This window comes from Diceros bicornis, chromosome 40 (genome assembly GCF_020826845.1).
Source record: "Diceros bicornis minor isolate mBicDic1 chromosome 40, mDicBic1.mat.cur, whole genome shotgun sequence".
Taxonomy (NCBI): Eukaryota; Metazoa; Chordata; class Mammalia; order Perissodactyla; family Rhinocerotidae; genus Diceros; species Diceros bicornis.
This window is the reverse complement of record NC_080779.1, coordinates 18,352,212-18,496,390: the sequence shown is the minus strand read 5'-3', so window position 1 is coordinate 18,496,390 and position 144,179 is coordinate 18,352,212.

Below are 144,179 nucleotides of genomic sequence, written 5' to 3'. Positions count from 1 at the left end.
GACATTTTGAACTTTATGTGAAGGACTGACAAGGTGACAGTAACCAGGTCGTGGCTCTTGGAGAGGAGCTAATTTACAGCTGTTGGTTTCTTGGCATAATATACATGTATTTTGGGAGTAATATTTTAAAACCACGTACACGTGGTTTCTGATAAGATGCATAAGTCAGGTACTCAGAGTTGTTTTATAGGAAAAAGATGAGCACACATCGTGCAGTCAGATCCGGGCACGTGGCTCTTCCCTCGGGCGCTGCAGGGATGGAAACCTGGCTCCCGACGGGGAGTGATAAAGTGTGCCTGTGAAAAATGAGTCCCGGACCTGAGCTCGGTGCCAGAGCACTCCAAAAGTCAGGGCTCTCCTGGGACTCACTCTGCACGGTTTCTGTCTCGGCTGTGACCAGTGGAAGCTGCCAGGGCAGACGGGGCGGGGAGGGGAGGAGGCCCCTTCTCTGTTGGGAGGGAGGATACCCTGCCTGAAAGGAGGGTGCTGGGCAGGTGCTATCACCACGCCAGTGGGCGCACTCTGCCCCCCACCTCTACCCAGGCCGGAAGCCTTGCTCTCTTGACGCTTGGTTTGAGAAGACCAAGGAGAGCGATGGAGATTAGCCATCAGAACAAAATTCTGCTTGGTGTGGAGCGCTGGGTGTCCTGTTTGTGCAGGAGAGTCGCTGTTCTGTTGAACAGGAGGGAGGGGCAGCGATCAGACCCAAGCACTCTGGGATGGCTGCCCTCCTGGTTCTCAGGAGCAGCACCCGTGAGGGGTGTACGCTCTGCCCTTGCCCATGCCGTCAGCAGGCTTTCTGGCGGGGGTGTGTGTGTATGTGTGGGGGGGCTAATGTGCTCTCATGCTGGTGGCCATGGCACCCTGCCCCTCCTTGGAACAACCTCTTCCCGGGTGCAGGGGCTGGGCAAGCCTGGGAGCTACCATATGAGGGCGCACGACAGGGGAGAAGGGCCTGGAGACTTCGGCAGACTTCACTCACCACTCCCCCAGCACCTTTTGTACGCGAGGCTGGGGCCCAGCCTTGTTTTCCTGCAGAGAACAAGCCTGCCCTCTTGGGGAGCTCATCTCCTGGAGGAGGAGCAAGCTATCCAATGATCTATTTAATTTTCACCGGTATTTATTTACAACAATGAAGGTGGATCTTGGGAGATTTGAGAGTTGACGACAAAGAGATGGACCTAGTTCGATGGGGGTGGGGGTGACAGTCAGGGAGGGCCCTTTAGAGGGAATGGCTTTTGATACCTGAAGGATGCTGTGGGAGATAGAGGGAGGAGAAGGAGTTTCAGGCACAGCAAACAGTGGCTGTGATGTCCCTGAGGAAGGAAAGGATTTGGCATGTTAGAGAAACCAAGGCTGTTGCGGACGGGCAGGCACAGTATGGGAGGGTAGAGGGGGTGAGGGATGAGTCTGCTGAGGAAGGCAGGGGCCTGGTCCAAGAACACTGGGCACCCAGCAAAGGATTTCAGTAGGGGAGTGATGTGAGCAGACTTGTGTTTTAATAAGGTTGCTCTGGGGCCAGTCCTGTGGCCTCGTGGTTAAGTTTGGTGTGCTCTGCTTTGGTGGCCTGGGTTCAGTTCCTGGGTGCAGACCTACACCACTCATCAGTGGTCATGCTGTGGTGGCTCACATACAAAATAGAGGAAGATTGGCACAGATGTTAGCTTAGGGTAAATCTTCCTCAGGAAAAAAAAAAAAGATTGCTCTAGCTCCTGGATGGAAGAGACTGGGGAGTGAGGGGTGGGAGGAGGTAGAAATAGTGAGTCCAGTTGGGCTATTGCAGTAGACCAGACAGGAGACCAGGGGGCTTGGACTCAGAAGGTGGCCTTGGAGACGGAGAGGAGTGGACAAATTCAAGGTGTCTTTTGGTGATAGAATTGACAGACATGGCCAGTTCTTGATTGGGCCGCGTCTCTGTTCATTTCGTCCTTAGATCTCCTTGCCCACTGACCCCCGATTCGCTCAGCTTCTGCTTCTGACAAAGCAAGTGGTCACACATCCCAAAAGGTGTGTGCCCTTTCGCTTTCTCAACATATCTGCACGGCCTCCACAGCATACACTCGTGAGACCCGAGGCTGCCACGAAGGTTTATTCCCCCCTGGGCTCCGGTATGAGTCGGGATAGAATAAGTTTTGTCGCAGTAATAAATTTTCCCATAATCTCAATAGATCAACAGAACAAAGGTTGGCTGATGTGAATGTTGTCTGTCCAACGAGGAGGGTGCCTGTCTCCACACAGTCACTCAGGGACCAGGCTGATAAGACGGCCTCCTTCTCTGGGCTGCACAATCTGGAACATGCAGCCTCCTTAGTCTCTGCAGCAAGGAGAGACCAGAGACTCACTGATGAGCTTCTCCTCCTCATGTCACTGCCACTCATATTCCATTGGCCGGAACCAACTGCCATGGTCCTGTCTTACGGCAAGGAAGCTGGGAAATGCAGGGGAGCCGACTGAAGTGTCTGATGATCAAATGAAATATTCGGTGAGTGTTTCTATTTCTGCCACAAGCCCAGACTCAAGGCAGAGGAGACCGACCAGTGGGAACCCAGATTGCTGGTGGAAGGAATTGCAGCTCCGCACATTGCCAGGAAGTTTGTTCTTTCACAGCGGGGCTGGTTTCCCACAGCCTGGAGAAAAACACCCAGAACTCAAGTCAACACTCCAAAGCCATTTCTCCTTTCCTACTTCTTATTTTGTCAGCTTGCAATATTTAGTATTTGTTTAATCTGCTTAAGACAGTGTGTAATTTTCCCCCATGCCAAAGCCATGTCTGATGGGGCCACTGCAGTCTCCCCTGGACCCCCATCTCCCCTTTCCCAAGCATAGCACAGCCTGGCATGGCCCTGTGCTTTGCTCTTCACCATGGTAATAGCCTCCAGGGGCCCCGGTGATTCTTGACTCTGTTTTAGTCCCTCCACAGGCTGACCTGTGTAACTAATATCATGGAAAAGACGGAAAGTGACTCCCGAGGCTAAATCATATAAGGCACTTCCCCTTCCGCTGTGCTCTCTCTGGGATAATCTGCTCGGAGGGAAGCCAGCTGCAGTCTTCTGAGGACACCCCAACAGCATCCCATGGAGAGGTCCACAGGTGGAGAACTGAGGCCTCCTGCCAACAGCCAGCATTAACTCACCAGTCATGTGCATGACCTGTGTTGGAAGCAGATCCTCCTGCCCCAGTCAAGCCTTCAGATGACCGCGGCCCATGCCGACGTCTGCCTGCAACCTCAAGAGAGACTCTGAGGCAGAAACATCCAGCCAAACCGCTCCTGAATTCCGACCAAAACTGTGTAAGGTGATAAATCTTTATTGTTGAGGCTTCTAAGTTCTATAGTAAGTTATTATGCAGCAATGGGTACCTAATACCCCCAGAATTGATCAGATGTCTCTTTATCCCCTTGTGCTATTCCCCCACGGAGCATTCCCAGATTCTCCAGCAGAGTGAACTGCTCCTGCCGTTGTGTTCGCAGTGTGTGGCTTTTACCTTTAATTCACCTTTATTTCTAAATTCTATTAAAATTGTTTCTTTCCTTGTCAGCCTCTTTCACTTGAGGATGAACTCTTCGAGGCCAATGGTTTGGTCTGGCTTACCCTTGTAACCCTCATACTCTGTGGCATAGTTTGACAGTAATAGCAAACAGTTACATAGCTATTACCTCATCCTGCACAGCTCTAAGAGCTTTGTATCTGTTAACACATTTAATCCTCACATAACCTCTGATAGCAGTACTGTTATTAGCCTCAGTTTTATATCTGAGGGAACTGAGGCGCAGAGAGGTTAAGTAACATGCCCAAGGTTGCACAGCAGGTAAGTAGCAGAATCAGGATTGTGAACCCCAGCAGTCAGGCTCCAGAATCCCTGCTTTTGTCTTGCTCTGCCATCCAACTTGGACAGTGTTTCTTGGGAAGGAAATGAAAAAATGTCAGGCAGGCCAAGGGCTCAAGGGACTAGAGGAAAAAGATTTGTTAGAAGAAGGAGAGTAGTGAGAACGGTAAGTCAGGGATGACAGGAAAGGACACATGGGCAAGGTTAGAGTCTCAGAGAAATAAGGCGACTTCTCTCGCCTGGCTGAAGAGTTTTTCCAACTTCTAGGTCAGAAGCTTGATTGCAGCTTGGGACTAAATCTACAGGGAATGCGGACAAGGGGCGGATCTGTGGACTGTGTAGTCAGCGAGGTCTGAAATAACGTGGGAATAGCGCAAAGGACACCTTTAGTGTTTCTGCTTGTCGCCGCATCCAGCTGGCCTTGGAAGCCGAGGTCATCCTAGCTCAGGGCTTCCTTAGGGCCCTTTCAAACTCCTCGTGTCTGTGCAAGTGTGGAGAACAGACACAGAGGACACGAGACGTCTCTGTGGTGCTTGCTAAGCATTGCCGCAGGCCACTGCCTTCCGGTGTGTGCCAGCACCAGGCACCCAGCGGGTGGAGGTTAGGACTGCAGTCAGCAGAGGAATTCCCAATGAGGATGGAAAAGACCCATGAGAAAAGCAGCCAAGGACAAAATAGGGTCCGAGACGGCCCACTGTTTGCAGAGCCTAAGTTCTCCCTGGGTTTGGTGCAGGCTATTCAGGCAGAGGATGTGTTTGCAATGTTTGGGAGGAAATCTACTGTCACCACAGCCTATTAAGCAGCCTCTTGGGTAGGATACCATCCTCAGGGCAGGACAGGCCGTGGGCACGATTGTGCATGGAGAGGAGTTTGTCTGACGGTCTGCACACTTCACCAGCTCCGGTGATGCTGATCCACGGCACCCACAGACGCCATATCTGCTGTGTATCTGTCGCCTATGCTTTGAGCCACTCATGCTAGGGTCTCACTTTCTAGGCCATTAATAGCAACAAGGGTTGGCCTTGTAAAGACCTGGACCACCTTGATAGTGGAGGGCGACCATTCGTCTTACTGGCAACAGTGGGGGGAGGGAAGAAGTGGGTGTATTTCGGGGCCGAGAGGTGAGAAGCATGTCAAAAGGATGCACTGAATGGGGCTGCTTGCCTCTGCAGTGGGTTAGGCAGCCAACCCAAACTTTGAATGGCCTCCCAGGGGCCATGCCCTCATCTTTCACGTCATGACACTCTTCAGCAGCGTGTCATTAACAGCATCATGCTCAGATCACTTTGACTTTAACAGACGGTAGTTTACTTTATGAGGGTACAAGATACATAGAGATAGGAAATTATAGGTGCACAGAGCACAATGATCAACCTCACTGTTTTGCTGCCCTTAGAACAGCTGGTCCTGTGCTGGGACAATGCGTGCCGGCCTTGAGGCATCTTGGAAGGAAGAGCTGCCCAAAGGCCTTTTAGTGCCTTCCTTGAGGATGCCATTCATGACTCATCCACTGTGGGAGGACTGGGTGGGGATTCAGCCATGGCTCAGCGCTAGTAAGAGCTGCTTTGTCCAAACAACACTTTCTTTGTGTCCAATGGACAGTCTGAATTGTAAAGCTGCCCAGGTTGCCTTCTTCACAATGGCTGCTGGGGCACCCAGAGCCTGAGTGTGGGCTGGGCTTCAAGTGTCCAGTGTACACAGTGTCACCTAAGTGGCTTCATCTTATTTTTCTTATGATTTCCTCCTTTATTGTTTATCCTATTGTATTGTCTATATTTTGATAGCTGACTTACATTCATTTTGGGACAAAGTAGGGTATAAACCAAGAGGTAGATAAATATTGGGCCGGCCCCATGGCTTAGCAATTAAGTGCACGCGCTCCACTACTGGCGGCCCTGGTTTGGATCCCGGGCGCGCACTGACGCACTGCTTGTCCGGCCATGCTGAGGCCGTGTCCCACATATAGCAGCTAGAAGGACGTGCAACTATGATGTACAACTATCTACTGGGACTTTGTGGGGGGGGGAAAGAGGAGGATTGGCAATAGATGTTAGCTCAGAGCCGGTCTTCCTCAGCAAAAAGAGGAGGATTAGCATGGATGTTAGCTCAGGGCTGATCTTCCTCAAAAAAAAAAAAAAAGATAAATATTGGTGATTTAGACAGTGGTGATTGTAGAGTCCAACCTGGGGATAGTGGCCCATTGTTATGGATGCTTGTCTGGTTATGAGGACATGATTCAACTCCTCTCCCTGGCTAGGAGTATTTGACTGATGGATTCACTGATTCGTTCCATGGATACTTATTATGGGCCAGGCCCAGTGCTACGTCTGGGGAAGGTGATGGTGACCACAGATCTACATTCCAGGGGCAGGACATAGGCCGGGACTATGTAACTGGGCGATGATGCTAATTACAAATGGAGACTACTGCCTTGAAGGAAGTAATCGGCAGAGACCGAGGATAAGTGAGTACTAGTCTGCTTGAGCTGCTAAGACAAAATACCACAGGCTGGGTGGCTTAAACAACAGACATTTATTTCTCACAGTTCTGGAGGCTGGCAAGTTTAAGATCAAGGTGCAGGCAAGGTCCGTTTCATTCTGAAGCATCTTCTCTTGGCTCGTGGAAGACTACCATCTCATTGCGTGCCAAGATGACCTCTTCTTTTGGAGAGAAAGAGAGCATGAGCAAGCTCTCATGTCTCTTCTTATAAGGACATTAATCCTATCAGAACAAGACTCCACCCTTATGACCTTATTTAACTTTAATTCCCTCCATAAAGGCCCTATCTCCAAATACAGTCACTTTGTGGTTGGGGCTGCAACATATGGATTTTGGAGGGACATGACTATTCAGGACATAACAGGGAAGGCGTGGATCTACTTTCTGTAGAGTGATGAAGGAAGCCCGCTCTGAAGAGGGCAAAATGTAAGCTGAAATCTAAAGGATGAGAATGAGCTGGCTGCGGGAGATGTGGGTGGGGAAGCATGTGAGGGCACCAGGCAGAGAGAACAGCCAGAGCAAAGGCCCTAAAACACCACTGAAAGCCTAGTGTGGCTGGAGCTTGCTCAGCGGCAGAGAGTAACATAGGTTGGGTGGAGAGGTGGGTGGGGCGAGGTTGTGCAGGGCCTTGTAAACCAGTTCAGGTAAGGAGTTCAGGTCTTACGCCACGTCAAATGGGGAGTCATGAAAGGATTTTAGGCAGAGGAACGTCATGATCTGAGTTAGATTTAAGAAGCTGTGTGAGGGATGGATTGGAGGGATTCGGAATGGAGTTTGGGAGCTGAGTTAGGAGACTGTTCCATCAGTTTTGATAAGAGGTGGTGGCTATGGTCTAGAAAAGTGAGTGGCATCTGTTGATGGAGAAAACGTGGGAGGTGAGGGAGAGGGAGCACTCAGGGACAGCTCCTAGGTTGTAGCCAGAGCAGTCAGGTGCATGGTGATGCTACTGCCTGAGATGGGGGAGCATCAAAGGGAATAGAGACAACATGTCATAAGGCACAGTCATAAGGGTTGACTACCCTTCTATTAATGCCTTCGTTCCAGATTTTTCTATAGCCTATATCCCTCTTCTAGAAAAATCCTCTACTTGTCCCTCCAAATGAAAGTCTCTTAGACATCTCAGACCTAGCCCACTCAAACCAAAACTTTCCAGCTGGGAACCAGCCACTACTGCAGGCCTGCCGTTATCCTAAACTGTTAAACATATTATCTCATCTTAGAAATGACCCTGGGAGATAGGTGTGCATCTGAAGAAATGGAGGCATAGAGGGCTCAAGGAACCTGGATTCACCTAGAAAGCGCATATGGGATGGGAAGTTTGGAGGGCTTGGTCCGAGCCAACACTGAGAGGCTCCCGGGCAAGAGGCAACTGAGGAGAAAGAGGAGGCGAGGAAGGAGGGACAGTGGGAGAAAGGAGGTGCATGTACAAGGAAGGAGAGGGAGAGTGTGTTGAAAGCCCTAGCACTCCAGGAAGGTGAGGGGAGAGGGCCCTGCATTGGACTTTGTGACCTTGGGAAGGGCAAGTTCTCTTGTCCCTGATACACACTGTCTGAGTCCCTAGGACGCGTATACATGAAGGGTTTCAGGATGCAGAGTTTGTAGGTGTGGACCACAATTGCACTGTGGGTGGATGAGGCTCATAGCTAGATGTGCTGCTGTCCCCCAGCTGCTGAATGCTTCAGCTGTTGGTGCCCCTTTAGGTTTTTTTTGGCGAGGAACGGTTGCTCTGGGCTAACATCTGTTGCCAATCTTCCTTTTTTTTTGTTTTTGAGGAAGATTAGCACTGAGCTAACACCTGTGCCAATCTTCCTCTATTTTGTATGTGGGTCCCTACCACAGCATGGCTTGACGAGTGGGGTATGTCTGTGACTGGGATCCAAATCCACAAACCTGGGATGCCGAAGCAGAGCGAGCCGAACCCAACCACTGCACCATGCGGCCGGCCCCTAGAACCCCTTTAGTTTCATAGGATGGGAAGGATGTGGACCTAGAGCCCAGAGGACGGGGCTGAGCTGCTGTGGAACCTGGCGAAGAGCATGCGGCCTCTCAAAGTCCTTATTCCTTTTCCATGACTTCTTATTAAACAGGCCTAATACCACCAGGCTAAAGAGGTGAGGGGGTGGCTGTAGGAATGTAAGGAACCAGTCTGAAAGTTTAAACATGGGTCAGTGCTACAAAATGGAAATTCTTGTGAGTGATGATATTTTTTTGAACCAGCCCTTGAGGGACCTGATTTCCTTAACACAGTTATAAGAAACATTTCCTTCATGTTAATGACTCAATGTAAATATTTCCTTCATGTTTAAGCCACAGAATTTACAGTAAAAAAAAAAAAGATATTTAGATACCAACTTTAATTTTAATAACTGACTTCAGAAGGAAAAGGATAAAATGTCATTGTGGGGCCCCCGTGTTTGGTATACACCAGCTAAATCACCTCCTGGGTGTTTCTGTTGTTGCTAGCAAACTGCTCCACATACTAGGACACTATTTAAAATTCTTGCCATGGGTTTAAAATTCATAGTTTAATCAATTTAAGTGAAATAATAAATTCTTATTAGTTACTGTAATAGGATTTTTGTTTTTTAATCTCTACTTGTAGCATAGGTTTTGGAGTCAAGATTGCCCTTAAATTTTACTCCCAATCCTGCTAGCATGACCCTGGGCAGGCTTACTTCCTTCTCCAAGCTTCCGATGTCCTGTATGTAAAATAGCTACAATTGCTTCTTTCTCAGATCTATCATGAGGAATTAAAGAAATATCACATGTAGAAGGACTCGGGTCAATAACTGTCTCTTCTTACTTTTTTTGTTTGTTTCCACCATATCTGATTACCTAGGTCAAAAGTTTGCCTGGCTCATGGAAAAAGGATACCCAACTTTTCCAACTGGGCTAGATTCCCTAGCAGTGTTTTGTCTCTCGGATCTGCTCCTCACCATTTCGTTGTGGTCTGTTTGGGCATTGAAAAGGGGAGATAAATAACGTATGAGGGTAACGGAAAAAGACTTCTGCTTGGCAGGCACCAGGGCAGTGAGAGAATCTTGTGATTCCCGCCATGCACTAGCTTAAAGACTACATTTCCCAGCTGCCTTTGCAGCTGGATGTGACCAATGAGATGTAAGAGGAAGTGTTGTGTGGGAATTCTGGGAAGATCCCTTAAGGCAGGCTAATTTAGCTGGGTGGTGCAATTTCCCTTTTGCTTTTCCTCTTTCCCCCTTTCTGAAATGTGTATAGGATGGCTGGAACCACAGGTGCCTGAATAAGGAGGTCGTGTGCTGAGGATGGCAGATCAGAAAGAAAGACGAAAGGAGCTCATAAGCACTCTCTGAGTGGGAAGTTTGGTTTGAGCTGATTAGATTTGGGTGGGTTAGTCCCTGATGACCTTGTGGAGCTACCGTATTAGCCCTGGACTGCCCACTTTCTGTCTTTGATGTGAGAGAATAAACCCTCCTCTCTTTAAGTTGCTATTATTTTGTGATCCCTCTTAACTTAGCCTGAATTTAATTCCTGATGAATATATCTGCCAAACTATTATATCAGAGATGACAAAAGGAGCAAAGCAGATCAGTTTACATTTCCCTTCCTCTCGAAGTCCTGCTTTGTCCCAGAAGGTGGTGTGTTTCTTCGCCGCCGTTACAGGCAGAAGCTACCTGATGGTTAGTGGCCAAAGTCGGAACTGCCGCTAGCCCATAAGGGGTCTTCATGCAAATTAGAAAAAGGCTCTTTTCTAAGACATTTCCCTGTTATCTGCTGGAAAAATGTCTTCATGCAAATTGACAATGCCTGTGATGGGAATGGAATGTGCCCTTTAGAAGTGGCCCTGCACACGGTGCTGTCTGTACCACCATTTGTGGCCCCCTGAGCCAGCGGTTGCTGCCCACCTTGGGCTCAATGCTCAGGCCAGTTTCTGACCTGGAACTTCTTTTCTAGGCTTTCCACCTGTACCTAGCACAGGCCTCAGAATAGCCAGCCACGGGGCTGGAAGCAGAAAGTGGCTGAGACTGTGTGAGACGGGGCAGAGGACAGGTTACAGCAAATTCCTGGCGATTAATGACTTTTTACATGAGCAGCTCATTTCTGTCCCCATCGTTTGGATTAGTACATTGGCAAAAGCCCTTCTGTTACTCATATCCTGGCCTATATTTCGAGTGGCCTGGCAGGTGCAGGCTGTATGTGCATGGCTGTTTCCCCCCTCTCTCCCCAGAGATCTCGGGGTCCTGAGCTCCCCACGTTCCCCACGTTGCTTTTGTTGTGAACAAGACGGACGGGGTCACAGGCAGCTCTGCGAGATCTTGCTTACATAAGATATAATCTCTGCAGCGGAAAGAGAAAACCCAGGCCTTGATTGTGTGCTTTTCAAACGATCTTCAGTCCATGTTTCCAGCGCTGGCTTTAGGATAATTCCTCTTTCTCTCTTTAGGAATTCCCACACGCCCCTGCCTGCCCACCCACAGTGGATGAAAAGGATGCAGGAAAATGTCCTAAACCCCAGATGGAAAGGTGCCAGAACTGTGAGATGGCCACTCTTGACTTTATAAGATGGTCAACACTGGTCTGAAGAAATATAACGTGACGTAGAAAGAGCTCATGTGACTGCAGAAATTACCAAATTTGTTGTGAGAAAGTCATTTGCCCTAAAAAAAAATGGACTCCTAGTCTGTCATAGTATAAGTTTTTTGCTTTGTTTTCTGTGTTATTTTAAAAAAAATTTTGGGTGGGCAGCCGGCCTGGTGGTGTAGTGGTTAAGTTCAGCATACTCCGCTTTGGTGGCCCAGGTTCACCGGTTTGTATCCTGGGCGCGGACCTACACCATTCATCAAGCCATGCTGTGGCAGCATCCCACGTATAAAATAGAGGAAGATGGGCACAGATGTTAGCTCAGGGCCAATCTTCCTCACCAAAAATAAAATAAAATAAAATAAAATAAAATTTTAAAGAAGCTTTAATTTGTTCTGCAAACACAGAATATGACAGAACAATGTAGGTTCTCTTGAAATTGCACTATTAATCTTGGTAGCAAGTCGCTCATTCTGAAGGATATATATCCTTGTCTGCTATGTGGAACTGTCTCCTGGTGACTTTATTCAGTTCCTTTTTTCTGCTTTCCCAGTCCCATCTTATTTGAAACCTGTGGTTTCTCAATGTTATGTTTTTAAAAAGGCAACAGCCAGCAGGCCAAGGCTAAATCTTCTTTACAACTTGGTGCATATGAAATAGTATTATAAAGTAAGGGAATTAGAACATTATTTACAAACATCCCCACATGTATATAATAAAATAAATACTGCCTTCTTCAAAGCAGCTGCCTGGGGGATGTAGACTTATTCTAAGCAAGACCTGATGAGGCCTGGCCCAGAACTGGTCTGGAACTCTCCTCCCTAAATTCCCCCAGAACCCCAGGATGGCCTCCAGGAACACCAGCTGGCTCAGGGCAGAGATGCAGCTTACCCCTGGTCCCTCTTCGGTTCCCCACTTGACTTCAAATGATTTCAGACTGTTTCCAGAAAGCTATTCTACCTTCAGAGCACAATTTGCCACCATTTACGACACTCACGAGAGAGGCCACGGTTTTGAGGCCCTTTCCAAAGTGCACTTCAGAAAGTGTTCTGAGCAACGGAAGCCTCACATGAGTGAGCACGTCGTGTCCAACAGGAAGGACACTCATGGGGGCACTCACTGAAAATCTAATTCAGATGTGTTTTCAAAAAGCAACTTTGAAGAGTGGATCTGACCTGACTCTAATTGTGGTCTGTACTCCCACGCCGACTGGAAGAACAGAACTGACCCTCCCTGGCCCTTGGAATTACATCGCAAAAGAGGGAACTCTCATCCCCATACGTTCATCCTAAATGGAACTTGAGTCATAGCCGGGAAAGGAATTTCAAACTTTTGTCAACACTAAAAGGCTTCTTAGGAATCAAGTGCTTTTAAATATTTTGATTAATAGAGGGAAAACGAATCACATATTGAAAGGATTGAATTTTCATTAAAATACACACACGTGAAAAATAAAAGTGGCGAGGGAAACATTTAGCCCAAGGCTTTCTGAGTTTGATTCAGTCAAAATGCTGCAGTAGTTTGGGGCACTTCCGGCAATCAGTTTGTGCTGTGGTGTCTCAGCCTGTACCAGGTCCACGGACTTAGGGTTCTGTGTTTGTAAGAACAAGCAAAGACAAAAGATTGAGAATCAGGCAAACGTGTGGGTCTCGCGGAGACCCGGAGCAGGAGGGATGGGGGCCTTAGCTGTGCACATCTGTCTGCCAGTACGCCCACTTAGCTCCATGGGCAGGACTTAGAGAATGCCTCCTGCAGGAATGAGTTCAAGTGATGGAAGCATTTTAAGAAAGGCAAAAACCCTTTCCGAGCCTTTGCAACAGGCTAGAGTCATGGGGTGAAGCCTGTGCAATTGCACAGCTCTCGTACTCAGAAGGGCCCACGCTTGGTTCAGTGCTCTGCTCTTGCCATCTTGCAATTCTGAATGCTTTTTGCATAAGGGGCCCCAAGTTTCATTTGCATTGTGTCCTGCGAATGATGTAACCGATCCTGACTGTCACCCCAAAAATAACAACTTGGGTGTCTTAGGTGGTCCTGCTTGGACTTCAGAAAATACTTAATTAGTTATGAGAAAGTCATTTGCCCTCAAAAAAAAAAGGGGGTTCCTAGTCTGTCACAGTTAAAAATTAAAGCCCTTTTTTTTTTTGCAGGGAAGGATTCACCCTGAGCTAACATCTGTTGCCAATCTTCCTCTTTTTTTTCTCCCTCCCCAAAGCCCCAGTACACGGTCGTGTGTCCTAGTTGTAAGTCCTTCTAGTTCTTCTATGTGAGCCGCTGCCTCAGCATGGCAACTGACAGATGGGTGGTGTGGTTCTGTGACCCGGAAATAAACCTAGACTGTCAAAGTGGTGAGCACCAAACTTTAACCACTAGGCCATCAGGGCTGGTCCTAAAGCCTTATCTCCAGTGTGTTTCGTCCACTATGGGGACGGTCAGTATATCCTGAACTTTAGGAGACGTATGCTACAGGTATTAGTGAGTATGCTGACACCGGTGGGAGTCACCCTTGAACCAGGGACATGTTAACGGTCATCAGGTGATCCTGAGCTGATTTCCGAGTCCAGAGCAGCCAGTCGTCTCTCTGACCACTGAACAGGACTGCTTTGCAGGGTCAGTGCTCTGCTGTAGATTCGTATTCCCCCTTTTGCTACAATTAGAATTTGCCACCACCCCGTGACAGAGTTGCCTCACTCAGGTGGTCTGTTTTCCGCAGCTGAAGGCCAGTCCTTTTCCTCCACCCATTGAGACTGCATCCAGAAGGTGTGACCTGGAAGACCTGTGTTCCCCCGAAGCTGCCCCTGGAGCTCCTCCTCTCTGTTCCTCAGCATCTCATGGGTCACCAGGCAACCCAGGCCCGGGCTGCACCAGGACAGTGACCAGCAATACAGTCCCAGGCTTTCGTGGATGTCTTTTTTACTAACTCTCATCATCAGGCTCCCCAGTTCCACCTCTCTTTCTGTCTCTGTGGTGATTCCAAATGGGAATCCCCTGGTTCCTGTGGTCAGTGTGGGGCAGAGATTTGGAGCTAGAGACTCTAGACCAGTTCGAGTCCAACCTCCACCATTCAAAAGCTGTGTGATGTTGGGCAAGTTACTTAACTTCTCTGTGCTTCTGTTTCTACATTGATAAATGGGAAAGATAATAGTGCCCACCTCACTGAACTGGTTAACCCATGCAAAGTGCGTTAGGGCAGTGCCTGGCCCACGGCAGGTTCCAACGTTGGCCATTGTCTCTGGTTTTCCCATGCAGAATCTGCAGCACCAGCAGCTGGTGTCCAGCCGAGCCCAGCTGTGGGCAGCCCACATTTCAATGGAAGGTGTCCTGAGACTGCCTGGGGTGGACTTGAACGCCTGGGGTATTCCAGCCACGCTCCTGCTGTGTCCCTCGGCTTGTCTGTGGACACCTGTGGTGTGTAGGTGGAGGTGAGGAAGTGAAGCCTGGTCCTTATCAGCAGCTTGAGATGGGCAGAGGTGTGACTAGAGGGGGCTCTGTGCCTGCCCTGAGTTTATAGAATACACAAGTCGAGAGAGAGCATCTAGGGTGCGTGAGGGAAGGGCTGATTGGATTGTAGGAACAAGTGTCTGAAACTTAGAATATTTTTAAAGAAATCGAATTTTAATGCTTTCTAAATTTATATGCCAACTCATCACAGAAATAATTATTAAATTATAATAACAATAATAATAATCCAACTACTACTACTGATAACAAATAGCATTTACTAGGTGTTGGCAAAGTGCCAGGCACTGGTCATGAAGTCCTGGACTATATTTTCTCACTTGAGCCTCCAAAATCCTTTGTGGTCAGTAGATTAATACGTTATATAGTTAAAGTGCTAAAATAATGATAAATTTTGTGTAATAGTAGCAACAATATTGTTAGTGTAAACACTTCTCTGAATAATGAAATATACAATTATATATCATGCACAAACATAACTATGTTAAGGAAACCCGTCAGAGCTGGTTGAGATCCGCGAGACGGTGTGTCTTACAGTATGCTATACTGATATCCCTATTGGACACAGGAGGATAGGTGCTCTCGGGAGCTGTGTGTCATTTCCCAGGTCACAGCCTCTTGGAGGCGGCCGTAGTCCGGGCCCCCAGCCCTTCCGAGACCTGAATATCCTGCCTCCCACTCTGCTCCCTGCTTTCATGAGCAGATAAAGGAGTTTAATTAAGAGCAACTGTTTACAGCATCGCCTCTCAAGTATTTGAATATAGTTCTCCTAAGTAGGGAATACTTTTTCCCACAACTATTTATTGTTAAAAAAAAAATTCCCCTAATTTAAGGGAATCCGAGTCCAGAGTTTGCAGTTGCTATATAAAACCTCTGCACACTCTCCCTGCACCATGGGGGCCTCAGAGCGCAGTGCAGGAGGATGCCAGGCGGTGGCGGGGGGACCACACCCCACTCAGGGCGCCCTCTGCTCCCCTCAGCGAGCACCCATCTCCCTGAAGCGCCCATCCTGGCGTCCCTGGCAGCATTGTTCATTTTAAAGGCTACATAAGCAGTCAGCACCAGGCTGGAGAAAATGGGGTGGCCCACGAGCCCAGCCACGTCTTCAGGTGGGGTCCGTTGTCAGTGTACAAAGCTTCATTTCACGCACGTTGAAAGGAAAAGCTGTTGTCAGTGCCAGTTGTTCACGGAGATGAAAATCATAGCAAAAGAGGACTTTGCATTTGGGCAGTGAGCACTGGAATTTAAGAAGGAGCTCCAGGAAGTATTCAGCATGTGTCACGCTCAAAGGCCTTACAGACGGTGACCTGTTCCCCAGGCAGTAGGTGTGTCTCCGCCGTCATACAGCCACCTCCGGACCAGGCACTGCCCGCTCTGCCCGGGTCCTCCCGGCCAATGAACCCCTGCTGTGCTCTTATAAACACTGGGTCTGGCTGGTGCCAGGCCGGGAAGAGGACGTAGGAGGTCTGCAGCTGGGTGGAACCCCACCCTCCCGGCCCTCTCTCAGGCTCGCCCTACGTGATTCAGTCAAACCTGCCTGGACCTTCTGCATCACCTGGAACAGTGCTGTCCAGGCCCCCGATAGCTCACTTCTCACCCGGCAAACGGGAGGAAACTGGAGGAGAGCTGCCTCCTCTGAGGCTCCTGTCCTCCAGCCACACTCTTGTTTACTACGTCCCTGGGGGGATCCAATGCCACTTCCTCCAGGGAGCCTCTCCTGACTACCCACCCCCACAGGGCTCGGTACGTCCCTGTGCTCCTGTGGTTCCACGCACAACTGACCCCAATTCTCACCGTATCGTACCGAAATTCCTGGTCCTGTCCTGCCCACCTCAGTCCCCCTGGGCGGGGGCTGTGTCTCAGCTGCCGTTGCATTGCTGACTTAGAGGAGGGGGCGGTTATTCATCCCGGCTTTCTTAGCCTGACCTAGTCTTCCTCAGTAGACGGAATCCTTTGTCGTGCTAGTTCCCTAGTCCAGAAATCATGGGCAATGGAGTCAGCCTGTGGCATTTTGGTGAGAGACGGCCTTCGTGACTTCACGCCTCGGCCATGTTCTCATCTTCTGGACCTTTCCCAGTGGGCGTCACGACACCGTGCGTGTTGTCCCTGCACACAGTCCTTGAACGCTTATGGCAGTCTGTAACCAACATATTTCAATATCTACCCCTTCCTCTCCTGCCCTTCTTCCTACTCCTTTTCCTTTTTTCGTACTATAAACTTCTTTAAAAACCTCCTCGTTATTTGCACGTATATATTACCTACTGGTATCAATCTAAAAACAGTGCTCAACAGTCATGTCCCTGCAAGTAAATAATGGGGCGCTGACCTCACAGGGCTGCCAGGAGCTCTGAAGATCTCCTCGTCATTTATCTATCTTCTCAGTTCTAGTGTTTAAAAAAAAAATTCCACTCACTTATTCAGAAGGAAAATGGAATCATTCTCCCTCCAAACGCCCCAGGGGAAGTTCACCTGCCATGCTTGATGACCGGCGCCCCCCCAGGTTCACGCAACCTGCTAGGACTCGAGGTGCCATGTAAGCCAGCTCCCCCAGATACACAGATAAATTACTCATCCAGCTGCAGCCAGTATGATGTCCTGCTGGCTAACAAGCCCATGCTGTTTTGCAGAATTGGGGACAGTTGACTCTGAGCCTTCGCTTCTGTCCCTGGAAGGGAAGCTGGCAATCCCTGAGTGCCTTTCCCCAAGATTCTCCCTGTTCCTCTCAGTCTGGGATTTTGCAGGGCAGAAGCGAGGTCTCTGAGGAGAGACCAACCTTTAACTAATTAGGGGCAGAGAACATAAAGCTCATGTTTCTAAGGAAGTGAGAGAATACTTATACGTGGGCAAAAAGAGGCTGAAATGATGCTTACTAAGGCAAAGAAAAAAAAAATCAGAAAGACATGAAAGTGTGCCCTTCTCCCTCCCACTTTGTAGGTCCATTGAGGAGGACATGCTGAGCCTGTCGATCCTTGTTTGGGACGGGAGTCCACTGCTCCTCCGGGAACGCCCAGGTCCTGGGAGCATGTCCAAGCCTACGGTTTTGTTAGGTACAGAAATAAGCATTTATAGTTTTCTGACCAAGCTTTGAGTAAGACACACAAAGAAACTTGTCTCTCTTTTGCTCTTTAGCTGTATTATGGTGTCTGAACGCCGTGCCACGTTGACAGCTGTGATGACGGAAGAACAAGTGAAATAACTTCAGCTCTTTACCGAGCATGGACTTCCCGTGTCAGGCCCTGTCTGAGGGGAACCGTCATTCAACACGTTGCTTAGGAAGTGGGTTTGGAGTTTTCTGTGGGGAATTCACTGAAACCGTGAGTCCTGAGTTTCTATGCAGTGAAAAATGTGAGCTGGAACCAGGTGTTGTCAGCAGTGGATGAGCCCATATCCATGCTCTGCAGCAAGTGGTGGGTCTGCATGGCCTGGGCTGTGAGCAAAGCCAGGTTTCCTTTCTTGGGGACCAACACGGGCTGACTGATGACATAGTCATCAGTCTTTAGGTAACCAAGAAATTAAGTTTTGAGAATGTCAATACTTCAAAATGGTTGATCTCAATAATATGTAATAAACTCATATTGTTTTGATAAAGAATTGTTGAGATGACCAGTAGAAGACTTTCATGCTAGTCCCCAGTAGGTAGGTCACTCAAGAATTCCAACCTTGGGCACACTGCATTGACAACCCAAATCCCAGACACTATAAGCTCAGTGGCCACTCTGTAGCATCCTCTGAGGGTATCTGTGGGTTCAGGAGCCCCGTGCTGGGTAGGATATTGGGCAAAAATGCTGTATGTGGGCATTAGTAACATTTGGCCTGTGTTATCAGGAAGAACAACACTGCAAGCCAGAGAAATTTAGAAGTTTTCATATGGAAGGTGATGATGGAGACAAATAACGAGAAATCTGGCAGGCAAGATTAAGATCAATCTAAAGAGGGTACCTGGTCACAATGAGACATCATTTCACCCCTATGAGGATAGTTAAAAAAAAAAGATAATAACGTTTTGATGAGGATGAGGAGAAATTGCTGGTGGGATGTTAAAATAGTGCCGCTACTTTGGAAAACAATCTGGCAGTTTCTCAAAAAGCTAAACAGAGAGTTACCATGTGACCCAGCAATTCCACTCCTAGGTGTATACCCAAGAGAAACAAAAACATATGTCCGCGCACACGAAAAAACTGTACGCAAATGTTCACAGCGGCATTATTCACGGCAGCCAAACAGTGGAAACACCCAAATGTCTATCAACTGATGAATGGACAAATAAAAAATGCGACATATCCACACAATGAAATATTTTTCAGCCATCCAAGGGTATGAAATACTGATAAATGCAACAACAGGGACGAATCTTGGAAAGATGATGCTAAGTGAAAGAAGCCAGACACAAATGGCCACACAGTATATGATTCCATTTATATGAAACATCTAGAACAGGCCAATCCGTAGAGACAAAAAGCAGAGTCGTGGGTGTCAGCGGGTAGGAGGGGAGAGGAATGGGAAGCGACTGCTAATGGGTACGGGGTTTCTTTTTGGGGTGATGAAAATGTTCTGAAATTAGATAGTAGTGATGGTCGCACAACTCTGTGAATATGCTAAAACCTACTGAATTGTGCACTTCAAAAGGGTGAATTTCATCGTATGCGTATTATATCCCAAAAAGGCTATACTTAAAAAACTAAAAGAGGGCACCCGTATGCCCTGAACTGTTGCTTATTTGTCACCTATGTGTTTCCTCAGCCCCTTTGACACGGTTCCCATCGCCCTGCGCCCGGGGCGCGTCTACGGTGGTTCTGACCACTCCTGAGCGCTGCCTTCAGTCTTGGGCTCACTCAGCGCGGCAGAGCCTGACCGCCTCCCCGGGCAGATGCAGACCTCCAGGCTGTCTCTGCTTCTGTGCTTTGGCCTCCTTCCCAAGTACAACCTCAGAGCCTGCCAGTGCGGTCTCCTCAGCCACACAGCGATTTCTCTTTCTTTCCTCTAACCCTCCCGAGCCCTCCCTCCTCCTTGTTACTCCCCTTAGCTCCCTCTTCCTTTGGCTTTCCCCTGTTGTGTGAATTTAAAGAGAAATATTATTCGAAGAGGCCAAAAATCCGCGCTGATTTTGCTCTCCTCGTTGACCCTTGGGAAACGTTTGCTTCTGTGTTCTTGGTGAAAGACAGCTCATTTTGGTCTGCTTTTATGCTATTGGTCTTTTCAGATTAAACATTCCCAGTCTGATTACCTGCCCTTTGAGGTGCTTGGGGACAGGGGCACTCTGAGGCAACTACTGTTACTGTTCTAATTTTACAAGTGGGGAAATTAAGGCACAGAGAGGTTAAGTAACTTATAGAGGGCCACACTGTTAGTTAGGGTTCTGGACTTAAACCTAGATAGTCTGACTCTAGAGCCCAAAATCTTAACTCCTGAGTCATGAGAAGGATTTGGAGAAGAGGGAAGAACAAGTACAAAGGCCGTGAGGCAGGAAGAACCATGATGTGTTCAAGGCACAGAAATAGCTAAAGCAGTGATGGGGAAGGAGGGAGGTTATGGAGTTGGGGAGGTGGACTTGACCATAGCAGACGAAGGAAGGAGGTGAATCCCATAGTAGGCACTGGGGGCCACTGGAGAGGTACACAGTTCTCTCTTCATGGCCGGGTAAGTCACACTGCTGTCCATTTTCCATGGGGCCCTCATCATTGACTGATGTTTCCAGTCGTGGTGGCAGATTTGCAGCGATCCACCCTCTCCCTCCGGGCCTGGCCTGCGAGCAGTGTGGGGCATGGGCAGGAGGCGTGGCCCGGAGTGGGGAGCGGCCTGTGGCTCTGGGACATAGCAGTGCCAAGTGGCCCACGGGATGCTGAAGACGGCAGCCAAATCTGCTCCAGGCACGACCTGTAAAGCGGCCTGCCTGTACTTCCACAGCTCCTTAACCTTACCTGTTGCCTCTCTGCCTCCCCAGAAAGCTGCACTGGTGCTTCTCAGCTTCTAGGGCAGGAAAATATCATAATTCATCTGGGTGCAGGCCTGGATGAGCCTTTCAGGCCCTGTCAAGAAATAAATCCTGCGGATTGCAGAACATCACAGCGATAACATCTTACACACGGGCCTTAACCATTTTACCACTTATGATGCTTGCTTTCATCTAACTTTCTAGTAAAAAACCTCTGTACCAAGGGCCACAGCATCAAAACATAATTTTCTCTGTTTCTTTATTGATAAGGAAAGTATTTCAAATTTTATATACTGTGGACACAGCTGCGGTTATATGTCAGATCCTATCATGCTAAATCACATCATGAAAAGATTGCTTCCTAATTTAAACATTTTTAAAGAGGTGATAGATTCATATAGTTTAAAAATCAAAACTGTATAAAAATGTATACAGAAGCAAGCTTCTCCCATCCATCCTGTCTGCTCCATAACCACCTCTTGGCTTGGGTAGTTAGTTTTCATTAGCACCAGTCTATCCTTCAGAGATCCTTTATGCAAATGCACACAAGCAAAAATACATTTGTGTTTTCCCTCTTTTGCACAAAAAGAAGCATCCTCTTGTGTGCCTTGCTTTTTTTAACTTACCCTGTCTTGGAGATCTTTTCATATCATTATACTGAGAGTTTCCCCCTCCTTTGTCACGGCTGTGCAGCAGTCCGATGTCGAGATGGACTGTGTCTGGTTTTATCTGCCCCCTGGAAGGATCCTGGCTGACTTGTGTCTTTTGCTGCCATGAGCCCTGCTGCGTGACCCCACAATCGCTTCATTTCACACACGCAGGCGGAGCTGTAGGATAGATTCAAAGAAGGGAAGTTGCTGGGCAAAGGGTAAATCTCTTTCTGATTTTGGTCCATGCTGCCAACTTGCCCTCCACAGGGTTCTGTCCATGGCTGGGCGCTGCCATCAGCAGTGAAGGAGAGCGCTTGTTCCCCCGGGGCCTTTCCAGTAGAGTATGTTGTTAACATTCAGGATTTTGGCAGTGGTGTGCTGCTAAATGATTAACAACCACTTCTTCAAAACCCCCCCCAGACACAAAGAGCCAAAACATCCCTGATTTGTAGTGTCTGCTGATTTCCGTGGTGTAAATACTTCCACTCAGGCTGATTTCCAGCTGCCAACATGGCCCTGAACATGGAGTTGGGAAGAGATGAGCAAGAGGACGCCATTGTGTGGCATTTCCACCACACAGACACAAGAGATGTAAGCAGCACCCGTTAACAGTGAAATGTAGTAACATAATTAGGAAGTTCTGGGTTTTATTTTTAATATAATGTATTAAGTATAAATTTATATAATTAAAATTTTAGTAATGGTTGCATTTAACAACTGGCTTGATAGATTCCTGGAAATTTAATAATTGATTCTTGTGAGCTGGTAAGAACCAACTCTGCTGTGTTACTGGAGTTTTGTCAAACCGAAAGGTAGAAAATGCTATCTTTGTAGTTTTAATTTTTATTATGGTGTTTTTTGATGTTTAAGGACCATTTGCATTTCCTTTTCTGCGAAATGTCTGTTCATGTTCCTTGCACATTTGTCTGTTGGGTTTTGTTCTTTCTCTTACTGATTTCTAGGAGATCTTTATACATTAAGGGGACTGTCTCTTGTCTGTGTTAAAAATTGCAGTGTTTTATTCTATCTTGCTGTTCATCTTTTGTGTTTGCCTATGCTATTTTTTTTCACCATAAAAAGTCGTTTTTTCAGTTTTTAAACGTAGTGGAATTTTTTCATCTTTTACAGTTTTTGAATTTTGATTAATAATTAGAAGCAACAGGATTATATGATTGATTTTTTCCTAATCCTAATCAAGTCCCACGTATGTAAATCAGTTTCTTATCCTCTGAGCAATTTGTACAATTCCTGTGTCCTCTTGGAATTCATTACACTGGATTTTGCCCTTTTCTTTTGAGTCAGGTCATTATTTTACAACTCTTTTCACTCAGTGGCGTCAGGAAGATGCATGGTAGGTTAAAGATGGGCCTGGCACACTTCAGCTCAAAGGAAGTGCACGCAGAGATCATAAAATGTTGACCAAGTGTTACATCACTTGTTCAGTGGTGGTTAACCCCGCCCCTTTTCTCTGACTAGTATTATTTCCTACACGAGAAGTTTCTTCACTTATATTTGACCTCGCATGTGGGCATGTACGGGCTTAGTCCTGCTCTCTCCATCGGACCCCGAGGGCCCAGAGCTCCAAGTAGGATGCTGGTGCATGGTTTGTGTTCAAGAAATATTAATTGGATCACCAACTGCAAAGGTGTGGACCTCACAGGTGGATTTTCATCTGCATCCCCACTATCCTTGATAATACCTTTAACGTTTAGTCAGCATCCACACATCTCCGGGGTCACTTGAGAAGCCGCACGTGTGGTTTATATGGTGTGATCTTAGAAGGTAGTGGTGTGGAAAGTTCTACCACAGGGTATCTGAGAGCCACTCGACTGTTTACAGTGAACTCTTATTTTACAATGAACATCTCATTTTTGGTTCTGACTTTAGAAATGAGGAAACTGAACCTCAGATATGATATGATTTGTCCAAAATTACAGTAGCACATCTGGCACATGCTCTGTCCCCAATGAAATGAAGAGCGTTTGAGATGATGTGCTTTTCCTAGCTCACGTTCCAGTGCCCATGTCACTATCCCATGACGGGCTTGACCCAAGATGGAGACTGATTGTCCTCCCAAGGCACTCTACATAGGGTGGTCATGAAGGGCAGTGATCATTCGTGCCAGCGCCCTGCCCTTGTATCCCGTGTCCCCTAGCAAGTAAGCCTCATTCTCCCAATATTTGCTATTAGAAAAGCATATGATAATAATAATGACCACCAAATATCGAGGGCATGCTAGATACCAGTCAATGTGCTACGCGTGTAATCCTCACCCAACCCCATCTGGTGTCAGTATTACTAATGCCTTTTTATAGAGATGGAAATTGAGGCTCAGAGATGTTACAGAACTAGTCTAAGGCCAGACAAAGGAAGTGCTTGAGCCAGCTGGAGATACAGGTCTGTAACGACCCCAACACTTTACCCACCAGCCTTGGAATTTCCAAACCCATTTTCGTTTCACAGTCTTCAGCCACTGAAGCCCTCACTTGACAGGAGGCCCTGTCTCTTTCCATCATAGAAAATGCACTGAAAACGAATCACCGTCGGAGGAGAGCCCTGATCCTTCCTTCCCAGCCGTCCCTGCTCTCAGGCTGTGCTGCCCCGTTTTGATGGAGACAGGCTTGAGTTCTCCGTGACTGCAGGAAGGAAGGAGAGGGAGTTTGTTTTTTCACTTTTGCAGCCATAGTTAATTTTATTTAGGAAAGCACTGTGTCTTTGAGAGAGAATGGTAAACAGCGGGTGAACAAGAGGACCTCGCAGGGAGCGTGTGTGTGCTCCAGACTTCCACCAGCTGACCGCCAACTTCCTGACCCCAGCAGACTGGCAGCCCCTGGGCTCACGGGACCGGCATTGGCTGGGGGCCAGCGTCTGAGCTGAATGGCTCCGGCGGACAGTGCTTCTCTCCAGCCAGCGGGCAACGAGCCCACTCTTGAGAAGGCGCCTCGGCGTGGACAAACACTGTGTGTTAGACGCTGGCATCCACGGCAGGGATCGAGGCCAGAGACATGGCCAGGCATTTTCTGGGAGGCCTGGCTTTGCTGCTGGGCTGCTGCACACTCTCAGGGGAACTGGGCCCAGCTTAGGGAACGTCCTATCGCCCAGACGGAAACCCGCCGTCCAAGAACTGATATGATCGGGAGACCGATAAAAATTAGAATGAGAAGTAGAGGGCCTAAACAAGGAGCCATGATGTTTACTTTTCTCTTAAAATACCTACTTCCTGTCCCTCTCTCTGATTATGAATCTATTACATGCTCATCCAAGAAAACTTTGAAAAGTCAACAAAAATCTCTCGTAATCATTCCACCCAGAGACTTAACTTCTACTTTTTCAGAATATATCCTACCAATCATTTTATTTTGCAAATCGGACCTCAGGTGCACAAGATCGGATTAATTGTGACCCTGATTCATGATACTACTCTCATCACAAAATGCTTTCTTTTGTTTTATTATTATTATTATTATTTTTTTGTGAGGAGATCAGCCCTGTGCTAACATCCGCCAATCCTCCTCTTTTTTTTTTTTTTTTTTTTTGCTGAGGAAGACGGCCCTGGGCTAACATCTGTGCCCATCTTCCTCCACCTTATATGGGACGCCGCCACAGCATGGCTTGCCAAGCAGTGCGTCAGTGCGCGCCCGGGATCCGAACCAGCGAACCCCGGGCCGCCGCAGCGGAGCGCGCACACTTAACCGCTTGCGCCACCAGGCCGGCCCCTGTTTTATTATTTTTAATAATGAGCATTTCCACCTGGTATGAAAACTAGGTCCTTGACAATGACCTACAAAACTTTTAGGTCAGTCTTTTTCCTACATATACGCATCTCTTTACCTACGTGATATTTTTGCTTTCTCGGGCGCGTGCCACTCACACTCCTCGGTGTGCCTCTCAGGGTTTTCGGTGGTGGAATTTCATCACTCAGGTTGTTTGCCCCTCACTGCCCTTCGGATCTCAAAACGGGCTGTCCATTCATCTCTTTCTGTGCAAGGGCAGTCAGGGTTAGGAGAGTCACCTGTGTATGTCCCCTCATTTATCTCTGGGGCCTCAGCAAAACCGCCCCCAAACCCAGGCAGGCGTCGGATCTGCTCATCCTTGAGGATCTTCCAGACAGATCCAGAGAGGCTCCAGCGTCCACCGTGGCCTCCATGCCTCGCTGTGGTCCAGCGTGCCTCTTTCCATCTGAACCACCACCACCTGATTTACGGAATTCACATGTTTTTTAAAGTATTTGGTAGAAATTGAAAAAGCTGTCACTCACCATCATGTGTTTGAAAACCTTTCTCCACTTTCTCCAGAATTCGCTTTTCTTTCGGTCTGGCCCCTTGTCATTGGTTTCATCCTCTGGCTGTTCTTTTATGGCCTTTCTCTATATTCTTGAATTTCTCTAAAGTTTCAGACCAGGACTTTGGCTGTGTTCACACCCTGGACTTCACCAGGGAGACAGCTCAGGATCTCCCAAGAACCAACAGAGCTGGTGCACAGATGTGGGAGGAGCACTTTCCCTTCTTCCTCCCTCCCCACTCTCTTGTTTCCTCTGTTACAGATTTTCCCAGCTCTTCTCTGTCCCATGTCCCTTTGCCTCTCCTTCCATCCAGAGTTTCTGGTAGAGAAGTCTCCATTCTTGGGTGTGTCACATGCCTTATCTGGTGAAAGTCTTGTCTTCTGGATGCCGGAAGCTACTCATGAGTGTACAAACTATTTTTGATGCTTCTTTGAGATTGATAGATATCAAGCAAATAGTAAAAGTTTCACAGGATTGCTACAAATAAATGATTTAAAAAACGAAATGAAGTTAACAAAAGCAAAAAGAAAACAAAACCCCAAACCAACCCTTTTTCTACCGTGATTAGCATTTGTGATTAGCATTCACCTTGGGCTTTTGACTTCCCAGACCCCCTATTATAGGTGTACAGAGCTCTGTTTAGTTTCTCTTTATGTGCTTTCCTTATCCCCATCTTTTGCATGTGTGCTGTCCTCATCTGACACCAATCCAGAGCTCCCTATGCAGATATGTCAAGGTCAGGCCGGGCCAAGCCTGGGCACAGAGAAAGGAGCTGACATGCGACACCCCGCATCTGTGAACTTGCTGCACGGTCCGGGCCCTGTGACATATCTAGAGGAGACAGACCTGAGGACCTGAGTTCTGGCCCAGCCCTGCCACTTACTAGCTGGGTAACCTTGGGAAAGTCAACCAACCTGTCAAAGCTCCATTTCACGTGGGTCAAGTGGAGGGAATAATAGTTCCCACATTGTCACATTGTTGCGATGGATTAAATGAAATCAGGTATGTAATGTGTCACCACTACTGACAAGAATAAGTGTTCCCTAAGTGTTGGCCATGCTTCTTCTTATTATTAGCAATGACAACAACACGGTGGAAGGGGCTGGCCCCAGCCTGCGGTCAACAGGCACTGTGGAGGATGCACAGGCTGCCCACCCCATCTGGATGCTGGTCTCCCGGTGTCCTGCTCTCATGTCTGTTCCTGGCCTGTTTTCTCCTCGCCTGCGCCTTTGCACAGAAACTCTGCCGCTGTTTGTGCCTTCCCCTCAAAGTTGGCCTGTAGATGCCTTACCTGTAGCTGGTACCTTCCAGGCACCTCCTGACACCTCTGCAGCTTGATCTCTGGTGACCCGTTCCGCTCTGTGCTCCCAGGGCCCCCGAGTGTGTGTTCTTGTCTTTGTACTTACCACGGGTTCAGACAGCGAGTGCCGTGAAGGCAGGAACAAGGTGTCCTCATCTCATTCCCCTGGTCCCCGGCAGGAAACTGGTCTCGGGACACCCTCTGAGACTTGTTAGCAGAAGGCGTGAAGCAGTGAATGAAGGCAAGGGGACGAGGCAGACGGGTGACTCTTCTTCCTTTGTTGAGTTCAGCTTGACACTTGATCTTGGCCAAAAGGCTGAGAAGTGATTGAATCCAGCTTTAATAAAATGTTCCTTTCAAGTTGCAAGTCCAGAGCAATTCATGTCAAACACTTAATTTTAACACCTTTGTTTCTCTTGAATGATCCCTCAGGTCAAGCCAAAAATATATCCACCTTTTAACAGTTTCATTAATTTCCTTTCAAGTCATTTTAATTGGATTCAGCACAATTCATTTGAGCAAATATTTACACAGTGCTCATTATACACTGGGCATTGTTCTGTGCACACGGCTGAGAAGGGGTGGCCAAGGTTCCTGCCTACACGGAATTCACATTCTACAAGGGAGCGAGATGCTGATGACCTCACCAATAAACACACAGGGTAATTTAATTTTTTTTGTGTGAGGAAGATCAGCCCTGAGCTAACATCCAACGCCAATTCTCCTCTTTTTTTTGCTGAGGAAGATTGGCCCTGAGCTAACATCCGTGCCCATCTTCCTCTACTTTATATGGGACCCCGCCACATCACGGCTTGACAAGTGGTGCATTGGTGCGTGCCCGGGATCTGAACCTGCGAACCCTGGGCCACCAAAAGTGGAGTGCGCGCACTTAACAACTTGCACCACCAGGCTGGTCCCAGGGTAATTTAATTTTGAAAAGAGCTACCAAAACCATCACCACCACCACAAAAGAATCAGAGCAGAATAGTCGGCTGTGACTGGTCGTGATGGGTGTGTGGAGCATTAAGGCCTGAATGGTGATGGGCAGCTGCCTTGTGGAGATCCAGGGAAGAGCATTCTAGCAGAGCAATGGCAAGTGCAAAGCCCCTGGGGTAGCAGAGTCAGTGTGTTTCAGGGAGAGAAGAAGGCCAGAGTGCCAGAGCACTGAGGGAAGGAGGGTGAAGAGGTAGACAGGCATCTCGATTGCGTGGAGTGCCATATTTTCTCAGTTGCCCAGTACAGGGTACCCTCTTTGGACTCAGTATGTGGATGCTGATGGCTACCATGAATCCCAAAGCCATGAGCATCCATAGCAAGGGGCATTTCAAGGGTGGAATCTAAGTAAACAACCCTAAAACAGAAAAGATGCCATCTTCAAAATCTGTGAAAATGGATGACAAGTTGAAAAAATCTAAGAACGAGCACTTGGGGGAAAGCATGTTTCCTTCATTTGCCTTCTGTCATGATAGCTGAAAAGCCACAAAAGACCATGAGAGCCCTGGGAGAGTTAAGAGTTGAGAACTTCTCAGATAAGATATTGGTTATCTTATTTCAAATAAAAAGGATGCAAAATTGGCACAAACCCTGGGACAAATTTCTCCTGTACCAAGTCTAGAATTGGTATGTTCTGCTGAAGCCGCTGTCCCACATCCAGACGTGCCGGACCTTCATTTCAGGCTCCAGACTCGGTGTGTGTAAACAGGGGAAAATTTTTAGTTGAGAAAGCTCTCAGGGACCATGGGTTAGACACCACCTTGAACAGCAGCAGCCACAACAACAAAGAGTTGTATTTACTCAAGAAGTCAGACACTTCTGGAAGAGCTGTGGGGAACAGAGTTGATGCACGGAAGACAAGTCATGAACTCAAAAGTCCTTTGTGCAAGGAGAAGGCATGGGCAGACTTTGGAGGCCCGGCAGCATCAGCGGAGCAAGCGCTTTTTATCAATTACCCTCTTGTGGAGTTCCGCACGTCTTCTGATGTGGATAAGCCATGTAGCATCCAAAGAAAACTCAGCCGAAGCCCAGAGTCCAAACAAACGATGATAAAGATGGTACCTAGGTTCAACTCCATTTGAAAGAGAAGAACAAAAGGCAATGGTAGATGTCGATTGCATAAAAACACGATGATTTCAAGCTCATCTTCTAATTGGCCACACTGACACTTTGAGAGCAGTGGCCTACGTAATCAAGGTATTCCACTTTGTGGAATAAGAAAGAAACGCACCTAAAAAATGAATCAAATGCAGCATTGGATATTTTCCACCCATTATTGGAAATTTTTTAAAAAAAGTCAAACCAAAGAGCAGCTACAGTCATGGCATACTTCTCAGGAGGGATTCTGGGAAAATAATGTGGTGTGGGACCCTGGAGTTGAGCCAAAACATGTATTTATTTCAGAATCACCCATACCCTCCAAGTAATAAGTGTTGCAGGTTGAATCCAGCTGAAAAAAACGGCATAAAGCAAAATGGCACACAGCTATCTCCATGTACTGATAAACAAGGCACATTCTTCACGTTTTTGAATATGAAGTAGTTATAAACAAAAATGGTGGAAGAACTACAGGCATCGATGCAAGTTCCTAATTTCAGTCAGGATAACAGTGCATCTCACCTCAAACAAAAGGCGGATACTGTGCTTTCTCGAGAAAAGGAACTGGAGAGAAATGACCTTTATTCCATGCCTCTAGTAACAAAAACAGGTCACAGAAGACCACCTAAAAATCCAAGCAAAGACCTCGCCCCATACTCCTCTTGAGGAGCCCAGTGAATGTGCGCTAAGAGTTTGGAGGGGTTACTCTCCATGAGATTGCATTGAGAGAGGAAAATATTAGGAAAAAACTTCAAAAAATGTGAAACCAAATGTGAAGTTAGACACAAGCAAGAGAACTTCTTATCACAGAGAAGAAAAGAGGTTAGTAATTCACCGATGCACTCCTTGGTGGAATTATTTCAAACTAGTTATGAGAAATCAGAATTTCGGGATTTCACAAGCTATGCTGGAAATAACTCTACACACGATGTTTTAGATATAAGAAAATTAGGATGGTCTGTTGGCAATATTCTTTCCTCTTCAACTTCAACATTTGCTGGCTTTTAGTTTTTTTAAAAATGTATATTTGGCTTTGTAGTTCCAGTCAAAATGGAGTAGCTCCATTCCTCCCAGGTCCTTCACCTTAGAGCAAAAAGACCCCGGACGTAACTCAGCAAACATAGGAAGGCTCTAAAAGGGGTGAAGATGAAGATGGACCGCCTGGGGACATCGAGGCTTGAGGAATGACATGCTGGGGAGCTCCCTGTGTTTATTTTCATTTTTTGCCTCCTAAATGGGACAAAGCGCTGGAGAAGTTTGTAACTCAGAACCATCAACAGATACAAACAAAAAAGCTCCGAGAAAACCCTGCTTCCTCTGGCCAAAAGACTGGGAAGGGGGCAGCCTAGCAGAACAGAAAACTTTTTCACAGTACCCGCCCTATGCCAGTCAAACACCGACAGAAAAACTGTCCCCCACTCCAGGATGAGAGGAGTACGATTCTTCTATACATTCCCATGTCCTGTGGGTGGAAGCAAGTGACGACACTCTGATTTCCCTGCTGGGAGGTTGGTCTTCCTCCCTATCCCCCACCTGGTAGAGGCAGGCAACACACTGATTCCCCCACTAGGAAACCAAGTGGGGAGCAGATCTTCCACACTCCCACCCAACAGAAGCAGGTGGCACTCTGATTTCCCCATGAGGTGGGGTCAGTGGAGTCCAGGGGGACCTGAGCCTCCACCCCCACCTGGCAGCAATGAGACTGAGTGAGGCTGTGTGAGCAGGGCTGGTCAGGCCTCTGCTCCCCACTGCCTGGTGTCAGTGACGAGCATCAAGGAGGAAGAACAAGGCTGTGCAAAATGGTACAATTCGGTGGTTCATTCCCATCCCCTCCCCATGACAGTGGGGCCCAGCAGGTGCTGAGCTCACAGCCGACTCAGTGAGTCAGTGCTCCAGTTTTGCCAGGAAGTGTCAGTGGGGTTGAGAGGGGAGTTGAACTTCTACCCCACCTGTCTACACGAGGTGGTATGACTCAGTGCTCCCTTGTTACCAGGGTGCTGTCAGCAGGGCCCAGCATAAAGCTGGATATCCACTCCTATCCAGACCTGTGTGCTATACCTAAACAGAATGCCTACTTAAAAAAAAAGATTAAAACTATCCGGAGTCTCAAAACATAATTCCCAAAAGTCCAGGATGCCAACAAACAGCACTTCTCATACCAAGAGTTAGAACAATAGCAACGTGACCAAGAAAAGACAATTAACAAATGCCAACACTCAGATGATTTAGATGTTGGATTTATCTGATAAGACGTTGAAGCAACCATCATAAAAATGCTTCAACAAGCAATTATAAATACTCTTTAAAGAAATAAAAAAATAGAAAATCTTTGCAATGAAAGAGAAGATATAAAAGAACCAAAGAAAAATTATAGAATGGAAAAATACAATAACCAAAATAAAACATTTGCTGGACAGACTCAATAGTAAATTAGATAAAACAGAGGGAAAAAAATCAGTGAACATGAAGACAGATCAATAAAAATTACTCAAACTGAACAACAGTAGGAAAATAGACTGAAAAAAAGTGAACAGAGCAAAAGGTACCTGTATGCCAACAACAAAAGATCTAACGATCATATCATCGGAGTCTCAGAAGCAGAGAAAAAGAATGTGGGGCAAAAAAAAAAAAAAAAAGAAAAAAGGAAAATTCAAAGAAATTTCCCAAATTTTGCAAAAGGCACAAACCATGAGAATCAGGAAAGTGAGCAAACCCCAAATGGGATAATCCCAGAGAAATCCATGCCAAGATGTATCATAACCAAACTTCAGAAAACTAAAGACAAATAGACAATCTTGAAAGAGACAATCTAGAAAGAAATGATGCATTACCTACAGGGGAACAACCATTTGAATGATAGTGATTTCTCCTCTAAAATCATAGAAGCCAGAAAGAAGTGGCACAACTTTATTCCAGTGTTAAAAACAAAAACAAAAACAAAACCCCAAACTGTCAATCCCAAATTCTATATTCAGCAAAAATATCTTTCAGGAATGAAGGGGAAATCAAGACGTTCTTAGATGAAAGAAAACTAAGAAAATTTGTCACCAGTGGGCCTACCCCTAAAGAATGACTAAAGGAATTTCTCTAAAGAGGAAGAAAATGATAACAGAAGGAGGCTGGGACTTCGGGAAGAAAGAAAAACATTGCAATGGGTAAAAATTCTCAGGAGTTTTAAAAATTACATTGAAGCAAAAAATATACCATCATCTGATGTGCTGCTCAATGTGTACAGTGGAAATGTTTAACACATTTCTATTTTAAATGGAAGGAGAGTAAAGGGAGATAAAAGACAGTTTCTATACTTTACTCAAAGGGATATATGTAGACACAGTTGACTGTGATATATTATACATATATATGTTGTAATACCTATAGCAACAAATAAAAACTATACAAAGAAATATATTCAAAATGTATTTTAGATATGTATATAAACATTGGTATATATACTAAAGTTAGTATACACGCATATATTTTCTTGATTTGTCAGCTGACAGGGCCTAGAAACAATGACATCCCAGTAGCAACGAGCACACCTTGCACCCAGATTTTAGTTTCTAAAACCATTATCCAATAAAACACACCAGGGCTCCTTGGACAATGGCGGATTCTAGGACTGGGGAAGGAAATATACAAGACAAGCCTGGAGTATCTTGCAGTGCCAGAATTTAAGGAAATGCTTAAAAAATAAAAAGATGAGTGTACGTTAAGGAACACAGAGGTCAGCGAAAGAACTCCTAATGGCCAAAGCTGGAATGACTTGAGCAAGAAAATAAATAAAGCAGTATTGAATTATAGATAGATTGAATTATCATTAAAGTAGTATTTAAAGTATGAAATGAATATCTGTGAGCCCATACTGATATAAATAAATGATGCACTAAATAAATAAATGGAGGAGAGAAGACAAGTCTCCCTTAATGAAGAATTCCAAACAGTTTATATAGGAACTATTATACCCTGAGTGGTGGGGAGAAGAAATTCCTGCTCCTTAAGTACAGGCTGTACAGAGTGATTTTCTTTCAAAGAGTACAGAATGGGAAGAAAGAAACAGAGTAAGTTTACAGTGAAGAAACCTGACAAACACTACCTCAGCCAGGTGACGAAGGTCACTATCAACAACGATAAATAATGTCGATAGTGTCTACCCTTGATATGATGTGATGAAAATGACAGTTTACTTCTGTAGTCTTCTTTCCAAAATCCCATAACCCCAGTCTAATCATGAGAAAAGCCTGAGACAAAGTTCAAGAAAGGAGCATCTTGCAATATACCTGACCAGGACTCCTCAAAACTGTCATGGTCAGACAAATCAAGGAAAGTCTGAGAAACTGTCACAACCCAGAGGAGCCTAAGGAGATATGATGACTAAATGTGATGTGATGTCCTGGATGGAATCCTGGGACAGAAAAAGCCATGAGGTAAAACTAAGGAAATCTGAATAAAGTATGGACTTCTGTTAATAATAATGTATTAATATTGGTTCATTAGTTGTGATAGACGTACCATATTAATATAAGATGTTAATAATGGAGAAAACTGAGTGAGGGGGTGTATGGGAATTCTCTGTATTATCTTGTCAGTTTTTTTTTTTTTGTAAATTTAAAACTATTCTAAAAATAGTCTATTAAAAAACATTATAGATAAGTCAAAATAGAATTCTAAAAAATGTTCAAGAATGCAAGAAAAGGGAAACATAGGAATGAGAAACAGAGTGAATAAGCAGAAAACAAATAATAAATTTGCAGACTTGAACTCTAACGTATTAGTAATTGCTTTAAATATTGTGGTATAAGGTCTGATATTATGTGAGCTTTGATATCTGGGGAAAACTGAGAAGGGTTCAAATGGTCTAACTGCAAGTTTCCTTTCACTTGTGCTCCTGTGGAGAAAGTCCTCTAGCCAAACAATCCTCCTAACCATGAGGACCAGGCACAGTCCTGCTTATCTCTGAATAGCAGGCTTCAGATCTTTGCCCACCAGTGGGATTATTCAAACAAGCCAATCACATCCTCTCACAGGAACCGGGGGCTACCCCATGCTCTTGTTACTACAAAGTCTGCCTCCCACAGCCCTTACTTGCTCTATTCCTGAGTGCAGCACCTGTGTGGCCTGGCATGGCACACCGTCCTCCTTCCCCAGGCTGTGAGTGTATGTGATTAATAAACTGCAGCTGATCTCATCTGTCCAGTGTTGGGTGTTTTGTGCATGGTCATCCCTATAACCCTAGGATGGGATTCCCTCACCAATGTGGTGAAGAAGAGGTGTTCAGAGCAAATATAAATGGTCTAAATTCAACAATTAAAAGACAGAAATTGGCAGGATAAAGAACAAAAAACATGAAACAACTGTATGCTTTTTTATAAGATAATCACATTAAATTTAACCATATAGGTAGAGTGAAAGTAAAAGAATGTGGGGGAAAAAACCCCATGGAAACATTAAATAAAAAAAAAGAAGAAGAGTGGATATGTTAATATCAGATAAAGTAGACTTCAGAACAGAGAAGATTACTGGGGACAAAGAGGGATATCACATGATGAGAACAGAGTCAATACACTAAGAACACAGCAATTCTAACTGTAAATGCACCAAACAACTGAGCTTCAAAATAAATAAAGCAAAATTGGTAAAGCTGGAAGAATAAATAAACAAATTCACAGTTGCATTTGGCGACTTTAACATGCCTCTCTCAGCACTTTATAGAACTGTACAGACATTTAGCAAGAATGTAGAAGAAATTGAACAACACCATCAATTAACAGGATCTAATTGACATTATGGAACATCCCATTCAATGACAGTAGAATACACATTCTTTTTCAAGTTTCCATGGAACATTCACCAAGACAGACCATATTCTGGGTCATAAAACAAACTTCAACAAATTTAAAGCAATTAAAATCATACAGAGTGTGTTCTCTGACCACGATGGAATCAAACTAGAAATCAACAACAAAATTAATAGTGAAATCTCAAAACCCTGATAAATTCATAAGTCAAAGAGGTAGTCTCAAAGGAAATTCTTTTAAAACTACCTCTGAAAGAAAATAAAAACACAAAATATCAAAATTGGTGGGATGCAACTAAAGCAGTGCCGAGAGGGAAATTTATAGCACTAAATCTTTACATTAGAAAGGAGGAAAGATTTCAAACCAGTAATAAGTTGCTATCCTCTATAGAAAAAGAAAAGCAAAATAAACCCAAAGCAAGCAGAAGAAAGGAAATAATAAAAGCAGAAATCAACAAAATTGAAAACAGAGAAACAATAGAGAAAAATCAACGAAACGGAAAGCTGGTTCTTTGAAACGAACAATAAAATTGATAAACTTCTGGCAAGATTGACAAAGATAAAAATAGAGAAGACACCTATTACCAATATCAGAAATAAGATACTGGATTTAACTAAAGATCTTGTAGTCATTAAAGGACAATAAAGGGGCACTAACAACAACGTTACACAATCAGTTCAACGACTTAGATGAAATGGACCAATTCCTCAAAAACAGGAAATACCACAACTCAGTATGAAATAGATACTCTGAATATTTTTATAACTATTAAATGAATTGAATCTATAATTAAAAACCTTCCAAAAAAGAAATTTTCAGGCCTAGATTGTTTACTTGAGAATTCTACTAAGCATTTAAAAAGTGTATCAAGGATTTAAATGTAAAATGTACAAAGATAGAATGTTTAGAAGGAAACATAGGACAAAATCTGTGGGACCTAAGGCTAGGCGGAGTCTTAGATGTAATACCAAAAGCACCATCTATAAAGAAAAAGACTCCAACACATTGGAGTTCATCAAAATTAAAAACTTTTGTGCTGTGAAAGACCTTGTTCAGAGGAAGAAAAGACAAGCTGTCAAATGGGAGAAAATATTTTCAAACCCATATCTGACAAAGGCCTTATATCAAGAATATGTAAAGATCTCTCAAACTGAGCAGTAAAAAACAAACAAACAAAGAATCCAATTAGAAATGGGGAAAAAGTCTGCACTTAAATTTCAGCAAACAGGATATACAGATGGCAAATAAGCACAAGGAAAGTTTTTATCATTAGCCTTTAACGAAATACACATTAAAATCACAATGAGATGTCACTATACACGTATCAGAATTACTAAAACAGAAAATAGTGATATCTCCAAATGCTAGCAAAGAGGTGGAGACACTGGGTCACTCTTATAGTGCTAGTGGGAATGGAAAATATTATAGCCACTCTGGAAACAATACAGCAGTTTTTTAAAAGAAACTAAACATAGTTTAGCACCTATGCAGCACCTACCATATGTCCTAGCAATTGAACTCCTGGTCTTTTACTGCAGAGAAAAGAAAATGTCTGTTCACTCCCATGCAATAATGTTTATAGCAGCTTTATTCATAATAGCCAATAACTGGAAACAAGCTATCCACCAGTGGGTGACTGGTTAAACAAACTGTGGTACATCCATACCATGGAATACTACTCAGCTATGAAAAGGAAAAAAAACTATTGATATACACAAAACCTGGATGAATTTTCAGAGGATTATGCTAAGTGAAAAAAGCAAACCTCCAAAGGTTACATACTGAATTTTTCCACTTACATAATATTCTTGAAATGACAAAATTGTAGAAATGGAAAACAGATTAGTCGTTGCCAGGGGTTAAGGAGTGGGCTGGGCGGGAGGGACGTGGGTGTAGATATAAAATGGCAACATGAGGGATCCTTGCGATGATGGAAATATTCTGTATCTTGACTGTATCAGTGTCAAAATGCTGGTAGTAATATTGTACTACAGTTTTGTAAGATGTTACCATTGGGGGAAACTTAGTAAAGAGTACATGGTATCTCTGTATTATTTCTTAGAATCAACAACTTCCTCAAATTAAAAAGTTTAATGAAAAAAATACCCAAAAACAGCAGGCCCTTGCCACAGCCTTCCTCACACTATACATTTTCATCTATTTTGGTGGTATTTCTTTAGTATTGACTTCCATATTTTTATATAATATGATTTGACTGCTAATCTTTGATTTATTAATTGAAGATAATTTTAGATAGATCTATATCTATTGATACTCAGTGGTAGTTAAAAATTCTATTGGAGCCAGCCCCTTGGTGCAGTGGTTGAGTTTGGGGTGCTCTGCGTCAGCCGTCTGGGTTCACAGGTTCGGATCCCAGGCACAGACATATACCACTCACCAGCCATGCTGAGGTGGTGACACACATACAAAATAGAGGAAGATTGGCACAGGTGTTAGCTCAGGGCTAATCTTCCTCAGCAAAAAAAAAAATAAAAAAATAAAAAAATAAATAAAATAAAAATAAAAAAATTAATTATTGTGGCAGAATTTTAATCTAAAATTGAATTACTGCTGTGTTGGATGTTTCCTTTTTCAGATATTTCTGTGTTGTCTGTTTTCCCTGCATCTCTTTGGTTCTTTTTGTTTGTTTTAAGATTTTCTCAATGTTTCTCATATTGAGAGATTTTCTTAATGCTGGGTGATCCCTACTCTATCTTCTTATTTGTGAATTAGGGACTCCAATTTTGATCGGAAGCCCTGTGTGTTTGTGGGGTGGGGAGAGGACAGGCTTGTTGACAGGTAAGCTTCACTGTAAGGTAAATAGGCAAAAAGTTGGCCTTTCATTAGTGGCCCCCAAGTGTCAGTATTGGACATTTTCCAGCCTGGCCAGGGGTGGGGTTGGGGAGAATGGGACAGCACACTCTGGTTGCTCAGTGCTGGGTCAAGGTCAGGGGAAGGTTGCACGTTTTCATCCATGTGTACCACATCGGAGCACGACTGAACACGGTGGGCCATTTTCCATCTCCTGGGGGGTGCCTGGCCCTGTGGGTGAAGAAGGACGTCTGGAGGACCTGCAACTCTATACACAGACTATCTTCCAGCCCCTCTTTCTATCAGCACCCGCTCTTCCTTGGGGACCTGGAGCCCCTGCCATTGAGCCCCTACAAGAGACAGCAAGAGATCTGCACCCTTCCTGTTGGAGCCGTCTCTCTGCAGGCACATAGATGACAACTTCCTCACTCCCCTTCCAAAAACCTCCCTCCTGTTCCCTTTGCCATTGAATGTGTGGCACTTTTTTTGTGTGCTTTTCATCATTTTAGTAGGGTTTGGGGAAGGAGAAGAGATAAATGTGTGAGCCTATGATTTTTGCCTGTAGTAAGTTGAATAACTGTCACCTTTCCTGCATTGCAAGATGCCATTATTCATTTAATGGCAGCATTTGCAGGGTAAAAGGAACCATTCCCACATCAAATGTTCACATACAGTATAAGACGCATTCTGATTTTGAAACAACAAAATGTTTCTCTTGAACTGGGGAGAACGTGTTAACCTGAACTTTCCTCTGAGTCTGAATTTCCCATCTATTTTGTCTTCCTGGGAGACTGGAAACGGTGCTTCTCTGAAAGGGAGGGAGGATGAACAGAAGAGAGAATTTGAAGAAATGAAGAAGGTGGTGAGCTCTGCGCACATCACCATTTTCCTCCACCTTTATTGTGAAGTTCATTATTCCTTCCCTTTTCCCAGAAACAGCAATCAACCAAACTTTTAGGAATCGATTTCAAATACAAAGAATCGGGAGTCTGAGTCAGGCCAAAGCCAGGTCGGCGACATCTGACAGCACAGGGAGATGTAGCAGGAGGATGGCTCTGTGCAGGGCCCATCCGGGGCTTAGCTGCCTTCAATCCCCGGAGACCCGACAGAGTGACCCCCACACGTGGGAGCTTGGGCAGGGTTGTCTTTGGGTGGATCCCAGCCCGATCCTCCTTGGGTGTCACAAGTGGAATGTCTAACTTGTGGAGTGAATCTTCATACTGAAGCAGCACAAAGGGCTAGTGCCAGGTGAGTGTGTGAGTGAGTGTGTGAGTGAATGTGTGTGTGAGTGTTTGAGTGAATGTGTGTGTGATGTGACTCCACTAGACCAGCATCACTCAGTGTCTTTTTACAGCCATGAGAGAGAGGCCAAGTCCTGGGTCTGAACAGAGACAGAAAACACGTCTCAACTGGGTGGGACTCTCAGGTCAGCTTTTAAAGGACGAGGTGGAGGCGAGGCTGTGATGGCCCGTAGACAACTTCTGGGGAAGGAGTGATGTTCCGTCCTGCAAGAGGGGCGTGGCTTTGTCCGCCTCATGGTGCTGTAGAAAGTATCTCCAAAGAAGAGAAACAGCGCATCTTCCTTTTCAAACTAGAATCACTGGGAATATTGATTTCATCGTATTCATAGCAGTAATTTCCTGTGAGAGTGGGACCATGGATGCCATTTTTTTGGCTTCTTTTTTACGTATTTGTACTTTCCATGTGTTATATCATGAACATGGGATTCTTTGATCACAAAAGAGTAAAGCAATGCAAAAAGGAATTTCGAATCTTGGATATCTTGCTTTGGTTTGGCCCTTGGAGCTCAAGTTTCTTGTCTGTAAAATGGGGATGATGACAATGATACCAAACTCAGGCCAAGTGACAGTTGGACATAGGTACCTGGCACAGCACCTGCCCAGGGCAGAAACTTGTGTTACAGTTTCACGTTGGCGTTGGTTGTCCTGGTGATGTGTCCTGAGCTGTGAAATGAACTGTGTGCCCAGTGACGTGTGGGATGGCACGAAGTCCCTGAAGCCAACTGCGTGTAACAGCTTTGTCCTGACTTTGAGGGAAGAGTGTTGGCTAAGTGTCAGACAGGCACGGTAAGGGGATAAAATAGACCTACTTCTAGGGTTGCCAGATTTAGCAAAAAACAAAAACAAACAGGACACCCAGTTAAAGGTGAATATCACATAAACAATGAATAATTTTTGGGTATAAATATGTCCTATGCAATATTTGGGACATGCTTATACTAAGAATCATTTGTTGTTGATCTGGAATTCAAATTTAACTGGGCATCCTGTGTTTTATCTGGCAGCCCTCTCGTTTCTCAGTGCCGTGCATTTGCTTGTCTCAGCCACTGCTGTCACCTTTGCTGCTTCCAGCTGTGTGAAGATTTGAGACTTGGTGACTCTCTGAGATAAGCTAGCCAGGGCCCCTCTTTTATCCGTGAGTCTCATGGTGGACCAAGGGCAAGGCCAGGCTAGAGTCAGCCCCGCCCCTCTCAGGCCCTCTTTCCCAGACCTGATGCCTCTGTCAGCCTAGTTGTGGGTCCTCTTTTGATTGTTGTTGGCTTGAGACCTGGGGAACTTAACAGCAGGGCTTGCCAGTACGCGAGGGAGAAACGGTCTGCTAGACAGTTCAGGAGCTTGGGGTCTTCTGGGGGGCCAGCTCCGTGTTCCTGCTTCACAAAGGTGGGGAGGCCCACTAGGCAAAGTTCATATCCACAAGACTGGGGAGTCAGGGCCCAAGGCTGGCCACTTTTCTTCCTCATCTCCCCCTTCCCATGCCTCCCTGCTCACGACCCAACATTTTCAGCCTTCAGAAATTCCTAGTGAGCCCTTTGCTCAGGGCTAGGACTCCAGTGGCTCTGAGAGGTGATGGGACCAGAGTTGCTGCCTGTTCCTAGGCCTTTCCAGTAGGTTCTGCTGTCCCCCAGCCCCCATGCTCCTGTGTTCCAGCTGCTGCCCCTTTAGCGCATTCCCACAGTCAGACGCTGTCATGGCCTGTTGCAGCAACATCCTGAAATTCCCGAGGGGCCGCCTGGCCAGTGTGTTTCCTTTTCTCAAGTGTACGTGGGAACAGGAGCCGTCTGCCGGGATTAACAGTGCACATGATTTCCTAGACTCTCTCAGCGCCTGCTTCCTGTTGGGAGCCCCAGAGCTCTGAGCCTTGTGGTTCCCACGTGCCTGAGGCGTGGGTGTGGCAGAGCCCTGGGTGGTCTCTCCTGGGCCCACTCTCCCAGCCTGTGGGCTGGATCTCCTCCTCCCACCTCAGCAGACAGCCAGGTGCAGAGGGGTGCGGAGCCGCCGGTATTGGCTCACCAGAGCCAACTATAAGATCTGTAGGAATTTTGTGAGCTGGTTATTAACCATAGCCATTATTAAAAATTATATAAACTTTCAATTAAATCAATTATATCAAAAGTAACGGTAATGAACTCAAAACTTATCACTTCCCAATTATTCTACTGCAGTTTACTATTATCTAGGCACTTGACGTTATGCGCATCTATTGTATCCATACAGTGGGAATACTGTGCTGTATGGTGGTCTGCGGCTGCCCATCGCTTCCCAATTCTGAGTTCAGTGACATCGTTATCCTGGGAGCTTGACGTGGGCCGTGGAGGCAGTATTTACACCATGGAAATCAGCAAATGTTATAAAGCAATACCTTGTCATTTGGAGAGCTGGTCATTAAACATTTATTAGCACACCACTGCCTGTGTGCCATCAGTTTATTTCTTGAATTGAAAATAAACGAAATCCTTTAATCACATTTTTCACGCACTGTGCAAACAGATGCCAGCCTAGCCCACAACGTCACTGGTTTAAATCGGAGACTCTCCCCTCGACTCCTGTGGTGTCTCTGGAGCTTGGTTCTCCTCTGCCCATCCCCCTCGCCCACTCCCTTCCACTCAGCTACCTGCCGTCTCCCAACCTGGGCAGGCTGTCTGTCCCTCTCCCTATCACTTCTCTCAAGTGTTTATTATGTAGCTTCCCTTAGCCTTTTAGCTAAGTCCTTCTTTTCTTGCCATCACTGTAGTCCCAACTGTCTCTCTCCCCATTCTCCTGATTTTGTTATCACAAGATTCCCGGGGCACAATTTAACTGTGCTCACCTGACCCTCCCAGGCTGGCTAGCAGCACCACTACCGCTTCTGAAAACAGCGGTGGCTTTCTATGCCTGTTCGTTCTACCCGCACACGGCCCTGGAGTCCCCGAAGCGCCCCCACCTGCACTCCCATTTCATCCTGACACCTCCGTGAGAGGTTAGCAATCAGGGATGTGGTTGAAGTTTAGAGCTGGAAGGGAGCTTTTCTGACTGCCCCGAGCAGTGTGTGAAACCTAAGGGTTTCCTCTGAATAGGGAAGGGGAAGAGAGAAAACCCTAGGAGATGGGACTTCCCCTACAGCCCTTCAAACTCCAGACCAAGCAGAGCATTTCTCTGTTGAGAAACAGCAGTTGAGACAGTGGGCCCTGGGAGCAACGTTTTAATTTGGCTTCATGACTTTTACTAGCTGAGTGACCTAGGGTACTCTGTGCCTCAATTTCCTCCTCTGAAAAATGGGGATAATATTAGTTCTTACCACATAGGGCTTTTGTGAGGTTTAAATGAGTTAATACACATAAAGCTCTTATAACAGTGCCCAGCTAATCAATGTTACTCAGTATCAATACTTAGCCCCAGTACTGGGGCTAAGAGCAAAATTGTATTTAAGAACATAATTCTACTGGTAAGATGCTGAAAACCACTGATCTCCTAAAGGCTTTTATTTTATGTATGAGGAAAGTGAGGCTTGGAGCAAAGAACTAGACTCAGGCAGTCAGCAGCAGGAGTCAGGACCAAGTCCCTCTCTGTTCTGAATTTTTCAACAAACGGTGTTAACTTTCTTCTTTGACCTGGGAGAGCTGCTGAGGACATGACATCCACCACACTCCAAACCCCTGGGCCTTTGTGTTGATTCAAATTGTGTCTCTAAAGGGTTGAGAATGGTCTCCAAATAAACATGACAGAACCCATCTATCCATTTCCTACTGGAAGAAATGGAAGTTACCAGACCTTTAAGCCCCGTTGGAGACCTCATGGCTAGTAACGGGCATGAATGCATTTTTTTGTCAAGCTGCATGTGTGGCCACAGCTGGCTGCCCCTGTTGGCAGCTCCCTGGGCTGTGCAAATTTGAGGTTAAGCTATGGCCGTGCCAGGCCCATGAGAAGCTTCTATCAAACACAGGCCGGGCAGCCTCCCCCATCTTCCCTTTCTAGCCTGATCTCCCAGCACAAATGCCACATTACTCAGGCACAAGCTTAACTGTCACATTTTTGGTTCCGGGAATCCCTAAGTTCACTACTCAGGCTCAGCATCAGAAGTCACTCCAGGGGCCGGTCGTTCCTACTCGTTCCTCACGTATCCCATTCTCCTTCATCCTCCTCTCTAACCACTGCCCCACACTGCCTCCTCCACTGGTCCTGGGTCGAGCGGCACTCAGGCGCATACTGCTGGCTGGACCTCTGTCGTTCTGCCTGACCATGAGCTCTGTCGCTAAAATCCTGTGGCTTTCGAGGTGAGGGGAACTGCAGCCACAAGGTGCCAGTGTGCAAGGCTATGAGGCAGCCACCTGCACTGCCCCATCTCTGTGGATGCTAATCAGCCCAGAGAAAAGCTGGTGATCGGTGTCTCCCTAAACCTCGAGATATCCTAAACCAAACCCGCTGCCCTGAGCCCCAACCCTCGCTTCCCTTGGGTCCTTGGTCTCTGCTGTTGACATCACATCCGTCCATCCTCCAGGGATAAACCTGGGGCGCCCTGGACTCCTCTGCAGATTCTGGGTGGTTCCAGAGCCAGTCACTCCACACGGGGTGTTCTCCAGGTGCTGCCTCCCCAGCTCAGGCCTCACTCCCTCTGGGCTACGGCTAACAGTCTCCTCCCAGGAGAAGGAGCCGGGCTCTGAAACCACACGGCGCTGGATGCGGCTCCCTGCTCTGCCCTTTCCTTTTTTGTGTATGTCTCAGGTCAGAACGATCATAAATCCAAAGGTTTACCATGAGGATTAAATGAGGCGACAGACAAAAAAATCGCCAGGGCAGCGACTGACACATGGCAGGTACAGGATTAATGTCAGCTCCCTGCCCCTCTTTCATTTCTAGAGCATCCTTACAGATGCAACAGGGTGGAAATCCATGAAGGTGAAAGAGAAAAAACATTTGTCACCTCTCCCCATCCTCTTTGAGATTTGTTTGCTCTGCAGGGTGAGAGGGGCGCGGGTGAGTGGGGGAGATGGATGTGATGGTGACACAGAGGCCAGAGTGGTCAGGGGGGCTTTAGGGGAGATCTTTATGCAGCTTTGGGGGAGCCGCGCCCACCCTCCCGTACCTCGTAAAACCCTCGATATTACCAACGTTACTCAGTGAGAGCTGGGCTAGAATCCAGCAGTGGGACCTCCGGGCTGCGCCTGGGAGGCTCCGTCTGTAACTTGGGGTGACGGTCACTTGCAGCACGGGGCTGTGGGGACTAGGTGTGCACACCCGTGTCCATGGTGATGGTGATGGTGATGGTGATGAATAATGCTGCGTGGGGTGTTCATCTGTGTGAGTGTGTGACACTCCGTCACCACTGAACTTAGATTCTAGGAGAAAGAGACAATAAATGAACAAGCATGATAAAATATAATATCAGATGCAATAAGGGATATACAGAAGAATTACACCCATGCAAGGGGCTAGACAGAGGTGGGGTGGTCAGACCAGGCATCTCTGAGGACAGTGTCTTACCCAGTGAGTCTCCCCACTCTGTCCAGGGCCCCGAGAGGGCACCTTGTAACCTGGTCCCGTGATGCCTGCTGTGCTGTCGTCTGAGCTCCTCCTCTTTCCCACAGCCCTTCCTCTCTGGCTGGTCCCAGTCTCCCCCAGCACTGGAGTGTCTCATTCAGCACTGCTCATGACGCTTTCCTGGGCGGGAAGTTAAATGGCCCTGCAAGGTGGCAGGTCCCGGGTCCTGGAGCTCCCGGAGAGACAGTTCTCTTGTGTGCCAGCCCCTCCGGCCATGTACGTGGGAGCTAGTGAGCACTTCCCAGGGGGCTCCTCCCTGGGATGCAGGACATTCCCCGGTCCCTCTGAGAGACACCATAATTTGCAATGAAGTCTTTAAAGTTCAATAACAGGGGCCGGCCCCGCGGCTTAGCGGTTAAGTGCGCGTGCTCTGCTGCTGGCGGCCCGGGTTCGGATCCCGGGCGCGCACCGACACACTGCTTCTCTGGCCCTGCTGAGGCCGCGTCCCACATACAGCAACTAGAAGGATGTGCAGCTGTGACATACAACTGTCTACTGGGGCTTTGGGGGGAAAATAAATAAATAAATAAAATCTTTAAAGTTCAATAACAAAACTTTTAAAGGAAGCACCAATATATAACATTTCTTTCATTCATTCATTGGTGCCGAGATCTTCACGATGTTATAAAAATATGTGATAATATGGGGCTGACAGATAAAAAAATATGTTTTGTAACTTTAGCGGGGAGGATTGCAGTGTGTTTTCACTTACCATAGGAGCCATTTTCCCCCTCAAATGCCTCTGATGCTATGGTTGGGAGAGGTCATCAGAATGATTCTAAAACATGCTTATGCTCTTAAGGGCTTAAGTTGCAGTTGCCGTGAGGAAAGGGGACACTTGCCCTCGTTTTCTGCGTGGGGACGGATCCCCACGCTGGATGGCTGTGATGGATGGTCCATTGCCCAAACTTAGACCCTGCCAGGGACCTCCTCAGGATGGTATAAATCACCTTAACTGTGGAGTGACCCTCGGCTGCCCAGGTCTCCCCCTCGGCAGCTGTTTCCTGGACACCCTGCCAGCTCTAGTTCTCAAGTGTTTTCTTCAGAGACCCGTGACCCCCACCTTCTCCTCTCTCATCTGCCCTCTCCTCCTCTCCTCCCCCCGCGCCCCTCCCCCAACATCCCCACCTCCACCCCACTCCGGGCTCCTGCATCCTCAACTACACTGCCAACTCCTCCAATTCCATCAGGTCTCTGTAATGCAGAGGCTCCCCTGGCCTCAGCTTGAGGCGATGGAAGTTTCCGGTGGCTCCTGGGACTTGATTTGCACATGTCGCACGTCGTGAGAATCTCAGAGCTGCTGCCAGGCACTTGATGGCAACCAGCCTGGTTTGGTGGAGCGTGGAGAGCTGCCTCCTGACGTGGTGCCGTCCCGAAGAGTTTCTCCTAGTGGACAGTCGTTGCAGAAAGTTTTCGTGCAAAGATGCAAATGAAAATGAGAACATTAAACGAAGGGAAAGAATTAAACCCTCAGTGGTCTGTAGCACGTCCCACAGGAACCAAGAGAGGGTCAAAACTGGAGTGTGCTTGTGGAGTGTGATGGGGAAGGTGCAGGGTGACGGTGACCCCGGCAGGCGCCATCCCGAAGCTTTTGCCAGCCGGTATCAGGGTAGGCCTGGGAGGCAATTAGGACAACTTTGGGCACTGTTTTACTGCCCAGGGCGCTGGAGAATCTATAAACCAACCACCTGGCATATCCACAGCTAAACCTGGTTGGCAGGTGCCGGATCAGCAGCCAGTGACGCACCGGGTGTGCTCGCCCTCCAGAGTGCTGGGGGCAGGCAGTGGGGTCTGGCCCGGTAGTGATGGTCAGGTTCGCTGGGGCTACCTGACCCTAGACAGGAAGATTGCACGGCTGAGAGCACTCGGGCGCAGAGCTCTCTGCTATGGCACATTCCGAACAGGCTGGATCCGAGGAAGCATCATGCTTGGGATACTCTGCCACTCCTGGGGGCGCAGCTCTCTCTAACACCCTGGCCTGTTCCGAGAATCTCCATCACACTGGCTTGAGAGGGCTGGGCGTCCTGGTTTGCCCAGACATGCCGCCGAAGCCTGGCACCCCAGGGAGCTTCTTGGGGCGAGACTGGGGGACCACAGTAGGGACCCCTTACTTGCTGGCCTTCTGGTTGGTGAGGGGCCACACAGCTTGCTGATGGAGATCTCGGCAACAAAAGAGAATGGAGTGCAGCTCCTACCTAACCGTGTGGTCAATTTTACATGAATTGGAATCACGGGGATGTGAAATTTTTGAAATAATATAAAATTTCTCAAGTTGAAAAACAAATATTACATAATTTCCAAGTGGCAAGGGTGGGGGTGGGGAGCGGAGGGGACTGGTTTCTGTTTCAGCCGCTGGGTGGGCAGACGGAGATTCCGCCATCCTCGGCTTTCTCGTGTCAACCGCGCTGTTCGTGGGCTCCGTGACTCTTGAGTTTTGCTGATTGTTGTGTGGTTATTTTAACTTTTGCTGTGTTACAATCTTTAAAACAAATGGTAATTCTGAAGCAAGATCATCTAATTATTCAAGGGATGATTCTGATGCTAGTTTAAAAAAATATACCTATAATCAATAACTGAGATGAAAGTTAGATGAGATAAAATGTCATGAGGAAGACCCCCAAACACCAGGAAATACCAGTCTGCTACTTTTAGGACAACCATCCTAAGAAATTTTGCTGAAAATAAAAATAGCATTAAAGAGCCACAGATAGCCCCTGCCCCCTTACCTTGCAGTCAATACAAGGGAAAATCACTTAGTGTGACATGAGGGCCTCTGCAGCCCATTCCTCATCTGGAATGTCCCACCCTGCATCCTGAGACTCAAATCTCCTGGGGCAGATCACTTCCTGACAGCTGCAGCTGGATTAACACCACATGGGGCAGTGGCCTCAGAGAAGCGAGCTCACGTTGTCAGCTCCCTCAAGAGAGGGGTGGATGGATCCGTTCCCAGACCCCATTGCCATGTCTCTGGCCATAGCTGCACCCACTACATGTGCATAGAAAGAGACTGAGAGGTGGCACCCCTAACCTGGTGACTGTGGACTCACGTGGGGCAAGGGATTTGGAGAGGGTGAAGGGAGTCTGACTTTTTACCTATACACCTCTGTCACTTTTGAATATCTATAAGGATTATACACTTGCAATTTTAAAAACAGCTAATTATAAAAAATAAAAGAAGAGGGACTGAGTTCTGCTGTGGAAATTGGGCCCACTGAGAAAGCAAGAAGGAGGTCGGTGGAAAATCCCACACGAGGTAGTGCTGCTCTGCAGTGCAGCCACGGGGTCAAAGGGCAGCCCGTGCCCCCTCATCTGCTCTGAATGCCTGAGCACACGGCAGTCCTCCAGGAGCCGTGCAGCTCTCTCCAGGAGAGGCGGGGGGCGTTGGGTGTCTTAGTCTGCTCAGCTGCTCTAACCAAAGCCATTGACTGGGTGGCTTAAACAATGGAGGACGTTTATTTCTCACGGTTCTGGAGTCTGAGAAGTCTAAGACCAAGGTGGCGGGCAGGTTCGGGGTGTGGTGAGAGCTCTCTTCCTGTATCCTCACATGGCAGAGAGAGGGCATCCTGTGGTCTCTGCCTCTTCTTCCAAGGGCACTAATCCCATCGTGGGGGCTCCACACTCACGACCTCATCTAAACCTGATTTCTCCCAAAAGTTCCATCTCCAAACACCACGTTGGGGGGTTAGGGAGTTTGCGGGGGGACACAAACTTTTAGTCCATAACACAGAGAAGGGCTCAGGATTTTCAAATGGGGTAAATGTTCCTTAGGAAAATCCCCCCACAAGAGGCTGCTCTGGGCTGGGGGGCCCACCCTCCCCTTGTTCCCCCACAAGACTGTGGGACCGGGCAGCAGAGCCTCCTCCCCACCCCCAGCATGGCCCTCACCTGTGCCGTCCCTGGCCTGGCCACCTGCAGAAGCTCAGGGAAAACGGGCAGCGAGGGTCTGCAGGAGAAAGGAAGAGAGAAGGGTGGGGATGAGACCTCACCTTCGTTCCAAGCAGAGGCCCCTGGGAGAAGCCTAGGCAGACCCCTTGGCACCGGAATTGCCTGGAAGGCTCAGGATGGCCCTGGCCATTGGACCACTGCCAGGGAAATGACCGTTAGCTGGGAATGCGGGACCTTTGTGTCCCTGTGGTCAGGGAAGTCTGAGAGAGAGGTGGACATTGAGGCTACTGCGAAGTGCTGAGTCAGTCCTCTACCAGGAGAGACTGAGGCACCTGCCGGCACAACCCAGGGAGGGACCAGTGGACTCCTGCCCCTGCCCCATCCCTGTGAGAGGCTCAGGGAGCCGTCTCATGAAAAAGGGAGTGAGGCGATATGTCCTGAGCCTACAACAAATGCTCACTTAGATGGGGAAGGGCGCAGGGAGGTACCCCAACTCCAGGACAACAACCGCCAGCCTCTCCTTGGAGGCTCCACTGTGTCCTACAGCTCTGCTGGGTGCTGCCCTCTAGAGACGGTGCCGCTTCAGTGACAGGGAAGGACTCAGCGTGCAACCTGGGGGACAGAGAGCCGTTAACAGCACTTCCTGACTCTGACCAGTCATTCCCCGGACGATGCCGTGCACGGCCCGTCATAAATCCTGTCACAGCCCAATCTCTTTGAAAGTGATTTTGCGGATGGAATTTAGCAGCTCAGGGCAATGCAAAGTAATGGTGCTTAAACACAGACCAGCCAGCCCTCCTCGATTCCGAGGCGAGCATTTCTGTTGCACGAGCATTTCGGACCAGAATGGGATCCTGGTGAATTTGCTGTCTGTGCATGTGGCCCACAAATTTCCACTCACTGGGACAGCAGAAATTAAGAGCTGCAATGTAAAAAGATTATTCATTGTCTTTTTATTTTTTTGCAAAAGATATTACAAAACAGAGCTTACCCTGAAACTGAAAAGAGTAAGTCTGTGTTAGCATGCTTTTACAGGTTTTAGCTCCTGTCTGTGGACAGTTTGCAAGCTTTCCCCCTTCTCTCCCCATTCATTTATAAAGAAACCTCCTACATGGTACTATTAAAATAAAAACTTACTCATATGCTTAGTCATTGCTGAGCAACATTTCTTTCATATGTACCCTGTGAATGAGTTCTGAAGTAACAGGCCTAGAAAATGAAACTGCTCAAAAAGAATATGAAAATGATTTGAAGAGGTGCCAGATAACAGTCTGAGTGTGTGTGTGTGGGTGGGATATCAGCTCGTGGGAGTGTTCCAAGACCTCCAGGTTATGATGGCAAATGAGCAACCTCAAGAGTTGATGTGGGAATCAATGATCCCAGTTTAAATTGGGAGACCCACCCACTACGGACACCACTGGGGCTTCTCCTTCTAGGCAACAGGCCACATCTAAACGCATGGACACATGGCTGCCTGTTGATTACGTGGGGGTAATCAATGCCCTGGCTTTGGGTCCCTGCTGTGCTATTTATTGGCTGTGTGGCCTGGGGCAAGTTGCTTAACCAACCTGAGCCTCAATTTCCTTGCCTGTAACATGCAGATAATAACAGCATTTACTCCCCTCCCCATCCCTCAGAGCTCAAGAATTAGATTCATCAGGATCCTGGGTTATAACAGTCTCACCTCTGATCTGTGTCTGGCTGTCTTTATCAATTATTTAGCTGTGTCGTTAGTTATTTCCAATAGTGTAAAGAGCACCCACGAATCCACCACCCAGATTGAAAACTCTGACTAGGACAGTAACTTACATCTCACTGTGTGGTCCCCAATATCTTGGGAACCCCTTCTCTCCACTCCTGAGGTCACTATCATCTTGAGTCCTGTGTTCCTAATACCCCTGCTTTCCTTTACTTGGTTTTATGCTTCTGTAGTATTTCTAGAAAGTATGTATATTTTTATCTTAATTATTTTTAACTTTGTAAATCGATATGCTATATGTAACTTTTGGGGACTTACTTTTTTCATGTGATGTTATACTGCTAAGATCCATCCGTCTTATTGTGTGTCACTGTAATTCTTTTGTTCTGACTGCTGCACCCTAGGGAGTGAATACACCAGAGTGTAGCCATCCACTCTCCCACTGAGGGGCACTTGGGAAGGAGGGGGTCCAGACCTGTGCTAGTTAGAACAGAGCTGTTATAATGATACTTGTGCACACCTGCTGTTAAACAGTGTAAGAGTTTCTCTTGACTATGACCTTGAAAGGGAGTCATGACAGAGAGCGAATGTGAGTCCAACTTTAGGAGATAATCCCAAACCGCTTTCTAAAGAGTTTGCATCAATTTACAATGCCACAAGATTAATCCTCTCCAACACTGAATAGTGTTAGACTTTTTACTTTTTGCTAATTGAATGGGTATGAAATGTTATCTCATTGTGATCTTGATTTGCATTTTTCTTCATGAATTTCTTCATAAATTTATTGGGCGTGTAAGTTTTCTCTTCTGTGAAATACCTCATGGTGTCTTTTCCCCATTACTATCCTGAGTTTTCTGAAAAAAATTGATTTGTAGCAGTTCTCTCTATATATATTATTGATACTAAATCTTTGTGGTTGATATTATGAATAGCCTGTTACAGTTTCTATCCTGTCTTTTCGCGTTTTAAAGGTATCTCTTGGTGAACAAAAGTTCTTGATTTTGACATAGTTAAATTGACCATTTTATAGTCAATTTTATACGCTTGTCTAAGAAAAGCTTTGGCTACTGGAAGGTAGAAAAGACAGCCACCTGTATCATCTACTATGAATTTTAAAGTTTGTTTTTGACATTTAATTCCTTAACCTATCTGGGGTTATTCTCCAGATGTGATTTGAAGGAGATAGCCAAGTTCTTTTTTTCTCACATGGATAACTATTTTTTCCAGCTCCATTTAGTGATCAGTCTCTCCTCTTCTCATTGGCCACCTTTATCCTCTGTGATAAAAAAAATTCTTTATACGCATGAATCTTTTTCTGGGATCTCATTTCTATTCCGTGGTCAATTTTAGTCCGTGAACCAATACTGCAGTGTTTTAATTACTTCAGCTTCGTAAAAGTCCAGATATCTGTAAGGGAAGTTCCCTTCACTTCTTTTACAGAAACATCCTGGCTATTTTTGGTCCTTTACTCATTCAAATAAGTTTAGAATCATCTTTTCGGGTTCTATTAAAAAAGCATACTGGGAATTTGATGGCAATTACATTGAATGTATAGATCACATTACCGTACTAAATCGTATTATCCACGACCGTGATATCTCTCTCCATTTCTTTAGGTTTATTCTTTACTATGTCTTAATAAAGTTTGATACTTTTCCTTTCAGAAGTCTTGCACATCTATTGCTAGATTTATTCTCAGAGTATTGATATTCTTTGAGACTATTATAAATGGTGTCTCTTTAATTATACTTTCTAGTTCTTTGCTGTATATACATCTTCACTAAGTTTTATTATTTTTAATGACTTGTTTATAGATTTTTGGAATTTTCTATGTAAACAATCATATCTTATGCAGATGATACCACTTTTATTTCCTTCATAAGACTATTCTAAAGGCAAATTGTGGTTATGAAGCAAAGCAGATAGTACGGTGGCTGGCAGCTAGCAGGCACTCAGTAAATGCTTGTGTATGGACATTATCATCATTACTAATTAATGATTAAGGAAGAATTTTAGAAACTGTCTTAATCAATTCTCTCATATTAAAGAAAGAAACAGAATCCCAGAACAGTTTAACCATTCAACACGATCCCACAGCTGGTCAGTGCCAGGACTGGGCCTGGAAAACCGGAGTCTCTGGGCTACAGAGTCAGGTGTCTTTCCTCTTAATCCCCAATCACGTATCAATGTGTGCTTCTGTCTGGCACTAATTCCAGCCAATGGCAGTGTTTCCATGAGTGGAGCTTCCCAGCACATCTCTGACGAGTATTTATTAAATCAGCAGCATGAATTAAGCTGGGTTTCCCACGGCATGCACACTCTTAGCAGAGGAAAAATTTAACACTGCCACTCAGAGTGAAGAAAATGGTAATTTATTTTATTTTATTTTTATTTTTTAAGTTCTCTACAGTCATCTCCTTATTTACTGCTGATGGCGGTTGGGGTGGAGGTGAACCTTAAACTTGCCAGCTGAAAGCAACTTGGACTCTTTTGGTTTAACTCACTTTCTTTTGGGTAAATACATGGTTAAATCAAACTCAGATTTCCTTCTTAAAGGGTGTCTCTTCCCCTCCTCTGTCCCAGGTTGGCGGCTGGAAGAGGGAGAAGCTTGTGGATTCTCGTGGCGTGTGGTGTGGTCTCTGAACTCATCCAGCCTTTGAGACACAGTGGGTGTTGGTTGGCTTGGGGCTGGCCTCGGCCGGGCTTTAAACATCCAGCACTGGGCACCACTGGGTCTGGCTGGCCCTCCTGTCCTGTAGGACTTCCTCAGCTCAGATCCCTGGCCTTGCAGATCCTCTCAATCTCAGCCTTGTTTGTCACCTGTCCCCAGGCTCTGACACCTTCCGTCACAGCTACACCTGTTTTCCCTCTGGGGGCACATAGGAGCATTGGGTCTTTGCAGGCCACATGGAGACAGAGGGAGAGGCAGGCTAGTTTACCTAGATAGCCTCCCACCGCCCGTGCCTCCCTGGCGAGGAGGCGGCAGCACGTGGTATCGTCTCAGACACTAGCTCAGCCCCTCCCCCTTTCAGAGCCTCTCTCATCTCGCCCTCTGGTTGCTCACCAGGCTGGGTCTTTCTGCAACCCACCTCTGCGAGGAGGGATCAAGCTGCGTCCCCCTTCTCCCTGCAACTCTCTCTCAGCAGCTGTCCTCTCAGCCAGAAGGGCATCTACCTCCCCTTCCTGCTGGGCGAGGCTTCTATGATGAGGTCCTCCATCCTCCCTTCATTCAGGCCTACAGCAAACTCCATGGTCAAGGTGGCCAGGTCTGGCTCTTCATAGGCTAAGAGAACTTTCAGAATCTAGAATAATGTGTGTCCTCTCTCAACGAAGCCTGACTTTGAAGACCTGTTTCCCCATGACCTCTGAAAATGTCAATTTCGACATGCAAATATCTTCCAAGGGGTCTCCAGATTACCCGTGGGCATGGATGGTCTTGGGTTATGACTAAGACTACAGTTGTATAGAACAAGTCAGGCTCCGACTCTCCTCTTGGTGGATGGAGGTGGCTGTCTTGGGGAGAGGGCATCCTGCCTGCCTTCCTTAGCTCCTCTCTGGAATAACGAAAGACAGATCTGCCTGTCCTCAGCGGTCTTCCCCTGCTTAGTCACTGCCTGGGACACTGTAATTAAACATGCTCTCAAAGAACGGCCTCTGACTTCCATCCTGCAGATCCCTGCTCATGCATCCACTTGGTCTCCACGCAGCCTTTATTGAGGACTTACTGTGGGTACGGCTCTGGGAGAACCCGGGGAGAGTAGACAGAAGAGCTGCCTTCCGGACGTCTGAAGGGGTACAACAAGTCCATAAAGGGCCAGTAGCATCTATGGTTACGTGGCAAAATCCAGTGTAACCTGGAAGAACAGGTCCAGAGGGTAAAGGAAAAGCAAGACTGTTGGGTCTAGTTTTCACGGCTCCTAAATATAAGACGCCTGAGCAATATTTACCCTTGATAAAGGCCATTGTGCTTTGGGCAACGTAGAAATCTGGGATCTTGCCTCTGTAGACCACTGTTCCACCAGGGCTGGGTGCCAGCGTGTATTTTACAGCCCTGCTGCGCGGCTGCGGTCCAGAACAGCAGGTTGATGGTCCCATTCCACCCTCTAGTGTGTGTTAGGGAAGGCAGGTGACTCGGACGAAGCTGCTCCATCAGATGCTGCCGGCCTGCTTTCCACTGCCAACAAAAGTTAAGTAAATTAAGGAGGGCCCCATAGGAGCTCTCTGAGAGTTGGTTTATTATGAAATGTGAAGTGGGGCTGCCTCCGGGCGAATGCTAAAAGAAACGCAATTCAATTTTCTTTGGCCTTTGGGAGCATCTGCTCAGGCACCGTTCTCTGCTGCCAAGATGAGATCTCAGTTGAGAACAGGGCTTCCCAAATCATGGTGAATGGTGACATTGTTTTCCTCAGACCTGCGAGGCTTAGCCTGACACTGGGAATGTGCGTGTGTGTGTGCGCGCGCACGTGCGAGTGCGAATGCGCATGGACTCTTTTTGTTCATCTCTTACACATGCTCCCGAATACAATGTTTCTTGCTACTATTACTGCTGCTGCTTTTAGCCTAATTTCTCCATGGTTTTTAAATGTGTGTTAGAGATTTCTTAAAACCCTTTTCTCCAAATTCTGAGATGTTCATCAGCGGGCAAAAACGGGTAGCGTGAGGGGCCAGCCTGGTGGCATAGTGGTTAAGCTTGGCATCTCTGCTTCGGTGGCCTGGGTTCGGATCCCAGGAGTGGACCTACACCACTCGTCAGCCATGCTGTGGCAGTGACCCACATACAAAATAGAGGAAGACTGGCCACAGGTGTTAGCTCAGGGCCAATCTTCCTCAGCAAATAAAAGAAAAAGGGGGTGGGGTAGCATGGATGTGGGCAATGGTGAAGCAAAGAAGTGTTTACCGAGGAAGTTAATTCTGAATATGTAAAGACTGCACATTCTGAAATACATCTTACCATTTCTATGTCCACACACGTGTATTGTGTTTTAAAATTTTATGTTTTAAAAACATAATTAAATCTTAAATTAATATTTAATATTATTATTAAAAATATTTGCTGGATTGTGTCAACAGAATTGACAACATCCTCCTACCTTACCTTCACTATTAATGCTTTTTTACTAAAACTTAGGGTCTTATGGCCAAAGGCAAGAACATCCTAATGAGATGTTACCTTTTTCTGACGTTCCTGCTCTGTAAAACGTGACCCCTTTTCCTGGAGTTTGCTGAGGATAAGGGAGCTTGTGTCTGTCCGGTAACTGGGGAGGATGTTTGGCAGCCACAGGAAACAAGAGCAGGAATGGTGTCAATCAGAAAGTGAGATACGTGAATTTATTATACAAACCCCAAGAAGCCAGGTGGCTTTTGTCACCGAGTATGAATCAGAGAGAGAAGATCTATCTCATCTTCTGACAAAAATAAATAAAAGAGTGCCTTCAAGTCCTTTATAGTGTTTTAGATCGCTTGTTGCGTGCCTGTCGCTGTGCTAAGGGCTATGCACATAGTCATTCATTTCTTCTTACAACACCCCTCTGTGGTCCATGGTTGTGTTATTTTCACCCTCGCTTTACAGATAAAGCCACGAGCGGGAGACTAGCCTGCTTGGAGTTGCACAGCCAATAAGCAGCTAAGCTGGGACTCCCACCCAGCGGCTCTGGGCCTGGCTCCTAACCCTCCCTTCTTGGCAGCCACCTTCACAGAGGAATGCAAGAGGTGGGTGGATTTGATGTCATATTTTGTGTTGGGCCTCTTTCCATCCATTTTCCCTGGAGTCTGCCGAGACTAGAGCTGGAGAAAAATTCTCCAGCCCTCTCTTTAGAGTTCTAAGAGGGGGGGTGGGGGGTGTTTCTGGGGCTTCCCTCCGGCCAGCTCAGGATTCAGAGTGGGCGTTCACCCACGGCTCCCCGTGTCCACTCAGCCCTGGTGACTGTGTGGGGCTGCCGTACTAGGAGGACTTGGGCAGGCCACACGTGGGTCAGAGGAGCTGGGGTGCTCCTCTTTTATGCTCCTGGACTTGATACGGCTGTTTTCACTGCTTCTCAAATCCTTTTAGTTAGGTTGGTAGGACGAAGCTTGTGTTTCTAACCTACCTCCTTTGGAGCCTGGCTTGGGTCTGTGATCTGGAGAGGTGTAGACAGACCTGCGGAGTGTGTAGGGCCCCCAGGAGCTGGAAACCAGACAGATCTCTTTGTTGCGGGGGCAGCGTTCACCCCACTTCCAGAAGAGGCTGGCTGTAGCCTGGGGACATGATGTTCCGAGGAGAGGGGAAAGCCAGTGCTGGATTCTGTGCAGAGACTTGGAGCATGGAGAATACTTACACCAAATTGTCTTACATTTCAAGCAGAGAGGTTCAAATTTACCAGGCAGCCTCCAAATCTGGTGACCCCATCCTCCAAATCTGGTGACCCCACTGGGCTGCCTGTCAAGGCTGTTCCCACACCACTCCCTGGAGGCTCTCCCCGTGCTCCCGAGGCGGAGATGTAGGCACCGGGCTCTGTGGGCAGAGCCCATAGAACAGAGACCCACATGTCGCAGCCGTCCAGGTCAGGCCCGCATTTGTCTGTACTCGCGGGCCCTCTCCTTGTACGGGAGAGGGGCGTCTGGACGCCTAATCCACCGACACGGGCAGTGGAGACAAGTGCATCGTAAGTGGCCGCAGGCCTGCTCTCAAGAGGGTCCTCTAACTCTGGTGGCCGGGCCACACTGACTCCAGATCTTCTGGAGGCGAAGGTGCAGTGTAGGCGAACATAGGGATCTGGAAGACAACACCTTTGCTTCTCAGCCTGGGCACGCTGCATGCCCGGACTGTCCTGGGCGCTGGGAGGCCCGGAAGGAGGAGCGCGTTCCGTGCCTGTAGGTCTCTGCCCACCCTGGCTCCACGCTGCTGGGTAAGCTGCTCTGTCTCCTTTTCCTGCTCCTGGCCCCAGAAGTGATGACCACAATAGCGGGGTGTTCGCAGTAGCTGCAGGAGGAAGCATGTTTTCGCCGCTACCAACGATTTGGCAATAGAACTCACTGGCTCTGCTGCTGTTGCTCAGCGAGAATGCCTGCTCGCGGCCTTCCTCTCGCCAGAGCCCCGCTCCATCCCACCCAGCATGTGTGTAAGCAGGGACACCTACAGCTGAGAGTGGGCGAAGGCTCCACCAGGCCTCCCGGGAGGCCACCTGTGAAGCAGGCCTGCGGGCTTTTTAGCAGAAGCAGAATTAATAAAAAAGGAAAAAAACGCAGAGGATTTTTAGGGCAGTGAAACCATTCTACATGATACTGTAACGACGGATACATGTCATTATACATTTGTCAAATCTATGGAACGTACAACACAGAGTGAGCCGTAATGTAAACTATGGACTTTACTTAATAATGACAACAACAACAACTACAACAACACAGCCGTCGTAACAAATGTACCACACTAATGCAAGATGGTCATAATAATATGGCACCCTGGGTTGGGGGATGGAGTATATGGAAACTTGGTACTTCTGCTCATTTTTTCTGTAAACTGAAAACTGCTCAAAAAAAAAGTCTATTAATAAAAAACCATCTAGAGTGAAAAAAATCAATTAGTCATAAAAAAAGAAAAAGGAAAGAGAAAGGGTGCAGGGCACCCACAGCTCCCTAAGGAGTGCTCAGATGGTTAAACACAGGCTTGGACGCGTCAGCGAGCCGGCCTGGAGAATGAGCCACCTGTGGGCTCTGACAGCGCTGGAGATTGGGGCCGGGGCCTGGTGACAGGACACTAGGCTGGTGATAGATTCTCTCTGGCCCTTGGCAGCAAATGGGATGCTGTACACAACCTTGATTTGGGTGGAAATGAGACCTGCCAGAAGGGAAACGTGTTGCTTTGATAAAGAGAGGTCCTTTTCAGGTCAGACTGTCTCGTGCGACAGTGTGCGTGAAGTTGTCAGAAGAGGTCACGTGGGGCCACACCCAGCTCTTGGCCACCTCACCTCCCGTGCACCCCAGTGTGGGCCTTCTGCTCCTGGAGGCAGGGGTGCTGTGTTCCTACTTTGCACAAAGATGCCCTGTGGGCTAGCATAGCCTGGGCCAGGCAAGCAGAAAACCTGAAATGACCAGTTCTGGAGTGCTCACTGGATCACTCCAAAGTAGGGAGAGAGACTCTTAGCTTTTGTAAGCTAACTTTCTGGAAATTGAAAGGAAAGATCTTAGGGAAATATCTGTTGTCACCTAGAAATAAAATAGCATTTTATTCATCCAGAAATATTTAATGGGTACCCACTCGGAATAAGGCACTGGGTAAGGTAACCATTTAATAAAGAGTTGGCAGGGATGGCCTTGATTAGTTATATTCGTAAAATCTGACCTTCAGGGTAGCATTTGGGCAGCTGTTTTCTAGTGGGTGATGTCCCCCTCAAATGCTCATTGGGTGACTTCTAGGAGGCGGACGTCATGGTGGGTCCTGAGAAGATGTGGTGGCTCCAGACTTGGAGAGCTCCCAGAGCAGGCAGAGGCAGCCCTAGGTAGCCCTGGTTGATACTCTTGGCAGTTACTCCAGGGAGCATGAAGAGTGGTATCAGGCAGGGGAAGGACACAGACACCTGGAGGAGAAAAGGCTGCGCTGTCAGCTCGATAAGGCTGAAAGGTGTGAACCATATCTCTCAAACGTCACACAACGTCCTCACGATGCCTGCCTTAGCCATGCACTGCTGGCCTACTGTTCACTTGCTCATTTTCTTTATGATGACTCAGTCGTTGTGCTTAAATAAGCTTATTTAGAGTGTATACTTCACAGTGCTATCAGAAATGAAAAACCAGCATCACTTGCCATTAATAGACAATATTAGATTGAAGCACATGATCAACCTAATATGGATAGAAAAAGACCACACGGAAATAAAGCAATGTTCTCGATTCTCTTGCCCACAGGAGGCTGAGCCTCAGGCTTGTTCTATCTGTGGAAAAGGAAGATCAACAGGAATATGGACCAGTTAAAGCCGCCACTCTTTCTCCTTGATGAGATCAGGAGGATTCAAAGAGAACTGAACAGGACAGGATGGTTTCCCTCCCAGACCCGAGGTCCCAGAATAGCTACGTCTTCCCCAGCAAACAATGCTCATGGATGAAATCTTGTGTGTGTGTTGCCCATTCATTCATTACTTCTTTCCAGGAATGTCCTCAGAGCCTCTAACATGTGCAAAGCATCATGATTGTTCAGTGGAAAGCACAGATAAATGAGATATACCCTCACCCTCAAGGGACCAACATCTCTAGTAGGGGGGATAATAACTGAACCTCCAAAGAGGTCCAATGTACATGCAATAGGAGCCCCACCCAGGAGAGCACACACGGAGTGTGACGGGGACAGGAGAAGGAAGATGCTTCTTCTGTTGGGCTGAATGAGCTGGGCAGGCTGTTTGAGAAGGGTCTTTTGAGCTGGATCCAGAGGACTAATTGGGATTTTAGCAGAGGCTTCAAAAGAGAAGGGAAGTGAAGAATTCAGAGAAAGCTGTGTTGATCAATTAGATGTTAAGGCCACTGGGATAGGGGCTTCCAGAAGATGTAAAGTCTGAGTTTGGGCCAGACCCGGGAATGCCTCAAATGCCGCTGAAGAGCTTGGGTTTTTGGTAGACAAAGGGGAGTTACTGAAGGTATAGGAGCAGAAGGTGACACAGAGCTAATCTTTCACGAGATTATTTGGCAGTGGTGTAGAAGATGAACTGGGGCCAAAGAATTTACTCAGGAGGCAGAATGAAGCAGTCACGGGCGGAGGAGTGAGATGCTATGCTCATATGCACACTGGGGGCACACACGGCGAGCCCCCAGAACTGTTACCATTGGGTTATTACATGTACATATGCACACTATATTACATGTGTGCTTGTGTAGATTTCATTTATACTCTTGGAAGTGAACACGTAGAACTTAGAAAATTTTATTCATATTTGAAAAGTTAACATATTGAACATTTGAAATTCCAAATGGCCGTATAGTTATGCTTTGTCGAGCACTAACTAGATCCCAGATGCTATTCTCAGCCCTTCAAGTGTGTTAATTCTTACAACAATCCGATGAAGTAGGCACTATTATTATTCCTGTTTTATATATGGGGAAACTGATGCATAGAGAAGTTAGGAAACTTGCCTGAGGTCACACGGATAACCCCAGAAATTCTCTAAGATAACTCGCAACAGACTTCCGTTAAGTAAAATCCCATTTGGGCATTCAAAATACAATTCTTTGACAAAGTGGATTTCACAACTTTTTCAGAACAGAGCAGTTGTGCACAGCGAATAAGCACTCAACAGGTCAGGGCCATGGCAGGCTTTTTCTGCGTGGCCTCTGGCCAAGTTCGCTTTCACAGCGGCCGGCTGGTCATTAACCTTCCTCCCTTTTTTGTGTCCAGCCACCCTCCCCCTCCTGCTGCATTGACCCAGCAGACATTCTTTCTGGCTTTTGGCAGTTTCCTGTCTACCTACAAGGCTATTATAATTGGAACAAACATTTTAAAGTGACACCCATCCCTGTCCCGGGCAGATGCCATCAACTTCTTTCTGGAGAGTTTGATCCTTCAGCAATGTTGTGTTTTTTTCAGTTTTCTTTATTCAGTTAACAGATTCCTTTCAGCTGTGCCCATTTGTTTTAGGGGACTGCCTTGCGACTATGGAAAGGACTCAGTGGGGATGTGAAGGTCCCACAGAGGGCCCAGCCAGGTCTGTGCAAGGGGCGGGAGTTCAGCTCAGTTCTGCTCACACTGCAGCCCTTGCCATTCCTGCCCTCAAGGAAGGAGGGGCGGTCTGTGTGGGCAGGGCTGAGATAGGTGAGTTCTTGCTGTGTCTCTCAGTGGTACTGAGTTTTTTTGTCTCATTCAAGAATTTGAAAATATTTTGTAGACTGTCAATAGTCAAGCTCTTGGATTGTTTCTTTCAAGGGTGTTTTCTAAGGTAGAGGCCTGGCTGCTTCATGGGGCAGTGTTATCCTATCAGCCCAGCGCTCTGTGAGCAGTGGTCTGGGCGGTGAGGACAGAGTCACAGTGTTTCTGGAGTGTGTCTGCTGAACGTGAGGTGTTGTGCTGTGTGCCTGTCACCCAGAATCCCTGAGAAGAAAGCAGAGCTGAGAGGAGAGGAGAAGAGAGAGAGCTGTAACTCTGTGGTTTCTTTTTTGCAAGATAAAAACCACGTGGTTTAGATTTAGACAAAGAGTTAAAGGAAACTGAGTCTCAAACTAGATAACTGTCTCTGAGAAAGACGACTCTTAAAATATTTAATTTTCAACTTTATATCATAGAAAATCCCAAACAGATACAAAAATAGAGGGAAGATTATAATGAGCCCTCATGTAGCCATCACCTGGCTTCAACAATTATCCACTTACAGTTGATTTTGTTTCATCTATAACATCATCTCACCACCCTCTGGATTTTTTTTTAAGGAAATTCCAAACATCATGTCATTTTATCTGTAAATATTTCAGCATGCATCTCTAAAATATAACAACTCTTGTTTTTCTTAAACTTAATCATAATGATTATGATTTTAGGAATGATTGTAAGAAAGATCAAATCCAATTCGTGAGGTTTAAATAAGAAATCCCCAGCATTTACACCCTTCTCATTACCTTGGTTTTAAATGACTCTTTCTGCTGTTCAAAGCCTGCTTTGGAGTCCAATTCAGATCCTTCCAAGGCTGTTCCTGGAGAAGTAAGAGGTTCCGGGTGGGGATGAGCCACTTCGACTTCAAGCCTCTGGGTTCTGGGAGGAGTGAGTTCCCCCTTTGACCCAGAGGTCTGGGCACGGCATCGTGAATGCACCTGCCTTCCTTCCAGATTTTTGTCCATCTCACCCTCTTACCTGTGAACCATCCCCAATTTTGGCTGCAGAAAATCCTCAAGAGCATTGAAGGCAGGACTGAGAACAGAGCCACCGTCAAGTACAGCAACAAGTGAGCGCCAACACCATCTCTTTGAAAGAGAGAACAAAGAGCTGCCGGAAGGTGAGGCGCATTTCTCATCCAGGTAGTGTTAGCTGACTGCTTCCCAGACGGGAGTTAGCCGTCTCCAGAGCTGCCCTGGGTAGGTGACATGAATCACAAATATGCTATGACTCGGTTAATTTATGTAAGTCAGAACTTAGGAAGATCATTGTTGTCATGCTCAAGCTGAAGGGCTAGTTTGACTTTTCATGGGCAATGGGCTGTAGGAGGAAAGTGCACCATTCTCCAAGGGCCACGGGGATGCTGAGAAAGCTGACTTTCTGCGGGTCCCTGGATTTGAGGTCGTGGGTGTGGAAGGTGCACTGGGGTGGCTGTTAGTTCACTGAGTCAGATATTTCTGAGATGCTTCTTCACCAAGGTTCACAGTCAATTTCAGAGGTGAATGAACTGTTTCAGAGGATCACAAAGACGTGCTCTCTCAGTATTGCCCAAAGAATAATCTTCCCTTCTGGAGTTACATTAAAGCTAATGTCTGCTGCTGGAGTGGGAGTCAATCCATTGTAATCAATGACATGAATGTTTTGCTCAAGTTCAGTTGTCTAATAAGAGTCATTCTTTCTGAGGGCGTGTTATCAGTTTCATGAATATATGCTCCTTGTTTCATTAGCATTCTTCTAGCAAAACACGATTCTGAGTCATTTCTGAAATATCTGCTCTCGCCTGCAAGTTGTTTCTCAGTTTTTACAAAAATTGCCTTTTCTGCTTACTGGCAGAAAAGTTTAATACCACACAAGCCTAAAATGGGTATGCTGAGAAAAAACACAGCACACCTATGGGGTATGAGCACAACAGCGTGTCGTTCCCTGGCCCACAGCCCTGACCAAGGCTATTCCATCTCCAGCAAGGAGCCTTGGGAGGAAAGGCTGAGTCAGGGGGAGGGAGGAGGTAAAGTTCCATAATATGGATATTCACAATCTCAGCTTTCTCAGATTTTAAGCCAGAATGAGGTTTAAAGAGCTTGTCGGAGGATGTCGAGTGAAGAGAAAAGGAAAATTGGAACCAATAGGAGAAGAGCTGCTTTATGAATCACAATCAGAGAGCGTTTCAGCTCCAGCCTCACAACAGTGTAAACACTACTCACTTGTGTTCAGTGGAAAGCCCAGCCTGGTCCCCTGTCCCAGGGAGACGCTTTCTCTAGGGTGAGCAAGAAAAGATGTCCTCACTGTACCAGCTATTAATGTGTTTCTTTTAACCAGAGGTATCTCGGTCTCTCAGTCTATCTAATTACTGTAAAAATTGTCTAGCTTGCCCCTTAGAAGCCAACCAACCAGAGTCCCACTCTGCACTGCGCCCACCAGTCCCATCCACAGACTTCTACAGCATGATGCCATCCTGGCTCTCTGTCCCAAGTGATCACGTTTATCACTTGCTTTTGCAGGACACTCAGGGACAGGCACTGTTCTGTGACTCTGCTCCATCCCAGTTCCTTGGGGTATAGACTCTCCATCCCCTTCGTGGTTCACCGGCTTTCCAAAGTGCATGTCTTTGAGATGGAGGCCCTGGATGGGGTTTCCTCTCCCTCTGCAAGTAGGGCTTTGACAAACTTATCCAGGTGCACATCCACAAAAGACCCCCAAGAGCTTCTGGAACCTTCTAGTCATGTAGGCCACCTGAACAGACCTGTAAATGGAGTTGCTTTCAGTGGCTCTGTCCTTGACTGTACAAGTCTCTGGGAAGAGGTTTGGTCTCCTGAGGCCCAGACCGGAGGCAGGATCTGAAGACTGTGTTTCTGGATCATCTCTAATTCCTTTTCACCCAAGAGAGTTCTTGCTTCTTCTTGGACCGTTGTGAGAAACTGGATGTGACTATTTGGGAGGTTGGCCGTCCTGGTTCCCATGTCACTCGCTGACTGGCTCATACCTCTGAGAGCTTGGTGGGAAGTGCCAAGGCTGGCAGAGCTGAGCACCAAGGACCTGTTCCTGCCGTTGGGTGGGACCAAGAATGAACTGGAAGTAGGGTGCCGCCTTCAGAAGAGTCCCAGGTGCCTGAGAGACAAGCTTAGATAAGGAGGAAGAGGATGAGCCCCTTGACTCTCAGTTACCTGCCGTGGTGATGGGGCCCCTGACTCGAGAGTGAAACCTCTGTCAGCCTGGTTATCTGCCACTCACAGACACATTTTCAGGGGAAGGGGCTTGGGTTCCTCTTGGATACATGAGTCAGCACCAGGGTGAAGGCCATAGTCCAAACCAGACAGTGCCCCAAGAGAAACCAGTAGGAGGCAAGTGGGCCTCCAGGGCTGGGAAGGGAGCACCGGCTGGCAGCACGGGAGGCTGGAGCTGCATTTGTTTCCAGGTCTTTTTAGATGCATGTCTCAGGCCAGTGAGTTGACTGGCTCCTGGCTGTCCATGCCCAGGCCCGGGACCTTCCCATTGCCTTTCAGTGCAGAGCAAAGATTCCTGCAGTACTGAGGGCATCAATCCTGGCTCTGGATCCTGAGATTCAAGCCCAGAAAGGATAAAGAAGCAAATTCCACGATCAAGTCATTTCAACAACAGTTTTTTTTTTTTGGACATTTACTATAGCAAAGTTGTATGGAAAATGCTATGCGGGATATGATATGACAAATTATGTTTCCCCTCTGCCCCAAGGATATGAAGTGCTAGCAGGAGTGACAAGCTGACAGGCCAACTCCAGCCAAGGCTGAATCACACGCAGACCCTCCTGGACTTTTATATATGCCTTTAAAAATATGTACCTTTTAAAATAAAAGCCCTTGAGCAACCTTGATCATTAAAATACTGGGGCCTATAGAAGGGACTAAATTTGTCCTTTCATGAACTGGCTGACAAACCATTCATGACAATGCTGCCCCTAGGCCATCAAAGTCCAGTTTCAGCAATGTCCTCCAAGCCATATTGGTGTAATTTTTCGAATGGCCTCTTGCATTTTGCTTCTATTATTTTATAAAAATCAACAGAAAACAGAATGAAAGTGTTATATGCTTATGATAAGAAGCTTCAACTGTATACATTAAATAGAGGGGAGGCAAGGTTGAAAAATCACTGGCAATACTGAAGGCTTTCATTCATTCATTCACACACTCACTCCGCAAATGTCAGCTCCAGCACCTACTGTGTACAAGCAACTCTTCCAGGCACAGGCTGAGTCTCTGCCCTAGAGGCACTTACAGTCTAGGAAGGGAGGCAGAAACAAACAAGATACATAAAATGTAGAGCCTAGACAACGAGAAGGGCCAAGGATAAAACATAGAGCAGAGATGAGCGGAAGAAGTAGAATTGGAGGATGATATAATATGAGAAGGTGTGGCCAGGGCAGGCCTCATTCCGGAAAGGGTGACTTTTGAGTAAAACCTGAAGGAAGTAAGAAAATGATATACTGAGATTACTGGGAAGCAGACAACTCCAGGTAGAGAGTATGGCAACTGCAAAGGCCCTGGTGCTGGCACCGACAGTGTGGCAGTGGCCTTCTCCTGGCGTCAGGTGTGCATGTCTGCATCTGTGTTGGTCTGAAGGGAGAAAAGGAGCACTTCCAACAGCTTTTTGTGCAGAATAGCTGGAAAACGGGTTCTTCCTGAAAAGCGTTGGATGAACTTAACTCTGAGATGACCCACAGCCCAAATGACCAATCTGTGAAGGCTGGAAACCAAGTGAAATTTGTTTAGCAATGAAACACTACTGAACACGATTTCTCTTTCTCCAGTGTTCTTGCTCACAATTTATTCCCAGTGCCTCAGGTGGTGCTGGGTGCACAGCCAGTGCTCAATGTTTGTTAAATGGATGCTTCAGAAGGCACACGAGGGCCATCCATGTGGCAGTTGTCAATGAGCATCCCAGGCATTAGATTAGTGCCTGCAGAGGGTCTGTACCACCTACAAGCCATGCCCGGAGGCCATAACCCAGTCACCTGAGAGGTTCTGAGAGGACCTGAGCACAGGGACAGCCGGGAGGCGTCACCGGCACCTTGCAGATTCAAGAAGCCCCGTCTTTGGCAAATGAGTATTTCCAAGACGCTTGAAAAATAATTGTTCCATCCGTGTCTCCTGAGCATGCTCAGGACCACGAAGCCTTAGTTTCCAAACTTTCCAGGCAAACAGCTCTTTCTTCTCATCAGCACGTTAAGAGAGATGACTCGATTCCCCTTGCTGCCCAAAGTGCCCTTGCTTTCAAGTTCAAACCAAAAAGCAGCAGTGTGGTTGTTCTTCAAGCTGATCCGTGCAGAGCAACCGCAAATGCCAACCCCGGTGATGGTTTCTAATTGAATGTGACTTTCTTTGTTAACGCCTTGTCCTTGCCCCCAGCAGCAAACTGACAAGCAGGACTTGCCTCTGTGGGCTGAAATGATGTAGCTGATATAACCAACAGCTTGTATGAATTTTTCCCGATAATCTCACAATACTTTTAAGGAGATCGGTGGCAAACACGCTATTTCTGGGGCAAATTAATTTGTCCTTGCAAAACAGAGCGTCAGCGATTTTTATTTCCTCTGTGTCTGACATGTAACGTGTTGTGTTTTCAACGGCAATTGATACAACCTAGTGTTTCGGCTACACTGCAGGAAAGACAAGATTTTGCCGAGAGCAATACAATCAGCGCAACCACAGTTACATGGCAGAGGATCGACAGTTGGAAACGGTCTGCTGACATTTCTGCCTTCGTTCCCCGTGTCGAAGTGGGTTGTGACTGAGCAAAAGGCCAGAGAGATGAACGAGGCAGCCAGCGGGCTGCTGACTCCAGGTAGCCGAGTGGCCATGAAGCGTGACTCTCTGTCCTTCCTGTGCTTCCACACTCGGTAAATGAATACAGCCATCCCTCCGTATCCGCAGGGGATAGGTTCCAGGACCCCAGCGGATATCGAAATCTGCAGCCGCTCAGGTCCCTACAGTAGGCCCTCGGTACACGCGGGTTCCGCATCCTTGCGTTCCATATCCGCGGGTTACTCATCTGCAGATTCAACCGACTGTGGATGCGGAACCCGCGGATATCGAGGACCAACCGTACTTGCATTCTCTGCCCAGGCGCTGGGTGGTGACCTGCGTTTATGCCATTTTGTGTTGCTGAAGCCATGAAGGTGAAAACTGGAAATATGGCACCCAACGCTTCCGTTCTCTCATTTCCAAGGTGTTGTTTCCCCTCCCCATCCAAAAAAATCAAATCAAATTTCCTATTAGAGTTGGAAGATTTTTGGCCACGGTATCAGTCATTATAGCTGTTTCCATATTATTTCCATATTCTTTGCTGTATATTTTTTATACTACCTCCTTTAATCAAAGCTTAGGATGTAGCTTTCAACTGGGGAGCCCACGGAAAAACATGGAGAATTAACAGTCTCCTTCTCAAGCTAGACGGAAAGGAACTTGGGTGCTGAATTCACTAATGCAGTTTTTAAATTTTAGCACCCCTAGCATTTCAACTGGGGCATTTTCGGCTGTTAAGGTTCCCATCACAGAGGAGAAAGGGATGCTCTCTTCTTTGATGAGCAGTGGGGGCCTGGAGGCTGTGAAAGGCCTACAGGGCAAAGTTAGGTCTTTCCACCGACACACCGAGGTACGGAGCAGGTGGATTTGGCAGATTTCATTCCTTCCTCTACTTCATTTCATCAAGAAACCTGCCGAGAACAAGAAAGGCTGCTCCCAGAGGTTGACCCACCCACTGGTGTGGTTGGCTGTGGATTAGACCACACCTGCTAAAAATCAGCAAAGAACGGTGATGTTAGGAACCTGAAACGCTACGTAAAAGGGGGCCACGAGCCAACTCTCCTCCCTTTCCGGCTTATGATTGGCAACTTGGTGTGGACAGCTGTGACAGCTGTGCACAGAAGGGGAGCATCCTCCCCAGAGCTGAGGTCTCAGTTTTATTATTCCTAATTTGGAGTTAAAAAAACAAATCATACAAAGAAATTATTATGGGGCAGACTGGCTTAGAATCCGTTAGAATTGAAAAAAAAACTGGGTATGGAGTAGATGTTTTCAACATGAACACGGATGGTAGAGCTAAATAGAGCTTGTAGGCCCCACATGGGCATGACTTTGTCTCTAGTCACACAGCCTGGATGTCCCTTGCTGACATTCTTGTGCACTTGATATAGTCATTAGTGATTCTGGATCTGAAAAAAGTTTTCCAGTTCAAAAATCATCATGTTCAGGACCGATGTGTGGGACAGCATTTTGGGTCATGAGTCTTACCCAAGAGTTTTGGCTAAAGTGATTTTGGGGAAAATACGGGTCCTTTCAGATGTCCACAGGCCACGAGGATGTGTAATTAGCCTTTCTCTGGGCAGGAATAAAGACAAACTGAAAAAATTTCAGAAGAGCCTGGCAGCTCTGTCTGTTTCAACCAGACCAGGATTCAGATTCACCTGGAAACGGCACTGGGTTTGTTGGTACCTGCCTCTTGCCATGCCCAAGTCTTTACAATATGGGAACCTTGAACCCCTTGGCTTGACTGTTTCCTCAGGCAGTGTGTTTTTTTTGCTTTAATGTGAACCTGCCAGGATCACTGATGACAGCATTTACAGCTTGGAATAAAAAGTGATTTGTGGTGCTATAAAAAGGACAACATAGAATTTTGCTTTTTACCTAAGACTATCAGGTTACTTCTCACTTTCATTTATCTTCATATTTAGAAGAAGGGTAAATAAACTGCTCCCCCTGCTTAGTGGCTTGGCCACCTGAAAAACCAGTATCCGAAGTCAATTCCCGGCAGAAGAAATTGTGCTCTGTCACATCGATCTCCATCAGTCTCTGTGTTGTTCCCGTTCTGACTGAGGATGCTAAGTGTAGCAGCTACACCATAAATGCCTGGGTCTTTCATACTAGACGAAGATCACACTTCTCTTCTGGTGCACATGGAGCCACATCTGTGACCTAAATGACACTGCTTTGAAATAATGACAATGCTCAGAGGCAGAGAGTAAAGTTTGATATTGCTCACGAATGGCATCATTTCACCTGTCTTAGAGTGTCTTCATTCGGTGGTTAGGGCAAGTTCCTTTTGGAATTTCCCCAGTTTCACCCAAGCAAGTCACGTATCTTCACAGGCACATTACTGTAAATGCATTTAATATAATACATACGGATAAATATATAGACATGTGTAAATAAACATAATGAATATAACATAGCTAACAAGTATAAATATTTTATGTAAATATATGTATTGTGAATGTATATTTATAATATAAATATCAATAAAATGTTGAATGAATGAATGACTTCTTCCTGAAACCAGTCCAAATGTCTTAAATAATCACCATGGTTCATTCACGTCGTACAAACATTCTCTCCCCATGTACGTAATTAATATGTATGGCAAATTGATTTTTATTTGGCCTCACAAAATGGAAAACTTGTTTTCTGATATTTTGACTATCCTAAAGTTAAATTAGAACAATATTGTAATTTTAGAGTTTATAATTTTTCCCACCCAAAAAGTTAGTGCTTTCTAAGTTCCTTTTTCATTTAAAAACAAAAAAGAAAAAAAATTGTGACAAATGCTACCAAATTAATATTCAAATTACATTTAAACACCAAATTAATATTTAAAATAGTGTTGCTAAAAATCAGTTCCAGATGGATGGCAGATTTAAATGTGAAATGTAAAAAAGCAATCAACTTTCAGGGGAAATAGTAAGAGACTACATTCATGATCTTGGCAAAGGCAAAGATTTCTTACTGGGGACACTGAAAGCACCATAAAAGAAAAAAAATGGATAAAATAATGTCATTGATATACGGTTGGGTACAGAAATTAATTTCCCCCACCTGGGTGAAAAAGAAAGCTCTGAGAATCACAAAGAACCTGGGGGTGGGACATTTCCCTTATTTTGGAAAGACAGGCTTCAGAGTAGAGTGTCAATTTGCAAACAGATACAAGCTCTTTGAGGGCAGAAAGGTTCACGGGCAGCAGCATCAGTCACTTCCCTGAAGGGGGGCTTGTAACACGCTGGCTCCTTGTACATGATATCTCATTCCATCTCGATGGTGGCCCGATGAAGTAGATATGATGCCGAGGACACTGAGGCTGAGCAAGGTCAAATGACCAGCCCAAGGTCAGGCAGCTCTTACATGGTAACTGGGGAATTTGAGTCCGTGTAGGGCCGACAGGGTGCCATGCTGTATCTCCCTGGATGCAGGCCACTGGGCTGCGATTCCCAAGCTCAGCATGAGTTTGTGTCTACTCCTTCCCTGCCTTCTTCTGGCAAGGGCTCCTCTTTGGCCACATGTTCTGTTTGGTTTCACGCGGAGTATGGATGAATTGTTTGATAGAAAAATCACAACATAATTTAAATTCTAAACAAAGCAGATATTCAAAGAAACGGCGCTGTTAACCTTCCCTACTTATAAATCATATTTTCATCGGAAGTCTTTTCAGTTTAAAGATCAGATAATACAGTTGGAGGATAGAGAAGAATGAGAACAGCTCCTCCCTGTAAGTTCCAAGGTAATTCAAGGTGGCAGTTAACTCTTGCGTGATTAGAGAAAGGCATCTGGGGACCTGGCCCAGATTCAATGTCCTTGAATCTCCTGCTCCCCCATAGCGTCTGGTACACTTCACGTTGCTAGCAGTCAACAGCTGTCAGATTTATGAAGAACGAGATAATCACACTCATTTTGGGGTCTCAGGCTATGAGCACTTGAGTACCACATCGCATGTTAATATCAATTAAAAACGCCAATACCCATCTGCTGAGGTTAGTGGTATTAAAAGACTCGGGCGGCGCATATGCCTGGATATCAGAATGTATTTTAGACGTTTGCTTTTAAAAGTTCCTCCTGTGACTGAGACTCAAAAAGAAACTTCAAGAATTAATGTTCAAACTTCCAGATTGAATGCGTTACCCATGTGATGTGTGGTATGAATAAAAATGTGTAACGCAGCTTTTGAGTAGATTCCTTCGTGTGTGTGAGCACGAGTGTGTGTGTGTGTTAAACCTTGGCAATCTCAGGGATGTGGGCAGAGCTCTGTGGATGCCCCAATTTCTCTGCATATCCCAAGTCTCAGATCAGAATATCTATAGCTCCTTTAGTCCCTGAATCGCTCTAAACCCTTCTTCTACTCAAAGTGCAGTCCTTGGACGAGCAGCAATGGCATCCCCAGGCAGCTCGTAAGAAATGCAGAATCTGGGGCTTCACCCCAGCCTTACAGAATCAGAATCCGCATTTATTAAGATCCTCAGGGGATCTGAATGCCCACATATGTTTGAGAAACAGAGAAACGCTGCTCTAGACTGTGAATACAGATGACACTCTCTTCTCCTATCTCTTTAGAACCTGTTTCTATGGGTCTTCAGATCCTTGTTTTGGTGATTCTGTAATTAAACATAGTTGGGGGTGGAGTATTTTAAAACTTGTTTGGCTTTCTAATGCCTGTTTGGCGTCATATCTATGGTCTGGGGCTCCCTGGTCAAGTGTATCCCTCACCAGATCATCTCTAAGATCTTCTCTGGGAGGAGGAGAGTTACAGACAGAATGGGTTTCTACAGCCAGAGGACTCTCTTTTCCTCTCCCTCTTCCCTCCCAGCAGCCGCACCAGCCTCCAGCTCTGGCTCCTCCCCGAGGCTTCATTCCCAGTCTCTCCCAGCCTCGGCTCATGAGCCCCCAGCCCCCTGCAGCCAGGTGGCCTGGCCCAAACCTTCTTCCTTGGGCCCTCAGTCTCACATTCTAGAAGGAAAAGCCTGGGAACCCTGACATCCCTGTTCACCAATAAGAAGTGACCCCACTGCAGCTAAATCCACGTTTGCTGTTGTTATGACTTGTTCATGGAAATGTCGTCCGTGCTGTGGGGGCCCATAAGAAAGGCCTCGCCGGGATCCAGCCGGATTGTGCCATGGGAAGCACCGTGAGTGGTTGTGGAGGAAATCCGACCTGGCCTCGTCAGCTTGGAGGCAAGGGAGAGGGAGAGGCCTTCAGAGACTCCAGGGTTGGCCGGGGCCTCCCCGTCTTCTGTGCCAGTCAGTGCACACATTCGTGGCACGGGCAGTGTGTTCTCAAACTGGATGGAAATCAGTTTTCTGTAAGCGGAATAATATTTTAATTGCACTGGGGAGGGCTATCGTGCAGTGAATCATTTGCACAATGAGGAACCCTCCTGTGATGCAAAACCAGTTAATAAAATCCTGCATGCTTATCTCTTAAAACAATGCACACACCACACTTGTGTATGAAGACGTTTATAGACCCACAGATCTATCAGATAGTGATGCCAGCAGCTCTGCGAATAAACCTCAGCATACCAGTGGCTTAATGCTCGAGAACAATCCAGCCATGCATGTTGCTCCTGGTTGTCAGGCTCTCTCCTTTCCTTAGCGATGCAGAGAGCCACCCCAGCTCCTTCCATGCCTCCGCTCTGCACCATTCCCGGCCTTGGAGGCCTCTGCATCCAGCAGCAGAAGAGAGTGGAGAAACCCCCTCTGCTTTTCAAAAGCCTTGGCCTGGGTGAGACCCACATCACTTCCCATCACCTCCCGTTGGTGAGAACAGCACCCATGCCACAGCAGGCTGCAGCGGGGCTGGGCCTCGAGGGCCACAGCTGCATAGTGTGAAGAGCGTACTGCATTTTGGTTGGCAAACGCCTTCTCTGCCACACCTTACATGCTTATTCAAAGGTTTAACAAGCCAATTTCCGCTAAGATGTCTAATACTTCCCATGTGGAAGTTTGAGCGACTTCGTATCTTTATTTATGGAGAGTGAATTGAGGCCCTAGGGAAGTTTATTTGCATTTTGGCAGATGTGGGAGGAGAAACAAAGATCCCAGGGACTTCCTGTGCTGTGCAAAGCCTGCTTTTGTCATCACTATGGTATTGATTTTAATTAAAGAAAAAAAAAAAAAGCAAGCAAGTGAGAAAGAAGTTAACTGCACAGAAGCAGCTTTGTGGCCTGCTGTCTAATGAGGGCTGTGGGGCATGGGGCCAAGTCTCGCATCGGGCCTCAGCCGGGGCGCCCACCATCTGAGTTATCTCGGGCCTGGTTCTCCGGGTTGCAGAGGAGTTGCTAAGCCTTTGAAGCACTGACCCAGGGCTCCAGCCAGCTTTGCGCTGTTTATACTTCCCTGGATTTCATAACTTTACTGGAACCTGAAAATTGTGTTGTTTTTTTTCCCTAAAACGCAGATGTACCAAATTCTTGTGAAACTAAAAGTAGTCCAGTAACCAAACCCCAGCCCCACCTTATTTGTTTGAGTGCAAGCATCACATCAGGGCCTGGGAGGGATCCAGCCTTTTGCCTGGAGACACGGGCCCTCCAAGGAAGAACCCAACTGTCGAGCCCTGCAGACTTAGGTCTGCACCTGGTTCTGCCACCTGACAGCATCTGACATTGGGCAAGAATCATAGTTTCTTAGGCCTCAGTTGCTTTATCTATAAAACGGGGCAAAATCACCCACTTTGCAGAGTTGCCATGTTGGCTGGAGACACAGGGTACAGAGGCTGCTCCTGTGTGTTCAGTAAGGGGTGGGTGGGAGATGATTTCTGTGGAGTCCATTCTTCCCTTGTCTTCCCTCCACGTCTCCGGGTGAAAGATTCCTCCTCAGCCCCCTTGCAGCTTTGACCCTCATGCAGGGGCTGCTCCGGTCCCAATCCCAGATCTGCATCTCTAACTAACCCCGGAGTACTTGCCCTGCGCACCCCACGTTTGCCTGCCTGTGGGGCATCTCCTCTTAGGCGTCTCCCCGGCCCTGCCAATACACGTGCCAAACGCTGATCTCCACTTTCCCTGTAGGGTGTCCTCCTGCCTCTCCTGTTCCTATTTCATTCCATCATCATTTCTCAGGTGCCTGGGTGACAACCTCGCTGCGATCTTTCCCTCTTCTCTCTCCATCTCTGATGACCTCCTTCCTGCTTCCCCCACCAGCCACTGCCCTGCCTCCAGCATCCTCTGCAGCTCCAGTCCACTCTCCACATCAAGGCCAGGTGTGTTTTCTTACAACTCTCCTCCCCTCAGCAGCCTGCAGAGGTTGCCTGCTGCTCACCAGGTAAGAGACTTGCTAATGACCACTCAGCTCTAAGTGTCTGAAGTCTGAAATAAATCATTGATCTGATGGTCAAGGTCCCGGGGTCTGATCCCATCTTGTTCCTCTCTCTCTCTCCTCCCCACTTGAAATCATTCCAGTTCAATCTGACTGAACTAAGCCTTAGCCAATCGAAGCCACTGATACTCATGGAAAGAATAGGTTCTGTGTTCTCTGCTCTGCTTTCTGGACTCATCTCCTTCACTCTTCCACTCCTCTTGCCTAGAATGCATCTTCACTCCCCACTCTTCTGTTTCTTATTTTTATTCCCCCCCACGCTTATTTACAAACTCTCTCACCCACTGGGTGTTGTCAGCGTGAATCAGGGCGGTGTCCTAGGGGGCGGGAAGTGTGCTTAGAAGAGGTTGAGTACAATTGATTGGAGTCTAAAAATGAGTGTTAGAAGGGCCAGCCCCACGGTGTAGTGGTGGAGTTTGGCATGCTCTGCTTCAGCAGCTGGGCTTGGACCTACACTGCTCATCAGCCATGCTGTGGTGGCGACCCACGTACAAAATAGAGGAATACAGGTGTTAGCTCAGGGTGAATCTTCCTCACCAAAAAAAAAAAAAAAAAAAAAAGAATGTTAGAATTATGAAAGTTAAACTTTTTTTTCTTTTGTGTGAGGAAGATCAGCCCTGAGCTAACATCCATGCCAATCATCTACTTTGTTTATTTTTTGCTGAGGAAGACCGGCCCTGAGCTAACATCTGTTGCCAATCCTCCTCCTTTTTTTCCCTTTTTCTCCCCAAAGCCCCAGTAGATAGTTGTATGTCATAGTTGCACATCCTTCTAGTTGCTGTATGTCAGACACGGCCTCAGCATGGCCGGAGAAGCGGTGCGTCCGTGTGCGCCCGGGATCCGAACCCAGGCCACCAGTAGCAGAGCGCCCGCAGTTAACCACTAAGCCATGGGCCCAGCCCAAAAGTTAAACTTTCAAAACCTAGTTTTCTGAAACTTTAGAGTTCAACTTATAAATTTTATCCTTCTAATTACTAAGCTAGTTTTATTATCTATTAATTATACCCCCTAAATATTTTACTGTATTTACACATCTCATATATTTGATTTTCTTCTGAAGTACTCCCAGTGCCTGTAACAAGCAAACCCTTTCCGAGCACTTATAACATTTTTGTAACTCTGATGAATTAAACTTACAATGGCTGTTCAATCTATGTACAACCTTAGACAAATCATTTTACACCTTTCAACTTGCATCCAGATTATAAAATTAAATACCCAATTATATCTTTTACAATCACCAGGCTAATCTGTTGGATTTGTTAAAATTTCTGAAATATTACAAACCTTTTAAAGATGAAACACACGCTGATTGTTCACTGAAATTAGTGTGGTTAATTTACAGGCTTGCTTTACTCTCTCATTTCTCTGCTCTTAATTCCCACCTTCCAGATTAAGAGACACATGCTCATCAGTTTCACCAGACCAAGCAAATTGGAGTTTCCACCTCAAGGCTCCACCAGAGGGATTTGGGCTAAGGCTCAGGACCTGGGTTTTCCCAGCCATGTTTACATTCACTGTAACATGGATGCCACTACTGATCAAGAGATTGGTCCCTCTGACCACAGCCCTTACATCAAAGATGCACATTACTCAGCTCTGGGTCCCTTTGACTCTGCCACTCTGCCCGAGTTTGCATTTCTGGTTGTCCTCTTCATCCCCACTCATCTGGCTTTAATGCCTCCCATCAGGCCTTCACCTCCTCATATCAAGTGTCAGAGTCTCTGACTTCACAGATGGTTTCCGTAGAAGGGATTCTGTGTTCTTTCCATATTTTTCTTGTTGGATAAGCCCCAAACTCTTAGAGCTGTTAAAGTGACTTGGAGAGGATTCTGCATCTCTTGCAGACTTTGCCTCTGGGTTTGCTCATTGAAACCCTGCAAGGGCAGAGGTACTGACAGGAGCATGTCCCTCTCTGCTCTGGGTCTGTTCAGGACCTATTACGCACAGCATGGCATTGCCTGTCAGATCTCACGTGCCTTTGGAATTGCAGTGGGTCCTCTATGATTCACATCCCCTTCTCCCTGCGCCGGGGGTATCTAACATGTTCTAGGCAAGCAGTAAATGACTGTTGTCCTGCTGAATGCGTTTGCCCAGTGAGGGGGTCCAGATGGGGGAGTGATTAGCTCGGGGCCACACAGACTGTTGACAGCAGGAGCGGGAGCGATGCTGCCGCCATCGGCAGTGCCACACTGGATGTGCTTTCCACTTCTAGTTTAGCTTCGAGCACAAAACAAACGGGTTTACTCCTATCCCCATATTCTCGAGGTGGCTTTTAACTCTAGAAACACTAATTCATATTCTCCAAATGAAAGAGACTCTGAGTTCTTGAAATGTCATCACAACGTTGGTCGCTGGGGTTAGAACTGTGGTCATTCACTGCAGTCGTGGGAAAATGTTCACCTCTCTGTTCCGCGCAGCTCCGTAAAGCTGTAAAAATGATGTGCAATGCTGTCATCTGGTGTGCTGGATGGCTTAGGCTGCAAAAAGGCAGAGGGTCAGGTATTGTATTTGTTAGGACTTTTTGGTAGCAAGAAAGAGAAAAATCAGGAAATTGGAGGTCACATAAGAAAGAGAGAGAATTTATGGGGAGATTCAGAAGTCTCTCATGGAATCAGAGAGAAGTGAAGAGTGAGGCCTGGGAAGGAGTGGGGAGCAGGTCAGCCCCGTGCCAGCCCTGGTCCCAGGGGTGCAGGGAGACCAGCAGAAACACAGCAGGTGACGACCCAGCCCTATGGATGGTGATGGTGGTGAGCATGACATTTTCTAGATTTGCAGACACCCTCGAAGGTACCTAATTCCATCAATGCCAACTCAATAAGCCTTAGAGAAAGTGCTGGTGGAGTGGGAGGTTTGGTAATCATGGAAAGGATTTCTGCCTCTGGAGTACATGATATGCTAAGCCACAAAAATGGTAGGAGGAGGAAATGGGAATTGACTGATATTTCGAAAGACAGAAAGGGACATGCATTTGAAAGTTTTTTTTTTTTTTTAAGGCAACTAGACTTTATTTATTTTTTCCCCCCAAAGCCCCAGTAGATAGTTGTATGTCATAGATGCACACCCTTCCAGTTGCTGTACGTGGGACGCGGCCACAGCATGGCCAGAGAAGCGGCGCGTCAGTGCGCGCCCAGGATCCAAACCCGGGCCGCCAGCAGCGGAGCGCGCGCACCCAACCGCCAAGCCACAGGGCCAGCCCGGGACATGCATTTGAGAATGAGGCTACTTGATCTCTGAGGAAAGAGACCCAGCCCTTGCCTGGGAGGCAGGCTTCCTTTGCAGACCCCATGTCCATCGGGCAGGGCGGTGTTCACGAGGATGCTTGGACCTGGAGTCAGGGCAGGCTTCTGATCTGTCCTGTGTCCATGCTGACATCATGCTTGAATACAAGATGAGTCCGGGTTACCACATCACAATCAACCCAACAGAGCTGAGGAGAACCTGACGTGAATGGGCAGGCAGGAGTCAGGAGGGAGCCAGAGGAGCCTTCTGGGGTCATCCCAGGCAAGTTAGGCTCAACTTCCCCACCCATCAAGAGTCACTCACTCCTCTTCTAGCGATAAAACTCACGATCCTCTAGTTTTCCAACAGGATTGGGATTTGACTATTAGAAATTAATGATGGGCCTGGGACTTTGCCCTAAGTCAATGACTACCACCTTTCCAAGTAGTTTCAGGGACATGTATTTTTGCATCGTGTTTTTTGCATAGTTCTGGGTTTCAGTTTACCTACCTGGAAATGTCATATATAGAAACCTATTGTTGAGTGCATTTGAGTATTCCAAGTCCGAGGAAGGGTCCAGTGGGATGATGCTCAGACGCTGAAGTGGGAGGAGCCTGAAGACCCTCCTCCCTCAGGCACCAGGACCAAGCCAGATGTCTCTGTCACTGATGCCACGGGAACAGCTCTGACATAGGGAATCGGCTTTGAGTTTTGAGCCAACCGTGGACCCTGCACAGGGTCTGATGTTATTCTTTGAAGACTCTGGATGTGACCTGACTTTTCTTTTTATCTTTTTGTGATTAAAAAAAAGATTAAATTGTGGTGAAATACACAGAACATAAAATTTACCATCTTAACCGTTTTTAAATGTACAGTTCAGTGGTATCAAATACATCCCCATTGTTGTGCACCCACCACCACCATCCATCTCCAGAACTCTCTCATCTTTTCATACAGAAAACTGAAATTCTGTATCCATTGAACAGTAATTCCCCATTCCCTCCTCCTCCAGCTCCTCATATAAGTGGAATCACATGGGATTTGTCCTCTTGCGACTGACTAACTTCACTTATCATAATGTCCTCAAGGTGCACCTGTATTGTAAAATGTGACAGAACTTCATTCCTGTACATACATTCCATTGTACATGTCTACCACACTTTGTTTATCCATTCATCCATCATGGACACTTGGGTTACTTCCACATTTTAACAATTGCGAATAATGCTGCTATGAATATGGGAGTACAAATAACTCTTTGAGATCCTGCTTTCAATTCTTTTGGATGTACACCCAGAAGTGGAATGGCTGGATCATAGGGTAATTCTATTTTTAGTTTGTTTTCCATAGCAGCTGCACCATTTTACATTCCTACCAACAATGCACGAGGTTCCAATTTCTCCACATCCTTGCCAACACTTGCTATTTTCTGTTTTGTTGTCGCTGTTGTGTGTGTGATTTTTTTTTTTTTGGTGAGGAAGATTGGCCCTGAGCTAACATCTGTGCCCATCTTCTTCTATTTTATATGTGGGATGCCACCACAGCATGGCTTGATGAGCAGTGCATAGGTCCACGCCTGGATCTTTACCTGTGAACCCCAGGCCGCTGAAGCGGAGCATGTGAACCCAACCACTATGCTACCGGGTCAGCCCCGTGAGTTTTGTTTTAACCACATTTTTTCTGGCTAGTTCTCACACAGGCTTTCTCTTGCTTCCCCCTAGCTGTGGAGACTGGCCGTTTTCCCCGGGCGCAGCACCTTGGCCTGGGGAAGCCGTGAGAACTGATGAGTGCCTTTTGAAGGAGGCATTTGGCTTCTGCAACGGAAGAACTTTGGTGTGTGGGGAGCGTGGGAAGTTTTCCATTTGCTGGCTAAGGAATGAAGTTGTCATGTAAACAGACCAATAGACCTGAGGAAAGGGTCAGTCCTTCTGGTTGGTGGGTCCTCTCCCCTGATGGGTCCAGAATGACGAGAATGGAAATGTGTCACAATAAGGCCGCGTATTGCCGGAAACTAAACAGCTGTGGGATTAAGAATTCCTTTTGTCTTGTGGGCTAGTAAGGGAGTCGGTAGAGAGATGCTGGCGTTTGTCTCACCCAAGCAAGCCTGGCCCTCTCAGAGCATTTTGTCTTCCACCAGAAGGCCAATTTTAGAGATTATTTCTCACTGTGAACTATTTCCTTGAGTAATTTTGTGAACTTCCCTTCTCCTCTGAGGCCAGTGGTGGAATCCAATTATGTTTCCAGGATGTTGCTACTTAGGCTAGAATTATTTCTAAGAAATGCAGGAGATTTTGCTGTGCAAAGAGTGGGAGCCCCGTTCTACAGACCTGTAAGGACCGGTCCTGAGGGAGTTGCGGTGGATGCAGGCATGGAGGGAAGGAGGGGGCCACTGAGGGCATGGAGGGAATCAAACTGCTGCCAAAATAAATACCAGAGAAAGCCCCCAGGCTCCTTGCTGTGTAGAATTTCTTCGGAGCTCTCTGCAAGACCCCACTGACAACCATTCATCTACTTAATGCATTGAAGCAAATCGTTTAGAAAGCTTAGACAGAGTTTTTTTCTCTGAATTTAAAACTGGGTTTAGAGAGTAGATTAAGAAATATTGTCCTTGCCATGTAAATAACTTTTGAGGACATTGTGTCCCCACCCTACAGAAATGCTGTAGATCCTGACCACAAGCGTTGGGTGTCCTTCTTGCTCTCCTGGGCTGGGGCCAGTTAGCAAGGTCAAGCGTGGAGCCCTCATCCAGCCACCCCTCTGCCATTCACCTCTCCTTGCCCAACCTCTCCCCTCCCCATAGCCACCCCACCAGCCAACGTACTTTCTATCTCTATTTGCAAAATCGTTTCTCCCTGACCCCTCTAATTTAAAAGTAGAATTTGGCAAACAATCATATGTTGGCACAAAGCTTTTAAATAGACCTGCTTTGACTAAAGCACGCTATGGGTTTTACAGTTTGCCTCGGGCCCACCATGTACATGTCCTGGATAATGAAATGGGAAACTAGACAGACTAACACAACAGTCTCCTCTGCATTGGGCAGCAAAGAAGGATCCCTCATTGCCTCTCAAAAAGCTGCAATCATCGTTTCCACGACCTTTGAAGCTGATTCTGAAGTCAGCTCTTCCTTTGGCATCAGTTCATACATCATTAGGGAAATTGGTGAGTTTTTGCTTTTGTTGTCAGTCTGTTCATTTGACTTGTGGCTTCTGGCCCTAACACATCATAGTAACTTGGTGCTCAGTTGAGCACAGTAATAAATAAAGCTTTTGTTTACTTTTAGACCCAAAGATAAATATTGGGAGCTATTAAATACTCTTCTAACTTAACAAGGCCTCCAACAAGGGATTTGCCTTTGGTAAATCACAGAGCTGGGTCTGGAAGTGCCAACCAAGTAAAACGACTGATGCTGTCATCATGGTTGGCTGATTTGATGCGTGTTGTTATTTTCCCCTCGTCTTTACTTGTGCGCTTTGTTTAATATTTATTGAGGCTCCACATACTGTAGAATAGCTCAGCAAGACACGGTCTCTGCCATTCATTCATTCATCTGTTGAACACCTGCTATGTGCCAGGCTCTATGTCAAGCATTCTGTTCAGGAGTCAATACTTCAGTGAGGATGGTGTGGGCTAAGACATTCAATAGATTTAGAGAATGGACACCAACTTGAATATTAACCCAAGAAAATTGTGGTTTGGAGGATGTGCTAGCTATCTAAAACAGGCTTCAAACAATAAACACTTATTATCACCGTTTCTATCGGTCGAGAATCCAGCCATGGCTTAGTTGGACCTCTGTGTCTCAAGACTTCTCGTGAAGTTGCAGTCAAGCTGTGGCCAGGGCTGTGATCTCATCTGAAGGCTCAGCTGGGGCTGGTGGCATCTGCTTCCAAGTTTACGCATGTGGTCGTTGGCAGGGCTTGGTCTCCCACCATCTAGGCCTCCCCGTAGGGCTGCTTCGTGACACGGAAGCTAGTATGAGAGCGCTCAAGATGGAAGATGTAGTCTTTTTATGACTTAATCTCAGAAATGACGTTCCATGACTTCTGCCATCTTCTTGTTGGAAGCAAGTCAATAAGTCCAGCTCAGACTTAAGGAGAGGAGTTACACAACAGTGTGAATACCAGGAGGTGACTTCTGGACTTAACACTTCATATTAATGTGTTGTTTACTTGAGCACAGCAATAAATAAAACTTTTGTTTACTTTTAGACCCAAAGATAAATGTTGGGAGCTATTAAATATTATTCTAACTTCATAATTCTAACTTCTCTTCCTCCCAGGAAGAGATAATGGGCCATAATCAGATGGGGGCCCATCTCAGAGGCTGCCTACCACAGAGCGAGCGTCAGTTATGGATTGGGTTCAGATGCCAGTAACAGATCTGACCTGAGTGGCTTTAACACATAAGAGTTTATTTTTCTAACATAATGAGAAATCTGGAGGCAGATAGTTGCTGGCCTTTGCTCAGAGGCTGAGGGCTTTGTGATTCTTCTAGCCTTTTGCTGATGGCTCCAAGATAGCTGCTGGAAATTCTGACATCATGTCTGCATTCAAAGTAGGGGTAGAATAAGTGGGGAACGGGGGTAGGAGGTAAAAATAGTACCAGTACCAGCCCACTATCCATCCCCTTCATTCTAAGAAGTGCCACCCACAAGCTCAATGCACAATTCCATGGCCATCCCTAGCTGTTATAGAGACTGGGAAATGTAACTATATTTTTGTGCTGTTATCTCAAAGTGCCTATTGCCTTCAGCCCACTCCCCCCTCTTGTGGCTACAGAGAGATCTGACTACCCTTCTTCTAGACCACCATGCCTGCCTCTTAAGCCTATCTTGTGTCCATCAAGCCAATCATGCCTTTATTAATGGTTGATTTGTGTTTTGTGAGTTTGTGTGACTGGGCAGGGGAATTTCAATACCCCCTCCACCCCACTCACTCTCAAGCCAACAAGGAAGGCAGCATTAGAGTTTTATCACTATGATTAAGGCACAGAAATCACAAGAGCAATTCCCTAAGTACAGCTCAGGAAGCCTAATTCAAAGATTTGAAAGCAACTTGGGGAAGCTCATAGTGTGAAATGTACTTAAGAACTGGGTCATTCGTATGTCCATTCCATAGCTATCTTCCGAGTGTCTGAGTGTGCATGGCATTGCCCGGGGCCATCATGGCTGATAAGAGAGGCAGGCATCTGAGCAACTTTGAAAGACCCAGTCTCACCCTGCTTTGCTGCCAGGGACTTAAGTCAGAGTCCTGGAGGCCCATCTTCTTTATAATAATGAGTAGTTAGGAATCCAGGTCCTGGAGAAAGACTGTCTAGGTGTGGGTCCCTGCTTTGCCATGACTGTGTCCCCGTGGGTGAGCTGCCGAATATCTCTGGGCCTCAGCTTCCTCATTGATAAAGTGCCCGCCTTATAAAGCTGTTGGAAGATTACATGAGAAGATGCATATTGCTTAGCACAGTGCTGGGGGGCGCAGTAAGAGCTGTGCACGTATCAACCGCATAGATCATAGCGATGATGGTGACAATGATAACGATGATCACGATGATGATAATGATTAATTTTACATTTTAGAGTTTGGTTATAATTTCCTTGTTTATGAAGGTATGTGTATGTGTATGTATCACACACGTCTATTTTCCCTATTGTTGAGAGAACACTTTTACACCGCAGGTGGATCCCTTTGCCCCCCCATCTCCCAGGGTAGGGGAGATTCTAGAACAACTCTTGATTGGTCCAGTTGCCCATTCAATTCTACGGACAAGCAACATCTAACTTGCAAAGGTACATGTGGTCCAAAGCATTCTTTTAGAGACATATCTGTCATTGCATTTCCCAGAAATAAAATGATATAAATTGCACGAAGGCCTGCCCACTGAAGATATATTTGACTCTTAACATGACTTACCTTTAGCATTAATAGGAGTAACCTGAGTCCTGGGACCTGGGAGTTAGGGGGAGATAAAAGAATAAGAAACAGGGGCCGGCCTGGTGGTGCAAGTGGTTAAGTGCGCGCGCTCCGCTGCCACCGCCCGGGGTTCGCCTGTTCGGATCCCGGGCATGCACCGATGCACTGCTTGTCGAGCCCTGCTGTGGCGGCGTCCCATATAAAGTGGAGGAAGATGGGCATGGATGTTAGCCCAGGGCCAGTCTTCCTCAGCAAAAAGAGGAGGATTGGCAGATGTTAGCTCAGGGCCGATCTTCCTCACAAAAAAAAAAAAATAAGAAACAGGGAAGAAGAGATTTGAAAAAGATAGGTACGCTGAAGCCAAATTTTGAAATAGGGAAGTTCATCTATGGCCACTTGCACCTCCATTCCTCAGTGTAGTGTCTACCTCCTGATGTCCCTCTGCCCTTCTTTTGCAGAAGCCAAGGTCACCTCACCATGGGGAGTAGCTCAGTGAAGGGACAGTGAGCTGAGAAGGCTGACCCATGCCCAGGAATAGTGACTGCTAAGCACATAGACATCCCTGGAGGCATTCACTCCTTCACAAGGAAATGTTCAAATTGAGTTCTAATTGTCAACATTTGAGGGGGTGGGGGGGGTCAGAATTTGCCACCCCAAAACGTGTCTCTTTGGCTTGATTATTTTTGAGAACAGGAGATTCAGGAGGAAACTTTGACCTGCCCCCCTCACTGCCTAAAAGAATTTAAGGCAGAAGGCCTGTCCCAGGAAGAAGCTCTCACCATAGATAACTATAGTATAATATGACCTAGGTGTGGTAGACGGGGAGGAACCTAGCAAGGCCCATTTGATCAAAGTCCTCTCTTGGGTCCCGTTGTCTGTAGATGGCCCAACAAACATTTGTCTACCAAACATCTGCTTTTCTGTCTCCGTGTGCATTGCCTTCCTCCCCTCTGAGGCCCCAAACCACTACCCCCAACATCCTCCTTTGTCTTTAGCTGAAGCTGGTATCTAAGGTGGGGGGCTTTTGCCATTTTGGCAAGGTGCTCAGTTTTCCTGGGTTTTTCTCATGTACACGTTATTAAATTTGTTTGATTTTCTCCAGTTATTCTGTCTCACGTCACTTTAATTCTTAGACCAGCCAGAAGAACCTAGAGAGTAGAGGAATAGTTTTTCCTCCCCTTCAAGGGAGTTTGTAAAAAGAGTCATTATTCAATAAACTCTATCAAATGCTCAATATGTTCCAGGCACGTGCTGGGTGCTGGGGACACAGAGGTGAACAGATACACAAAGCCTACCCTCACGTTGCTGCATTTTTGCAGAAAAGATGTTTCACTTCAGAGAAGCCAAATCAGACACCAGGGAGTCTGGCTGGGAGTCCACTCTCGGGCCAGTGTTGTGCTGCTGTCTCCCCTTGTCTAAGTCCACAGGCTTGCTACAGCCTCAGGGGTGCTCATTGTGTGTTACAAGCAAGGGTGTGGCTGTGCCTTTGCCGTGTGATGTGTGTGTGAGTTAGGACGACTCTTTTCTCTTCTGGAAATTGAAACGAGCAGTCCCACTATCTCACTACACAATCGCTGGCACCGTTTCCTCTTTCCTTTCGTGTCTGGATTTTTTTCCCCGGGGCCGCTGCGGCATGGGCCTGCCTCCTGGGTTCAAAGCCAGCGTGTGTTTCTGCAGGAAAGGACTTCTGGATTAGTAGGGGCTGCTGAACAGGCAGCAAACTGGCCCCAGGGAGCGGGCAGCTGAACAAGTCTGGGCGTGTCCTTCCCCTCTGTGGCCGTCTTAGTTCTGGTTCCTGTTCAGTAGAGGAGGATCAGCCCACAGTTTCAGAGGGAACTTTTCTTTGTGTAGCAAAGACTGGGTGTGATGATCCCATTGAGGACCACCGAAGATTCACCAGGAAAATAAACCTCCAGTGTGGGCAGCAGAGAGTTTTAATAATGGGGGAAATGCTTATGTTGTAATGTTAAGTGAAATAAAGCAGGGCACAAAGTTATGTATACAGTGCAAAGACACTATGTAAACAGAGACAAGGAGAGAGAGAGAGCGCAAGTCAGCCAGCAGGAGGAAATACACCAGAATGTTAATAGTGCTGGGCGTTGGGAGGTGGGATTAATGGTCTCCACTCTTCTGTAGTTTCCAGATTATCCCCAGGCAGCATTAATAACTTTTATAATCATAAAAAAATAAATTTTATATTAATATATACATGGTTTCAAGATCTTACTTTCCCTCCAACTTTAGGAACGTCTGATAAAAGAAACCCCTGTTACTCTAACCAGCAGCTGCTCTCTTGATTAATATGTATTTTCTCACCATTAACGACATAAACGTTAAACAGAAACTGGTGGGAGCAACTGTCAATTGGGTAATCAGTGGATGAAATTGCCTACAAAATGAAAACAAAAATTAAAATTCCACAAACTACATCAGAAGTGAATTTCCTCTTAGGGACATGTTAAGAAATATCCTGGGTAAAATTAAGGTATTTTGCAATCATTTTTCAAGCACATGTTGTACAGAAAAATGCAGTAATCAATGCTGTTTTCCTTTACTGCTTCACAGATCTGTCTAGAAACGCCAGTGTCCAGGGAGGTGGCCTACGGCTAAGGGGTGACCATCTGGCCTGAACTTGGCAAATTCCTTGTTGCAATTTCTAGTATGAAATTGTGGGATTGTTCTGCTGGAAACTGTTAGTGCCCTTATCAGTTTTTTAAAACCGATATTCATATTTTATTTAATTTACATAATGTTTGTTGCAGATAATGGGATTTATTTTCTCTCTCTGTTTCTTTCTTTCCTCCCTTCTTTCTCTCCTTCTCTCCTTCTATCTTTCTCTCTTTCTCTCTTTATCGTGGTAAGAACATTTAACATGAGATCTACTCTCTTAACAAAATTAAAAGTATAACTATCGTATGATCTAGCAATACCACTTCTGGGTATTTATCCAAAAGAATTGAAATCAGGATCTTGACGAGATTTTTGCACACCCATGTTCATTGCAGCATTATTCACAAGAGCTAAGATGTGGAAACAACCTAAATGTCTATCAACAGATGAAAAAAGAAAGAAAATGTGCTATATACATACAATGGAAACTATTTAGCCTTAAAAAAGAAGGCAGTCCTGCCATTTGCGACATCGGGACATTATGCTAAGTGAAATAAGCTAGTCACAGGACAAACACTGCATGATTCCACTTACATGAGTTATCTAACTTAGTCAAACACAGAGAATTGAGAGTAGAATGGTGGTTGCTGGAGGCTGGGGGAGGAGGAAATGGGGAGCTGCTATTCAATTGGTATAAAGTTTCAGTTATGCAAGATGAATAAATTCTAGAGATGTGCTATACAAGAGTGTATGTGCTCAATTTTTGAAAGGTCTAAGAGAATGAGGAGGAGGTTCATCAAATCCCGAGCGATGGTGGAGTTAAGGCTGCATTGCCGTCTCTTACATTTTGGTACCTGGAGTTGATCAGGATGGAGTCCACTGCATCAACGACTGTTAGGGTTGGTTGCATATAACAAAAACCTCCAACAACAGAGGCTCAAATACAAAAAGTTTTATTCTCTCATGTAAAAGAAACCTAGAGGTAGGCAGTCTAGGGTTACATGACAGCTGCCTATCCTGGCTAACTCAGGCTGCCCCCAGCTCATCATCCTGCCCTCCTCGGGTGGCAGCCATACCCAGCTGCAAGAGGGACTAACAGATGCGGAATTGTCCCAACTGAACCTCAGGAGCTTGATTATTTGGGGGCAAAGGAGAGAGCAGATGTGGGGTTAGGCAACCTGCAGTCACTGCCATGGCCCTAATTTGAGCTATGCTTGGTAGAATGTTCCTGGGTCTCCAGGCGATGCATGGCAGTCTCTCAGTGGTGTCCCGGAGGGCTATAAACAGATAATAGAACAATAAGATAAATTAACAGCCCCACACAGCCCAGTATCCCACTGGGAACCCCACAGTGGAATAGGGACAGGATAGTAGCACTGGCACTGCCACTCCGAGAGGGGAAGGTACCCAGGGGCCCCTGGTCCAGCAATTCTGAAGTCTTCTGGGCATACAGGGTGAGGTGCCTCCCCTGAGACTGGGGTGGGGTCCCATCATCCGTGGGTTCCTCTGAGGCTCCTGGCCTGTGCTCGGGGAGGCCCTTCTCTCTCACCACCTTCGGAGGCTGTATAGGATATGGGGTACAGAACATGCCTTTAGTGGTGGCTGCACAGCATGTCCAGTCCACTTCTTGTTGCTGAGAAATTGGAGGTCCCACAGTTGAATAGCAAATGGCTTTCTTTTGGTGAGGTGAAATTACATAACATAAAATCAATCATTTTAAAACGAACAATTCAGTGGCATTTAGTGTAACTCCTCAGTTTCTTTGCCGAGCCCGGTTCAATAAAAACACAGTCAGCTTCCGATCTATTTGCTTCTAGTTGGTTCCACATGGCTGCAATCATACCCAGAGTTCTTGCCAAGATCTTGGTCTCAGACCTGCTTTCCTTCCTTTCTTTCTTGCCCCTTACCTCCTTCTCTTTTGATTCACTGGTGGCTTCCTTGAGTCTTCCCAGAACGTAGCATGCAGAAGGCCACGTCTTTCTCTTCATCGTTTTCTGAGCCGCTTCCAGCCTCGGTCACTCAGAGACCATCTCAGTCTCATCTCTTTCCATTTGGGATCTATACGCAGTTGACTTGGTTGACTTGGCAAGGCCTTGAATTTCTGAACTCTCTCTATTCCTTTCATGATAATAACAATTCCACTGATTCTCGGACAGCATTGATTGTAAAATAGAGCATGATTTTATATACCACCGAGGAAAAAAAGAAAAAACCTCTGCTAATTCAATCATGACACGCCATATAGTGTAAATGCTATTACAATTTAAAAAAAAAAGGTGCGTCTCGGAGTCAACGGCAGGCAGTAATAACAATAATACTATGAATGGCCAACATTGACTAAGATCTTACTGTGTGCCAGGCATTGTGGATTATCTCATAAGAGGTGTCATTATTATTATCTCTTTTACACAATGGAGCAATGGAGGCAGGGGAAAGTCTGACTCTATAGCCCTTGCTCAGAAGACTCCTATTGGGATATATTTTGCATTTGCCAAAACTTGGTATACGTGCTGTTCATTTAGTCATCCAGTGACAAACATTTGTGGTCACCTGTAGGAGTGTGCATGTGGGTAGGATGGGATTTTCCCTCTAGGACCTTTCAGTCTAGTGGGAGGAGTGAAATATCACAGTAAAACATGAAAGCAAGACGGGGAGAAGGGGTATCAGTTGGCACCTCACTCTGGGGCACACTCTGTCCTTTCCCTGGCTCAGGTTCCTCTGTGTGCTGACAGTATCCTCCGTGTATGGGGCTGTGCCCCTCCAGTCCATGGTCCACAGGGAACGTGGACACTATCTTCCCCAGTGTTGTAGACCAGATCCCATGGAAAGGCATTGATGGCCCAGCCTGGCCTCATGCCACTGCAGATACTGCTAGTTGCCAACTGAGATTCCTTCTCTCCTTCTTGCTTAATTCAAAAACACATTATATTTTGGGTGACAATGTGTCCAGTGAAAAGACTACATTTCCAAGATTAGCTTGCAGCTAGGAGAGGCCGTGTGGCTTAGTTCTATATATGGAACTATTATGTAGATCTTTCAGTAAGACTCCGTAATGGTGGGGCTAGGGGAGGCGTTATACACTTTTTTGTCTTCCCTCACTTCCTACTGTCAATATGAAGAATACGGATTTGCTGGCTGGAGTGCCAGCAGCCATCTTAGACCATGAGGTCACTTTGAGGTTGAAAGCCATTTCAGGATGGTGGATCAGAAAGACAGGAGCTCAAATTCCTCATAATACTTTAGGGCTGCCACATCAACCCGTGCTACCTCTGCCAAACTGCTCTCACATGAGAGGGAAACCAAGCTCTGACTTAAGCCGTTGTTATTTGTTTCAGTAATATGCAGCCAGACTGAATCCTAGTTGATGTACTTGCCCACTGTGTGATAGGTGGTTTAGGGTGGGAGGTACACCAAGACCACATGAAAGAGGAAGGGGAGGGTCCTCCAGGAAAGAGTGCTGTTAGACAAAAAGATGGCGTATCCACGACAAAGACCTGCCACTTGCTGAGCGCTCACTACAGGCCCAGGCTACGGCTCGGCACTCCTCCTGCATCATTCTTTAATCCACATCAAAATGCCAGGACAAAATTCTCTTACGACCGTGGTTATTCTCAATTTACAAACGAGGAAACAAAGTTTGGGGAAGGTCACTTTCTCAAGGCCGCTTAGTTGGGAGCTGGGTTCCAATCTGGGTCTATTTGACTCAGGGACAAACTCTTAAACCCTACGTAGACCCCAAGAAGCTGTGCAGATGTGGAAGCTGGATAGTGGCCCGATCAGATCTGTGGCTTTGTCTCATCACAAAAGTGAAAGAAGCAGTTCAGAGCAGGGAGTGGTGCACGGCGAGCCAGATGCAGGAAGACACAGGCAGACCCTGCCATGACTGGGGCTAAGTGGAGGTGGGCAATGCCCGTGAGGCTGGGGTGAGCAACGCTGGGACCAGAGTGCTTTCACCTCTAACTTCCTCTCAAGCCCTCGGGAGGGTTGGTGCCTATTAGAAATGAGATTTAACTCATAAGTTTCCATTAAGAGCCTCTATAGATTACTGCACTGCCTTAAGTTCATATTTGATTACATCTACTAACCCGTTGGTGGCCATCAGGAAGTGTGTTGATTTTTTAAAATACAGTTAAAGTTTTTAATTAAGAGCTTCCCAAGAGGCAAACTCAGATTGCTTGAGGTGTACGTGCAATGAAGCGAAAATTAAGAAGCCAATACTGCTGTTAAAAAAAATCGCCTGGCTCCAAATCAAGATGGTATATCAGAGGACTAGGCTCCATCCAATCTCTTGGCAGTATGCATCGGACCAAAGAATTATTTAGATATTAAGGGTTTTGTTTGACCAGTTATCAAGCCTAAGAAATTTCCCAGTTAGACCAAATCATGCAAAATGATGATGGCTATCATCTGCTGCTGTTTACAAGGGAAAGAAACCATTCATAAGTTCTTCCTGCTAGCCACGAATGGAGAATCTTAACTGCCTTGGCCCTTAAGAATCATTTTGCTTTATGTTTCTATTGTTAACATTTCAAAAGTATAGTCTGTCTCCACCAAATCAGAGATAGCTGATACAAACAATAGCCTCAGAATATTATTAACATGTTTGCCCAGACTGAACGATACCATGGAGTGTTGAATACTCACCCAAGGATTATACACTCTTTACCAGCACCCGCCTAATCCCATGCTGTAAAACCTTCTCCATTTGAGCACTGTTTTTCTTGTTTTTTTCTTCAACCCGGCTGGCCAAGGGCGCTGGGCTCTCTTCCCGTCTTTGCATGTTCTCTCTCTCTCTCTCATCCAGACTGGATCTTTAGTTCCACCTCTAGGACGTTAACTCTGAAATCTGCTTCCAACATTGACCTTTCCCCAGAATTCTAAGCCTGCTCAACATTTCCAAATGGATGTCTGATAGGCACGTCCAAATTAAGATGGCCAAAACAGAACCCACACTTTCTCCCCACCCCAAACCGCCTCCTCCTTCAACCTTCCCATCTCGGTAAATGGCACCACTCAGTTGCTCAAAACAAAAATCTAAGGGTTATGCTTGATTAATCTCTCTCTGTCACTGCCCAAACCCAATCCATTCATCAACTTTACCTCCAAAACATTACTCTAATAGGTCCTCCTCTCTCCACCTCTGCTACAGTCGTCAGCCTCCCATCAGGACACACTGGATTTCCTGTTTTCACTTGGTCCTCATGAGTGCTCTACACTTAGCAGTAAGTTAGCCTTGGAAAATTCAAATCAGACCATGTCACTCTTCTGCTTAAAACCCTCCAGGGCCCCCTCGTTTTACTCGGCATAAAATCTGAGCTCCTTGCTTGCCACCCTCCCCAGCCTCACCCAGTTTACTCTCCCTGCGGCTTACCAAGCATCAGCCATGCTGGCTCTCTTCTAGATCCTGCAACACACCAGGCTCCTTTCTGCCTTGGGGACTTGGGCATTAGCTGATTCCTTGCCCTGGAATGCTGTTGGCTGGCTCCTGGCCATCATTCAGATCTCAGCTTGAATGGCACCTCTCCAGAATGGGCTTTCCAGATGGCCTACTCGTCTCAAGCAGTTCTCTCTTACCCTTTGCTAATTTTTTGCACAGTTCGTAACACTGGCTTGTCTTTTTCTTATTTTCTGTCTTATCCCACCAGAATGTAAACTTCATGAGAATAGGGACCTTTTGTGTCTTTTTTCCTGCTATGTCCCCAGAACCTGCATCAGTACTGGGCATCTGGTAGCATTCATTAAATATCTGTTGGGTGGTCGAGTTCCTGACTTGTATTTTGCCCCATATAGTCTGATATCATCTTCTTTCTTATGATCTGCTTTGTTAAGCAGTGTTTTACAATCATGCAGCTTCTTCACAGGCACCCAGTTTGAAAAGATGATGCATATTGAGTATGTGATTCATTCATTGAAAATTCTAGACTTTTGACTGTATCCTGTGACTCAAATACTGTATTGATGGGAAAACTTTCAAATAATCAACCACACATATCTGGCATTTTACCAAATCAACGACATTTATGAATAATAGCCAATACTTAGAGAGAGTCCTTATTGTTTTAGGCACTTTACATATGTTAACTTGTAATTCTCATATAACCCTGTGAAGTTGGAACTATTATTGTCTCCCTTTTGCCATTGTGCTGAGTGTATCAATTTTCTAACGTTGTGTAACAAATTACCACAAACTGAGTGGCTTAAAACAACCCCCATTTATTAATTCATAGTTCTGTCTATAGAAGTCTGGGTGGAGTTCACTGAGTTCTCTGTGCAAGGCCTCACCCATTCAAATCAGGGTGTCAGCTGGGCTGGGCTCTTGTCTGGAGGCTTTGGGGGAAAAACCACTTCTAAGCTCATTTGGGTTGTTGGCAGAGTCCAGTTCATTGTGGCTGTACATCTGAGGTCCCCATGTCCTTCTGGCTCTCAGCTCTTAAAGACTGTCCTCATTCCTGAGCACATGACCCTCCTGTGCTTGAGTCTCTGACTTCCTCTTCTGCTTGCAGCCAGGGAAAACTCTCTGCTTTCAAAGGGCTTACCTGACGAGGTCAGGCCCACCCATATATTCCCTTATCTTATGGCCAATTGACTTGGCCTTAACTACATCTGCAAAATCTCTTCCCAGAAGTATTTAGAGTAGTGTGTGATTGAATAACCAGGAGTGAGAATATTGTTATTGTGCAAACAATAATTAGGTCCAAATTGTAATCCATGCTCACAAATAATTTTAATTAGAAAAACTTCTAGAAAGCTTTATCAAATGTTTAGTTTTTCTTTTTCTTTTTTTTTTTTACCACTTGACAGTGACAGGGATCACTTCACAGCACCAATGTTGTCAGTTTAAGTCTAAAATGGTTTAGCTTAAGTCTAAACTAATAATCAGTTTAAGTCTAAAATTTGGGGGTGAAAGATGAGGTGCCAGGATTGACCTTGAACGGTTGTAAGATACAGCTCTTGGCTCTGCTCTCCTCCAGCTGTGCTGGCAGAAGTAGATCTTGTTCCAAGTGAATGAATCAGAGAGATGAGAACGTGATTTATTTGAGTTGATGTTTCCAAGAGACGAGTGTTTGTGCCAGTCTGAGGAAGCCAGCTCCTTCTCTAACCGTCAGCCTGAACTCGGCCTTCTTGGAAAGGCCCTGTGTGCCCACGCTCCCTGCGATACAGACCTGGAGGTAGAGCTCCAGCCCCCATGGCCAACTGGGAACTTCTCAGTTGGTCTCCAGGAATAGCCCTCTGCACGGCACCTGGGCCGCTGTTTCTTGGAGAGCTGATGCCTGCAAGGTTACTGGCCTTTGCCATCGGCCGTGACATCCTCAATTCTGAGATTCCTTCGTGTTTTAACTCACATGAAAAACAGATGTAAACTTGAGAATCTGGATTCCTTTCTGCACTTGTTATTTCCTAATTTGTCAGGTGTCACCTCGAGCCATGGTGTGAGTGAATGCAAACTACAAAGTTTAGGGCTGGAACACATCTTTGAGATCATCTGGTCCAAGGATTCCATCCCCAACATGCCTGCACGCCTAAGGAGTCCAGAATTAGCACAAATGGTCTTTGTGTACAAAACGTTGTGTTGTAGATACTTTTATTGCTCTTTCTGGAGAGCCATCCACAGCTTTTATCAGACTCTGAAAGGGGGGTCTTTGTGCACCCACAGTTGAGAACAATTGATCTAATTGAACCCTTTTCAAATGCAGAAATAAGTGCCTCCTTGAGGATCTCAAACAGGTGACCAGTTAGTTACAGGAAAACTCAAGGGCCGAGGACTGTCAGGGGGTTTGGTGACAGATGGTGACAGTGTCGCTTTGGAGCTGGCTTGTCCTGGCTTGAGAGAGCTAATTTGTGCATTTCTTCCCCATGAACTCTCGGGGACATCATGCTGGTGGCTTGAAGTTAGCCATAGAGGGAGAGTTTATATCAGAGAAATTGGTAAACACCACAAATCAGGGTTTATTTTATTCATTTATATTTGGGAGCCAGTTAAACATTTACCAGCACACCGCTGGGTGGATGTAAGGAAGATGGAAGGGATCAGAGTCAGGAAAGCCTAGGGTTTCCAGCCGCTTGACAGGGAGTGTGGACATGCGGGGAGGGCCGTTGGGGCTTGGAGGGACAACCGCTGTTGTCAGCCCAGGAGAATGGCCCTGTGGGCTGGGATGTGAAGTCTCTAACTGAGAGAGAGAGGGGGAATTCAGGGCTAGGAATCTTGGCAAATAGCCCCAGGGCAGAGTCAAAGGGGAGGAGAGAGGAGAACGGCCAGGGGCAGGAGAATCATTATAAAACTGAAGCATTGAGGCCTAACATGTGGCTCACTGGGGCGAAACGACGCCCCGTGAGAACCTTAAAGAGGGGAGGTGGGAGCTTCAGCCGACTCTCAGCACCCAAACCTTAAGACTAATAGGGTGGGGGCGTCAAGTTTTGGTAACACTCTGTGAAACAGTACCTACAGGGGTTGTTTAATTTGGGACCTTATGAAGACAATACAAGGACTTATTGAGAATGACTAAATCCACACTCTGTAGTGAAGATAATTTTTACTTCATATAGGGGAGACACCAAGCTAGAAAGACTATATACAAACGAAGACCTAAACAAATGGAGAGACCTGCTGTGTTTGTACATGGCAACACTCAAGATGGTAAAGATATCAGTTCCCTCCAAATTGATCTATAGGTTTGATGCAATTCTTTTCAAAATCCCAGCAGGATTTTTTGTAGAGACAAAGGAACCGATTCTAAAATTTGTATAGAAAGAGACGAGAATAGGTAAAACAATTTTGAGAAAAGAATCAAGTTGGGGGAGTCACACTACTTGATCTTAAGACCCACACCATATAGCTACAGTGATCAAGACTGTGTGGTATTGGGGAAGGGGTGGACACGTAGATCAATGGAACAGAACAGAGAGTCCAAATATAGATATACACAAATATGGCCAACTGATTTTTTACAAACTCCCAAAAGCAATTCAACGGAGGAAGGATAGTCTTTTCACCCAGTGGTGCTGGAACAATTGGACATTCAGGCAAAAAAATGAACCTCAATCTAAATCTCACACCTTGTAAAAAATTAACTTAAAACTGATCATAGATCTAAGTATAAAATGTAGAACTCTAAAGCTTTTAGAAGAAAACAAGAGAAAAATCTTTATTACCTAGACCTAGGGTTAGGCACAGATTTCTTAGATCTGAGACCAAAAGCACAACCCGTAAAAGAAAGAAATTGATCAATTGGACTTCATCAAAATAAAGATTCTGGTTCTATAAAAGGTACTGTTAAACTGGATGAAAAGACAAGCCACAGATTGGAGAAAATATTTGCAAATCACATATCTGACTTAAAAGGTTGCATCCCGGCCCAGCCCTGGTGGCCTAGAGGTTAAGTTCAGCATGTTCTGCTTTGGCAGCCTGGGTTTGGTTCCCGGGCACAGACCTACACCACTCGCCAGCGGTCACGCTGTGATGGTGGCTCATATACGAAGTAGAGGAAGATTGGTCTCAGATGTTAGCTCAAGCAGAATCTTCCTCAGCAAAAAAAAAAAAAAAAAAGGTTGCATCCAGAATGTGTAAAGGCGGCTCTAAACTCAACAGTAGGAAAACAAGCAATTCAATTAAAAAGCAGGCAAAGATGTGAACAGACTCTTCACCAAAAAAAGATACACAGGTGGCAAATGAGCACATGAAAGAACGTTCAACATCGTTAGTCATTAGGGAAATGCAAATAAAAGCCGTGAGGAGATACCATTACAGACCCATTAGAACAGCTAAAATGAAAAATGCTGACAATAGCGGCGCTAGCAAGGACGCGGAGCGACTGGTCTCTCACACGTGCACTGGTGGAAATGCAAAACGGATGGTAAGGCCACTCTGGACGACAATTCGGCAGTTTCTTATGAAGATGTATAGGCAGTTACCATACGAACCAGCAATCCCACTGCTGGGTATTGACTACGGAGAAATGAAAACGTGTGTCCACGCAAAAGCCTCTACACAAATGTTCACAGCAGCTTTATTTGTCAAAGCCAAATGTGTCCCTCAAGAGGTGATAGAATAAACAACCTATAGTATATCCACGCAATGGAATAAAAGGAATAAATATCGATACACACAACTTGGATGGATCTCAAGGGTAAGTGTGTGTGTGTGTGTGTGTGTGTGTGTGTGGTGGGGGTATTTTGGAGCAGAGTGGTACCTCTGCATTCTCAGTCCTGTCCTAGCAGAGCCTGGGAAGCTCTGTGTGCAGCCCTCAGCCCCGGCTGGCCTCCCCCAGCTCGGTGCAGAGAGCGGCCTAGTCCGTGGGGTCCAGCCCGCAGCGAAGGGCCCTCCGTCTCACTGATGTTTTCACAGCAGCCTTCTCTTAGGGGAACCGGGCTTGATCCACCATCCAAGCTGTGCCGCTGTCGACATTGCTCTCTAACACTTTCCTCCCTTTCTTAGGAACGCATGCTGCTTCGTCACCTCCCCAAATCCTGCCTCCTCATCCCTCTAAAGCATCTCCATTACCGTAGTGAAAAATGCCACCTCCCCATCCACGGGGACTCTAGTTTTAGCTGTAAGGTTTCTAATAGAAAGACTATAATCATATACTATTTGTCATTGAATTTTAAAAATTGATGTCACTTTTCTTTTATTACAAATGATGAAACATACAAGAACATAGGAGACATGCACGTATTGATCTCTCCTCACCTGGGCAGTGTCCTGTCCCGTCCACGGGCTCTCCCTCAGGGAGGCCAGGCCTGTCCCTGGAGCAGTAGGTCTGGTCCCTCCTCCTCCTCCACCAAATTCTCTCTGGTTCTCCTGTTTCATCAACTTTTCCTTTTCTAGTAACTCGTTTCTACCAGTAAGTATACAGATGAGCTATTGTTTTTCTCATCTTAACAAAAAAGGAAATTTCTCCTGACCCCACTGCTCCTTCAGTTATAGCCCCACTTCTAGAAAGGGGTGTCTCTTCTCACTGTCTTCCATCCCTCTCCCCCTTTCTGTCCTGACTCCATTCAGACCTTCACCCCCTCGTCTCCAAAGAGGACCGCCCCTTGCCCAATGCACTGAGGCTCTCCAGTCCCCACCTCACGTCACCTCTCAGCACTGATTTTACAGGTGATCATTCTCTCCTCTTAAAGCACCTTCTCCACTTGCCTTCCCAGGTGTGACCCTCTCCTGGCTTCCCTCCCACCTCGCTGGCCCCTCCTGCCCCCGGACCCCCACCATCCCTTCTCTGCTGGCTCCTCCTCACCCCCCGGCCTCCTGAGGCTGCAGGGCCCCCGGGCTCAGTTCTTGCTTCCTTTTCTACCCTCCTTCCTCTGGTGACCTCATCCAGTCTCATGGCTTTACACACTGTTTTCCCTCTCATTTAAGGTGCCCTCAACTGAAAGTGCACCACTGAGTTCAAGTTCCACCATGGAAGAAAAAAACACCGTCCATGAACCTCTTCCATCCCATCATTCCAGTGCAGATGTCCCTTTGTTCTCAGAGTCTCTGAACTGCTCTGGGATGAGTGGTGATGCTTCTCTGGCCCAAGCCCCAGGTGGGAGAGCGGGGTTCAGACTTCTCTTTATTCCTTCCTCCCAGTTCTCTTCATCCACCTAGCCTGTGGGATCCTTGTGTGGTCTTGGGGCGGTATCACCTGGTACCGTGATCACCTGCCACATATGATTGTGCACATCACGGCCTACGTGAATTACTCCCTGAGGTTGTGCAGTGCACAACCTGCACTACTATATATTGTTGCCTGACTTCACCCATTCTCCAAAATCATTTTTTTTCTTTCCTCATAATACCCTGTCCTAGACTTTTGAAACTTAAGAGTAAGCATGAGACTTCAGTTCTGCGCATTCTTCCCTGTCATCCCTGAAGCAACGGCCATAGTTCTGGGCTTTGCTCCAATTGGGCACCCCTGAGCCCATCACCACGGCTAGAAGAAGCCGTGCCCTAACTGACGCGGGCCTGGGACCCGATCCTGGAACCAGCCATAGTGGCAAGGTGTGGCATTCCCTTGTTTCGCTTAGCCCAATCAAAACTCTCCCTGCACATGGGGGTGGAGTCAACCCCACCCAAAGGTCAGGGCTGCTGCCAATGCGGGAGGGCTAGAATGAATGTGGGGGCACCAGGGGGTCCACTCCATGGGCTCAAAGGCAGGAGAGGGCTACTGGAGGTGGAAGAGACTTGGGCCTGTGCTCAGACCCACGCACAGGAAGAAGTTAAGGATGTTGGAGGGAAAGGGCCGATTTTGATTGGGAACAAAATCCTAGAAGAGAAGTGAGGATGGATTGGGGGGTGCTGGACTTTCAATGGAGGGACGGATCTTCTCCTGGGTAGCAGGGTGGTGAAGAGGCCTGTTTGCTCAAGTGAGGGAAGGACGGTTAGAGCAGTCCCTGCCTCCCTCGGTCCCTGTGCAGGCGGGGCACCGTCTGTGGAGGCATTGGTGGCATGTGCAGCTTCATGGCACTTTCTGGGAAGGGCCAGCGAGTAATTCTAATCGACTCTTTCCACCACCGAGAGAGGTTGCTGACTTAAGGGATAGGTCACTTGAAGGCTGGGATTCTGATTTTCTTCTCAAACGAATAGTAAGTACCTCTACCTTACACACATCTGCGGAATTTAGAAGAACACATCACGAGGTAAGTGGACGTCTGTGCAAAGATTTTTTAAAAGTCCTTTGTGGGAATCCACGTGGCCTGGTGGTTAGGAATGTGGGCTCTGACGCCAGGTGGCCTGGATGAACATCTGGGCTCTGCAAGCTTGGGCAGACTCCTAGCCTTCTCTGTGCCTCGGTTTCTTTGCTAGAAAGTGGGGATGATGTCACTACTTTCCTCATAGGGCTGTTTGGAGGATCAGAGGTTGTAATATCTGTGCATGTTTAGGAGACTGACTGGCATGGCACATACTAAATACTCTTAAATGTGAGCCGTCAGTCTCTAGAAGAATCCTATGGTGTGCGAGGATGCGCTGTCTGCAGACTGCGCACCGTCTTTAGGAGTGAAACTTGTGTGTTTTCCCAATTCAGTGAAACCTAAATTTTTACAGTGCTATTTTCATGGGGGAAAGAACATGGAGATGTTTAAAAAATGTTTTCCACGTAGCCACATTTAAAACGTCATCATTGTTTCCTTTCTGGTGGAATATGCAGAAATGAGCCAGCTTAAAGAGAATCCATTCTAGAATGTTCCACATTGACCATCATAGGTACTGATATGCCTTAATGAATGCTCTATTTATTAATATACTGGGAATGGCCTCTCCCTTCTCACACTAATACACTTTCCCCACTTCCTGGCCCTTTGAGAAGAGCTGAGAAGAGCTCTGGATGGAAGGTCCATCAGGAACTGTCACAGCATTCATGGGACTATCCAGTGCAACACTGTGTAGGGAGGACACGGTCCCACTGTCCTTCCATGCTGGTGGCTCAAATTGCTGCTTTGGGGGGAGGCCCAGCTTCACGTATAAGGCCTTGCCCTGGAATATTCCGGAAGGCTCACTGTAACAGGGTTGCTGAGGAAGAACCCACTGCTAAAGCGATGACGCCTCTTTCAGGGCACTTCCAGCGGGAGGGTGTGGCTACCCCCGGGGGCCTGCATTTCCCAACCATTTCATATTTCCTTAATTCATTCCGGGTGGTTTCTTTAATTGCTATTTTTTCAGTTTCTCCATGGATTAATGAATTGACTTAATACGAGTCTTCGTAAATAAAGTAAAGGCTGGCTTTCCGCAGGTAGGACAAAAGTAACAACCCATAACCCCTGCGTCAACAGCCTCTGCAGACTCCTGGCATCAGTGCCCACTTCTCCTGAGGCTGCCGGACCCCACTGCCTGAGACGTGCCCCTTGGGGACGACACAAGATGTTGCTGAAGCCACGTCTTCAGGCTGCTCATGAGGTCGCTGCCCCCATCCCACTCCCCACTCTCCCCCTAAAGAAAACACACTGCAATGAATTGCACAACAGAGCTGTTCCTAAATTCCAGAACACCAGGAGACTTTCTACTCTCCTGGAAAAAAAACCCCAAAAGACTGCAAGAAATATGAATATTTGGCCACTTGGCTGATACACGACAACTTTCACAGGGAACTCAAAGCACTTGGTGTTGTCTGATAGACAATGCCCTGAATTTCCTGTTGAAAGAATTAAGATAGAGAATAACGAACAAGTATTTTTTCCCTAAGATGAATCCGGCTGTAAATGGACACTGGGTCTCCTGACCCCTCCAGGCTGAGGTCCCCTGCGCACAGACGTGGCTCGCCTGGGTCTTCCATCCTCCTTCTACACATGATTTCCTTCTTTGCTCTATATCCTTTAGAGGTATCAGAGTACGGCCTACACAGCAGCAGGCAGTAAGTCAAAGAAGGTTTTGCGGGCACCAGTGCACACCCATGGCCTTGAGTGTGTCACCCTCCAGAAACCGCAGTCGGCCGGAGGCAATCACAGCCGCCCTTCTTGGCTTCTCACGAGGTTGCTCTCGTGAGACCCCTGCTCTCTTCCATGGCCTCTCAGAATTGAAAAACGTGGGAGCTGTGGAAGACTGCCCCACCCCAGTGTCATTCCAAAGAAAACGGGGAGGCAGAGTCGGCCCTCTGTTCTTGCACGTAGACATTCACCAACAGTTTTTAAAAGTTCGATTGTTACACCTTTGTTTCATTCCTTGGGGCTTTAAGACTCAAATCTGGCATATTCCTGAAGTCTGAAAGATGGAGAGAAAAGATTTTGTAAGTCACAGGGCACACACCCTCCTAGTAAACAGCTTGGAAGAGACGATGATTTGAGATCCCATGATTTATTATATCAGAGGGAGAGATGCAGAAGAAGGCATGCAGTGAAATAAGTATTACCAGAGCAGAGAACCCAGCCTCCTTAAAGAACGAGCTACTCCCCTCCTCTCCCTCCCCTGAAACATCTTGAAAAAGCAAGCGTTGCATACAGGAGCTTCGCCATCCATTACAAAATTTCAGTGTATATTTGAAATTCAAATGCACACGGGAATTAGGCATTTATTTTTCAGTTCTCAGATCCCCTAAATAAAGCATTTCCCTTGTGTAGGCGCTCCCGGGGCTGCATGCGAGGTCAGTGTTTGGGTCTCTTGGCCAGGGTCAGGCAGGCTGCTGTTCCAGGAAGGGCTGCAGAGACCCTGGGAACCGGACCAGCCCAGCTCAGAAGTATGAAGAGAATGTCGGGAGAGGAAGTGGTGGCTGTGAGTCAGCATGAGTCATCTCGTCCCAATGAGAATGAAGACTGAGGTGTGCGCCTTTTTTTTTTTTTTTTCTTTTTCTTCTTCTTCTTCTTCTTTTTTTTTTTTTTTTTTTTTTGGTCTCAATCGCGTGGACATCACTGGGAATGGAGGGAAATAACTGACTGTATGACCGTTGCTTTTTAAGTTTCAAACTGCTATTTCAGGCAAGCTGTGCCTGAGCTGGTGTCTGCCTTCAGATCTTCACAGCACGCGTCCTGGGAAGGTAGAGCCATTAGCTTCTCCCTGGTGAGTATGTTTCTGTCATTTTCATGATCATTTCTGCACTTTGCCTCAGAGTCTCAGCTGTGTCAAAGCTGTGGCATCTTGGAGTGGACGCTGTGTTTTGTTCAGGCTTGGAGGAGCCGTAATTTTAGAAAAGAGGCTGCTTCTGCCCCCACCCCCTTAGCTTCTGTATTTTAGCCTGACTGTCTGGAGAAGTTTCTTAATGGTTAACTGTGAGACCGTAGGGATTTGTTGCACGTTCTGTTGTCTTGGAAGAGACGGTGATGCTTGGCTGGAAAACAAGCTGTTTGAGACTCCTCTCTGGAGCCGAAGTGAAGTTCAGAGATGGAGGTGGCTGAATTTGTGCTAACCCAGGGGTGCTGAGGTTGGTCACCTTCCGCTTCTGGGAGGTGGAGGAAAGGTTTCTGGCCGCGTGGTCTGAGCTACCCAGTTTTAGTACCAGAAATATAATAGGCAGAATTTTGCCTTCCCTCTCTAAAAGCGTATGAATGATTCTGGGAACTTATTTTATGTCTTTTCCTTTTCCTCAACACTGAGTGTCACAAACTGTGGTACAATCAGAAGGAAGATAAGCTGGGGGCTGGGGGCCAGGGGGTGAGGACGGGCTAGTTGAGTCGTTGAGGCCTGATCTGACCTTGATGTGTGTTTCTCAGGCTGTTACTATTCTGATGAAGCTAAGCATTACTGTCAAGTAACATACAGGAAACATTTTTTTTTAAAAATGTCATTCCAGTTACTGTAAATGAAACGGTTAAAATGTCATAAATACCTTATGATAAACATTTTCTGAATTTGCTTAAAACTGCACATCAGTAAGCAGAGTATGACACGGAGTTTTTCAGTATAGTCATTTGAGTGCGTGGGCTTCCTGGGCTAATAATGAGTCAGCAGCCAATTTCTAAAATTGGAGGAGCTAAGAGAACTTTTGATCTGCCCCCCGAGCACAGCACGGTGGCTGGCGGCCCCTCTAGGAGGATTTGACTGTTTGGTCTTTGATTAAAATCAACTTTCGATGCTTCCCCTGTTTGGGTGACTTCTTCCCAGCTCCTCTGCGTGCAACTCAGAGACCTCTTTGCTAAGGGGTCCCTCTGCCGGGACCATCTCTTTTGGCTGATGGTGATGATTTTTAGGTTCTGCCTTGATGGAACCTTGAGCATACAGTTCGTTAAATTAAAAATCCAGAGTTTATGAAGGACTGGTGCTCCAGGGCCGAAGCTGCCTCTGGCGTCCTGTGACGTCACACTTGCTGAGGGATCAAGCGGGAGAGGCGGTCACGGCCCGAGCGTCAAAGCTGGCACTCTGCGTGTGACACGTCGCGTGGGAAGATCGCCGGCTTCAAATCAGAAAGCAGGATTCCGAGGAAGAAAACCTCCCAGGAACCTTCCTCTCCTTATCTATAAAGTGAGAGAAATGTTAACAAAATTAAAAAAAATCATAATAAAAAAGCTTGGGTTGCAGGCTAGCAGCTCAAGGGCCAAATACGGTTCTGTTTGAATGCATCTCCCACTGAGTTCTGTCTGGCCTGCCCAGGATTGGTTTTCTGTGTTCAGATGACTGTGGGTGGGGTCCCATGCTCTCCCATCACAGGCCCTGCCGAGCCCTAAACCACAAGGCTCCAATAGAGGGGGGCTCTGAAGCCAGGCCCACGAGCCCAAATCTTGATGCTCAGGCTTCCAGACCGTCCACTGCCGGCCTCAGAGGGCTGCTGGGAGGCCCAGAGAGTTGGCAGCTGCCAGGTGCTTAGACAGGGTCTCGACACAGAAGGGACCCCAGCAATGTTAGCTCTGCTAGCCCCTCTTCTTACCTGGCTCTGAAGCTGTCTGGGCTTGCAGCCCCTGAGTTGGCGCCATGACTTTTTCAAGCAAGATCCTGGGATTCCAATGTCCTGAGCGGTTGTTCCAAGGTTGAGGGTCACAGCCATGCAAGTGTCAACTTGGGGCCTCAGCAAAGCAGATGCCAGGGGTTTCCAAGGCGGGAGACCAGACCGGTCCGTCTCTGTTGGTGAGTCATCTTCTTAAGTGCTCAGAGAAATGCCATCTTCATGGAGCAAAGAGCTCGTAAAAGGCGAAATGCCTCAGACGGTGCCTCAGCTGTTGGTGCACACTAGCACTGTCTCTGGTCCCCATTCCAGAGAACGTGCCGGGTGTTGGATGTGTGTTTAGCATTGAGTCCCAGGTCTTTAAATTCTCCTGGATAAGTGCTGTCGGGAGCGGTTCTGAGGCGGCTGACTCTATCCCAGATGTTGGTCGTATTCTCTCGTGTAGAATTCGGGCAGTTGTACGCACATTGGGAATTGAGTCACCTCTTACCCGTGAGAAATAAGGCTGTGGTGAACTGATGTGATCACCTTTGTAGTCAGGAGAGTCATTTAAAAAGGCCAGAAATAAGGCCACAGATATGTCTGAAAATAGAGCATTTATTAATATGATTTGCTGCTTTGTTGTTTTTCCAGCCACCAAAGGGCGCTGATTCTAAGCGTGGATACAGGCAGGGAGGAAAGAGGGAAACATTCTCTCGTGGAAACTGAGCAGATATTTTAAAAGGACATCTGCTGTAAAAATAGAACACTGACAGTTTGATGACATTTAGAAGCTGCCCAGTGCCCTGCTGTCATGACGCCCCCAGCCTGGGGACCGGCCGAGGGCTTGCTGGCCCTGTCTCCCACTCTCCACCGCTCATCAACACCCCCACCTGGGCTCTCGTTGCTTCCTGCTGAGAGGTTTCCATGGTACCCGACAGGTGTCCTCAGTGCTGGTGGCTGAGTAGTGAGCTCACCTTTGTGTTGGGCAATGTCTTGATGTCCTACCTTCCTCATGGTGGAAGGGGGTGAGAACAGTACCAGGCTCGTGGGTTCTTGTAAGGCTCAGTGATGATTCGTACTCAGGTTACGAGGAGACTTAATAACTGTTAGGTACACATTCACTGATTCGGAACAATAACCAGACACCTGTGTATGTCCACCTGGGCCCTTTCTAGTGGACATCCATGAGATATTGGCTCTCATGCCCCTAAGTGGGGTCCCACCTGTGTCATCAATTACGTGGCATGCTCTGCATTCGCAGGACATTGATTGATTAGGTAAATGGGACATGCTTCTTGGTCTCTCCAGGAAAAACTGGAGTTCTAGATGTCACGGTCCTCCTCCTCATCATCATTGCTGTTGTCAACATCGTCACAATAAGAACAGCTCCCAGTTTATTCAGCCCCAACCACAGTAACCTTCTGTGCATTACCTCCAACCCGCTCCCCTCCAACACACACACACACACACACACACACACACACACCCTGGAAGAGAGGAAGGGTGGCCGGTTACTTGACTCACTTGAGGTCCAGGATTCCCAGGCAGGTGTATCAGGCAGAGCAGCGCCTTCAAGGAATGCTTCGGGGACAGGGGAGCCCCTTGTCCCCGTCAGGAGAGGAGAGTCAGGGAGAGCAGGGGACCAGGAGGGTTCTGTGTGTAATCCACAGGCCAGAAAATCCAGGACTACCGGCCTCAGACTTGCCCCCATGGTGGAAACAGCTGGATTCTGTCCTCACGCTTCCTGTCTAAAGCCAGCTACAGGCACCTTCTGGTTATTTGAAAATCATCACAGTATATGGAGCTGACTCATATTGAAAATATTAAGTAAGATACACTTAAAACTAAAACCAGGCTGATTAGAACATGGCCTTTCCTTGCCAATTCCGAAGGTAATTCAAGATCCTGCGGTGCCTCAGAAGGCAAACCTGCACACCCATTCTGCAGGGCTCCAAAAGAAGTCCTAAATGTGTCCTTTTGCTTGGTCTGCCTTCTCTGGCATTGTCCTGTCAAAGTGAGGCATTGAGGGCCTCACACATCTCCTTTCTGAGGGTTCAGGCCTGGAACGCTGAGCAGTGGCTATGCTGTGGGTCAGTTGTAAGTGGGGCTAATTTGTGGAGTGTTTTCCTGCAGTTGCTCCTTGAGCCATAATCCGAGGGCCCCCTCTGCCCACAGCGCCCTGGCAGGGCAGTGGTGTGCTTGGCCCAGAGCCTCAGGACAGGATCTGGGCTCCTCGCAGGGTCAGGAGGGTTCTGGTGAGCCCCCATGGGGCTCAGGCCAGGACGAGCCAACCACAGATCAGAAGGAAGTCGGGCTTACAGGAAGGAGAGGTGGGTGGGGGCCGGCTGGTCTCAGAGGATTCCTCTGACAAAAAAAAATTGGTTCATTGCATCTTGTATAATCGGAAAAGCTAATGGTGCTGGCACGTCTTATCCATTGTGGTTTTCCTGCTTCTCTTTTGCTTTCAGAATTGGTTACCCTGCAGGTGAAGGCTTCTGCTGCAGGGACTTTTAGCCCTTCCTTCCACTTTGCCCTTTTAAAAATTTATCATACCTAAAATATTGGAATTTTTAAGGATGGCAGAAATGTGTTATTTTAGCTGTTCTCACTGGACAAACTATTTGTGGAGTGTGAGAGGAATGCAGGGGTTTCTATCAATTCAGCTAGATATAAAGGAAAACTTTACAAAATAGCAGTGGCTCCAATAAGTGTCAGGCTTACTTTCTCTCACACAGAAAAACACAGGAAGCAGGCTGTCCAGGGTGAGGGTCAATGGGCAGCCAGTTCACCCATCTCCCTGCTCTGCCATCTGAGCATTGGCTTCCTTCCTCAAAGTTGTCTTATGGTTTCAGGAAGGCTGCTGGAGCTCCAGCCATCACCATTGCATTCCACATAAAAGGAAGGAGAGAAGTTGAGTGGCAAAAGGTTAAGTATCCTAGATGTCAGGTTCCTATAAAGAGCTTTCCTAGAATCCCCAACTAACCCTTTCAGCCAATATCTTTCCTTGGCCGCCTGTTCTGTAAAGGAGCCTGGGAAGACAACTAGATTTATATTTTACAGCATTCTTGCTTCTGTGAATTAACTCGGGGACAAGTCACCTAGCTCCTCTGTGACCGGGGTTGACTTCGTGAAATAACCACATTGCTCTCACCAGAAGTACTGGGGGGGGGTACAAAGACACTGTGGCTTCAAGAGCTTTGAACAGCTTGGAGGAGGGCGTTCAAAGGGACAGAAGTCACTTGTTTGATCTTTGAATTAATTCAAATAGGATTTTCTTTTCATTCATGCATTTAGCAAATATTTATAATTTATCCAATAAAATGATGCTGATTCAAACACCGCTTTGTTTACGGAGTGCCTACCTGGTGCCAGGCACTGTTCTAGATGGTTTGGAAACGTAACCTCATTCAGCCCTCAGAGGGCAGATAAGCATCACCGTCGCTGTCACCCAGACGAGGACCCCGGGACGCCGAGGGGTTAAGGGGCTGGCTGACGTGGCGCTGTTAGCGAGTAGAGGAGCTTGGCTCTGAACCCCGCAGTCTGGTTCTTCAACCCGGGGATGTGTAGGGGAGCAGGCAGACCAGGTCTCTCCTATGCACGTCTTTCTGGAAATAGACGCACGCCCAATGACCTGCGGGGGTTGTGAGTGCCCCGGGGGACAGGCACGGGGAGGCGGGGGAGCCCTCGCCTCCTGCAGCACCTCCCGCCCAGAAAGGACGCCCCGTAGAACCGAGTCCAAGCTGGGGGTTCCTTCTCCCGCAGTGGACCCGCCGGGAATCTCGGCTACGTCTGGGTCCTGACTCACCCCATCCCTGGCAGCCACTCGGGCTCCTGAGTCAGGACCACACCCATCCGGCCCCCGGGGTGCAGCAAGGAAGCCATCCAGACCTGGCCTAAGGCCAGGCGCCGTCCCAGCATAGAGCAGAAGGGCCAAAGTAGAAGAGGTTGGGCTCTAAGGACCTGGAGCTTATTCACAGAATTCAACCTGATCAAAAGTCAGAGAAGGTGAAACTCACGTCCTCCCCCCGACACCACCCCTTGTGTCTGGCGGCACAGTCAGGGCCATGAGGATGCGGGAAGACAGCGTGGGGGCGGGAGGGTGTTTGCTGTTATTCCACCTTGGACCTAAGGCCCTTCTCGTGCTTCCTTGCTCTGCTGCATCTCAGGGCCTTGCTCCATTCCTCCGTCTTCCTCCTCCAGCTCCTTTACAGATAGGGTGAACAGTGAAAGAAATAGGCTGCCATGGGTAGTTGGGGATTATAGGAGAGCTCCTTGAGGGAGCCTGACATCTAAGAGGCTTAGCTTTTTGCCCCCCACTTTCCTCCTTCCTCCCGTTTATAATGCAGAGGTGATGGCTGGAGCTCCAGCAGCCTTCTCCAAACCGTAAGACAACTTGGAAAAAGGAAACCAGTGCTAAGGATGGCAGATGGTCACAGGCCTTTGGGAGACCAGGTGCTTTGCCTGGAGATGTGACTATTTTTGGGGTGGGTTTACCTGCATAATGCAGAGGGAGGTGGGAGGAATCACTGCTAAAATTCAATCTGTAGGTCAACTAGGAGGGTCTGTGGGGGTATCAAGGTTCCTTCTGTATGGAGCCACCTTTCATGTCTCTGGTGTTAGGGGCAAGGGCTCAGGGCTGCATAGTGGCTCCCATGGTCCCCACGTGCTTTTGCCTTCATGGACCCCTTCTTCATGAAAATACATACTACTGCTGCTTGGTATAAAGATGAATGTCATCCAGGCTGATTCATTACTGTATATTCATTTTCATTACATTTAGGTTTTTCTTCTGATGTTAAAATAAACTAAAACATTTTATTTTAAAAGTATGATGGGCCCCAGGCCCTGTCCTCTCTGTGCCCAATGCAGAAGTCGGCCCTGGGAGGCAGAGAGCAGCCACAGAAGGGCGTTGTCGTGGAGAAGGTAGGCTCGTCCCCGGGGGGTGGCCTCTGGGCTGTGGGTGATGCACGGCCGCTCCCCTGGGGATGGCAGACGGGCTGCGCTTCTCTGTGCTGTTGGCATCCCTCAGCAGCCACAGCACTCACGTCGGCTTTGGAAAGGACGATGAGGATTTTCAGAACAAGTTTGTCTATCCTGTGCCCATTTTCACTCCATTATTCAATTGATTTGTTCAGTGGATACGAACTTCAGTCGACAATGCTAAGGTATCAGAAATATAACACTCCTTTTTCTCTGAATCTCGAAATTATATGAAATCTGCTCCAAGCTCACCTGTCCCGACTCTATGTCCTCCACCTGGTGTTGGGAACTTCAAGTTCTGTCATTGTTGGGGATTCCTCAAGTGGCTCTCAGGGCCTCGAGTGCCCCAGGAGAAGGGGCCTGCCCAGGAGGATGCCCCCTGGCCGGGCGCCTGACACCTAGAGCATTTCTGCCCGTTGTGTTGATGGTTTCTTGGAGGTGCCGGGGCCTCGGGGAGGAGCACACAGTCAGAGCATCCGGGCTTGCGGTGTTTGACCGTGAACTTGCACGTCTGGGGATAGGCATCCTGATCTTTGCTTGCGTAAAGCCGTTCCTGGGACTAGCTAGACGCGTAAGGAAGCCTTAGGCTTGGTTCCTGTCTCTGTCTTCTTACCAACGCCCCCAGTGTGTCTTCTGACTCTTGGCTTTTTAAGAGGGAAGCATTCAACTAGGTTCAGCCATAATTGACAAGAGACACACAGCGGTGGCGGGTGAACTGGATGGCCCCAGGCCTGCGCCCCTTCCTCCCTCCCGTCCTGCTCCACATCAGCTCCTCGGCACAGCACGAGCTCCTTGGAGCACAAATGCTATCCTTCCACAAGTGGGCTCGTGGGCTGAGACACACTGCCCTCCCTCCCCTGAAGCCACCCCCTAAATTCCAGGATTTTGCTCTGGGCTGCTCCCCCAGGCACAGGGCTGTTCGCTCTGGTTTCGGGGACCGTCTGTCAGTGGGAGGCCATGAAGCCCCGTGATAAACCACTGCTGGGGCCGAGCCTCAGCTCAGCCTGCCACTCACTGTGTGGCAAGTTACTCAGGGCCTTGCTGGCCTCAGTTTCCTAATCCGTGAAATGGGAACACAGGAGTAATTACCACAGAGGGCTGTTTTGAGGATGAAAGGAGGGACTGCATGGAAAATTCTTAGAAAAGTGCCGCGCACAGTAGGTGATCAGTAATATTAGCTGTTATTATTGGAATTGATGTCTTTTTGCCATTTCCTCCTGACCATAGGAGCCTTTCTCTGGGCCCCAGATCTCCACCCCAGCAGGGGCCATCCGCCCGCCGCAACCTGGGCCTCCGAGGAATTCCACAGTCCTGCCTCCACGTCTCATTTTCTCCAGGCCCAGGGGCAGCCTTAGCTGTGGAGCCCTAGACAGCTGGGGGAAAGAGACTCGATTGTCCATCTGTCCATCTATTCATTCGTTATTCAAGAAGCGTTTATTGAGACCTGCGGAGGCAGGTGATGAACAGATGTAGTTGAGAGGCGGGCGCTGGACGAGGGGATGCAGTGGGGCGGGGCGAGGGGGCCTCTCACACAGGGGGTGCTCTCTGGAGGTCCCTCAAGACATTTGAGCAGAGATCTGGGCGGAGCAGGCTGGTGTCCGGGTGGTGTTTCTTTCTCCCGTACAGACACGGCAGCGTGAGTAGAGTCCCAGCTCCCCCTTGCTAGCTGTGTGGCCGTGAGTGAGTCGCTGAGCCTCTCTGATCCTCTGTATCACGCGGGTGGGGCGACCCACAACGACGGGTGCTCAACAACCCAACTTGGCCTCGTCATCATTACGAAGACACTCTTTACTTTGCCGCAGGAATTCTCTGGGTTCGAAGGGCACTGACCATCCCAGCAGTCCCTCTGTATGGGCCCCACGAGGGGCCATCTAATCCGTACCTTAGTCCCCCCTTATCCTTGGGGGATATGTTCCAAGACCCCCAGTGGGTGCCTGAAACTGTGGATGGTACCAAACCCTGTACATACAATGTTTATTCCTATACATACATACCTATGATAAAGCTTAGATTATAAATTAGGCACAGAAAAGATTAACAACAATAACTAATATTAAAATAGAACAATTACGACAATGTACTGTAATAAAAGTTACCGTAGTTCTTAGCAACCTCAGCATATGATTCTTTTCTTTCCTTATTAAGTCGAGAAGTTTCCCCTCTTCATTTAAAGGAAGCACCTTACGGCTTCTCTTTGGCATATCCGAAGTGCTAGCGTCACTACTCTTACTCCTTGGGGCGTTTATGAAGTGAAATAAGGGTGACTTGAACACAAGCACCGCGAGACCACCACCGTCGATCTGATAACCCGGAGGGCAGCTAACGGACTAACGGGTGGGACAGTGAACACAGTGTGGATGCTCTGGACAAAGGGGAGATGCACGTCCCGGGAGGGTCAGCGCAAGACTGCGTCGGCTACTCAGAACGCACCATGGAAAACTTATGAATTGTTTTTTCCATTTAATATTTTCTATTTAATATTTTTGGACTGTGGTTAACCATGCGTAACTGAAACCGAGGAAAGTGAAACCGCGGATAAGGGGGACTACTGTGCTTAAACCCATTCTCTCCCTCCAGAGATAGCCCAGCCCATCGCCGCCAAACGCCGACTGAGAAGACGGCCCATAAATAATCTGAAGCCTGTTTTCTGGCATTTGCACATTTTGGACCTACCTCTGCCCTCTGAAGCCACTCAATTATAGCCATGATCATAATTATGGTCATAATTCAACACATTCATTAACATTCATTGAGCAATTATTCTGTCCCCAAAACTGGTGAATTACAACATGAGCCCTGGCTTCTTCTGCGCTGGAGCCCTTCCAACCCCATGGACGTCACCATTGTGTTCAAGCTCTTCCTTCTTCCCATGGTTCCTGAGAGATGCAGCGAGCAGTCAGGTGTTCAGCAACCTCGAGCCTGTGCTGCCCTCCTCTGCAAGGACTGCTGTTTTCTAACGTTCCTCTTCATGTGAGCACAGTGTCCTCCCTTGTCCTGGATACTAGGCTGAGGTTTTCGGGCAATGCACCCAATTCTTGGACCCGCACTGTACTCACAGTCAGCTGACATCCCTGCCTCTTTGTGTGGGGACATGTGCAAAGCCACATTTCCCCCATTTGGCAAAAGTGCTGACTTTCTTTGTGATTTTTTTTAATGTAAGTAGAACTTGAAATTATCCTTAGTTAAATCTTCTAGATTTGGCCCATATGTTCTCTAACATAAAATATGAAGCTTCACATCATCTTCTAGTTGGAGAGGTATCCCTTTTACATGTTCACTAGAAGACGTTTTGGATCAGTGTAGACCAAGACCAGAGAGCTGTGGCACTCCACTAGTGATTGTCTTCGAGGTTGCCAGCATCTAACATTCTGGGGCATCTTCCTGGATACAAACAGCTCACCTTGCTGCACAGGTCTCACTGATGAAGATGAAAGGATGATGAGGCATGTCATAGAATCAAGTGTGGAATGTGATCCCACAGACAAATCAGGCAGGCGGCGATTATTGAGATGCTCAGCCAGACTTCTGACGGGTGGCCACCCTCCTTCTCTCTTGTCTTCTCTTTCCCCCAACCTCAAGGACGAGGAGTTTTTGGCAAGCCTAGCCAACCCTCGGGCAGCTGTTAATTAGATACTAGCAGTAAGTTACCTTAAACATCTAGAACATTTGAATGTTTGGTTATCAATGATTGCTGTTTTAGTTATTTAGACATAGTCACATCCTCAGAGTTTGTGGCTTGGATGCATTCGATTCGCTTCAGACATGTCTTTCAAGCTGGCGCCACTGAGCCTAGCCTGACAGATGGGTGGCTGTCTCTGTGTGGCGGTTCCTTTGAAGTCCCAGCTCAGAGTTAAGCTATGCGGAGGGGAGAAGTGAGACACAGAGTGAGCGCAGACTGCCACCCAGCAGCACGAGAGGTGACTGCAAACCAGGAGGTGACAATGGAGTCACCCCGTCACTGTCTCACTGTCCAAAGTGGGCGTCACCTGCTCTGTGTTCACCTGCTGAGTCTGTCCCAGGGGGTGCCTGGACAGAACAGGAGGGGCCATTTAGCTGCCCCCTGAGTCCTTACACTGCCTTTAAGGTGGTGCAACCTCCTCTCGGCTCATCCCCACCTCTACCTGCCCTCCAGGTGCCAAAATTATTAGCATCTTCCAACTCTAATTTCCACCATTCTCTGTGAAAATAAATAGTCACTGGCGGGTGACAGACTTATTGAAATGGAAATTGTTCTCCATATTTCAGAAAATAGTCCCAGAATTATCTGAGGAAACTGAGTCAAAGATCATTACAGTTACTCTGTGGTCTGCTGGTGGAAAAGAGGAGCCCCTGGTCCTCATGTTGGAAGTTTGAATTTATATCTCCTGCAGGACGCAGGGCAGAGTAACCTGTATGTAGTGAATCGATTTAATTTTGAAAAGGCCTCCTGACAGCAGTAGGGGATGGATGTGGTATTTATTGGGCGCCTTTAACAGGCCAGGTGTGTGGCAGCTGCTTCATGTCTATTAACTTGTTTAACCCCATATCCTTCCCACGAGGGCTGGGCACTGTTAACCCATGTTGCAGATCAGCGGACTGAGGATCTTAAGAGTTTGAGTGTGCACAGCTCCAGGCAGAGCCAGAATTCCCAGCCTCATCTAAAACACAGTGAATCCTCAACGGGCTGAATGTCAGGCTTTGCTGGAATCTATTTTCCAAGATCACATCCAGATTAAAGCCTTTTAGGATCACTCAAGTATATTATTTCCAAGGGAAGACAACTGTTTTTGTAACCCATGCCTGAGCAGCCCTTTCACGGCCTCGGGGAATCTTGCCGGAAGCTCTGTGGTTAGTTGTGGGGGGCACCCTCCTGCCAGGGGCACCTCGAGATCGTCACCTGGAAAGGGGCTCTCGTCTCAGGTGGCACTGACCGTTGGCTGATGCTATCGAGCATCTGTTGAGAGGAGCATACGGAATGTCTCTTTTAATCTGCAGATGTGGTGAATAGGCAATAGAGTTTCCAGCTTTAGTTTTTTGGAATAAGATTCAAAAATGAAACTCTATGAAAAGGTGTCCACTGAAACGCACACTCCCACCCTAGCCTCCCGTCCAGTCCCCACTGACTGCCCTCTGTAAACCTTTTCTTAGTTTCTTACCTATCTGTCTGGAGTTTCTTTATGCAGATGTAAGCAAACAGCTGAATGAACGTTTTTCTTTTCTTCCCTGTTCTCTGCAAAAACTATCACAATCGTTTTTTATGGTTAAACCGCTTTTGCGTGCTCGGGACAATCGGTTTGCGTCTTCCAAGCACAGCGCCCCTGCATTTGGGGCTGCCAAGCTCCCCTCTCCCACGTGCTCTGGGTGGGGCCCTGTCTTATCCAGGCGTCCAGGGGACAGGGGGGCAGGCCCTCACACACAGGGAAGGCCCCCAGAGAAGCCTCAGGGGGCCAGAGTGGTGAGTTGCCATCATCAGGGTCAGGCGGTTTCAAGACACACTCCCGGGGGCTGGGACTCTATTCCCCAGGGAGACAATCTGGAAACCAGCTGAGGCCCAGAAAGGTGAGCTGTTACCTGGACGCCCTGTGTTTCATGAGGCTCCTGGACCCCCAGAGTCCACCTGACACCAAATTGTATTCACCAAACAGGTGGATGAGGAAATGGAGATTGAGAGTTCTAGAGAATTAATCTTAGAATTCTTTTAAAGAAGACTTCCCTAGCGAAAGTTGGTGCTCTCACTGTGGCAGGAGGTACCACAGCTAGCCACGTGACTGTTCTGAGTGTTCACTTTAACTCACCGAATGACCCTAAATGACGGTCCCCTTTGTTCAGAGAGGAAGCACAGCCTGAGGTCACGTAGCTACCAAGTGGGAGAGCCAGGGTTCCAGCCAGGCTGTCAGCTGCCCGCTGCCACAGCCGGCTTCTCAGGGGACAGCTGTCCTTAGAGCAGTCCCCGGGCCACTGGGGCTTCCTGGATTTTACCCTCAGAGCACCCGTGGGCTGGGGGGCAGAAGGCAACACGGAGGCCCGGGGTGGCTGGATATCTTTGCTGAGGCTTGACAGCCTGGGGCCCCCTCTGTCGGGCCCTGGTCCTTTCAGAGGCCGAGCTGGCCGGGTGGCCTTCCTGAGAGGCACTTCCTGATGAGGACTTGTTAAATCAGCAGCAGGATTTTGAGCTGTATGGAATTCCACGCTTTTAGCAACCTTTAACTCGACTCTGTTAGCATAGACATTGACAGTGACAGACAAGAAAGCCATGGCCTGTGTTTATTAAGAAGGCAACTTATTTTCAGGGGAATGAGTTTGGGGAAAGAGAGCGGCAGAGGAAATGTCAGAGAAAGTGAGTAGGAGGCCAGACCTGGTGAGGTATCATCTAGGGCCTCTGTGTGTGTTACATCCCCAAAACTAATATGTTGAAGCCCTCCCCCCGCAGAAACTCAGAATGAGACCTTATTTGGAAATAGTGTCATTGTAGATGTCATTAGTTAAGATGAGGTCATACTGGAGTAGGATGGGCTTCTAATCCAATACGACCGGTGTCCTTACAAGACGGGGACGTTTGGACGCAGACACGCACACAGGGAGAATGCCAGGTGAGCACTGGAGTTATGCGTCACAAGGCAAGGATCTACCAGGAGCTGGGAGGGAGGCTTGGAACGGATTCGCCCCCAGTGCCTTTGGAGGAAGCGTGGTCCTGCAACGCCTTGATCTTAGACTTCCAGTCTTCAGAACTGTGAGAGAGTACATTTCCGTGGTTTGAGCCCCCAGTCTGTGGCATGTTGTTACAGCAACTCTAGGAAGCAAATGCAGTGCGCATCCTTATAGATGCTGAGGGAGGCTCCTCCGAGCAGCTCTGGAGCCCAGGTCCAGGCAGCGTGGATTGGCTACTCAGGAGATGGCTGCTGACAGAGGATAAGCCATCAACCTGGACGCAGGCCGTCAGTTTTTATTATGTGAATAAAATGTTCTCACTTTGTTTTAACTTTTCCTGAGCTGCCAAAACGCAGAGGTTCAGAAATGGAATTTGTCTTTACATTTGCTTAAAAAAAAAAAAAAAAATGGAAAGGAAAGACCCTCTTCATCTTTATAAGTGACGGGATCCAGGCTCCCATAGGCCACAGGTTATGTCCCCATGCAGGGGCCATCTGGGGCTCTGGCTCCGCAGGGCCGGCGACTGAGCCAGGGTCCACGTGAGTGGAGGGCACAGCTTAACCTCACACCGAGATCCTCACCGACGATCGGAACTTTCACCCGCGTTATCATTTTCCTGCTCCTTTCTCTTCCTCCGATGTCCACATGACCATTCGCAGAGTGAGGGCAGAGGCTCCCGAGGGCCTGGGAAGTCACATTTTCTGGGGGACTTTTTGCCGAGTTTCTTGGTTATTGAACAAGGGTGACTGTGAGCCTAACATAAACATGGGTTCGACAAGCAGCTCAGAAAAACAGGAACCCTCAATTCATGAGAACTTCAAGAAAAAAATAGTTTAAAGAACTGAGAAGTTGCCACATTATAGTGAAAGAATGTCAGGTTTTGGAAATGACAATAACGAGCAATTTTCACCTCGAAAACCCGGTGGAGTCAGTTACACAAGATGTAACCACACACAAACACGGGCATTTCTTATAATATAAGGGCATTTACTGTCAAGAAGCTGCTTTCAGAGTATTTCATGGAAAGTTATTTTAGTAACAAGGGTAGCCTTCAGCAATGAGTATTCGTCAAGAGAGTGAAACCTTGACTTCAAAGTCAGGAGGCAGAGGCACCCAGACTCAGAACAGAAGGCGACTGACAGGGTGGGCGCCCACGCACCAGCCTCAGCCTGGAGCATCATGCACACGGTGGGCCAGGAGAGAGGGCTGAGGCCACTGGAGGCGTTCAGACTCCGGTCCCCTGTGTGCTTGCTGGGATGCCCTTGTGCCTGGGCAGGGGACACATCCACTGCTGGGGACCCCTGGTTGCCACAGTTTGCTACAAGGGCTAGCTTTTAAATTTTTAATTAATTCCTTTATTGTAAAATTGAGGGCATTATTTGAAGCAAAGCAAAAACTGCATGTGAAAAAGTATTATGTCTGTGGGATGTAAATGGCTTGTTACCTTAAGATAATATCTGAAGAAAATATACATGTGCTAGGTGGAAGGTGTCCTGAGGGTAGAGGTGCAGTGTGAATGCCCCAGCACAGAGAAAGGGCTCTGCTGGGACCCCCGTGGCAGCTCCCAGATGGATGTCATGAGCCCAGGTGTGGGACTTTGGAAGAAAAGACTGGCAATAAAATGATACTCATCCATATTCCTCCCACTATCTGCTGTTCCCATCCAGGCACATTTCCTTCTAGTCTTTTTCTTCTGTATATATTTAGTAACTGCATAAGTAATCTATAACACCATTAATCTTCTTTAAAATTTAGACTAGAACACTTCACATAGCACCCTCTGCCTCATTTTTGTGGTCACCTTCCTTTGCAGTCATGCACAGCTGGTCTCTCTTCAGAAGGCTTCTGCATGGGGGGTTGCATTTAAAATCTGCCCTCCCTGCTAAAGAGTTTGATGGCATAAATCCAATAAAGTTGTAGCTATGCATTTAAAAAATTGAAACGATTAAACCCAGCCTCCAGAAATATTAATTTTAAAAACAAATATATAAACAAGCAAATCATTCTGGGGAGAGCTGGTTTAAAAGAGAAAGTCTGTGGCCTATTCATTGTTCTTTTACAAATTGCCTGCTCATGTTCTTTTTTTTTTAAGGTTCAAGGGGGCAGGCCCTCCATGTGGCTGAGCAGGGGACCACAATGGGTGCTTTAGGTACTTCCACATTAGACCTCCCAGGAGATGCCCCAAAGGGCAGTCTCTTGACTAGGCCAGGCCTGTCCTCATGGCTGAACGAGGCTCCCCCGTGGTGTCCATAAGTCCTACACTTAATGGACAGCAATGGTGCTCTCACTGTCTCGAGCTTTTTTTTCCTTTTTTTTTTTCCCAATTTATTTAAACTAAAAACAAAACCAAAAACAGTTCACCCATTTTTCCCAGCCTGCTCATATTGTTTGCCCATTCTTTCCTTCCTTTTTTTCCTCTTCTTGTTGTTGTTCTGTAAGAGCTCTTTAAATATTCTGGGCTTTAAGTCTTTGATATATATGCTGTAACATATTTCTTTCAGTCTTTCGCGTGAATTTTCACTTTGTTTATTGTGCCTTTTATTTTACAGAAGTATTTAATTTTTATGTAGTCCAATCCCTTATTGTTTTCCTGACACCCAGGTTTTGGCTTGCTTAGAAAGTCTACTCCCACCCCTAGAATACAAAAATATTCTCACATATTTTTTTTTCTGATATTTTATAATTTTATTTTTTTGGTTTAAAATACCAAGTCCATGGGGATTGATTTTTGTTTATGATTTGAAGTAGAGGGGTCTAGTTTTTCCTCAATGCAGTTTTTCCTAGCACCATTTATGAAGCATTCCACCTCTTCCTGCTGAAAATATGTTTTAAGTTTATAGGTTTTGTGTTGGGGGAGTTGGAAGGAGTGAAATAAGCGGTTTTGGTTGGATTATGGAATTGAGGGCTTCGACATAGTGGCGTCTCTGTCTTTCAGAGTCCTTGTGATTTCAGGGTTAAGGGGTAGAGGGAAGCTCAGAACTGTTAGAGAACATGAGATAGAAAGAGGAAGGGATCCAGGTGAACCAATGGGGGCAAAGGGACAGCGGCCACAGTGAGGGACAGCAGAGCCACAGCAGAGGAGGGATGTCAGGGGAGAGCTAAGGAGAAGCTTGGAATGATGGGGTCCAGCTGGCAGTCAGCTCCTGGAAAGGCAGATGCTCCGGCTGGGCACAGGCCGAGCCAGGCCAGGCCTCTGTAAGACTTGTGGGCGCTGGGAGAATCAGGCCTGGATATCTACGTATTGAGAAAAATTTGACCCCAAGTGTGAAAAGTAGACACGCAACCCAGGCAGAAAAGAAGCCTGATTTTTCGGGGGCCACACTAAACAGATCAATGGAAACAACCTCAAAAGTAGGAATGCACACAACCTACAAGAAGGAGCCCCACCCTGCCAAAATGTGGAGGTTAGGTCAAACTCGATGATTAGAGGGGCTATCAAGTCTGCTAAGGGCTGGAGAGGGTGGGAATCTGGGGAGGACACCCGGAGGGCCAGCCTGAGAGCCCCCTTTTCAAAGAAGCCTTTCCAGGATGCTGTGACTTCTGTCACCATGAAGACCTTAGGGTGAGACCGTAAGTCTCTAGCACTCTCCCTGCTGGGTCCACGGCAGATTCGGGCTGCGCCAGCCTCATGGGCGAATGCTGTGTGCAGTCACACTGGGCTCTGTGCTCAGAAGGCCCGTGCTTGGTTTAAGGCTCTGCTGTCGCTGTCTCGAAATTCCTAATAGTTTTTGAACAAGGGGCTGCGCGTGTTCATTTTGCACCCGGCCCTATGTGTTCTGTATTCAGGCCTGGACACAGGTCACGGATTCCAGCACCCTTCCCGGGAGCCCAGACATTGATTGCACTCCTCAGCACAGTGCTCCAGGGAGCCCCTGCCGGAAGGTGGAGCCAGCGGCAGACGAAATGCACTTGCCTTTCATGACTTGGACTCTCCACCCCTGCTTTATGTAACAGCAGATCCTGATTGATGAAATGTGGCTTAAAGGCAACTTACAGAAATGAAGAGGTGGGAATAGAATTTGTGGTGAAATTCTGTCCCCATTAAAGAACCTCCAGCCACATGACTCACTCTACTTGGGAAGTGTTTTCTCCGCTAGAAGGAACCACAGAGAAAGAAGGCTGCCAGCAGGAGGCCTAGGCGCTCTACTGAACTGACGGCTCAGACCTGCACTCATCTCAAGGCTCCCAGAACTAAGAGTCCAGGCGCCCTGCAGGACTGGCTGTAGGAGACTCTGTCCTGATCTAAGACACGCTCCATGGGGGGACTGTTGGACAACCTTTCCAGTTTATCCACCAATCCCTGGGGATTCTGTTTGGGATTCTGCATCCTGCCACTTTAGGGTCCTCTCCACGCAGGAGGCCTCAGCTTGGCCACAGCATTCAAGGACTGAGAGAGTGCCAGTCAGAGGGGTATTTCTACCACTACCTGGACATTCGGCCCAGGTATCCCCACTTAGGGGGAAACTTGCTGTCCAGTTATAAAGAAAGTACCCAGGGGTGTGATGCCAACCCACGTTCCCACCCAAATTCTCCTAAACCCACAGCTCTCAGACGAGTTCTCCTGGATTTCACGGATCAGAGTCCAACCACAGAGAGCCCACTGAGGTCAGGGTTTGCTGCAGGGTTCTTGGAATCTGGTAGCTCAACCAATATGATGGCTTATGAAATGGAGCATTCAGACCATCTGGCTGCAGTTGGCTTCGTAGGAAGCAGAGGCTTCAGTCAAACTCCTTCTCTGTTGTTTTCATGCTCAGCTGGGGGTCAGTTGTTCACAATGGTGAGGAGCAATGGAGGCATAATGGCAACAGAGGTGTGGGGGGTACCAGTGAGTGGTATAGACCATAATAAATGCTATGACCCCAAAGAGTCTACAGTCAAATATAGAATAGGAAAATCCTGGATGACCCAAGAGAAACTTTTTTTTTTTTTTACTGCAGGACTTCTCAGAGCCTTTGGCTATGCTTTGTAAATATCCAAAATGTGCTGTGTAAGTATTCAAAATGGTATAAAATAGGCGGTATATGCTAAATGTAGATGGTAGTGGAAAGTTTCCCCCTTTTTTCTTGGAGAATTTCATGGGACCAGAGTTCCTAAGAATGCAATTTGGGACAAAACATATCAATGTTATAGCAGATTAGAAGGAATATGTTAGTGTGGGCTGAAAGATAAGTGACATTTGGATTGAAACAAAGAAATGGGAAGAGATGCCCACATGGGAGGAGAGGCATGGTAAGAGGCCGAGCACAGAGGCACGTGTTGCATCCACGGCTGGCCGGCTAGGGCAGGCTTGCGGGAGGAGGAGCCCAGGGCAGGTAGGTAGAGCCTCGACTGTCAGACCACGGTGTTGGGTCTTTTACCTGCAGGCAACTTGTATGTGTGTGTGGGAGAGTGTGTGTGTGTGTGTGTGTGTGTGTGGTGCTTAAAGGTTTTGAGCAGAGGATAGGATGATGAATGTAGAGCTTTAGAAATATGACTTTGTGGGAAGAATTGAAGTCAAGACACACTGGAGACTGGTAACCCTCTTGGAAGTCACCCTCAGCATGGAAGCTTGGTGTGAGCAGGAAGGAATGGACCTGGTCCCTGGCATGGTGGCAGATAGACACATGAGAGCCACTCTCAAGAGAGAAGTGGCAGCATGGAGAACTGGCTGAGTTGTGAAACTCCAGGTCACCCATGTGACCAGTGACACTTCGAGAACTCAGAACAGATGGTGGCACCTGGGCCAGCCTGTACAGATGGGTCAGGAGAATGACTGTGACCATGTGAGGGGCGGGCACGCAGTGGAAGCAGTTTCTCTCACCCAAGCATTAAGAATATTGCAGAGGGAGTCCCCCGCTTTCCCCCAAGTGTGCGCTGGCTGAGCAGCCGTCAACAGCAAAAGGGAACATCTGCGTGCCAGGAACACATTGCTACAGCGTGCCCTGCCAACCACTGCTGTGCGGCCAGCTCCTTCACATGGCCAGTCATCCAGGTGGAGACTGCGTAGTGACTGGCAGAAGCAGGAAGCATAGGCAGGCCCTTTCGCTGCGTTGGACAGCTTAGCACTGCTGGTCAATAATCCCAGATAGCGTTAGGTAATGTGCGTTGAATAAGGACTGTTCCGACTGGATCTGGCTCTTTTAAAACAAATTTAAAATTTGCTATTTGGAACCAGCAAAATTCCACTATTCACTGAACTGCTTGTCCTGGAATCTCACAAATTTGCACATTGAAGTTGTTAATAAAGGACTAAGTAGATAATTCAAACAGGCCCTGTGGTTTGGAAGGCACAGGTTTTGGGGCTTAATGTTCATGCCTTAGACAAAGAGCACTTGAGGAACAACATTTCCTAGACCGAGGCTTACATTTGGATCAAATGCAGCGACTCCAGACAATCTCCCAAAGAAATCCAGTAGGCCTCTGCTTTCTGTGCGTACCCATCCTACTGCCTCATCCCGTGCGTACGTTTACGTGTGTTCACATTTATGTGTGAACACGCTCTAGCGTGCCCTCATCTGCAGACACCAGCGCATGACATTTTAACCCCTCCTCAATCAAGGCATACACCCAGGACAGACTGATGGAGGGGTTTAGTACTTACAAGGGCAGGCATGACAGTCACATTATAAACAACACCAAATGACACTAAGAAATACTTCTGTCTTGCAATGAGGAAGTAATGAGATTTGAATGAAGTGAAAAACCACAGATATTTCACTAAGCACCATAGGTGCGATGAGGATAGAGCGATGAGTAGAAAGGGATCCTGGTGGAAACAACTTACAGCCTCGGAAGAGGAAGATCGAAGCAATGAGGACATCGGGGAGGAAGGCAAGGCGCTGAAGGGGGATTTGGGCCGTGTGAGCTGGAGCTCAGGGCTGGAGAAGGACGCACCCTGGGGCTCACCGAGCTTGCGAAGGAGGCAGCGTCTGGCCCAGGCCTTGAGAGGCAGCTGGATCTGGATGTGCAGCCGGGGTGCAGGCTGTCCAGGGGCGAGGCCAGCATGTGCAAAGGCATGGAGGTGGGCGAGTCCAGGCTGTGTGCGTGAGCCGGGCGTTGCGTGTCGTTTGGCAGGCAAACGAGTGCGTAGAGGGAGAGGTGCAGAACTCAGGAGGAAAGGCGCGGTTGTTTTGATCAGGCCTGCTATGACACAACTGTGCAAATGAGTGTGGCCCCTCACAGCCAGGCTCTCAGGACATACACTTCTGCCAAGGTTCACATCGCTCAAAACACAGCTGAAATTCCTTTTGGGGGATTCCGCTCCGAGTCCATGTAGCAGCCATACTGAGAAGAATCCTCATTACCCCAGCTGTGACCCAGCCAGGCCCCCACCTGGCGCACCTTGCCTGACAGTTTCTAAAATCTCTCAGACGGAATTTGTCACTCTATTAAACATCCAGAAAATGCACTGCAAGCACGAAATGCTGTTCCAAAAGTAGAGCTTGAAAATTAAACCTTAAGCAGCAAAATGCGTGACTTCCAAACCACGGGGTTTGTTTGAATTATCTACACAGTCCTTTATTAACATCTTCAATGTGCAAATTTGTGAGATTCCAGGACAGGCTGTTAGTTCAGTGAGCAGTGGATTTTGCTGGTCCCAAATAGCAAGAAAATTCTCCTGTTTTAAAGAGCCAGATCCATTTGGCATATTGTTTATTAATCACATATTACAGCATTAATATGACTCCAAATTACTTAGCTAGGGTCTTTCTTTTTGTGATGTGGGGCACGCTTCCCCACCATCATAGACTTGTCACAGTGCTCCACCTGAGTTCATTTTCTTCTCTCCACAACTATCCCTAGCTAACTGTGCGGTGTGTGTGTGTATCTGTGTGCTTCTGTGATGTCGATGTTGAAGCCTTGGCTCTCTACCATTTTCCTTATTATTTAGGCTTTCACTGGGAGGACCTTACTAAGTTTTGTGAAATCAAAGTTCACATGACGGCTGAGATCACGTGGGCTGAGGGTCCTCTGAGCGCCCACAGGCTGGGGCTGCCTTAGTTGTGTCCGATGGCCCTGGAGATATAAAAACCTGGACAGCTTGCAACTGTTTGTAAGCAAGTGGTAAAACCAAAGTGGTTCTGAAATGTGCATTCGTTTGCTAGGGCTGCCATAACAAAGTACTACAGACTAGATGGCTTAAGCAACAGACATTTGTTTGCTCACAGTTCTGGAGGCTAGAAGTCCAAGATCAAGGTGTTGGTAGGTTTGATTTCTTCTGAGGGCTCTCTCCTTGGCATGGAGATGGCTGCCTTTTCACTGTGCCCTCAAACAGTCTTTCCTCTGTGTACGTGCATATCTGTGCCTAATCCCTTCTTCTTACAAGGACAGTCATATTGGATTAGGACCCACCCAGAAGACCTCACTTTGCCTTAATTATCTCTTTAAAGGCCTCATCTCCAAATACAGTCCTGTTCTGAGGTACTGGGGGTTAGGACTTCAACATACAAGTTTTAGGGGAACACAATTCAGGCCATAACAATTAGTTTTTGGTAATGAATTTAAAAGACTCACTTCCCTGTATTTATCTCACCCATGGATGAATTAATGCACCAAGTGGTTGGGTGAATTGCTAGACCAATTAATGTCATCATGCTTGATTATAAAGACAAAATATGTTCACTTTTGCATTCTCGATTACTGGCTTCTGTGTTTGAAATCTGGCAGCTACCAAAATTCAGAATTTTGCTAACCAGAACGTCAAATCTCTTTTTAGTTTCAAACAGTACCCTTTCATCTCTACAAATTTTGACCCGTGGCCAATTTCAAGTAGACGGGATATGGTTCTCGTGGGAGCACGGGGGCTCCTAGTTTTCTGAGCACGACTCTATATTCTCGTGATAAGGGGCCACATCGCCTGCTAACGGCTTGATCTTTTGGTTCCTCTGACAGAGGGCAGCTCCCGGGGTCAGCCAGGCCGTTCACCAGTTTCAGCTCCTCTCACTGAGACCTGGTGATTCTCTGGACACAGCTTCATTCTCGAAGGCTTGAACTTCCTGATCAAAATACAGCTCTGTCTGCATCACGGGAAAGCTTCCATCCAGCCCACCTTCTACAGGTCTTTTGCACGTACCTTTCAAGCTCAAATTGTATATGATCATCCTCAAAGGGTTGGCTGTCTTGGGTGGTGCTTTGGCCTGAATTCTGCCCTGGATTTCTGGTTTTAGTTTATTATACTTTGCAATTTTTGACCTTAATTTCTCCCACATGTTCTATTCAGGTAGGAAATGACTAAGGTGAGGACCAGGTGGAGATGAGGAACGTGTGAATGAACAACTTAGGTCTCTCTCCCAGACTTTTTCTTTGTTTCGTGCTCTTAAATACAACCCACTTGGCCCTTCCCTTGAGATAGGTGGTTCTTTTATCACTGCAGTCCCACAGACCAGGGTTTGAACTTCTAGCCCACCACTTAGTGAGTAACTTAGTAGTTGCTTGAGTTAGGATAAATCACTTTGCATCTTCAGCATCCTCATCTGTAAGACAGAGGTAAATGATGACACCTGTCTCAGGGGCTGCTGCCAGTGTTGAGTGTAAAACAACACAGAGTTCCATACTGAGCAGGGGCACAGAAAATGTCAGCTCTGTCCTTATTTTTACTCTTATGCACTTGTCGTCGTATTTCAGAAAGCTGTTATTCCTTTCCTAGGCTCATCTCCAAGGTTAGAGAGGACCCAATGACCACCTCGTACAACCCCTCTATACCTCTTGACTCAACTCTGTGATGTCCGCTCCAATGACCAGATACCAGACCATCTTCTAATGGCTGGAAAATTCTGGTTTTCATTGAACCAGTCTGTTTACTGGAAATTTCCCAACTTCGGATCCACATTCTGTCCCTTGGAACAGAACAGTTCAATCCATCCGTTCTCATGTCCATCCGAGACATTCCCAGGCCCAAAGTTCCTTTGACTGCTTCACACCTAACCAGCGAATCCTCCGCTGTCTGGTCACTCTTTCCTGAATATTCTCAGTTGCTTCCATCCGTCTGAAACTCTGGGTCTTAGGAAGAAACAAGAAGCTTCAGGTGAGGTCTAACCAGCCCAGAGCAGAATGGGGCCACCACCTCCCACTTTGCAGGATCCTGTTACGGTACCTTGGAGCCCTTTGTTTAGCTGGTGGCCATGTTACGATTTTGTTAGTATTGCGTTACTAATAACGCAATCCTGTGAGATTTTTTTTCTCTTTAATTTCTGCTACCAAAGACATGTCTCCTACACTCTAATTTATGGAGTTAGGTTTTTTTGCACCCAAAAGTACATAACCTAATACTACCTTTATTAAACTCTCTTTTGCAATATTTAAACCATTATCCTATCCCATCAAAGTATTCTGGCATTCTGTTTGTGTGTCCACGAATGCACTATCCCTCCAGGGGTGGGTCATCAGAAGATCTGACAAACACACTGACTGTATTGTGGTCAAGTCACCGAAAAGTGGTGGACAGCACAGGGCTGAGGATGGAGGCTGGAGCACGACTGGAGGGAGCCGGCCCTCCAGGTGACACCAGTCAGAATTCTGGGGTCAGTCAACTGACTGTGAAATTACTAAACTTGTTATTGAGCATATTTCTCCACCTTGGCCTCTAGGATTTCCTTGCCGGGTGCCTTGCTGAAGTCTAGACGGGCTACTCATCATCTTTCCTTGATTTACCAATCTCAAGACCCTCCCACAAGAAAATGAGATTAGCTGAATGTGGCCTGGTCTTACTAACCCGGCTGACTCTTGGGACCCACGACTGCCTTTTGTAAGGTCTTCTGAAGCAGTATTTTTGGCATTTGTCAAGGGTAAACATAAGGTTCAGGGTTTACAGAGTCATTCTTGCCCTTTGCGGTCACCAGAATTGCCCACGTCTTACGCATGTTGGGGCAGCTCACCACAGTGGCTTTCAGAGCTCATCTGCTGGCTGCTGGACTAGGTCACTGACACAGAAGGTGGGACCCAGCTCTCATCAGCCAGGTGTCCTTTGACAATCTCCGCCCCCATCCTGGGCCTCAGTTGCCTTACCTGCTGTCTATGGTGTTTCTAATGGTTAATTTTATGTGTCACCTTGGCTAGGCCACGGTACCCAGATATTTGGTCAAATGTTATTCTAGATTTCCTGTAAAGGTATTATTTAGATGATATTAAGGTTTAAGTCTATAGACATTGAGCAAAGCAGATTACCCTCCAAAATATGGGTGGGCCTCATCCAATCAGTTGAAGGCCTTAATAGAAAAAGACTGAGGTCCCTCAAAGAAGAGGCAATTCTGTCAGCAGACTGCCTTCAGACTCAACTGCAACTCTGCCCTGGGTCTCCAGCCTGCCAGAGATTTTGAACCTGCTCTACTCTGTAGATTTTGGACTTGCTAAGCCTCCACAATCACATGAGTCACTTCCTTAAAATAAATCTCTCTCTCTCTCCTTTTTTTTTTTCTTTCTCTCTCTACATATCCCATTAGTTCTGTTTTTCTGGAGAACTCTGACTATTACAGTCCTCTGCCCAGTGTTAATATTCTTTTGACAGAAAAGATAGATAAAATAGAGGTGGAGAAGTTCTGCTTTCTCTCATGACCCCAGCTCTTCTATTTCTCTGTAGCCCATTTGGATTTGTGCCTTCCTGAGAGTGCTCCACCAGGGCTCTGTTGAGCTCCATTTAAAAACACGAATTGAGCATCTGCTACGTACTAGGCACTGGCTCTGTTACACACAATCTTTCCATAGTTCACTCTTTCCATCAGAGCTCTACCGTGTGGCTACGACAGTCTCTGTAGGTACGCTTCTCTCCTTTCTCGTAAGGATCACGTTCTACTGCAGGGCAGCATTAAACCCTTGAGAGCTTCCCAGCTCTCTTGAGCCGTCCTTTCCCTACAGACTCAGACTACTGACTGTGCCTTCTTGGAGACTGCTTTCCTGAAGCTGCAGGAACTCCTCCGACCCTGCAGAGCCTCTGCCTCTTCCATCTGGAGGCAGCAAGCAGGGTTGTTACAAGCTCCGGTCTGGGATCAGAGAGTCCTTGGTCTTCGTCTAAAATCTGCCACTTGGTTGCAGTTTGATCTTGGGCAAATTTTTAACCTTCCTGGGCCTCATTGTTCTCATTTGTGAAGGGGCTTTTGACAGCACTCACCTCCTAGGATGGTTGTGCAGATTAAACAAGGAGACGCAGGCTGAACACTTAGCAGCGTGCCAGGCTTAAGGACGTTAGCTCCCAGTCTCTCAGATGTGTCCTCCTTAGGCTTTCTGGGCTGTTCTTTCTGTTTTTCCATCCGTCATTCCTGCGACAGGCATTAGCGCTGTTGATAAGCGTTCTCTGTCCTCTCTTGCATACATGCGGTAGAATTTCGATGACTGGCCTTTTTGAAGTTATGCATCGCCATGAGACTGGCTCTGGGGAAAGAAATGAGTGTTGGACGTCCAATGTGAGTGAAAAATAAAGTCTTGTTGGGATAAGCTACTGAGATATGGGAGGTGGTATTTGTTACCACAGCATAGCCTAGCCTGTCCTGACTGATACACTCCCTCACCTTGAATATCTTAAATCACATAGCCAATATCATCATTAGATCTGTAGTGTATAGAAATAACATTTATTTGTAGGAATGTATTTACATAAACGTATATTTAATACATTTAAATTCCTAGAGACTTCTTTGAGGGAAATTTTTTAAAACGCTCCAATTTAACTTATTAAATGTAGGAATTTGGGGCAGGTGGAGAAAGTGCCTAATCTACTCATATTGACTGAAATTGGAAAATGGCCAGAGGACCTGGAGAAGTGCTCAGTCTGAGGCTTGACCCTGAGCTGGGTTCAAAGCCCCCAGCATGCACTGAGAAGTGAGGGAACATTTACTGCATCCTCTGACTGTGCTGGAGAAGGAGACGACGTCGCACCTGCCCAGCAGAGCCTCTGTGAAAGGGCCCCTTGGCCGCGTCTCTCCTCCTGTGCCTCCTGGCCCTGAGGTGACCTCGTCTCGGATTGCCCTCCCAGCACATCCCTCTTCAGTCCCCTCTGATCCCCTCTCTGTCTCCCTTCCCCTTTCCCACCCAGGGTCCTGCCCTCTGGGCCTCTCCTTCTTCTTAGGTGGCTGGCAGTTGAATCTTCTTTGGTTTGCTCCAACTTTGATCTCTCCTTTACCCTTAAAACCTATCAGCGGTCACTCTCGACGTCTTCAGAATCCACCGTCCATGAAAGGGATTTTCTATAACTTAGTTTAGTTATTTATGTCTTCAGTGATTAAGCTCTTTCTGGAAATCATTGGTGTTAGATTCTGAAATACTTTCCTATCACAAAGAATGAAGTCCCATGTATGTGATGGGGCTCAACCTTTCCCTATAGGATCAACAGCAGCCATGTCCAAGAGATTCAGAGTCGTTTCCTAACTATACCTGGGCTGTTTGGTGGTTTCAAACCTCTGCCCTAGATCCCCCTGACCAGATGGGTTATCATGAGTCCCTATAAAGGTGTATCCCACCTTAAGGGCAGGTTGTTGGCCAGGCCTGGTGGGGAGCTGTTTGGACCTCAGACATACTTATTCATAGATGGCAGGTCCCAGGGAAGGTCCCCGGAGTGCCCAGTGAAAGCTCGTTCACCCTCCCCTGGGGAGGCTCAGACTAGGAGAACTGACGGTCTCATAACTTTGAGCATCAGGACGCAATATGTCATGCAAGTTTATGTGAAGACCCATTGATGTCCCTTCTCCCTTCCCTGCATCAGCCCACAGCTGTAGAGTGGCCATCTCAAAGCTCCTCAGGAAAGAAGAAAGGGAAGGGAGAGGACAGGAGTACCCTGCAGAGTGAGGAGGAGACTCCGATTCTCAGATTCCATCCGGGGTAAGAAAGAGACAGGGATCCTTCAGCCAGGACACTAGAGAGGGTCCTAAACCGAGATCAACTCCCCCCCCCCCCCCCCCAGCTATCAGCTATTTTTACTGACAGAGCTGTTGCAGAACATGGTTTTGGTGTGCAGAAATAAATAATGAGATCCCTAATCCCACACCAGAACTAACCAGATGTGTCCATACAGACCAGGAAGGGCCGGGCAACCACAAGCCTGCCTGCACGTGGCAGGGAAGGGAAAGCCATTCTTCAGAAATTGGATAGAATATGTGCATCTGGTAGTTTTGTTCCTCCATAGATGTAATATGCACAGGGGTCAAAAACAAATGCCCTCGGTTCTGGCTTTTCCAGAACCCAGGGCGACTGACTCCACCTCTCTAAAGCCTTGGTTTTATCACCCACAAATAGAGACAGATCCCATCTCCTGGTGCCGCACCCAGTGCTGGACGGTGCTCAGGCCAGTGCCGGGCAGGGAATTACGGCTAGCCCAGGAGTACTTAGGACAGGCAGGGGTACTTGAGCAGGTCTCCTCCACCTGGCCTCGTGCCCATGACTTTTCACGGAGGCAGAAACAACCCCTGAGTTTGCTCAGAATCCCTTGCAAGGAAGTATGGGTTCTGTCTTGCCTTCCATCTGATGGGTCTTCCAGTGAAGGCAGGAGGACATCACTCTGAACGTGGGTCAGCTTTAAGCTGAGTGACAAATCACTAGAGGATTTCTTACTACTCGGGGCTTTCCGAGAAGCGTCTGTGCTTCGCTAGTTTTTGTCTTATAAAAGTTTCCCACCTGCAGTTGAGTTTATAATTATTTTAAGAGCTTTTTATAAATGAACCAGATTTTCTTTGCACTCTGGAGAATTTACAGAGTCATCAGTCACTTCGTGGCAGCTGTGAGCTTTGCACAAACCCTGCAAACGCACCTTGAAATTGAAACCGCGTGTAAGTGGGACCAGGGAAGAACGTCTTTGAGGGAAATAGAAATGACTGTCCTGGAAACGGCTCCTCCTGTGTATCTGCTGATGGGAACTTTTGACATCTTTTACAAAAAAATTCAAAATCAGTCACCAAGGTTATGTGAATCTCATAAGTGAAACGATAGTGATTACAGCTTAAAAGAATGATTCTGGTCTAAAACTCATATTAAAATATCTCTAAATAATTTATTTAACAAAAGAGTAAAGGCGAGCATGCCTTTGTGGCACCCCTTCCCCCTTCAAATTTTAGTAACACTGTTCCTGCTTGGGAATTTTTTGTCTGAGTGGACCGTACCTCCAATCACTTGTGTTAAACTGCAAATGAATCACAGGCAATGCAGGTAAAAATGACTGCACTTCCCGATTTCGAGAACGTGACTTGAATGTGAACTAGACATTTGTTTTCCTAAACCCCACAAGAGGGAGGGTTCTAGAAGTGTGCAATGCCACCCTGAATGTCCTGAGGCTCTGACCACTCTAGGAGGGGCCTCTCTCCCTGGGACCCTCGCGAAGGAGTCAGAGCACATTCCCAGCTGTCTCCTTCCTTCAATTTGAATAATTCCTGGAACCTGCCTATCTACGCTCCATTTCTGTAGAAGTTGGTGTTAGCATCAGGGCTTCACTCTTGACACTGCTCCTAATTCATCACTTTATATTCGCGATTGCCCTTCTGAAAGGAGAATCTTGTTTCAAAATTGCACCTGGGCATTTTAAAGTAAATATGATGCAAATACTCCCTTGGCCTCCTGTGTCCATTAACTGCAGACCGAGAATGAATATGTAAGACCGGGCTGGGGGTGGGGGTGTGGGCGAGGAAAATAATTTGCATAATGGTGTTTGCTGCCTGGTGAAACTGAAACCCAAGCTGTGTGGGTGGGGCCTTGTTTCCTGACGTCAGCCCTGTCGCCCACGGACGCCCCCACCGACACGTGGCGCCCTGCGGCCGCCCACAGAGGCAGTGGGACGGCAAGGCGCAAGGGCCGGGCCAGTGAGTGTGAAACCAGGAGACACACCTGGAGATCTGGCCGGCTGCCGCTCTCTGGGCTCACCTCGTGGAGGAACACACAGCATCCTTCTTTCCCCCCTGTCTCTGGGGGGGTCTCATCTTGTGTGGCGGGGCAGGTCTTGAAAAATGGGATCAATCATTTTTGAAGAGTTGCTTCTCCTTTTTTTTCCCCTGCGAGTCTGTTTCTGAGTCAGCTTGAGCGTTCCAGAGCCTCAGACCTCAGACGCAGGGTAGCTCAGGCCCACTATTTGCTAGAGAAACGCTCAGAACCTCAAGGCTGTCATAAAGGGGGCTCCGGGACCAGCACCTTTCACCTGCTTGCTCTGTCCCCTGAAGTGCTGCAGGGCATTTCGGTTAGTAGTCATTTGACACTTATGTGATCTCATAGTTTCTGTCGTGTTTGGCTAGCTAATGTCTCTAAGTGGCAGGGTGATTTTTGGGGGATAATACCAGAATGTTTTTGATACAGGACTGATGGCTCTAAGTACCAGGTTTTCTACTGTAATATATATACACGTATATATATTCCCTATAGAACTGTAAGAATGGAAGCCTTTTGTAGCCATGTGTCTTTTTGCTCTGTCTTCAGCCAGCACTTGGCCCATATTCTTGCTAATACACAGTGGGGAAATGTTCTGGAGGAGTGGTCCCCACCCGGGAGCCCTCTGATCTTGTGATGTTCTCAGGGACTCTGAAATCCACCTGCCTGTCAGCCATTGTAAACAGCTAAATAAGTAAGGGCTCTGGCATATATGTATTCTACGATTTAAGGGCTCTTTCAATAAATAATACAAATTCTTTTACATGTATAGCTAGATTCATATTACTTTTTAAAATTTCCAGATGATAAAAATGTAAGTACTATCATAACTTGTGTGCGTGGGGCGGGGGGGGGGGGTTGGTGACTCAGGCTCAGAAGATGAGCGTCACAGCCCCGAGACAGGCTCTGGCTCTGGGCAGGAGAGCTGCGAAGAGACGGAAGTACACTGCCAGGAAAGGCGCTCTCCAGGAATCTCCAGTTATGAATTGTGGCCACTGCTCAGTTGGTGCCAGGATGAACATCATGGCACGACTTTTCATTCTTCCATAATGGGTATAGCTTTTCACCATCAGCTTATTTTTTGGAACACTGAAAAGAAGATCATTTACACAGGGGCACTTCTATTAGGCATTTGTGGGGTGTTGGAGGTGAAACCTATGGATGAGGCCAAAAGATAAGAGTGGAGGGGCTTTACTTAGTTAACTGAAAATTTTTAATGGGTCTGTGTTATTTTTCTTGTTATATTTTGGAAGAAGGAGCAAAAACCAGTTTTGAAATGAGAATTGAATTATTACGTGTTTATTTCCATAAACGTTACCTGGTGATTATTGTGTCCCAGGCACCATGCCACTGTAAGTGCCCACGTGCTTGGGAAGTTCACAGTTTGGAAGGGCAGACAGTTGTGAAAGCTAAAGTGATATCAAAACTCCTGTTTCCGGAGGGCCAAGTGTGTGCCAGTCTCTGGGCTGGGTTCATCGTGTGAATGACCCCATCTCATCCTCTCACAATCCGTGAGAGAGGTCCTATTGTGATCCCTCTTTTACAGATGAGGAAAATGAGGTACAGAGAGGTTAAGTAACTTGTCCAAGGTCACACAGCAGGTAGGTGGCAGGGCCTGGATTTGAAGCCAGACAGTTGGATCCCAGATTGCATACGCTCAACTGCCATGTCACTAAACCACACTATGAGTGAGGCACTCTGGGAGCACAGAGAAGACCTCTGAGGACTCTGTCTGAGGGTGTCCAGGGCCTGTTCGGATAGGAGCTGATGTTTAGCTCAGCCAGGAAGGGTTTGGGCATCAGTGTTGGATAAACACATAAGGTGGCTTTTTCTGCTAATGACAGTAGAAGAAAAGTGTAAAACGGGGCCATTTGTTCACATCTAAAGATACATTACATTTTAAAGGACCTTGGTTATTTTTCACCTTCTTAGATCTCACCCCAGTGTTACGTGGTTAACATTGGTGAGAATGGCATTCCTGCCCCGCATAGTAAGATGTCACTTCTCAGACACGTAATTCGGGGCATAGAGTGAGTAAAAATATAACACTAAAAAGAATATTTCATCAAGATATGCTGACTGGGGATTTCACTTATTGGTCCTAGAAAGCCTCCCCTTAAGTCATGAAAAAATACATTTCAGAACTCTCTGACAGGTAGTACTCGCCGGAAAGATGCAGGGATAGGCTGTGGAGAAGCCAGATGCCCCTCCTGCCCTTTGTGGCTTTTAGTTAGAAAATTAGATATTTGTTTGGTCCCTACCTTGCCCAGCCTTGCACTAGATCCTCTGGGGCAGTTCCCAGGCCAGTGAAGGCAGGGGTGGGGATGGGGTGTCAGGAGGAGAAGGTGCTCAGCACAGAAGGAGCCCCAGGGGGAAACTCGAGGTGCATGTGGCAGTCAGGGGGCTCCACAGAAAGGAAAGGCGTGGCTGAGCCTTGAAAGACAGAGTAGACGGAGGGAGGAGAGGGGGCATCAGAGGCCACCACACGGAGGCTAGCATTGGCACTGGTGTAAGTGAGGGGAAGTCGGGCTGTCCTTCTGGGTGAGCAGTGGGATTTTATCTGCCTGAGAGCAGTGACCACGTTCCCTCCATCTTTGTCGCCTTCCCTGTCCTCTTCTCTCCTCCTTCCTCCATCCTGTGGCATCTTACTGGTGCCTGTTATGGGCTGAATTGTGTCCCATTCCAAATTCATATGTTGACGTCCTAACCCCTAGTACCTTGGAATGTGACTATATTTGGAGATAGTGTCTTTAAAGAGGTAATTAAGTTAAAATGAGGTCATTCGGGTGGACACTAATCCAATATGACTGGTGTCCTTATAAGAAGAGGAGATTAGGACACAGAGACACCATGTGAGGACCCAGTGACAAGGCGGCCATGTATAAGCCAAGGAGAGAAGCCTCAGAAGAGACTATACTTGCCAACAGCTTGATCAGAGACTCCAGAATTGTGAGAAAATAAATTTCTGTTGTTTAAGCCCCCCAGTGTATGGTAGTTCGTTATGGCAGCCCTAGCAAACCAATACAGTGCTCAATGTAGTTTTGGAGAATAAAAGTCTGGATAGCAGGATGGGAGGAAGAAAATTTTGCCTAGCTAAGGTAGGAGCAAACCATAGAGGTCTTTTTCAACCTGGGCAGAGACTTTGAATTCAATGTTGGTGGCAGTAAGGAGCACTGTAGACGCTTGAGCAGGGGAATTCCATGGCCAAAGCCACGTTTTAGGAAGACTGGTATGGTAAGGCTCTAGACCTCTGAGCCAATGAGAGGAACCAGGACAGGGAAGCATAAGAAGGCTTGACAAGGGGCTGGCAGATAACTGATGGGCAATGGTGAAATGAAGGAGGTTCTTTTCATCCCTTTATGTCAGTATTCTCTCCTGGAGGGGCAGACGAGAACCTCTGAGGCACCAGGGAATTAGAATTCTACCTGGAGACAAAGGCTCTGATCTGATTGGAGAGAGACCGGCTCCCCTCACCTGTAAAATGAGAGTGAACAAGCTGGTCTCTAAGGAATTCAGAATCCACACCCATGGAGATCCATAGGGTGAGTGAAATTTTAGGGGTACCCAGTGTGCTCTCAGTGCCAGACAGAGGCTTTCACCCATGGCGTGTGGCACCCCAGATACCTCCCTGGGAGGTGAACAGAGGCTGAATTGGGGCACCCTGATCAGAATCCATCCATAGCCCCAAGAGGCTGTGACGGGTGAGGCCCATGGGCAGCAGTGGGGGCAGCCTCTAGGCCTGACGGGCCCCCTAGCCTGACTCGGCCACCAGAGTTTAGTGCCACCAGCTTTCTTCGGCTTTTCAGCCTCTGCCAATGGGAGGTCAATTGGGGTTCCTTCCCTGGTCCTTAGCTTAGGTGGGTCTTGGTTTCACATTCAACTCTAGGTTCAATGTCACGACCCTTTTTATTTGTACTCAGGGCTGCACAATGATGAATGAATCAAACATTAGGGCAGATCAAATGTCACATCTCAGCAGATGCCCTTATAATTAGAGTTGTTTCTATGAAGCAAATCAAAGCTTAGACTATCAAGAATATTTTTAAAAAGTGCACTTGGATCAAAGTGGGATTCATATATCTTGTTATTTCAAAGTTTAGAATGTGTGAGCACCTTTCAGAAGTGCCTATTATACTGTGCTATTCTGAACCTCAATGAGAAACCAATAATGTCAAGAAATGTTTAAGCGTTATTTGCCATAATATGGAAATCAAGAGCCTTTATATGATAAGCTCTTCAAGCATTATTCTATCCTACTTGGTCAGATTCCACAGCAAAGAATATTGAGCCCAAAAGAAAATAAAATTCCTGGGGTAGAGGGAATTGGTGTTGTGTAAAATGGCTGGATGAGAAGTAATGCAGAAAATAAGAGGAAGTCTAATGATTGTATCATGTAGTCTCTTGTCATTACTTAGCCTTCTCTGTTTCAACAAACTGTGTAATCTGGCTTTCTATTACTTTGTGTATGTTTTAACTTCCACTTTGATTTCCTTTATTGTCATACAATTGTAAAAGGGTCTCAGAGGACCCACCTGGGAAGCCTGTGGTAACGTCTCAGGAAGTCGTATCTCTCATCATGCTAAGGCATGGAGGCACTAAGAGAACTGCTTTCCTTTGGATTTTATTGGATCTTTTGGTATACATTTCTGTGTTTTTAGGTAAATGGGTTGGACACTTGAATAACACTGGGTACTTTATGAAAGAAGAAGTATCCACACTTGTAAACCCTCTCCTTTAGAAGTGGATAGTATATAATTGCAGAGGCATTTCTGATTTAATTAAGAGGCTTTTGGTTACAAGTGACAGAAAACCCAGCTCAAAGTGGTTTATGCTAAATCCAGAATTTACCATCTCACATAAGTAAACAATCTCGGAATAGGGTTGGCATAGATACTGCTCAAATGAAGTCAGTTTCTAATGTGTTGACTCCCTTCTCAAATAGACTCAACTCTCATGGTCTTAAGGTGGCTGCCACTGGTCCTTCCAGGTCCAAATCCAGCAGAAAACAGCTTTTGTCCCAGCCTTCCCTGCAAAATTGGTGAGATTCACTCTGATTGGACCAGCTGTGGTCATGTGCCTATCCCTGAGCCAATCACAGTGGGAAGAGAACTGTGACATACTAATTGATGTACCTGCCATCTCTCCACTCCTCTCCTGGGGGTGGAGTTATGAAGATTGAGAATGGGCCTCTAGGAAAGCGAACCACAGATGTCCACTAGATTTTACTCAATGACACCGGTGACTCATTCAATTTACTCTTATTGGTGTGCAAAGGAGCCATTTCTTGACTTTCAAGTAGCCACTTATCACTTGTCACACTGGCTATCCCTTTTGTAGGCTCTCTGGAAGAGGTACCTCAGCAGCTTACAACATAGCCACTTACAAATTGAGCATCACGTCCGTTATTCCTAAACCCAGTGTGAAATTGGCACAGGACAGTTCCTATTCACAGACTGTCTGCCCTCCTTGTTTCTCACACTGCCCTCCCTGCAACCCCAGCTCCTGGTGCCAGCATCTAGCTCCTGTCTCACTGGCCTAAAGCGTTGTCTTTTGTGTTTGAGGAGGACTTTCTTACTTCACGCATCCAAATTTTCTGTCTGTGGAGCAGACACAGGAGCTTTGTCTTTCTAACTTTTTCTGTGTGTCATGTAGCTAGAGCCAATGAATTGCTTCAAAAATACTTTCTGAAGCTAATGAAATGTTTTGTCTACTCTTACGCCCCAGGGGCAAAAGCCCTCCCTTAGCAGAAGGTTTCACCTAAAAGGTCATCTATGTTTGCCAGTCAAGAATGCCGTAGGGGTGTTCTCTCAAAGAAGAGTCCCATTTCCCAGATTTGACCACTGAGAGGGTTGAGCAAGGCCACTTGGAAGAAGAAACAACCCCACATTTCTTTGTCTTCCACGTTCAAGGCGTATCCAATGAGTTCTCAATGATTACAACCAACAAGCGAATGATGGCTGCTGTATTATTTGGTGAACTTGATTGTTTATTGTGACTGTTCAGTTCACTTTTAGTCGCTCACTGCACTTTCAGCCATTTAGAAAAAAACTTCTTTGTTCTGCTAGAGCATTCACAGTCTGTTTCTGATTAAAGTGGTCTTGACCAGGGCGAAGTTCACATTTCAGCTTTGATTTATGCCTTCCCTATCTGCAGATATGTTTCTTGTTGCCCCATGCAATAGGAGGCCTCTTCTTATTTACTCCTTCTCATTTTCATGTGAACGAGATAGTTGGTATCAGGAATACCTAGGTAAGGCCATACCTGCTAATGTCACAAGAGAACAAGACATGGAGGGTAAATAAGAATAAAGTTCCTGATTACTGGCACGTAGAAAAAAATCTTAGGCAATTCCCTGAGTTGATAATCCCCAAATTTTAAGTGTCCTTCTTGAGTAGGGAAAACATAATGTTAGAACTATTTGAAATAAATTAGACTCTGTGGCGTTTAGGACAAGAGATCTAGAAGAGAAGGATCCTGTGGAACTGGGACTAGGCCTTTGATGAACACACATCCACAAAGACAGACTGTTCACTCCAGGCCATTTTCAAGAGAAAATGTGGCCACCAAGGCCAGTGTGTTAAGTTCTGTGGTCATTCATTCTCTTTTCCCTCAATCTCATTGGCCCTGAGGCTTGTGCAAAATGTGGGCAGGGAAGACGCCCCAAGGGCAGCATGGTGGCCGGATTAAGGAAGAAAGGCAAACACGGAAGTCACTAGTGATTCAGTAATAACCACACGTCTTAGCAGGAATGACCCTAGCTGGGGCCCTGTTCCTGCGAGGAGAAGTACAGGTGTCTCAGCCCTTTGTCAACCCCTGCGTCTGGGAACCTCAAATACGCCTTTCACCTCGGTCACACACCCTCATCCTTCTCCAAAACAGCCAAGCTTTGCAGCACATTTATAAAAGACATTTGTATTTTCATTGCATTCATGGATATGTCTAGCAAAATGCAAAATCTTACCGATAAATGTGGATTTTTCCAGTGTAGAAATGAATACCCTCATACAGACGTACAGAAAACAAGCCCGCTTTAAAAAATCATTTTCAAGTAATACATAATTCTTGTGAGATCGTAAATTCCATTTATTTCATCTTAACCTCTGTCGTCAGAGACATTCGAAGACCTGAAGTGGGTTCAACTAAAAAATCAAAATCAAATCGCATTTGAAAAGATGTTTTGTGTGTAGATTGTAAGACTTTATAGTGTATGCTTTGTTTTCTTTTCCCCCATTTATGCAGACTTTTGTTCTGCTCTTAGATAAAATACTAATAAACAGGAAGTTGAAAAAAAATGTGGTGCAATTGTTCTGAATGTTGTTTTTCTTGTAAGGCTTTATGGGCCACAGCACCATTCTATTCAAAGCAGTCCCTGTAGGTGGTGGTGTTAATAAAGAAATGAAGTAGCCTAGTCAGTCTGAGCCTGCTCTGCCGCTGCCGGCCTCCCACTGAGGCCCAGCCTCAGGACGAGTGGGGCCAGCTCAGACATTCCAGTAGCTTCCTCTTTAAGTGTCCTGAACCACGTTGTAACATTTTTAGGATGTGAAAGTAAGACCATTCCTATGGAAAAATATTTTCCCTCTTTACTCCTCATACTGAGTGCACAAGAATATTTCATTTCCCTTGAATGTTCATTGTTGTGTGTATAAAAGAACCAGGAGCAAAGAATTTAATAGGAAAATGTGTGACCTTTGTTTGTCTTTAGGACAGTTAGTTAGCTACAACCCTGGTCTGTTGCCATTTGAACAAGTTGTTAAGAAAATCTGAATTTTCTTCTCTTTTTTTCAAAGAATGACTCTAATAATCATAGCAAAAGTAACCCTCACCTCCCCTGGCCCTCTGCCCTCAGCAAGTTCTAGCTTGTGTGAACCCGAGTGTGGAAGCTCTGGCCTCTGGGGCCACCGAGGCTAGACCAGAAGCGCTGGGATGTGCTCATTCTTGAGGAGCAGCTGTCAGTCACACTGTGACGCCACCTCGGTGGCTCTAACACTGCACTTGTAGGGTTTTATGTTTTCCAGAGCCTCCACTTCCGTGTGAGGGCTTGTAGAACTAGGCCTGGAGTTTTAGACCCTCCAGACTTTGCCATTTGTCACCCACTAAGGTGCTACCCCCTTGGGTTTCCCGTAGCGGGGTACCAGGCAGGACAGAGGGGTGCACAGCTGCAGGAAGACAGAACTGAGGAAACAGGGGTGTTTGGGAGGGTACACTCTGTCTCGAGTGTACCCAGGGTTCCTGACAGGCAAGTGGGGCAGAGAGCCACCCTTCTCCTGAGGCACACAGTGCCCCTGCCACCGTCTCCCGGGCTCTTCCTTCACACCCACCTGGCCTCATCTAAACTCTGCGTCTCTGCTCTGGTCAAGCCTGCGCCTACGGCTGACATCTGCACAACCCAGACAGTTGTCCTTCTGTCTTTTGTTTTTGTGCTTATTACTAAGTGAAACTCAATGTTAAAAACTAGAGGGAAAAGGCAGAGACGCAGGCACAGGAGCGTGAGCCTGGGCAGGGTCAAAGGGAGAAGTGTTATGGCCAAGGGTGCAGACCCTGCTCCAGGGATCCGACAGGCTTGAGCTCCCATGTCACTTTAGAAAGTTGCTGTTGTTGTCAATGTCAGACAATGGGCGAGAGTAAATAAATCCCTCCTCTGTCACTCTGCACTTGAGAAAAGCAAACCTCTGGGGCTTAATAGGATTTCACCAGTTAGACATGCATGAGGACTTTTTAGGGTTTGACCCTCTTTGGGGAAGATTTAGGATATGTACAAGTGTGTGAACATTCCCCCAGGTTCTGGGGAAGGGTCTCCATGTTCAGTTTCATGTTTCAAGGAGCTTTTATGGCATAGCTGAAAAGAAGCCTGATTTTTGGAGGACTAACCACATTGCCTTTAGGAGCACCGCCGCCATTGTTCCTGAAGACGGGAGCAGTGTGCTTTATTAGCACATTGCACGTGCTGGGGTTGAGTACGTAGATATTCAGCACTCTCATTACTATTTTTGGCTTTTTATTTTCTGTTCAGAGTCAAGAACTGTATCCACCTAAGTCAGCCCCTGTCAGTAAACGGAATGTTCCAGCAATGAAGTGTCTAAATGCTTCCTAGACCAGACCCTTGACATGTCTGTGAACATAAGATGTTTGGATAAAACCCCAAAAGTCAAATCAGGTTTAAATATTCTGCAAGAAGCGTCGGGCTACTTTTGTCTATTTGGGCTCAGTTTTCATGAATTATTAAGTCTTTTCTTAGATGACTGAGCTCCGTGGTTAGAGAGCAGATAAGTTATTTTTCTCTTTAATGCTGAGCATTTTCACTGATTTCAGTCTTACTCATTAGAAAATAATCTACTCACCCACAGATGCCAGGGGTTCTAGAACACAACCACTCTATCTTCTCCTGTAGACATTTTAAACCTTTTTTCCCCCACTGTGGCTTTCACAGTCAAATGTGAGTTGCCTAGCAATCATCTGTGAGCGGTATTTTTGGAGCGTGCTCATCCCCACTTGGTCACAATATTCGGTGGTGGGGTAGTGTGTGAAATAAAATGTCCACCCCAGATCCCGGGGCGGGGGGTCACACACCCTTGGATTCTGCCATCGGGACATGAAAGTTTGGACATTCTTACCAAAAAAAATGCAACGTGACTAAACACCGGTTTGAAATGGCCCCGTTGTGAAATTGTAGGGATTTCCATGACAAATGCTATTTTAGTCATTTTTAAAACATCAGTGCACTGAACCCGATCAGCGCATTTTTGGTGTTGACGTTTGATGTTTTAGGAGGGATTGAAAACAAATTTGATCTGTTTCCCTTTGAAATTTCCCCGCAGGTCATCTTCCCAGCTTTAGACCAATGTTGATAATGCTTTCATTTTAAACATAGTTATTTTCTCTCAGTTAAGTGATCACTCCTTGCTTGGTGTGTGGTCTAGCGACTTGGTGATTTCCAAATCCTACAGTGTAAGCGGGCTTGGACGTAGAGCCTCTCCCTGGTGTGGCTGGGCTGCTTGCTCAGCCCATCACTCGGCCTGCCTTCGCCCAAACAGCATACGGACAGTACAGGGTCAATGTTGGATTTTGTCCAAAAGAGAGAAACAGTAGAGGACCGAGGTGGTGTAGTTTTCTAGCTTTGGTATTTGTTTGTTGGTACAAAAGATCCATTCTCTTCTATAAATATGTATAAATATATACTCTCTCTAACCTCTCTCTCCAGATCATTAAGAGAGCCTACAATTGATTGTGCCAAATCAGGAATTTGTTTTTCTGGAAGACTTTTCTCTTTTTCCTATGAAGCCTGTTCATAAATCTTTTGGTTATTGTAATATTTCATATATCTTATATATTAATGTATTATATATTTTATATAGCTAATGTATATATACAAACTATCTGAGGCTTTTTAAAGAGAGAAATAATATTAATTGAGTAACCTCAATTTCTTAGCGATATCAAAAAGGGCATTGTGTAATAACCCCAACAGGAGAGGCTGCAGAAATTGAAACAAGTTGACATTTGCCGGGTTCTGAATTAAAATACAACGTTTGGCTTTCATTTTTTTTTTCCTCTCTGTCAAGCTTTAGTAGTTTTTGCACAACATCAGATCTTTTCAGATCTAGGGTAAATATGATTTGGAATTATATTCCAAATTAGGACTGTCATATGTCCCCTCACATGTTTTGCTGTTATGATATAATAAACAATGCTCTTAATCAATAATTCACATCTGGGTCAGTGATTTTTATCTCCATATTTACCTATATTGAATGACATTAATATTTCATATTTGCTTACTACCTATTAAATTAACATTTTAGATAAGCTTACCTATGAAATTCATATTTCATATTTGCTTGCCTGTGCAATTAATTTTTCTGTAATGCTGCAGCTCATCTTGTCGTATACAAGTCAAAAAAATTAGCAAGATGCCTGTAGTTCCTTATTGTACCAAACAAATGATACACGCTATCTTTATCAACAATTTTTGGTATTAACAGATGAATTTTAAAAATAAAACTTGCCTTTTCTATCAACAAGGAAAACTTTCTCTTTTTCTCTCCTCCCTCTTTTTTTTTTGCTGGTTCTTTTTTTACTTTTCAAACGCTAAATAATCACCCTCAGCCGTCCCATCTTTAGGGGAATTACTCACTGTATGTTCTGCTTACGGTCACTGGGGGCTAATGTGGGGATCCACGATGAGCTTCCTGTTGTTTCGCATAACTTTGTTCAGTGGTGAGAGAGCTCGTGTACAGAGTACTCACAGTGGGTCAGAGAGAGCAGCCTGGTTTATTTTACTTCTGAAATTACTTTTAAAATATCAGTTTTAAAAAGTGTGTCTCTTACCAAACCAAAACAGCATGTTCCTGATGTTTCTCACTGGATGTTGTCTCTGCAAGTATGCTTTACATCCAACTAGATGTTTGGACTCCACGTCCGTGTTTCAAATCTGTGGAAGAATTGCTCATGCCAATGGCCCTAGAAAGGACCACTCTGTTTTAGGGTAACTTACAAGTAGCAGGACGGAAAAAGATCACTGTGTCAAATAAACTGTAATCCTATTCGATTCTTATGATGCTGGGGATGTTTGTGAATATAAAAAAATATTGTTATGATTCCACTTACATGAGATACCCAGAATAGTCAAATTCAAAGAGAACAAAAGCAGAATAGAGGTTAGTTACCAGGGGCTGGGGGTAAGGAGGAATGTGGAGTTAGTGTTTAACAGGTACAGAGTTTCTGTTTGGGATGATGAGCAAGTTCTGGAGATGGATAGTGGTGATGGTTGCAAAACATTGTGAATGTGCTTAATGCCACTGAATTCTATGCTTAAAAATGGTCAAAATTTTATGTTATGTATATTTTGCTGAAGGAAAAAAAAAAAAACACTCATGGAATGGAACCAGGGTGTTTGAATTACTGTGTATAATGAAGTTAGATGCTCAATGTGATTTGCAAGGAATTATAGAAACTATAGGGGAAAAAACATCTCAAGAGCCACCATCAAGTCCAGACCTCCGGTTTCACAGGGAGCTGAGCCCTGGTGGGAGCGTGCATCGCCCCTGAGTGATGACAGGAGCCCAGTCCAGGGCTCTGGGATGACCCTGTGCTGCCCACCCCCCACCCCCCCAGAACGGGCATTCCTTCTCCTTCGGAGTAAACATGCCGTTGATTAGATTAGCTTTGTGATACAGACCTGCAGCAAGGACGTTTTATCCTATAGCTTTCATCTAGATGGTTCATGGGTTAGACGGGTGTGTCCCTGGGGGAAGGCTTCCAGACCAGAGGCTAACTCCACCGCACCCCATGACCTCGGACTGCCGTTAGACCAGAGGCTTTTATTTCATGGGAAAATTGTGTTTGAAACCAGAGTGGCTCCCCGGTGGCACTTTGCAGCCCCCTGGCTCTCCCAGTGTCAGCAGGGGGCTTCTCTCAGTGTGTAGACACTGTTGCTTCATGTGGGCTCTGGATTTGGTGGGGTCTGTCCATGCTTTCACAACCTGAATTCATATCTAGATGACATCTATTATTCTTAAGTGTACCAGTTTACTAAGGGAAGTAGAGATGTGAGAATTAGCCACGTGATTTTTGTAAGTGGTTTAAATTAGCTTGGGAGCTAACCCCTCATAAAACAAATCTCAATAACCACTCTATGGCCTTAGAATATAATCTCCCAAGCCTTTTCTATGGCATGCCTTTATTTTTTACTCCAAATATGTATCCTCTATCACCGAACAAGATCTTGAGCCACATTTGATATTTTAAAAAAATTCCACCTCAGTGGAATTAACACTGATTATATTTAATTCCACACATGCTGTCGTTCCGGTCGTAGTCAACATGTCTACTTCCTGACAGCAAACACCGTAGTGGTGCAAAGCTTTACTGTAACACATTTGTGCCCAGTGTCAGCATTAATAATTCTGCGTGGAGGCTGCAGTGAAATGAAGAAATCGCCCGAGTGAGGGACCACAAATGCCTAATGTGTGAGACAAGCATCTCAGTGAAAAAAAAGCATGACATACTTTTTCTTTCCAAATGAGGTAGTGCTACAACTAAAAAGCCAGCTTGCCTTTCGCTTTCTAAAATACATCTTGCTGGAGAAAACAGTTGCTCAATCCCATCCATTGCCCGTGTAAATGCCATTCAGAAAAGTATAGCACGTATGATGGTCGGTGCTTCTGGTGGATTTATGATTGGCGATTGCACGCCACCCCAGGTTGAAACCTGAAATATCACACTCAAAGTCAGGGTTGTTCCAGGCTATTTCTGTGGTTAGTTTTGTAATTCAACTAACTGGGAATTTTAGGCGAAAGTATATTTCTCCTAATCTGCTGAGGGTTTTCCTGATTATGAGCTCCTTCAGAAATGGACCACACACATTCAGTTGGGAACACCTAAATGGAGGAAAGAGAAAGGCAGAGAGCCTGAAGCCGCTGAAGGAAATCACTGAGAACAGTCGAGTGGTAAGAGGATCTCAAGAATTAACTATGTTGAGCTTGCCTGAAGGGAGCTTGGGTGGGAAAAGGAATATACCTCTCTCGGATGTGAAGGTTACTGATACCCCGGAGATAAAAGAAGTGTTCAGTGTGGTACAAAGGATAACCAGAGTAGTGGGGCGAAACCCAGGGAGGACGGCCTGGAATTTAATATTAGAAATAAGCTTCCAAATAACGATGTGTCCATCAGAGAGTGAAATGGGCTTATCAGAAACAAAACAGATGGACCAGTTCTGGTGACATTGCAAAGAAGGTTAGAATGAAAAGCTAACACTCAAGAAGAACTGGCAAATGGGATGTGTTTGGTTGCGCACCGGGCCAGGCCCTGGCTGCTGGCCCGAAGGACATTGGTGGAGTTTTACAGAACACCCTCCAAGCCGCAGGACGGTCAGGGAAGCCGAGAGGTCGGCACCTGCAGATCTGCCCCTGGGTTGGGGGAGCCCCTCTCTATTTCTGTTCCTGAAGTTGAGCTTTTTGTCACCTTGAGACCATGGCTTCCCAAACGTGATGGTCAGCCATCCTGTGAAAGCCTCTTTATGACTGTGAGATAGAGTCACGCACGGGGTCACAACTAGGGATTACGCAGACATTCATAATGGGTGTACCTTTTATTTTATTTTATTACAATCTTTTGACTTTCCAAATAATTTACAGATTTCCAAATAAATAGCAGAGTTGTCATTAATATCAAAATGTTTTCCTTTAAAACTACAGTTTATTAAAAGTGCCTAGAATGCCGCCTGCTGCCTCCCTGAGTC